General features: G+C 41.3%; 2 protein-coding genes across 2 annotated transcripts; one reads left to right on the top strand and one right to left on the bottom strand.

Moving 5' to 3' along the window:
- The first annotated feature begins 43,271 nt into the window (after window positions 1–43,271).
- On the top strand, window positions 43,272–123,207 carry STAB2 (stabilin 2). Its single transcript, XM_058022797.1, has 67 exons — window positions 43,272–43,388; window positions 45,549–45,682; window positions 46,811–46,926; window positions 50,695–50,780; window positions 51,611–51,680; window positions 53,452–53,547; window positions 54,507–54,632; window positions 56,084–56,280; window positions 57,023–57,156; window positions 61,753–61,886; window positions 63,418–63,500; window positions 64,155–64,304; window positions 65,210–65,353; window positions 66,153–66,215; window positions 66,301–66,420; window positions 67,031–67,084; window positions 68,231–68,311; window positions 69,225–69,374; window positions 74,009–74,095; window positions 74,589–74,700; window positions 75,929–76,109; window positions 77,091–77,184; window positions 77,357–77,515; window positions 77,899–77,994; window positions 78,491–78,586; window positions 79,564–79,611; window positions 81,813–81,949; window positions 82,316–82,430; window positions 83,155–83,232; window positions 83,366–83,458; window positions 83,577–83,684; window positions 86,554–86,685; window positions 87,717–87,842; window positions 88,441–88,497; window positions 89,300–89,395; window positions 90,486–90,681; window positions 91,493–91,588; window positions 92,933–92,978; window positions 94,025–94,101; window positions 96,152–96,277; window positions 97,582–97,655; window positions 98,937–99,008; window positions 100,979–101,098; window positions 101,497–101,544; window positions 103,246–103,329; window positions 103,416–103,562; window positions 104,369–104,494; window positions 104,804–104,863; window positions 105,248–105,424; window positions 105,506–105,595; window positions 106,739–106,885; window positions 107,980–108,036; window positions 109,039–109,162; window positions 110,122–110,271; window positions 112,034–112,138; window positions 112,476–112,583; window positions 113,531–113,724; window positions 115,046–115,187; window positions 116,380–116,513; window positions 117,190–117,355; window positions 117,587–117,693; window positions 118,648–118,767; window positions 119,527–119,685; window positions 120,490–120,597; window positions 121,273–121,401; window positions 122,444–122,563; window positions 123,157–123,207. The coding sequence occupies exons 1-67, from the start codon at window positions 43,305–43,307 to the stop codon at window positions 123,205–123,207; spliced, it is 7,497 nt and encodes a 2,498-aa protein (XP_057878780.1). The 5' UTR covers window positions 43,272–43,304.
- A 1,498-nt stretch (window positions 123,208–124,705) lies between these two features.
- Window positions 124,706–143,926, bottom strand: NT5DC3 (5'-nucleotidase domain containing 3). The gene is made up of 14 exons (XM_058023468.1): window positions 143,734–143,926; window positions 140,742–140,926; window positions 137,892–137,966; window positions 137,369–137,424; window positions 135,072–135,162; window positions 133,872–134,009; window positions 132,533–132,593; window positions 132,196–132,298; window positions 131,954–132,055; window positions 130,894–130,975; window positions 130,468–130,554; window positions 129,177–129,317; window positions 128,749–128,813; window positions 124,706–127,659 (listed from the first exon to the last, which is right to left on the bottom strand). Exons 1-14 carry the CDS (start codon window positions 143,924–143,926, stop codon window positions 127,398–127,400), a joined length of 1,641 nt encoding a protein of 546 aa, XP_057879451.1. The 3' UTR covers window positions 124,706–127,397.
- Window positions 143,927–144,179: the final 253 nt, after the last annotated feature.

Genomic DNA, 144,179 nt, shown 5'->3' with positions numbered 1-144,179 from the left:
GTAAATAGAGACATCTGGATGGAGGCCTTTCACTCCAGTAATTGAAAATGAACATGGATCAAGTTCTGCCCTGTTGTATTCATAAATCTTCAGGCTTAATTACATTAAAGGGAAATCTAGGGCCCAGCTCTATGGAAACGGCAGATCCTATCGGGCTCTCACATCGTGAATCTTTAAGATAAGTGCTTTTCCTCTCTTTGGGGCAGTCAGATGAGAAATTTTGATTGGGTCCTTCCAGCTCAGAAAGCTGTCAAAGATCTATAATTGTTCTTTGTGTTTTACTTCTCCTCCGTACGCGATGCGCTTCCAGTGAAGGAGCTGAAGGACTTGGATGTGTGAGGCACCAGGCTTCTGTCATGCCTGATATTCATGCAGTTGGTCTTGGAGGGCCACAAACACCCTCCATGTGGAAATTTAGCAGAGGGAAAATGTATAGCTAGCTCAGTATCACCACTCTCACTCACCCAGAGCCCTTGATCCAGCTTCCCAGTGAAGAGTTGGAGCACGATAAGCAAATATAGTCTGCAGTTCTGCTTGCTCACTTCAAAAAGAAAATGGATTCCAAGCTTAGGGAAACTCCCAACACATCTGTCTTTTGGAAACTTAGCTGTACTTGAAGGAACAAATTGATATTCTGAAAAATCAATAATCAAATTAATTGCAGAAGAGCAAAATGTTTGGATTTTGAAAGAAGCTGCTAGTTGTCAAGAGGCGTTTGTTTCATAAAAACATGGATGTTTTCAGCAGCATTTCTGTCCCTGAAATGAACTCCCATCAGTTACAAACTTCATAGTGAGGTTTCCAATGCAGCAGAAGCTTTGATTAAAAGAACACCCAAAATGGGCTAAAGACACATAAGAGGCACGTTATTTTTATGTGAAGGAAGAGTTTTCCAAAACACTACCCAGAAAAAGTGCTGCTGCAGACAGACCTCTCTTTAATTAAATTCTGCAGGAGCTAATTTGATAGCATATAAGTTGACTGCTGTCTCCACAGCCACCAGACAATGCCACTGATCCACAATACAGGCACACAAAACTGACCCCTCCTGCTCATTGCAAGACCAGTGGGATAATATGGCACAGCAAATAAAGAAATCTTACATCTTGGCTTTTATAAGTACTGTGAATGGTGCTGTGTGGTTTATCTATAAGTATTTTCAAGAAAAAGAAATTACCATCCACCAGGAAAAAATAGACTCCAAATAACTCAAAACCAGCATGAATGCTCAAGACATTTTTGTGAAAAAGGGAAAAAATCCCAAACCACAAAACCAATTGACTTCCCCATTGCAACTTTGTTTCCATTAAATTTCAGTCTGGATGAACTTGAATATCATGATTTGAAATTTTCTGTTAATAACAGTTGGGTGAGTTCCATGCAGAAACCCAAATTCAGTTCTCAGTGCCCATGGCTGCAGTTTCCCTCTAATCACAGGGGTTTCCTCACTCCACTCCTTGCAGGTCAGGAGAACTTTGCAGCAATGAGTGGCAGTAGATAGCATGCAAGTCCTCCAAAAAAAAACAGCTTGTCCTGCCTCTCAGCTTAAGACATATTGTAAAAACTAAAATTCCTTAAAAAAAAACATCTCCTGAACTGGCAACAGGAGTAACCCATCCTTTTCAACAAATCTTGACTTTTTTCCAGGACTTGTACAAACTGCTGTGGCAGAAAACTATCAATAATGTTTGCCCTGCAGGAGCAGAGTGGGGTTAGTCACAGCCTTTTAAGAGGCTCCAGGAACAAGTGGTTTTGCTGTCAGCATTTGCCATCATATTGACAGAAAGGGCAGGGTAATGACTCAAGGATTATTTATGTGAAAGCCAGAGGCAGCAGCACTGTAAGTCAGGGAGAGAGGGAAAGCTCACAGAGCCTGAATGAGAAGGGACACACCTTCTGTCAGCAGGCTCAGGGACTGGGCTGGAGATCCAGAACTCAGGCTTCCACCTGAGCTCAGACATTTCCCAACAGCTCAGAAGGGTGACAGCACTGCCAAATAGTTAATGTTGCACTGAGACCAGTCCTCTTCTCTGCAAGGCTTTCTTATCTGACAGGTTTACTCAAGTAAACAGCCACTCTGATGCTGGATTCTACATTTCACCTTTTTCTTAACTGTAATTTTAATTTTTTAATGTTGAACCATTTAATTGTTGAACATGGTATAATCCATGTTATAATGGTCTTTCTGTCACACATTTGAAGGGAACCCCAGATTCTAGACCCCCTTTCTATTGCATTTAATACAATGAAATAAGAACCACTGGCCATAAAATTAGCAAACACACAGGACATAGTCATGGGGAGTTTAACCACTTACCTTCTTAATAGCATTTGGAAGATACCAGAATTGTTTTCAAATGTGATACACCTTTCCCAGTTCTGAAACTTGCAAGCCGTGCTGGTAATCAGGGCTAATTCCTACAACAATTGGGCTCATACCTGTCCTGTGCCCTCTTTCTCACTGACAGGGTCAAAATTCAGCCCCTGTGCCACATAGTGACTCCTCTGATATGGGCTCAGGAGGGTGGTACTGAAATATGCTGTGAAATGCTCTACTCCTGCAAATGCTTTGAAAGGAGAGTAAATTAGCAACTTTACATTCCTCTTCTTCCTGGTAAGGAGCAGGCAAAAGCAGCAAATTAATAATAAATTCATTGAACTAACATTATTATTTTAGTCCTTTCATAACTAATCAATGTCTACCTGGTTGCTTCCAGAGCTAGTGGGTTTCTATCAAGGTATTTTACTGACTTTAAATTGATAAACATACAACAGAAAGCAGATATTGTGCATGCATGCTGCAGCATTTTGTACCCTTCATGCTGCGTGCATGGTTGCTGGCTGTGAGTTCACTAAAGAACATAAACTGGTCACAGCTTATTCCCTTTTTTATTGTACTACATGGCAATATACTTCTATCAGCCAGGAGACAGCCTTCCTGCACCATTTTATTTGAGTTCTTTGGGGTCTGGGTGCCTAACTCTCAGTGACATCTTTGTCAATATTAGTTTATGTCACCTGTTTCAGCAAACAACCACAGAATCACAGAACAAGTAAGGTTTGAAAGGACCACAGTGTGTCATCTGGTCCAACCTTCCTACTCAAGCAGGGTCACGGCACAGAACTGCATCCAACATGTTTTTCAATATCTCCAGTGCCTCAAAAAATTTAAAATAACAAACAAACAAAATAACAATCCATTAAAAGCAGTTAACTTTTCAGCAGGAACCCTGTAAAGAAAACCCAATTGTGACAGTAAAATTTGATACAATTTTGTTTCCTTTACTTTTTTATCAATGCTAAATGTACAGCTGTTGATGGATACTACCATGTATAATTCAGGTGAAGAGCCATCAATAATATGGTGGATACCAATGGAAAGCATCAGTTCCATCATGCTGTACTGATCCAACCAGCTAAAAGTCACACCAGGAAGGGAGGATATGATCTCTCTAAGAATCCCAATTTCCCTACACTCTCAGACCTTCCATATATTTGTTCACATTCCAGTTATCACATGTATCTATTCACTCCTTCTACCCTCACAGCCAACTACTTTGCAAGAGGAAAATATTAGGGCTCTAAGGCCACAGGAGTAACATCTTTGCTCAAATTTCAGCCAGTGCTTAGGCCAGAGCATTTTCTGCACGGCATATTCGTGCTGGAACAGATCCATTTGAAACACTAGAATATTTGGGATAAAAATACCACCCCTTTCATGGTGGGCCAGCACCAAACCCTCGTAGCAAAATCTTCCAAGGGAACATAAAATTGCATCCTAAATTCATGGGAAGCCTCTGTAAAGACTCCTCTGAATACTGATGCATGAAGCCATGTAGCAGAATTATGTTAGGAAATTATTCCACCTCCATATTTGACACTAATGTTTATTTTATACGCTTCTTCTCCTTTTGACTTTGCAGACTTCACAGTCTAGCACACAGGGATAAAAGTAAAGATTCTTTATGTTGTAGTTGTATCAAGCTTTAACATCACACAAATTGAAACTATATGTGACAAGCCCAGAAACCTTGAAAGATAAATTTCAGGGCAGTGATATATTTAATTTCTCTGTGACTGTACTGCCTGAAATTTTATATACCTGTAGTTTATATGTAAACTATACATATATATAGTCCAAGAACATTTGAAGTTTTACTGAAATTCACTGCAGCCAAAATCCAGAACCCTCTTCTATTGCATGGAGGCCTCACAGTGTCTCTGCATATGCTGAAAAGATGCAGTGACAGCTGGCAAGGTCATTGTAAATGAGGGAAAAAGAGAGTCTTGTCTCCATTACCAAACAGCAGTAACTAATCACTGTCACATCATGATGTGGTTCAAGACTGTCCACAGGTTTATTGTGGCCATTAACCTATTCAAATATTCTACTTGAGGAGAAAAAAAAGTCTGGGGCCCAGTCTGGATCCTTCGATCTTCTGTAGTAATTTCAACAAAGTTACTGTAAAACATCATCACATCAGATTACCTCTGTACAAAAAAAATACAGTGAGGCAAATTAGAGCTTAAATATGCAGTATATTACTGTATAGAGCCCCCATACAGGATTTTTTATGCAGTGAGAAATGCAAAATAGCTTTTGCAGCTTGTGCTGAAACAGGGAAAGTCACCACACAGTGTCTGAGGCTCTGCAGCTCACACCTCACCCACAGCAATCTGCTCATGCCACCACCATCAGGGGGATGGTACTTTATGGCCACCTCCCTGCAGTGCAAATAATTACCCCAGAGCAGAGAAAGGGCAAAACACACTGCAGGAAGGAAGGAGAGGAATTGCTTGTTTCCTCCCTTTTTGGAGTTAAGGACCTTTGTCATGTGTTTACATTATCCTGACAATGGGGGGTTGATTCCCACACTGATTTTCTTGTGGGCTGTCAACATTGTTGAGAGTTATACATAAGCAGTGAATAGATTCTCTGTCCACCACTGTTTATTTTAAGTGAGTCTCATGAAATCAAAAATTATTTAAATTAAAGCCATTCAGGTGTTTTATTGGTTGGGTTTTGATTGAGGTTTTTTTTTTTTTTTCCTCAAGGAAATGAACTTCATGAATGTAAGCCAAAACAATATTCCAATGGGCATATGCCTGCACTGCATGAGGCTTACACTCTTCACACACTGCATGCAGCCACTACCCTTACCTAGAATAAAACCATATCTAGGAAATGGACAGCAGGACAACTCATGGGCGAACATCACACAAACCTTTAGACACAGAAAAGTTCCTAGCACTGTTTAATCAACACTCTGTAGGGGTCAGAGAGTGGGAAGTCTCTGCACCTTTGCAGTATGCGGCAAAACAGAGTGCAGGTACCTCAAGGGTAACTCAGGAAAAGATGAAGGTCATGGCACAAGACTGATTTTCAGAAATTATTCCTTAAAATTCTTGTGGGCAGGGCCCTCTGTGTGACCTTTGGAGATGGCACCTGGTTTGCCTGATAACCCAGCTGTACTGAGTGCAGATGCACCCCCAGTGTAGGGAGGTGCACCCCCAACCACTGAGCTCAGGTACTCGGTGGAGCCAGGAGGGGCTGCCTGGGAATCAGCACATGGGAATCTCTCAGGGGGTTTATTCCAGCAGTCTGTGCTCCCACAACATCATCAGACTACCTAAAGAACATCCAGGTGACCCATACTACATGTCCTTCCCTTTGAGGACTTTCAGCTCCTCAAGAGGCAACCAAGACAACCTACCCAAGGACCTGGGTGCCTGAGTTTGCCCTTCCAGAACCTCCACAGCTGAACAACCCGTGATCCTGGCACTGGACCTCAGACCTGTCAACCTGTCAAACACTGGCTTTGTGATGCACCTCACAGTGGAAACTAGAGGGAAAAAAACACTACTTTAGATGCTTTATAAGTGTATGATCACTTTAAAAACTCAGTGTCACTGCAAATTTTTATGCTATCTTCTGTAAAGAAGATGTCTCAGATGGCCTTCGAAGGTGATGCTCTAGCAATTGTTAAAATAATGATCTTTTGCAATAACCAAAGCAGCTGGATCAGGGACAAATGGAGTCCTTGTGCTCTTTGTAAGATGACATCTTAGAAAAGTATTCAGCATAGAAGAAATTTTCAGGAAAATACTCATGAAAATCTGAGCAATATTGTCTTCTAAACTATGCAAGGCAAAGAAATAGAGGCAAATAATTTATCAGTGTATGAACCCAAACTCTCCTGCCTGATATGCAGGGTATTGCAGACACTTAACACATCTGCCACTCTATAGTTTCATTTTATTTAGCGCTCTGGAAGTACAAATGCTTGCCCACTAGTGGAACCACATAGTTTCCAAAAGCTGTCTTCCATTGAGAGGACAATTGTTTTCTATAGAGATGAGAAACAAATACCCATGACCCACGTCACCTTGCCCCAGCAGGCTTTTGCTGCGGCTTCCTCTGTGCAAATACAACAATGTCTGGCAGCAGTCAATCCTGCCAGCCCACACTGAGCCACCACAGAGTGCAGAGCTATTTACCCTTCCTATTAATCTGTCAGTGTTCTAGTCAAACACGTAAAACAATATGGTGTGTGCATATCTCGACTGGTCATTGCTAAGTTACTGAGGAGCAACATGAATGAGTGGAAAACCATGCAACAAACTATAACACTAGATTTTTAAGGTATGGAATATTGGAGTTTTCAATTGTCAGCACGGAGGAAGCAGCCATGGCGTTCGTAGCACGGGGACAATAATGCACAAGGCAGAAACTATAGCCAGTCTGCCTCTTTCAGCTTACAATAAATGGGACCTGTTTGTTTTGCTTAGATGCAGATTTAATCCCAACTCTTTCATAGGCTCCCTGCTCTGTGCAGTCAGGAAACAATTAGGAAACTTGGGATCCTGTCCCTTAGTTTACTTCACACAATCAGACTGCTGCCACAGTGCAGAAACCAAAGACTGCAGTTACCAGGGATGTGGCAGGGCTAGATTTTGAAGCATTTTAAAGTTAAAATACCATTGAGGCACAAACCCTGTTAGAGTAATTGAATGGAAAAGCTGTGTAGTGGGTAACACCGTGGCATCTACTCCAGCACTTCTCACTCAGACAGATTCAGCTCACTGGTACCAATTCTTGCCCAGGAGAGCACCTTTAAGAACAAGTCAATTAAAACTGTCAGGCTGCTGAGCCAAGCACCCTCCTTGCCCTTCTCAAATAATAATCTTATTTGATGATGCTTCAAGACCCTGTTAGAGCTGAAAATTCAGACTGCCCTGCCATCTCTTTAATCTGTTTCCTAGCCATGAACAAAAGGAAGAGTGTGCATATGAGAAAGCAGAAATAGAGGATATAGGTCAAAGAGTAAATTCTGAGTGTCAGGAAGACTTTATCTCAAAGAGAATAGTCTTTCCACAGTCAGCAAACTCCTAAGAGCCAAACAGAATGGCAAAAAAGCATGACTACAGACATTGCAAAACTAAATGACAGTACAAATAATAGTACTGAGCTATTTTCAAAAACCTTGACTCATTCCTTGCTTTATGGTCAAGAAAGTTCTACTTTGGCACTGCTGGAAGAGAAGATAAACTTTGCTTACAAGCATAAGCACCTATATAAATATACATGTCTGAAGGTATTTGTAGAGATAAATTAAACCAAGCTATTTATAATGAACAAAGGCACATTTCAGATTCACTGCTGCAACCATTTCCATAGTTTTATACTTCTAGCTAGTCCCATCAACTTCAGTAATTATTTAAATATGAAGGTATTCAGATGGATAATCCCAAAAGGTCTTGGCCTCATGGTTTCACTCTTCATTGGTAATAACAGAACTATACAAAGCTGTAAAGAATTCCTGGATAAGGCTGCAGACTGGTGATTTACAAAGTGATAAATTGCAATAATTAATTATGCTGTAATTGTCCTAGCCAATACCCATTTGAATATGAGTTTCATTGTCTGATCAGCTTCAAGTTGACCAAAATAGGCCATAGTATACATCTCTTTGGACTTCTCAAAGATGAACACTCCAGAGATGTCCAAAAAAGTGTCTGGAACAGATCCAAAGGCAAAGAAAAAATCTTAATCTCAGTCCATGCTCAAGCAACAACTAACAAAGCATACAGAAAGCAGATCTAACCCACACAATCAAGCTCTCAGTTCTTGCAGGCAAAATATGACCCTTCTAGTAAACCACTGCTAGTCACACTGAACTTATTTAACCCCATCATAACAAAGGGCAGGTAAGCACATCAGCATTTCCAGAGGAATTAGGGAACCACAGTTCTACCATTAACACAATTAAGGTGCTAAAATCCCAGACTGCACACAGCACTGGAATATCTTTCAATTTACAAGGAAAATACCAATTATTCACAACACTGTTGTGGCAAAGCCCACACAAACTGGGAGCAGCAATAGCTCCTCTGTCCCATCTGCTGCTGTGTGCTAAGGTTTACCATTGATAATGTTATCACCAGCACACCAAGACAGAATCAAGTTTTCACAAAATATCCCAAACTTTGTCCTAAAGACAAAATTTTCGTTATGCTTTAAACAAAGATAACAGATAGCTGTTTAACTCAGGGTAATTAATTCTAAGGTAAGCACACCTAACTCCCACCAGGGCAGGAACACATGGATGTACATTTGATTTGAAATTCCCAGATGCAATACACTTACTGCTCTGGTTAGACTCGTTGAAAGGGGTAAAAGCTCATAGAATCAGTGTAATATGGCCCTACACAGCCATTTCATTGAAGTTTTAAATGAGCCAAAGCTGCCCTAGGCCAACAGAAAAATTTATTGTCCTTTGATTCAACTCTACAGCTAAGATCTAACTAAGGAGCAAAAACCATTTATGCCTGTCATCTCAATACAATAGATAACTGCTAGGAAAGGAGTTTTGCACTAGGAAACAATATTTTGAACTACTTTAAACTGTAGACTTAATAGAACAAGCCAGACCTCTACGAGATTATATTGCAGCTCTAAAATTTTCATACTACATTCTTCTTGTGCAAATATCTTCAGGGTACTTAGATATTGCCAAAAATCTTCAGACCATCTTAAAAAAAAAGTAAAAAAAAAAAGAGGAAAAAAAAAGTTCTCCATTTTTACTAAAGCATGTTTAAATTTTTTAGGGAACAGAGAAGATTATTTCATCTATTAAGATAAAGTAGATCATATTTTTCAATTCAGAGTTTACTACAGTTGCTTCCATCTTATTCCATTTTGTAGGAAAGTTGCATAGAGGAGTTGCAGATATCATGCTAGTGATCTAAAAATGCCAAACATTAGTTTACTTCTGTGGGTCACTCAGAAATGGAACTCTCTATAAAGCAATACCAAAACCAATACTAAAATATGTGTACCAGTTCAATAAGTTATCCTTGAATCCAGAGACTCCACTGTGAAACAAGAGGTGATAGTTCAAGGCACTAAGGAGTGTCATGTGATGGATTGGTGACCATGCTCTTATCTCCCCACCTTTGATTAATACCCTCAACAAAATATCAGATCAATTTCCAAATAAACCATGCAGCAGTCTTTTCTGCTTCAAACATACCATATTTCAATCTACTAAGTTGCATGCAGTTACACTTATAATTGAAAAAAGGTAGGAAGAGGTAGGATGAAGTTTGGGGGCAATTGAGGAGTTTTTTCTTTCCTTTTTTAAGTTGTTAACAACAGAAACAATCAAGACGATGAATGTTGGGTTTTTATAACTTTGTCAAAATAAAAGGTTTTGGTAAATTTAAGACTGTAGGAATCATAATGAATTGAATCCCAAAAGAAAAAGTAGGGACAGAAAAGAACACTGTGAAGGACATAGAGAATCGTAATAAGTTATTTTAGTTTTTTCTAATGAAGAAAATTCTGCTTCATATAAAATTTTAATTTTGTGAAACATTGAACCACTTTAGCTGTTCTGAAGTGAGAAGAGGTTTCTCTCGAGGCAGCGCTCTCTTGGATGCTAATAAGGACCTCCGTTACAGGTTTTTAAAAACATAGCTACCTATTCTGACATGAACTTTACTCGGGGTGTTCACTCAAGAAGTACTGGGGATTTGGCTCACAATGCATCTACTGGAATGAGGAATCTTGGGGACAAGAGATGTTCCCTTTATCAACCTGAGAGTCAGTTAAGCCAGGGACCCTTTTTTATGTCCTCCTAATGATATTTTGTTAGTTTATCCCAACATTGAAGAGGAAGACAAATGTCTTTTTACAGTCTAAAGCAGTCATATTTAGCTAGTGCCTAGTACCTAGACAAAAAAGTCTGGAGTGTACTACTGAGCCTTTGGGTGAGTGGCACATGTAAGGATGTCCCTTGGACTTCAGGGCAGACCCTGGCTTCACAGGTCACAGGGACTTGGTAGTCATTTCAAGGTCATGCTTCAGAAAGAACAGCAGGCTCTTGGTTCCTGCCGGACCATCACAGAGCAGTACTGAAAACCTGCCAGATCACTAGGCTGACCCTTCCATTTCTCTTTTCATCTCACTTCCCTGTTTCCCAAGCTCAGCACCTCTGAGTTCTGGCACTAGTAATCAATAATATTTCTGTGGCTTTTTTAAACTCCACACTCTCACATAAGTTTAAAAAAACCACCAATTGGGCCAATTGGGACGTGCACTGCAACTTGTCTTGCCTTGCTATTTATTTTTTTTTGTTTGTGTCTTTTACAGCTCTCCCTTTGAAAACTACAGGTGTTTGCAGGCATAATGCTCCCAGTGCTGTAGAAAAGTGTTTATTGTGAGGAGCCTTTTCTTTGCCACTTGTCCTGAACCTGTTCGCAAAGTGCTACATGCGTTCTACCGATCACCATAAAAATCAAGGAACAAGAAGTCCTCTGTAAGCCTGCCCAGCAGCACCACTATGACATTGGTTGAGACAGCTTTGTGACCCTGCATTGTTTTTCATTCATTCACAAGCTTCTTTCTTTGCTTTTCTTTTTTTTCTGTTTTTTTCCCCTTATAAAAAAAGAGAAGGGTAAAGCCTTTATAGGCATTTTTATCTACTGTAAAAAAAAGTGCATATGTGCTGGTGTAATAGATTAAAAAAAACAACAACACAATGTGACAGCTACTTTAGAGAGCACTGTGTAGAGTTACAGTAGTTATAGTTTCCAAAACCACCTGCAAACAAGTGCAGATACCATAGCAAAGTGCCCTTAGGATTTATTTTTTCTTTTTCCTTACATGCTCCTTCTTTTTCTTTATTTTAAAGTTCCTTCTTGCTATTCTAAGCCTGCAGTCAGCAATGAATTTATGTGACAGCTATGAAGCAAGTATTAAAATTGTGAATAGTGGCTAACAGTGCTCGAGCCCTCGGTGTTTAGCATCTTCACACAGCAGTGAATGCAGGCTGGGGCTGCTGAAAGGGAGGGGAGCAAGGGGGGAGGCAGGTGGAGGGCCTGGCTTCTCTCTCTTGTTTATCTGTACACCAGAGTCTGGGGGGGGGGGGGTACATGATGGAAGGAGCAGGATGCAGGCTCCAGGGCACACGATGGAAGGAGCAGGATGCAGGCTCCAGGGCACACGATGGAAGGAGCAGGATGCAGGCTCCAGGGCACATGATGGAAGGAGCAGGATGTGAGCTCCAGGGCTCCTTCTCCCGCTGATGGCCCTGCATGCTGAAGGAGAAAGGGCAAGATGTGGGCACCAAGAGAGACTGGGGATGTTTCTGGCTGTTTGTCTGTTGAAGAAGGGTGTGCAGTCAAGGAGAGGAAGTGACAGGGACAGGGATTGAAAGGCATCAGTTTTTTCTGCCATCTAAACATCCTTGAGCAGACTGAAGGAGTTGTGGCCACAGGCCCAGGACAGGAGAGGACAGCAAATGGAGAGTGGGCCCCTGGTGCTCTCCACACGGGGCAGGTAGGAGCAAATGGGTCATCTCCAGCCTATTTTACACACACACGAACATAAACAAGTTTAAGGGGGCCAAAGGAAGAAGAAGACAGAGGTTCCCAATGAGCCAGTGAGGGATGTTGTGCCTCAGTGGTCAGGCTGGGGCAGAGATGTCTCACAGTCTCCTCACCCCTTTGCTAAATGGCAAAGGGCAGGAGAAAGAGCGCTACAAGGGAGATGAGGCTGAAGGTCATGAGTAGGGAAATGGAGGCCCTCCCTCCTTCCAGCAGGATTTCAGCAGGAGAGGAAGCAGAGCTGGAGCTGGGTGGGCGGGATGAAGGCTCACTCTCTCCCCAGAAGCTGCGGAAGGCTGCCATGCAGCCGGGCCAGGGGCCGGGCCGGGGGGAGGCCGTGTCTTATTAGCGGGGAAACCTCAAGACCGAAGTTGAAGGCGAAGAAGATAAAAGGAGCAATATGATCAATATGGTTGCATTCTTGAGCCCCGCTTACCTCGGCGGGAGACCATCTGCTCCCTGTCAATGCATCACCTGCTTGTCTGGCCTGTTGGCCGGGCAACGCGGGCGGGGGGGATTAAGGGGGCCGGGGGCCCAGCCAGGGGCTGCTCCCCCGTGCTGGGGCAGGCACCGGGGGAGGCTCGCCCACCGTAGATGGGAGGCCTTGCAAGCTCTGCTATTTCCACGGGAGGACGTAAAACAAATGCAGCGTTTTGAGCCGGCGGCGGGGCGGTTTCAGGAAGGCCCTTGCTGCCCCTGGAAGTCAGCGTTTTGCTGCACACACTGGGTTTAGGGATGCATGAATGAGTCCGCCACAATGGACAGCCAGGGAAGAAAGGGCAGCCCAGGGGTCCCCACAAAGCCAGGCACTTCACGGCCACAGCCACAGAACCAAAACAACGCACGGCGCTCTCCAATTCCCTCAACCCCCGAAGGAAATCTTCTGGAAGAAGATACTGAAATAGCAGGAATTTTTTGTTATTTTAATACCACCACAAATTCATTGCATTTACATAGGGAGGAAAAGAACGAAAAACCCTCTGATGTGCAGCAACGAATGCAAATAAAGTGTTGAGTCTGTGCATCAGACCAAAAATTATTTGATTTTTTTGAAAATTTTGGACATGTTTGATGTTAAATGCCACTTAATAAGCAGATAAATTACAACTCCCTGGTCCCCAGACTGGGAAGTACCAAAGCACTTAACCAATCCCTCAGAAACTCTCAGAAGAGATAAAATGTTGCAGGTGTGGTACCCTTGGCTTTGGCAGGTGTATGAGGGTGGGGCTACCTCCTGCTCCTCCCTGGCCACTGGGGCATCTCTGCTCTTGCTGCCTGAGCACACTGTTCTGTGCTCTGTACAACTGCACTGACTGGGGGCAGGTTATTTATCCATACACAGAGTTTCATGTACATACATATGGCCATGCTTGCACCTACATGCTCATCATCCTCTTGCAAGACCTTGCATCTGCTTTTTTTTTTGGCACCATTGCCAAAAAAAATGCTGCCTGCTCTCCGTGTTTTACAGCTGCATCACAGCCAGCCCCAATGCTCACCATGTTCAGGCATTTGGTTTCAAACCTCATCTGTGAAGCAGCTTCTCCCAAGAGCAGGCTGAGGTTCCTCCCCCATTGGAATCACTGAATATCCACGTGGAGTTACTCTTCTAAGTCAACAACAGTGTTTTAGAACAATGTCACATTCTACTGCCTCGTAAACAAATGGGCAAAACCCTTGGCAAATCATGGCAGTCTGCTGAGTGTCTCATTAGCCATTTTTTTAACATTTCTAGCCCCAAATAGAAGGTCCAGACAGTGATGAGGGGTTTACAAACAGGAGTGCAAGAGAAGCCAAGTTAAACTCTCAGCCCTGCAGAGTTTTCATCACTACAAATCACTCCTCAGGGAGCAAATTTCTCAGACGGAAACCTAGAAGCAACATTCATTACAAAACACTGAATTCTGATGATGTCATGCTTTCCAAAGCTATAACCAAGGAGAAATAATCAAAAATTAAACCTCACTGCTTGCATGAATCAATAAGAAGAAACCAGACTCCTAAAGATGGGATATTTTTTTCTCAGAATATTATTATTCTTTTAACTACCATATAGTTTAGAGCAATCCTCACTGAAGGAGTATGGAGTATTTGAATTCTGGATTTAGCTTGCATTTGAAAGTGTATACTTCTAAGCCAACAAAAGATTGCTGTGTCAATTATAAATAAATGTGGAAGAAATTGAAAGAATCACTTCTAGGAAAATTAAAATCAATATATGGATAACTAATACTGAGAAACAAAGGTTAAGCACACATCTCATGATGTTGTCTAAAGAAATTTTCCCAGGAGGAGTATTTCAATTAATTAATTGTTTACAACTTGAGATGCAAATCATCAGAACAAGAAAACCAAAGAAACATTGTGTTTTATATGAATGAAGGGTTTCTGTTATTCCTTTGCTGTCTTATGACAGATTCAGTAAGGTGTTTAGATGACTCCATCTAGTAGGACGTGATATCCAGAACATCTTTTCCAGTCTAAATCTTGGAATTCAGAACATCAAGACCTAGCCTACACAAGAGAAACAAAGTGAACATTTCTGTGGAAAAGTTAACAGACCTGGCACCTTCAGGAAAACCAGCATTGTGTGGAATGAAGGTGATATGCACTAGACAACAAAAAGATTCACTGTTTAAACCATAAATCACAAAATTCCCAAATCAAAACTGGAAGGGACCTTCTTAGATCACCTGGTTAAGCAGGTTGCTCAGCAATGTGTCCAGATGGGGCTGAGTGTCTCAGCAGACAGAAACGCCACATCCTCTCCCCAAAAACAACAACAACAAGTACCTCCTTGTGTTCAGATGGAATTTCATGTGCCTCAGTTTGTACACATTGTCTCTTGTCCTGTCACCAGCAGGACATCCTGCTGATAGTACCAGCTACAAAACAGGAATTATCCCACACTTCCTTCTGAAAATGTAGAAACTTATTCATCCTTTATCAGGCGCTTCATTGTTTATACTGAATTAGAATTCAGGGGCCCATGTGATGCCAGTTCTTCTTTGGATACTATTATCAGCAAATCTCTGAAAAGATGGACAACTGATCCAAAAATTTTTGTATTACCTAAAGCAGTATACCTCGAAGAAAAGGAACAAATACTGAAATGGTCAGCAGAAACAGATGCAGGTAACATCACTACGATCTCTTAGTTTCTTCGGCCAGATGTGAACAGGTTGTCACCCATATGAATTAATGATAATTTGCTTTGAGCTAGTATTTTCAGCAAAGAAAAGATTGGGTACTGACCTAGAACAATGAGCAGCATCAGGAGTAGATAAATTGTAGCTGGGGATGGATAAATCATTTGTCTTCATTGAATAAAATGAAGGGGACATAAGGTGTTTTTGAAAAGTAGTGAAAATACATGAAATAGGGATGTTGCAGAAAACAAAGTAAAACTAGGAAATAAAATCAGGATATTAAATATGAAGAAATTTGGAGAAATTACTCTAACATGATGGTGCTGTTATCTATGGGATGCAAAAAGAACACCTAAGCAGGTACACTGAATGGGGCAGACATTCAGGAAGTTACAGAAATTAATCTGCAAGTGAAGGCCTGGTGAAAGTTTCACCAGTATAGATTGGAAAGAGTGGCCTGTCTCCCTGAAACACAGCAGAGAGCCACCTCAGATTCAGATAATAGCACCAAGGGGAAGGACAAATTAAAAACACAGTGAAGCCTGAAGGGAGGTTTTGGCAGGGTATTTTGTCAAACCTCTCTAGCCATGGAGAGTAAGACTCCTCCACTTAAGAAATTGTGCTGAGCACTGGATCTGACCAGAAGCAACCTGTGCTAACACCATGGGCAGAAAGTTTATCTCTAAATTGGGGTTCCTTTTCATCAGAGGAAAAGAAAGCCTTTCTTGTGAAGGTCATGTAGTCACACAGGTTTGCAGGTTTCATTTGGGATTGCCTACAGATATCACTATTTTATGTAATAATTTTTTTCTGACTCCCATCATCCAAAAGCCATATTCTATGCAGGCAATGCCAAGTAGAAAATTTTGGTGAGATCTCTAGAGATAATGAGGGACTAGCAACAGTATATCCTTCATTCCTCTATTAATTGGAGCCTGAATGGGCACTGATTTCAAAAAGTCCTTAAAATATGTGAGGATCATGGATGCTGTATACCATGTTGTAGTGGTCAGTATCTAGAGAGGAGAAATTTTTCTCCTATCCATATTCAATATGGATATTCAGTTTTTCTCCTATCCATATTCATACTCCATATCCAGTATTGGCTTCTGCCACCCATTAGGTCTATTTAGGGTTTCCAAGCAAACCCTCTGTCAGGGATATATTGGGCCATTTTACATCTTTAGTTGGTTTCCAGCAGAAATCAATGATATGTAGGTTGGACCCTTGTTTGCTTTACTGTGGAATTTACCAGAATGGGTTCACTGTGTTCACATATAGATGAAAACTGAGCAACATCTAAAAGCCAAAATATGGTACAGGCAGCAGTTCTGAAACTACAGGTCACAATAATTTATTTTTTTTTAATCCCACTGATCACAGCTACAGTCTTTGCAACTCTGTGTGGGATAGGCTATCCTTATTCTCAAAACTGATTCCATCCCCTCTGCTACCACGTCTTGGAAGTTTGTTGCTTAAAACTTCCATACAATTATCTATAAAATCACTAATAAATCCATGAAATGCAACATTTTTTTTTCCCACCACCACAACATAAAAACACTGTGGTGCTTATTCTCATTTATACTCAAAAGATCCACCTGTAAGTAATAGATAAAGCATGTAATAACAAAGGATTTATTTTAACAGGTTCCTTTCTGAAAATTAAGCACTGGAACCATAACAGCTTGTTCATGTAGAAGCCACCCTACTGTTCCTTGTGATACAACTGTGCTGTCACTCTCTTATTGCCTTTACTCTGTGGTCAAGGATTTGCTAGAATTAATTTTTGGTGGGGGGAGGGAAAAAGAGAACTAATTTTATGCAAGTGATGGTTCAAAGTGATGATTCACCATATCCCCTCTCCTCTAGGATATGGAGAGGGGAGCCGGGAACTTATTCCCCTTTTTGCAAAATTACCTCTGCCTGACAAGCAGAAAGCAGAGCAACCTTGTGTCCCCAAGTGGCTTTAGTCTGATGCACCAGTGCTGCCTCTGCTCTGACCGAGCCACGAGCTCTGACTGAGGCAATGCAAACTGAGACCATGTGAAACTCCTTCACATATGAAAATCTGCCAGCACAGGTAAATAAAAATATTTTGACCAAGTTTAGTCATGAGGAAAAATGACTTTGAAAGACGTTGAGGCAGATAATGAGGTGGTAATGAATGCAGAGCTGGAATTCCATTCCAGCACACTGGGGGTGGGTACGGGCGGGATGTGGAGCTGGGTCTCTGCTCTCCTGCCATGCATCACTGAGGCCATACACAGCACTGCCTCAAGCTGATTATTGCTGCTCTCCAAGAGGTTGTCAAAATATGTAAACTGTCAGCAGGAGACACACTTTTAATAAAATTGCCTATTCTCCAGTGATATTTTTCAGTTATGAAAAGAGCAGCCTTTCATATAACATGTGCATGTGAGCAAGAGAGCACGTAAAACAGTGCAGCAGCATTCCCAGAAAACAGCATTTTCATTACAAGCAGGCAAATTGGATGTTCATGTAGACTAACATGCTCCATGCTGTCTGTTACATGACAATGAGATGATTTATTGTGAACTGACAAACACTGTATTTGCTATGTGGGTCTGATGTTTCATACTGTCAGCCAGTCCCTCAATTTTTTCAATACTTGTGTCTTAACTCATTGTTTCGGGTGAGAACATACAATCCCAATTTCTTGTGTGCATGTGTGAGAGAGAATGGATGAGAGTGCAATATCAGTATTAATGTATCCAATCATAACACAGTGTGTCCCAGAACTCTGTAGATTCACTTGACATCATCTCCTGTCTTTCTCTAGGAAAAGAGGGGCAAATGGAGCCCAGCTGGTCTGCAATGCCTGTGAAAATAATCTCTAGAGATGTAAGGATAGAGCTGATACAAGCATGTCTTTTATGGCCTAAGTCCCAATTCAAAACCAACAAAAGCATTTTCAACAAATGCAAATTTAAGATTATTTCTCTGAGAATTAGGACTTCTACATTTCTCAGTGGCTTTATGAATCACAGTCACTGCTTGGGGTGGAGGAGCAGGATCTAAAGAGAGGTTATGGATGCCCAGTGAGAAGGGGAATGATGTCTGCCTCCTTTTAAAGCAAAGATCAAGTTCCATTTGCAGAGAAGGGATATAAATGGAGGTGAGTGCATGGGAGAAATTGCAATCAGGAGTCTAACACTGACACACCAGTTCTGCATGGGTATGGTAAAGGAAGCTAGAAGCTGTTTTTGTAAGTCTCTTGAATTGCAGCACTTCAGTTCCAGAGCCTGGCATGGGTTGTAGTGACTTGTGTGTACAGTCATTTTGTGTGTACAGTCATTTCGTCCAGAATAGCAAACATACAGTGACCTTTACTAATAAACAGATTTTCTCCCTTTATGGTATGCCTTGTTAAAAGCATCTTGGGGACAACTAAATACAGAAGAGTTATTTTGTTACTGCAGTCTGTTAACATGGCCTCTTTTTATGGTTTTCTCCTACCTCGCATGGTCACAGATTCAATAACATCATCCAAGCTTCCTTAACTAACCTCCATTTTTTTAATCCCCTGATAAATGATCTTATTTGAAAACAGGCTTTCCCTTGCACTGATCAGTGCTGTGGGAAAAATAACAGTGGCCTTTCCAAGAATGACAAAGTGAAAATGGAAAACATGACTGACTGCCCATTGCATCTTTCACAAATCTAAGATAATTGAGATATTTGAACTTACAGATTTGGTTTCTTAGCACAGTTTATCTAGGGTTTAATTTCAGAGTCTTTGTCTCTACTATTGACTTGTTCTTCTTATTACTTAACTCTTCATTTATGCATCATTCTGCTCTAAAGTATCCTCCACCTCTCCTGCATTTGCCCACTGCATGGGTTATTTTTCTTCCCTGCTTTGCTACCAATGCCATAGACCTAACAAAACCCCATTTACATTTTCTTTACTATAAGATAGATTTAAAATCATGTAAAGAAATCAGCTGACAGTAAGGGAGATTTTTATTTGAAGGGGAAGAATTCTTCTGAAGTGACACTGCTAAAAACAAATACCAAAAAAAAAAAAAAGAAAAAAAAAAAAAAAAAGAATGGCCATATTTTTCTACGCCTCTTCTCTTCTTATTCCTATTACTACAAAAAAAAAACTCTTGTAATCTCTGTTACCAAAGAGAGCAAGGAGTGCATCTTAGCTCTTTGACATCAAAGCTGGTGATGGGCAACCCTACACTAATATTTGTCTTCCTAAATAATTTCATTGTATTTAAATTCATCATTTGCTGAAATCTGTAGGCTGGATTTGTTTTTTTTTTACTGTCCATGACAATGCCTTGCGCAACCTTCTGTCAGAGTGCCCTGAGGTTAGTAACTCATCACAAGCAGCCATAGATGAGTATTGTGCTTGATTCCTCAGATAATGGAAAAGTTTGTAAACATGGCAAAGAAAAGACAAATCTCATTACTTTGTCACAAGCAGGAAATTCAAACATGGAAACACCCAGGAGCCAGGCAGGCACCCATGGCAATGGTTTCCTCTCTTTGCTCAGCCAGCTGACAGCAGGAAAAAAAGACTCCAGCTACCTTTCAGTGCTTTTCTTCATGGAGAAATATGAATGTTAATCAGGAGGCTGAGAGACAAATCAATAGACAATGTCTATCAGAACCCCAATTAGCACACATAACCCAGTAATTCTCCCTTTATAAGAGACCCTGCTTACCACATTTTTTGGGAATCATGCAGCAAGGAAGGAGACTCAGTAAGTATTTCCAATCTTCTTTCAATCAGAGGGAGCTCTGATTCAACCCCTACCTTTCCTAATGGCATTAGTGTCAGCTCTTTCTTGATGTTCTGACTGCAAATCCAACACAACCATGTCAGGGAACTTTTGATCCTTTAATATAAATTTTACCCTGAAAAGGGAAATTCTTGGATTGGCAAAGTCCAGCTATGCTGCTCGGCATTATTTCTGAATTGCTCAACTTTGTGAGGTGTTCAGCTCCGAGATACAGTCACAAACTAACCCTCAAAAATTAGTTGTCTCTCACAATGATGGAAGGTATAACCTCAGCTCACTCAAAAATGCTTCATCTTTCATTTTGGTTTCTGATACAGATTTTATGTTACATTCCTCAAAAATTTTCACATCAAGTCTGCCCTGCTAGATTTAACTGAAACTACTGAAACATGCCAGAATATGGAGCTAACTATCACCTACAGAAGTAATGAGACTTTATGTGCAGCCCTCTTTTACAAGCCCCAACCCCCAAAAAAATATTGTGCCCCATTTAAGGCTTCACATACTTTGGAGAATTTCACCACTGGCAAAGCATTTATCTGCTATTCTCTTCATTGCTTTTCTTTCTGGCACACTGTGTGCTTGGGAACATGACTACACCTGAAGAAGCTCTGTATTAATTAGTCTGATTCCTAACACTAAGTCAGACAATCTTTGTAACACCTATCCTTTTATTTTTTTCCAAAAAAAATGCATCCTCAAGGGACTCCAAAATACCAGAACACCCATCTATTTTCTTTCTACAGTAATGGGAGGTAGAGCTAGAGGCTAGCCTTCTGTACATGCAATTCTTAAGCCAGAGAGGGAATCATCTCTAGGAAGCTTCATTGTGAACATGAAGTTCAAGTTCAGGGATTTACAGTGGGGCTGCCTTCACCCTGCAGGCAGTGCTTGCAGGTCACCACGGAGTTTGATGCTAACGTGCCACTTCAGGCACTGAAACCACCCAGGTTTCAGCAGCACAAAGCACAATACAAGCTCCAAAGTTCACACGGAATCTGGATAAATGATCATTTCTTCTGTCATGCTGAGAGTACACTGCTACAGCTACATGGCAATAGTAAGACTGCAGCAGGCTGAGAGGCAGCTCCACTGTGTGTCCAGAGGAGCATTCACACTGCTGCATCACAATTTAGCCACACTAAATATCATAGGAGCATGGTTTCTAGTTCACTTTTTTTTTTTTTTTTTTTAAAGCAAAACCAAACAAAATGACAAGTGTTCTTAAAAAGCTTTCCTAAAATGGTCTGTTCCCCTTTCAGTGGCACTCTTCTGCAAGCCTCAGTGTCATTCTTCAATTAAAAGCTAACATATATTAAAAGATAATTAAAAGATAACATATATCCCTGCAGGAGATTGCTGAAGGTGATTCAATTGCAGTGTTTCTTAACTCTTAAACATCTTTTTCACAATGTTTATGTTCTCAGCATAATTTGATGTGGCATTTTTAAAACAGTTTACACAAAATTAGGAACAGAAGTATAAATCCCAGAGGCACAATTATCTGACAAGCTGCATCTTCAACACAGTATCATGTTCAATTTCTCCAATTATATTTTATGGGGAAAAAGATAGCACAAAGCAGATAACTTCCTTTCATCACTGTCTCACATCATTCTGAGAGGAAGACTCCACAAAGCTTTGTTTATTGGGACCACATCACAAGCTGAAGGTCAAAAAATATAGCCTCAAGCCAATATATAGTCATAAATAATCATTGAGGTTGGAAAAGACCTTTAGGATCATCAACTCAAACCATAAACTTGCCAAGTATGCCAAGTCCAAAAATGCCAAGCACTGCCAATTTCACCACTAAATCATGTCCCCAAGCTCCACCATCTACATATTTTTAACATACTTCCAGGGATAATGACTCCTCCACTTCCCTGGGCAGCCTGTTCCAAAGAAGACAAGCTTTTCAATGAAGAAATTTTTTCTGGTATCCAATCTAAACCTGATACTTATCCACCCCCATCTGCCTTTTAAAGAGATATTTTTTCCATGGATTTCAGGCCTGTCTTCATGCTCCAACATATTCCTGACATGCTGCCATGCTCCATTTGGCTCTTCTTGGTATCCAGTGCCCCATACACCTGAGTGCTCTCCATTCCCTGCTCCTGGTTTCACCAAGTTTCACCAGCCCAGCTTAATAATACATTATCTGTATTATTCTGATTGATTTCTAACTTTAAGCCATATTAGACTTTTAAATCAGGGCCATATTCTGCACTCAGCAGGCTCTACATTGTCCTAGTGGCCATAGAGTGGAACACAAGTGAAGACATCTTTTCCCTAACTACATCAAAACTCAAAAAGTCAGCCAAGTTAAGCCAGCCATATTATATGTTCAGTTCAGAAGCAATTACTCTCTTTTCTGAAGAGCTGCTCATTATAAGAATGTGCATACTCAGGTGAATCTTAGTAACAGTGCAATGTTCTGGCAAGTGACGTGAAAAGGCAAATGGCACTTTTAAAATAATTTTTAAGTTAATTTGGTACATCTCACTGAAAGTATAATCTCAGCATCAGCAGATGATAAAATTTGCAGTTCATTTAAAAACTTCGTCTTTTAATGTGCATTAATTACAGAAAATCAGGATAGAAATATGTTTAAGAATGCTTTGCTAATGATCTAGGACTATGGGGTTTTTAATGCTTCAATATCTAATTTTAATTTTGCACAAAATGAGCATATAGATGGGTTTAGACACATTTTTTCTAAAAAAATAGATATATATTTTAAATTATTTAGTTCTAGTCAACTTCTCAGAATGCTGCTGTGAAAAACAAACATGTTTCATCTAAACAATGGGCTACCACATTTATATCTAATCCTGCTCTTGTCTGTGCTAACATAAATCAGGACAATAACTAAAGCCAATAGGATGACATGGGGTCAAACCAGTTTGAAATCTGAATGAAGACCACACACTTTTCATCCCTTGGAAACACTCATACCATTTTGCTGTTGCTTCTCTTAACTAGGCTTTGCTTTCTGGTTTTTACATACCAAGCATAAGACCAACACACAGACATTCATGGATTTAAATTGAAATGAAACAAAAGTAAATTCGATTACATGCTTCTCCCCAAGGTTAAGCTGGACAAACTATAAACTTTCTGATGCTATTTCCTTTAAAGATATACAGGATTATTAAAAAAACACACTTTTTATGTAGTTTTCAAATTGAAAATTGTTATTATATAAGCTCCTGATCTGGTTATTTTTCACTGCATGGTGAGCCTAGAAAGCTATCTCAGCCTGACCAAGGAATCAAGGAAACAGATCCCAGGAGTGGGACAGCAAATTGAGGCATCCACTGGCTCAACAGAAGGGGCACCACCCAAAAACTCACAGAATTCAGTGAATCAATGGTGAGTTGGACCTGGGGCGGGTAAAAAAAGAAAAGGGTGATTCCAGCAATAGTTCCTCATCCAGAAAGGCAACAGAATCCCAAGACATAGAAAGCAGTTCTTCATCCTGCACTCACTGACATCTAAGAAGCACTGGATAATATTGTAATTGGACGTCCAAGGCAATACATTAATATTACACCATTAAATGTATTTCACATTTTAAAGCACATTTTGCTGCAATAGAATTTTCTTCCTTTTTTTTTTTCTGCATACTTTGTCCTTTGATATATAAATGCAGGTGAAAAATGTTAAAGGAAAAAAATCAGTTATGCTGAATTCAATGTGCTTTCCCTGTATCATTCAAATTGCCACCGATTTTTATTTTTTCTTGGTGTTTTTTCTGAGGTTTTCCTAATTAGGTCTAGGCTTTGTTTCAAATTTTCTCTCCTTTTGTTTTAAATATCAGAACTCATATCTTAGTCTGTTTGCAGCACAGAGACTCAGATGGGAGTTTATCATGCCCTTCAACTGCTCATAGCTCCTTTTAAACAGTAGCTTTGTCCTCTTCATTTTGAGATAAAAATCCTTAAAATCAAAGGCTACTAGTTAGAAGAGCCTACATTTGAAGTGCCTTGAAGTCTTTGGTTTTCCTTTCATTTCTGTGGGCCTTGGATCAGCCTGTACAGTCCCCTTTGTTCATTTATAAGCACAAAGAAGAGATTCTCTTTTATTTATTAGAACTGCAGCCACTCGGATAAAAAAAGACATTTTTTTTATGAGGGATGTTATGGAGTTATTTAATGATCTTATAAGCTAAAAGCTCATTACATGTCTCCTTTCAGATCCCTGCTAAGGATCTGAGTGAGACTGGGCTTTGCACAGAGACAGGGCTGGTTTAACTAAGCTGAAACCACGTCTGCTGAGGAATCAGACTCGTCTGAGCGTGCCGGCAGAGCGAAGCCAAGCACGAGCCTGAGGTGCCTTGCCAAAGCCAAGGGGTAAATCAGGAGCTGGGCTTGGCCTGTGCAGGAATCCGAGCTGTCACCGCCACATGGAGCCGGGATTGACTTATTAAGAGTTTGATGAGAAGCACTTGGTATTCCAGGGGGAAGGTGGCCTTCGCCTGCGCGTTGGGAATGGAGGAGTTATGGCGTTTCTATGGGTCCTGCGAGCCTTTCATTTCATTCAGCTCTCCGCTGCTGCACAGCGTGAACTGACTGAGCCCCACAAGAGGTTAACGAGCACAACAGCCATCATTTGTGAGGAGTGGGAAAGAGCCATGTGCTGCACCAGCTTCTTTTCAAGGCTCCTGATTTTTTTTTTGTCTTCACACTGGCACAAGGGCAAGCACCCAGCATAGCTTGTCTTGGGTAGCTTGGCAGCATTCTCCTCTCCTGGCAAACCTGACGAAGCCAAATAAAGTAATCTGTGCATTGTCTATTCCTTCGCTTGGGTGACTTTTAAGCTGAGAAAAAAAGGAACGGGGGGTGATAAAACTTTTGGATTGGGAGCCCTGTTACTAATACCACAGGTATCTTCCTTGGGAAAAATTAACTGAAATATTTTTTTAAAATGGCACTTAAGTAGAAATAATTTTTTGAGATTATTACATCTCTCCCTCCACCATCCTCCTCCTGTCTTTTCTGAAGCCATCGTTGCATAGATTTATTCTATTCAGCCCTCACATTAGCAGATGTGAATGAGCGAATCTGACTGAGCCTGTCAAGGCAAAGAAAGCCATGAAAGAAGAGAGAGAAGAAACATTACACAACTATAATGGCAGCCACAATGGAAATATGCTGGCGTGAAAGCAATTAATGCAATTGGTGCTCTAAGTTCATGGCTTACTCCAAAACCAAGCAGCCTCTGGAAGCACGGAGCTCATCGCAATGTAGGGGACAAACCCTGAGCAGCTGAGCAAAGCACAAGTAAAAAGCTTTGCTGTGCATGCAAAGCTGCTCTGAGAAAGGGTTTGAGCATGGAACTCTCTGCCATGAGCTGCTGCTCCATGCTGGAGCCCCAGTTGGGACCAGAAGGCAGCCAGGGTGTCACACTGCAAGGCTTTGCTTTGCTGATGTGCATGAATCCTTACAACCACACCATGGGGTGTGAGAGCCACGCTGGGCAGCCTTCCTCCCTGCTGCCTGAAGGATCCAAACCCTTCCTTTTCTCAATGGAACAAAAAGCCAAAATCCCAAAAAGGTTTGCAAGTCAATAGCCATACAGGGAGAAAGAAGGGGAAGTCCGTCTGGAATGTTTTCTTTTGATAATTTTGAGTGTGCCAAAGCAGAAGAAGAAAAATTTCATCTAGAAAATGTTGAAATATGTTTTTTCCTGAAAACAGTCTTTTCTGTAACTAGGTACCATCTCACAGGAAAAGAGAACATTTTCTGGAGGTGTCTAACTAGCTCTGTTACATGTACATCCATCCCCAGCTGATTCCAGGTGTCCCTCATGGCATGTTTGAGTCACTCAGGACCAGTGGTACAGGACATCTTTGCCACTTTAGCAGAAGTGCCACTTTCCCACAGCTCACTCTCTCTAATGACTCATGACAGCAGAAGCAATCTTTGGACCCAAAAAGTGAAGTGTTACAGAGCCTGCAACACCTTACTACTTTACATAACAACAGGTCTGAAACAGGATTAAAAGCCAGGGACAAATTTGCATTTTTTTACCTTCCAGGATTAATACAAACAGGACGAAGGAAAACAAGGGAGAGAAGTTTTCCTCTCTGAGGTGTTACAGTGTAAGGAGAGATATGAAGAGAGACCTTCTGCTGGTCTCAGTGGTCAGACACATGATCATCTCAATCACTCCCCATCTCCTGGACCTTGAAGGCAAAGATTGGGCATGTGAGGAAGGAGTTGCTAAGGCTCCCTCTGAGCATTACCAAAGATTCCTCCCACACATCTCCTCCATTTCCATTAGCACCCAGAGAGGACAATGATTTTTGTCCTTTCAGACAATTTCATTTCGTGTATTCTGCACAGCTTCAAATTTTAGGGCATAGTAGCAGCAGCACTGTGACTCAATTGTCGTTGGATCTCCCCTCCAGTAGGGACACAAGTATAATTGCTCAAGAGAAACAAACATAACTTGTCCCTGCTCTCTTTCCTCACATCAGGATTTACATTCAAAACAATTTAACAATCTTAATTATAGATTAACTACATTAAAAATATCTTCTGTTTTCTTTTTCCATTACTTACAAAGGACTCTTTATTTCCTAACATTATATTTGCATGTATTATCCGAGAGGTTTCTAGCTTTCTCCACAAGTTGTTCCATCTCATTTACATCTTGCTTCCCTTAAATGTAGTCATAAAAGAATGGTATATATTTGTTATTCTATTTATAACTTAACTCCTTGTAGAGATAGAAATGATCCCTCAAAATGCAAAGGAGACCCATCAGCACATTTTTCCTTCCTTCCTCCCTTTCTTTTTAGAACCATCTCTTTCCTTTGTAGTTTTAAATAAGGTTTCTTTTCTTCCCTTTTGTGAGTTCTAGGGGAGCTATCAGTCACTGCTGTAGGTCACAAGCATTTTACATATTATGGTGATAAATCACTGTCAGGAGGTAGTCACTGTAGAGTAAACCAGGGCGCTGCCCCACAATAATGCAACCATACATTCAAGTGGACCTGCAGTGTCTCACTTCACCTGAAAATCCTAAAATCCACAGAGTTATTTTCCAGAAGATTCCCCAGCAAGTTTTTCCTCCCTTTTATTTCCCAGGGCACATTTGCTTTGAATTCTGTAGGATCCCCAGTGCTCCAGGTCAGTCACTGTGAGAGCATGGGGTAGGGACATCTTGGGGCACTTGGCTGTGTTGGCATTCCAAGTCTGGCCCAAGAAACAATCAGTGAACCAGAGGGAAAGGGAGGGAGGAATCAGGAGGCAGTAGGTGACACAGAAAGTCTGGCCATAAAGAAAAAGGGCTGAACAAAAGTTTTACTGTTACAGAAAAGAAATTAGTTTAGAGTCAGTGCAAACATACAGCACTATGAACAAACTCAGCTTGTTAGGAGGTTTGCTGAAGGCCAAAAAATAAATCAGGTATCAAGTGTCATACACCAACTTTCAAATCAGAATGTAAGCCTCGGGCTTTGAATTAGCTCACATCTCAAATTTTAATTTCAAAAGGACAAAATTCCACATACATTATCCAGTTACCTTATTGCTCCACGTCATATGCCATCCCTAAGGCAGTACTTGAGCTATACAAAAGAGCGTATTTTCTTTGCTTCTTTCTGTTCAAAACAGAGTAGACAACATAAACAAGATGTTATAAGCCTACTATGCTAATTAGGTTATTATTAGAATGCACAACTTCTAACTATTTGACAAAAAAAAAAAAAAAATAAAAAAGCAGGGAAAAGGAGGAGAGCAGCAGCAAGCAGCAGTGTTTGCCAGCTCCCCATTATGACAGGGTGTAAATAGAGGTTAGGCTCATGCCTCTGTCTGCAAGGGGGTCACATCAAACTGCTTTCACCCCACAGGCAAGGTGAAAACAAGACCACACAGACAAAGAGGAATTGAGCTTCAGCTGGCATGACTGGAACCAATGCCAGTCAAAGAGTTCATTGAACAGTTCAATCATTTATCTTGACAGGATATGATTCTTTTCAGGCTCCTTCTAGCACTCTAGGCACAGCCAGCTCCTTAAAACCTGACACAGGATTTAATAGCTCTAATGATCCAAATGAATATTTAGTCTAGAAAATTAACTTTTGATAACAGTGGCTGATATACCCTCTGATGGCATACTGTGTTTATCAAATGTTATGGTAATTTATCACTGGGGAAAACAGAATGATAGCTTTTGTGGACAGACTCCAGCACTTCTTGCTAAATGAAAGTTTAGAGAGGGATTTACAGTGGTCCATACCACACAGGATGCCAGAGGATGAATTTCATGTCCTTGAAACCAAAACACATACCTCTGTCACTTGAGAGGAAGCAAGAGTGCTGGTGGACCTCCCATCCAGCAGGGTCTAAACCATTTTATGCATTCTTCCTCCTAAGTCTGATTCCAAACCAGACTCTGAAAGTTTTCACATTCTCATGAATTGTATTAACTTGTTCTGCTGTTTCCACACAGGAAAAACATGGCTTTAATAAGGAAGGTTCAGCCAAGACTGAAATTAGACAGTAGCACTTCCCAGTTTTCCTGTAGCTTTGGTCTGGATGAGGAATTTCCAGGTTTCATGAGAGTCTTGCTGCAAGATGGATCATAAAGGGATAAAAGCATCTAAGTTTGCAACAGGATTTCTTTCCAGATCCATCCCAAGTTGCATCACACCACTGTGCAGCTTGTGTGTATTTTCTGTATTTGTGTATATTCTGTATTTTTGTGGGGTTTTTCTCTGTTGATTTTCAGAGCAATGGACACAATATTAATTATTGTTGGGGTCCTACCTATTGACACATTTAGGCCAACTGACTAGAGTGAACAACTTACTCCCCCTTTTTAAATTGCTCCTTTTCTCACAATTAGCTGTCTCTTTTCTAGCTGTTCTTGGGTGGATTTTGGAAATATCTCCTTAAGTCACAAATCAGCTTTTCTCTCCTTGTTCTGAAAACATTTCAGTTGCAAGCAGGGATCATTTCTCTACTCTGCTGCCACATTTTGGAGCTGCAATGAATATCCAACCTACCTTATGAATTCAGCTTTGGCACCATTAGCATCTCTCTCATAACAACCCAAAAACAGGTGGTTAAAGTGAAAGGTGCTATCCTGTCCAGTCAGAATTCAAACACACTCCTCAGCCAAAATTTACAAAAAGGCTAAAACTGCAAAGCACAACTAGGGCAGAAGCTACAGACCAGTCCTCACAATCCAGCCTAAACCCTCTGGCACAGCACTAAGTGTCACTAATAACTACTCACAAAACTGCAGCATCTGCTTTTGAAAGATACCTAAAAATCTTCCTTCAGTGCTTGGAGAATGCAGCTCACTCCAGCAGACAGCTGTCTGGACGAATTGCCTCAACTATTAAAAATATGCAGTATTTTTCTCTTCTGAAATTATTAAGCTTTGTTTTCCTCCTTTATTACTGCCTTTATTGTAGAGGTACTACCTAGTGCTTTTGACACCAGTTACCTCTTGGGTTTATTTAACTAAACAGACTTAACTTTTTTAATCTCTTGCATAAAGACAAATTTTCCAAGAGCTACATTTTAACATTAGGACATTTGCATTAGTTGCTTGTGGCAATTATTTCCTTATATCAATAAAAGTTAAACCTTTGTTATTTTCTATGTGTTAGTTCCAGAATTCATAATTGTCAATGCTTATATTAGGAAGCGAAATATTTGGACTGATCATTTTAGACTAGCAACATCAATATAAATTTTTTTCACGAAAAAAACCTTAATTATGCTTTATATTCCTAAAAAAAAAAGTATTTTACTAAAACAATTCTGATTTCCATAAATGTTACATGGGATTTAGGTAAAGAAGAGCTTTACATACATCCAGGCACTTTCTAAACATTGACACAGCAAAGAGAAAAAATCCCCAAACCCCTTCTGAAGTCAGCAATAACCAGAATGAGTGAGATTTCTTTTGTGAAGGGCTCTCCATGACCAGGAGTCTAAGAGACAAAATATCTTGGAGCACCTATCACATGCAAGGCAATTACAGAAAAGAAATCTAGAGTGCTTGCTGACAAATAATAATTTAGGAAATTGAAAATAAAATACACCCTACCTGGTATCATAAAACTGTAGCTTCACCAGGGGATTTTCATGGTGTTATTAAGTTTGAGAGACAAGCTCAAGTGGTTTAAATAATTGAAAGAAGAAAATACAACTTCCACAACATCATGTCTCAAAGTACTCTTCTTTGTATCTAATATATCAGGCAACCTCACTCAAATACATTTGAGATTTTCTATTTCATGTTCTGCAGATGATGTTTGCAGCTCTGTGCAGGTATCTAATTTCCAACCAAAGACAATACACTGGGGCCAGCGTGAGGTTATAGCAACAAGCCAGTCAGAAAACAAGTTAATCAAAGACTGTTCAAAATAATCCTGTAATTCCATCTATTGCACCACCTTTGCTTTCAAAGGACAGAGCAATAAACTGTTCACTGGACAGTTTTCATGAAACCAACATTGTATAGTTTAGATATTCTTAACTAATTTGAAACAAAAACAATAAATATTTCACTTTACAATATCACTGCCATACTTCTGCATGAGTCCCAAATGACCAAACTATTCTCATTTCTCTGCCTCAAAGAGTAAAAGAAGGTGCATATATCTGCATATATATGCATATATCTGCAGCAAAACCTGGCTTTTGGATAAAGAAACAATAGATGAAATGAAAAGTTTTTTATGGCAACTAGATAATACAGCTAAGCATCTTGGTCAAGAAACTGGAACAATAGATTTTCTTATGCAGTACTTGCAAGAATAAAAGTACATGGTTAAATATTTGTGAATTCTTTGTCAGATAACCTGCTCTTCCAAGGAGTGTAGATTCCCAGAACTCCACCAGAGCTGCAGCCTTGAATATGACCCAGCCATTCAGACTCCCCAGCAGAACAGCCCTTTACAAAAACCTCTGAAAGGAACCAAGTTGTTATGGAGAGAAACTCCTCCAGTGGTTTAGCAGATAACTGAAATACAGGTAATGAGAGAAAGGTGATTTTCACACTAGAGAGAAAATACTGGCTGGGAAGTGAGATACATTCAGATGTTATGCTGAAATCATACTTGGAAATGGAGCTGTTAATGAGGCAACAAAACATAACATGCTATGAAAGTGCTCAGAGAGCTTGATTGTAAAGATAACTGACTGAGGAAATGCAGGAGCATTTCACAAGAAGCCAGGGGGATGAGCAGCAAATGAAATCCTGCATTAATCCACACATGCATAGAAAAAAACCCCATGACCCAAAAATTGTCCTTAAACCAGTATTAACACTCCATCAATAAAATATGGCACACCTGTGCCTCCCTCTCTGTACTATCAGCTGCATTTTAAAGAGTAGACAGAAAAGCATACATAATGCTGAGATTTTTAATGTGAACTGAGAATGAAGAAGAAAAATACTGCTATATAGCAAGAGAAATCTATGAGGCACAAACATCTTGACTGCTGTAGGCAGCTTAGGTCTTCCCATTTCCAAAGCTACAGAGATGAACCAGAAGAGGTTTTATCTCAGAGAAACCTCAGGTCAGAGATCCAGGGAGATTCACAAATGAGGGGAAACTACATCAACTATAGCACTTGTACCTGGTAAAAAAACTAATGGGGCAGAGTTTGGAGGGATGGTACAATTTCACAAAGTCACAGAGTATTAGCTATTTCTCACACCTCAGCATCTGACAAAAGCTTTGAAATATAAGAGATGAGTTTTTCACATAGAATGCAACTACACTGTGGAAGTCACGGCCACAAGATGCCATGGAGGTAAAAGAAAGGATATAAACCACATAAAAATAACTTTTTAGAGGCAGAATCCTGAAAAAGTACTTTAAGAGCATTATTCTGCATTTGGCCTGTTTCTTATACTCTTTTGCTTGACCTCCAGTACTGAGCACTCTCAAGAAGAGAACATCAAATGAGTCTTTGATTTTACAAGGCATGTTGCTGTGTTCTTGCACTCTGACATATCTCAAGGGTTAAATTCAGAAAAACGTGTTCACTCAGGAGTTTTGCCAAGAACACAAATTTGGGCATTTTGCCTCTTAAGCACTGTGACAGGAATTAGTTAAATCCAACTTTGTAATGGACACAGTGTTTAAAAGCGTCACTGCTGTTCCCAGTGCTGTCACCCTTGGAGGCAAGACTGCCATCAGCACTGTCTCTTTTCACCCTAGACTTTGCTCTTGAGATATTAACACTGAGTGAAGAATTCACCCTCACTCTTCCACCATATCTTCTCTTGCTGATTATCAGCAACTTAGGAAACTTTGCTCAATAATAGCATTCAAGCTTTAATGTGATCAACCCATCAATAGGAAGGCTGCATTTCATTGATCCTGAATTATTGCAACCCAGTACAATTTATGACTGCTCTACAATTCTAATTTTGCAGAAATTCTGCATCTACAACAGCTTAAATGCTGAAAATACATAAAGGCAAATCATATACAGGGAAAATGAAAAATTTATAATATACTCCACTGAGTGGTTAGACTTTCCAGAAAGCATCAGCTTTTAGAACCAGAGTCAGATGCTCTTTACCCACCTAAATAATTATTTAGGATCTTTTCAAAGGAGCTCAGCACTCAGTCTGTTGAAATCTTTTGAAAACCTGATCATAATAGCCACAATGAGAACTGAGTTCTTTTGGAAAACTGAGAGTGCCAAGCCAGTGAGAGCTGGATCTCAGACAGAAAACTTGCTTCATAACAACTCTTGAAATACTCAGCAGTGGTTGATGGGAACAGGTGAGTATCTACTCTTCCCTCTGACTGCAAACTACATCAGACAAACAACAAGTTGTAAATTTCCTGTTATATTGATTTCCCAACAAAAATCCTGGATTGCAAAAAAACCTTTTATGAAGGAAGGCATTGATTCAAGGAATGAGCTTGATTTCCCCTCAGAACACTGGTTCCATGCACTGCAGTTCTTGCAACCTCCAGGCAGCCACTGCTTCCTGACTTCTGGATTCACAAGTAAGAAAGAGGGAAATCTGTGTCTTAAAAATTGTGATTCTGTAGGTGTTTGCCTGATGGGATGTGGAATAGAGATATCTGTGGTCATCCTACACCCAGCCCTCAGTAGCCACACTAACTCTGCATCTCTTGATGCTTTCAGGTTTCTAGTTCCTTAGAGACCTTATACCCACAGGATGTGTTTCAGTTTTCTAGGACTGTTTTAGAGGTCTCCTGGTATCCCATGTGGCTGCCAGATACTACTCCAGGAAGCCACAGCACTCACTGGTACCAAAGACAACTAAAGCAGCACTAGATGCCAGTGTTTAGGCACTTGAACTGCTCCTCAACAAAGTTTTAGACAAGCCACTGCATCTTTGAGGAGTCCAGTGTGCCAGGCAGATGCTTTATCCAGCAACTGAGGCAAAAACATGAACATTCATAGTTTTCATTCAGTCAAATTCTTTCAACCAAAAAGTTATTCCAAATACTTTCTACAAGAAAAAAGAGTTTACTTCTTATGCATGCTAGCTAAACACTGCATAGGAAGTCTGTGAAACAATTTTCTGACTTGTACTTCTCAACCACAAACTTCTAAAAAAGTGAAGATGCACCTACCTGCAATTACACAATAAGAAAGAGAGAAGTTGCATTAGCAGAAAAGGCTGAAAGCTCTTCCAACTATTATTTACAATAAAACAACTTTATTTTTGTCATTTTTAAAGGTAATTCTTTAAAAAAAATCTTACTGTAGAATAAGAAAAACCAAGAAAATCCTATTTATGATTTCTGCACACATCATAATACCTCTATTTATTTTATACCTTTTTTGTTTTCTACCTACTCCACAAAGACATGTATCACTTCCTAATGTTCTAATATCTGCCATTTTCATTCTCCAGATCCTTCAAGATCTTTCTATATTTTTCATGGAGACTAGAGTCAGAAGAAGAATGAAGAGAATCACTGTCATTAAAATATTCAGGCCATATTTTTAATGATTTGTTTGGTTTTCTTCCAGGAAGTAGAGGTTGCTTCCCCCAAAGAGATCAATAAAGTAATTTTCCCAACTAATTCCTGAAGTGTTTATATAACTTCACAGCTTCAGGTCAAAATTTTTTAAAAAAACCCAAACAAACAATAACTTGAAATTTAAACTGCACTGTCCTGCTGTGCCATTCCTTATCCCAAAAAACCTGTGGGCAGCCAGCCAGCATTTGTCATGTATGGACACTTACAGGGACTTTGGGGTTCTGGTAGGTTCAGTGTCATTGATGATGATGATGGGCAAAAAGAGGATGCTAAAAAGTTGTGAATGTGAAATGATATGAAACTATGTTAAAGCCTTTTCACTGCTTTAACATTGTTCATCTTAAATGATATTAAAGTACACGCTGCAATCACAGAAAAAGAGAAATACTGCTGGATGAAAGTCTTGGAAGAATATCTGGCAGGACCAGGAAAATGCATTTGAAAATACCACTGTTGGTACTGGGCCCAAAGATGTAAATTATCCCTCCTTAGAGCTTCACATCATCAGTCTTGTTTCTGTAGCTAATAACCTGGGTGGATTTGAAATAACTACATTGAAACTTTAGTTACAGGCGTGTTTCGTTTCTTCTTTTTTTTAATATTTCAGTTGTTAACATTTTCAAAACTTTTTTAAAAACCCAACCAACAAAACAAGAACCACATAAAAGCCACAGAAATTATATAAAAAAAATCTATTTTTAAAATTTGAAAATAAGGCAAGCACTCAAAAATAAAGTAGAAAGTTTCTATTTTATAACCCCTACATAACCTTTTTGTTTTCTACTTTATTCTCCTTTTCAGAGGACTAATGATATTTTCTAACTGCTAAAGTGAATAACAGCCTTGGGGAGGACATTTAGTTCTGGACTCTAGTTCTTAGCTCTAAATACTTGACTTCTTCATCAAAGCTTTTAAAATAGTAGCTTTTTTTTTTCGTATTGGATATATCCAAAACTTATCTGTTTGTAGGTGAGGACTTTGCACAGTCCTTTCAAAGAGCCTCCTGTAAAGAGCCTTGCTACACATAGGTGAGCCTTTGAAGAAGTTTTCTGTATGTTTTCAGCCTAATCTCATTGCCACTAACAGTGCCTTTACATTTTTCTGTTTATTTAGACTTTCCAGTGTGTTTACCACAAAGTATAGTCCTTTTACCATAGCTTTTGTACAGCTGGAAAAAATCCTTGTATATTTACTTCATCACTATAAAAACCAGCTAACCAACCAAACAAAAACCCCATACTAAACAGTAAACTTTGTAACAAAGTTTTCTCTTCAACAAAGCAGAATCTTCTGGATGAATCTTCAGCAGATGCTCCCAGGTATTTGAAATAATTCAAATTTCTTACTCATAGTATATATATAACTTAGTGTGAGTCAGGGGAATGTGAACAGTTCCCTGGCTGCTCATTTTCTGAGATGCAGCATATGTTTGTGCAGGTATCTGATTACATCCTCTCTCTTCTGACTCGTGTATTTTTTACTCCTCGCAACAGATGACTGTTTCCAAATATATATATAAAAAACACGCATAATTTTGATAGTAACATAATTGCATTTCTGTATCTTTATTCTATATGATTTCTATTTATTTTATAGATACATTATATATGTTTTATATTTTTAAATATTTATATTTTATTTATTTGTGGTAATTTTATACCTTTAAATATTTATTTAATATATATTTTATATATATTTATGTATTTATATTTTATGTTTTAATATATTTATATGACAATACCTGTATTTTAAATATTTATTTTTATGTTTTATATTTCTCTTTCACTGATTTATTTTCTATATGCTTACTACACATCATATATCTTAATCCCTATTTCTTTACTATGTTTCTTTATCCCCACATGCTCTCAGACCAATTTTAGGAAACCACCCCAATCTTATGGCGTATTCCTGCCACCATGACTTTTTAAGATTTTCTAAGCCTTCTGATGTTTACATTCTTATAACAAACTTCCGCGCACGCTTTCTGTAAATAACTTATTGTTTTGCATTCTTTTATGAAAAAAGAGAAATTTGACGAACTGTTCGTTTGTCCGGTGTCATTGGTGAGGTGGCACTTTCACCCTCCAATCCACCGTCACTTTTGAAAATCTATAAATATTAGAGTCAAATAATAAACTTCCCCTTTCACCTTAAGAACAGCAGTGTGTGTTATTCATGTCCTACACTCCCGCTCTGTTCCCTTGGCTGGGCTCGGGGGAATCCCTGGAGCCGCATCCCGGCTCCGGAGCGGTGCCTTGGGCTCTGCTGCCCTCCGGTGGCCCCACGGAGGGTCCCGCACATGGTGATGATGCTCCTGGTCCCCTCCAACCCAGAGCGTTCCATGGCCCTGTGCACAGAGAGGATGCTGGTGGAGGGAATTTTGAGTTTTGCCCGCCTGGAGCCTCGGGGGTCACCTTTGGAGGCACTGACACACAAACTATCGAGAGGCAGAAAGGAGAGAAGACACAGCGGAGGCAGAAGGGAAGAGCGGCTTGTCCACATCTTTAAATAACAGAGCCAAAACCAGAGTCTGAGCTTCCTTCTCCCCATTCTAGCTCTGTTTCCTATGGCAGCAGTACACAACCTCTGCTGGCCTGCAGCCCCCTACCCCACCACACTTGGCTCTTCCCAGCAATGCCAGATGTTCCTGTGGCTCCTCCCAGCAATGCCAGATGTTCCTGTCCCAGGAACACCACACTTGGCTCTTCCCAGCAATGCCAGATGTTCCTGTGGCTCTTCCGAGCAATGCCAGATGTTCCTGTCCCAGGAACACCACATTTGGCTCTTCCCAGCAATGCCAGATGTTCCTGTCCCAGGAACACCACATTTGGCTCTTCCCAGCAATGCCAGATGTCCCAGCCTTGGCTTAGGGATTCCCATTCTGCATTCCCACATTGAGCTACCCAGCTAGCAGAGCACATCACACAGCCCTGTAACTTCATGTAAGCCATGGCAACTTTACACATCATGAGGAGGAAGACAATTCAAAATAACATTGTGTTGTTATTCTATTTGTGGGAATCGTGTAGCATTGTTTTCTGCACAATTTTCTGTCATGTTTTCTGCACAATTTTCTATCTCAGTCAGATTTGGGGATGGCTTTTCCTAGACAAGATAATTGGCTGAAGTCAATCCACTAAAGCCACAAACAAGCAAATTTGGATAATGCTATAAAGGCTGCATTTAAAATGAAAAAAGAAGAAGAAGATAAAGAAAAGCTGAGCAAGGGATGATTGCTCCATATCAGTATCTGCAATTCAGTTCCATTTGTAGTGTATTAACTATATTAAGCTTCAAGTCTGACTAGACAAAATAGAAATTTTACTGTGACAGCATACAAGTTCTACACAGGCCAAAATTACAGCAAGCTCTCTGCATTAGCTAGTGCAAGGAAGGAAATCATCAGGTTTACATTGCAGTAAACATTTATTACATTGCAGTAAAAACAGTCTCTGCTCCTTCCTCAGCTCCACAAAATCCCTTAATTTAGGGAGCCCTGGATTTCCCAAACATCCCCAGTCCTACCACAGCTACCTGCTAAGATCTGAAATGTATGTGCCACTCTCTTTTTCACTTCTCTACCATAGGGTTAGAAAAATCAATGTAACATTTACAGCACCAGAAATCCATGCTGTACATCCCTCTACCCATCCCAAATCCTGGAATCTCAGGGTTTTCCTGATAAGTTTCCTTTACATACTGCAACCTTAGCAGAACTGTAGTAGGAGACATACAAAAAAGCCCCACCATCCTTCCTGCATGTTTATAAACTGCAAAATAGGTTTGCTTGAGAAATGCCATAAAGATCCATTTGAGCCAACTTTGAAAGGCAATTATTGGTTCCTAGCTTCCAATTCACATCTTAAAGCTGAATCTCCTTATATGCTGGCATTACACAGTTGAGTTAATTCAAACTACGTATTTATTTTAGTGTATTTACCCAGCAGTTCAGAATTGCAATTAATTTTATTTCAATTCTCTGCAATAAATACATGCTATATTTAAACTCCATTAAACATAAAATTTAATGATTCTGAAGTGTGTAATACTACCAGGAAAAGCCACAGTGTTCAAAGAAAATAAAGATTTTTGTACCTTCTCCATTGATCACACTATTGGCTGGCAGCAACATGGGGTCAGAGTCTGTGCATGGTCTATCAAGAATGACAAGGCAGGAGATGGAAAATAGAGACAGGGACACAAAAATGACTCTAATATTCCTGTAAACCCCTGCACTTCCAGATCCAGGTTACCAAGTCCTTTCTCCTGCCCCATGGCATTGTTGCCCAAGAACCCTGCAGATTCATCCCCTTGTACATCTGTCTCACAGCTGCACGTGGAGAATGCTCCCAAGAAATTTGGGATTTATCAGTAACTCCTGTATCCTATGGAACCTACACAACCTGGGACTTTAGCCATTCCTTGAGAATGTCTCCCACTTTTATAAACAACTCAATTTTAGTTCAATTTCTCCTTGTACATCTGTCTCATAGGTGTATGTGGAGAATGCTTCCAAGAAATTGGGGATTTATCAATAACTCTTGTATCCTACAGATACAGGAGTTATTGATAAAGTTATTGACAGGAGTTATTGACAGGTCCCTACACTACCTGGGACTTTAGCCATTCCTTGAGAATGACTTTCACTTTTTTAAGCAACCTGCAATTACAAATAACATGAAAGGGTAGCAGAGCTACCCAAGAGCAGCCCCTGATTTTGTGGCAGTTCAATTTCAGAGCATGACACTGATTCTAAGCTCAGCATTACATCTCCCCAGCCCAAGCTAGCCCTGAAAATTTGTGGTAAATATCAAAGTCCAAGTTAGCACTGCACACACCACTCTCCTCATGGCTCCCTAGCAAAGCCCTCTGGCCACAGCATCAGCTAGAATGCCTTTTGTTTACAATTTCACCAGCTGAAAGACTCTTTTGAAAACACACAAAAAAAAAAAAAAAAAAAAAACCACGAAAAAAAAAACCAGGAGGGAAGAAATAAAGAAAGCTGAAGAGGCCACTATGAGGATCTAATCTATGGCTAAGACCACCCCTTGCCTGGCAGTCTGCATTGCCATCAGCTGTATGCATGGTGAGCACATTGGGGTTTTGATCAGCTGTCGGTGCCTTCTCCCTCATTAGCATGGATAAAGGGCAGCCTGGGCCGGGTGTGCAGCATTCCTCAGCATGCCAGCTGCAGCTCCATCCCAGGGCATCCTCTGGGCCTGGAGAATTAATTAGTTCTGATAGTCACCCTGCTTCAAAATGATGGCTGTCATAACCCTGCAGATAAAATTACACACCCCTGGCATTTTCCACATTGCCCATTCAGGCTCTCCATAGGCGACCGTGGGCTTCCTCAGATGGATGGCACTGGAAAGATTTAACTTGCCAAACCCTTTATTTTTTTATATCTCTTTGTTATGTTCCAATTAAGTCTGTGTTAATCAAAGGCAGTATTTCCCAAATATTCCCCCCTCCTTTCCCCAAGCCTCCTCCTAGGCAACTTGATGGTTTATCCCCCTTCCTCCCACCTACAATTAGCATTCAGACATTTCTCTTGGCAGAGCCAAAGCCTCCCTCCCCCTAGGAAGAGTTCTTGTTATGAACACATTTTATATTTCCCTACCCCTCTGCAAGGTGCTTTAGCCAGTTTCCAAACAAAGAGCAAAGTGACTTCCCTCAGACATGTGGAGCCTCCAACTGTATTCAAACACCCCTGTGACAGTTTTCCTGCTGTGACTGGCTCTAAAACAGAAGCCACATACAGTAAAACAACAATAATTCATTGATTTTCTTCTGCTTACTTCCAAATTACCAAGTAAGAATATCAAATTTAGCTCAATACTGCCCTCACCCTTGGCACTCTAAGATCTCACTAAATAGGCTGCTCTACCCCTGGGAGAGGAGCTGAGCTGCTGGTGGGGTAGAATATACCAGGAAAGCAAAACTAGCTTTTATCATGTGGAGCTCACAAATGTTCAGGCTGCAATGAGTGCTTTCTTTGAAAGCAGTCTTGTCTCTTTCTTATGTCTTCCTCTGAAATGGTGCTTTGGCAATATGATTGTGAAATGGCTGAGCTTTGTATGAGTCCCTGAGACCTCATCATGAGAAGCCCAGTCACCTCTGGTTGAATGAGCTTTAACATTCTGAAAGTTAAGGAGAACAAAATACAGTGCGAGCTATGTGGTCAATATTCAATTAAAATTTTTCAAAATGCAGGAAGTTGAGTAGCCATTAAAACTGTGTAGAACAAAGCAAGCACTACAACCATCATGTCTGTATCTCTGCTGATTTTGATTTACTTTTGAACTGACCTCACAAACCTAGTTCTCAGAAAGAGCAACTACCTCATGGTGATGCTGAAATAAGCACAAACATTATTTTCAAAAACATCTACATAAATGAGCCATCACATTTTCTCTGCTTGGTTGATATTTACAGCACAGAAATAGAAGCAGTAACTTGGGAAGAGGCAGTAGGTAGATGAAGAAAGTAAAAGGACAACTAGTTCATAATTATCCAAAGTAGGAGCATCCAGTCCATTAATGCAATAGCAAAACAGAGCAAAACTGTGACACGCAAAAGGGAATGCCCTAGCACATTGTATTTGCAGTATTAAAGTACACACAGCAACTCTTAATAATCTTTTCCACCAGACTGCTTGAAACCTGAAAGTTTCCAGAGGTACAAGGGCGACTAGAAACTGAGACACAGGGCAATCTGAGGAGGGAGGCTTGACTGGTTCTCCATGCCCAACTGATCCTGGATTTCAGGAAGGCACTCCCTGGCAGGCTGGCAGCGCTGGCAGAACCCCTGCCACCCTGCACAGGCGGCTGCAAGCACTGAGGTGACACGTTCCTGCTGGAGAAGGTGAAACAGGAAAGCCTTATAAATATGATTGTCTGGCAAAAGATTTTGAGAATATAGAAACTCTAAGCGAGATTGAAATGAAAGAAAGCTTTGAGATACCTTAGTTACTGAACAACTGGAAAACAATGGTGTGGCTGGACTGAAAGGAATCCCCTTTTGATGAAACAATTGAAAACCTCTGCTTGCAAACAGGTCAGAGCAGACCCTACTAGCTTGGCAGAAGGGTCCAAAGAGGAGTTTTTAGGGTTTAAAATGTGACACGGTATGGTAATGTAGTGATTCTTATAGGCCGTATGTAAATGCTATAGGATTTGTATCTTGTATTCAATTGGTTAGTGAGAGTTAGAATATTCAACATAGAAGATTTATTATATTGTAACAGGAACCTCGCTCTCTGATCCTCTTTTACTCTTTACCTCTTTTACTCTCTCATCCTCTTTACCACGCTCTTGCCTTCTCTCTCTCTTTAGTTCTCTTGGGCCTGCTCTGAGCTGAGGCTGGCAGCTCCCAGCAGGGCCCTGCCCCCAGGCTCTTTGCAATAAACGCCAAATTCCATGACCAGGCTCCAGAAATCTCTCGTCTCCATCCATCCCAACCATCCTACCCCAACGCTCCTACACCTTCCCACCCCCAGGGCCCTACCTTGTGTGCCAGGTGGCCTTTTAGGCTGAATTTCTGCCCAAAATGGGGCAGGAGTCAGCCAGGCAGGGTTGTAGAGTTGTTCAGAGCCTGGCAGAATCTCCATGAAGGAGAAAAATGCCCAAATGCCCATCAGCAAAGGAGGAAAGGGTGGCCGGTCCCTCTGGAACCAGGAAAGCCACCACCATAGCAGTTAGTGAGGAGGCCATGGCCTGATGAGAGGGGAGAGGAAGGAAAGGGAAAAAGAATTTACTTCACACAAATGTCTATACAAGAGGCAAGAGCAGATAACAAGAGAGCTGATGCTGTTAGTTTTTATCTCAGCCTACAGGGCAGGAAAGGGACATGCTTGATTTACAGCTCCTTTCACCACTGCGGCAACAGGCGAGAGACCCAGCCGACCCCAGGCTGCCGAAGGAGCTGTCAGCTCCTGCCATTACCCACACAGGGACACAAAACCCAGGCCGAGTGCTTTGCCCAGGTGGCACTGACCCTGCCCAGACAGCCACTCTGCACAAGTGGGAGGGTGAATTGCACTCCCAAACTTCCCACAAAGAATGTAACCTGGCCATGGCCTACCACCACCGCCCTGAAGAGGAAATCCTCCAGGATTCTGCTTTTGGAGTAAAACCTGAGCCATCCCTTCCACCAGGGGAGGGACCTGAAAGATTTAACTTGCCAAACCTTTTTTTTGGTTATATCTCTAGATTGTACATTGTGTGCAAAGCCAAAGTAAGGTGAAACCTTGACCTCAGAAAGAAGAAACAGCCCTTCTAAGGAACCTGCCTACTCTCAGCATGTCCATCACAACCTGGCTGCTATCATGGCTGCATAAACAAGGAATGATTTACTTTCCTCATCATACAGAGAAAGGAACAGGATTTGATGAGTGTACAGGAAACACCTTGCCCTGCCATCCCAGCAATTTTGCAGAGTTCTTTTAGAGCATTTAATAAAAGTAGATGGGTTTGTACATTATGTTGTATGTTTATCACAACTCAGTTCTTCAGGAAAACCACAGATTTAAAGATAGGGTGTTACACAGCTTTGTATTAAGGCACCGTCTAATGACAGAAAAAAAATTCTAAGGTTGGGGGACTAGGCAAAGCTGACAAACTGGAGGGAGCCACATTATTGGGTATTTGAGACATGAGAGAACCTGCACAAGGCTGACCAGAGCAGTGGCAAAGAGCAGCACTGGAAATGAGCTGAAAAACTCTGAGAAGAAAGAATAAGTCTTGCTTTTGGCAAATCAAAATACTCAAAATGTCTGAATATTCATCTCTCCCAGCTATACTCAAGTAATACAGCTGAATCAATTTTCTTCTGCTTAGCTCCAGAAAATCAGTCAAAATGATTTAACAAAAATACCAAAAAGGGAGAAGAATATGCCCCTTTTTATGTAGCTAATCAAATCTGGAAGAGGTTCTTTTGGCCTCCTGAGATAAAATCTGTAGTACTTCTCCCAGAACCACATTGGGGTGACCTATCCTTATGTTATTAGGGCTGATAAGCCAACTTCCAGAGATCCTTTGCTCTCCCTTAGATCAGTTAAATAACTGTAATAATGAAAAGCTCAGTAGCTATTCCTGCCCCTTATCCTTGCTCACCTAAAATCATCCTCTGTCATAACAGTTCAGTGTCCTTGGGTTTGTACTGTCAGCAGCTCCAGAGAGAGGAATAAATGATGGGAGCCCTGTCAGGATATCCTGTCATTCAGTGAGGGAGGCTTTATTCAGCTTTCCAGTGAAAGCTTTCAGCAAATTCCCTGCATTTTGGAATCTCTCCTGCCTAGCCAAGCTCTGCATGCCTTATCCTTCACTCATTTACCTTGGGGAAGACAGGAGCCCTGCTAAAAGTATTTGCCTGAGAATGCAGAAAAAACAGCACCTCTAACAATCATTTCATGTCAAAATTTGAATTTTCATCCTTGGACGGCTCTGAAAGAAAAAAGTCCAGTTCACAATGGAAAAAAGTCCAGGGTTTTTATTCTTTTTTGCTTTTTTGGTTGCAATGAAACTCTGTTTGACATCACAAGTCCAAGATGAGGTAAGAAGCAGCTTTTTACATATTGGATAATTATTTGTCTGTATTACTCTGTGTTATAGAGAGAACGGTTATCAGATACTGTATCTTATGGCAGAAAAACCCACTTTAACAGTCACTGGTGGATATGACAATGGATTATAACCTGAGAGATCTGTAATTCAGTAATTCCTCTGAAATAACAGAAATGTATCTGTTTTTTCTGTATGAGAATTTGGCTAAAATGATATAGCATGAGTACACTGAAAAAGTCTCTAAAATTGGCATATGTGGTAAAAGACTGTAAATGATGCATTGATCAAAAGAAATTGATTGGGATTTCTGGTAAGTCAAAAGATGAAAGCAGAAATTTTTCTATAGCAAAAATTATAAATTTTTATAATTCTAGCTAAAAGGAGGAAAAGCTATTTTAGACAGGTAAGGGATAAAAATCAAATTGAGCTATGTAAAGTAAAAACACAAAGTTATAAACATAATTAAAGGGTTTGTAGACGTTTGGGGAAGTGGTGCATTTGTCATGTACAAATACTGTGAATCTGTGGAATTTCACAACATCTGTTTTCATCACCCTTGAAGAAAGGCAGAACAGATTTAGAAAAGGAAATAAAAAGATAGAGAGGAATTGGAAGGGAGAACACACTCAGGTGTTTTGTTGCTATTGTTGTTGCTTGGTTGCAGTTTTTAAATGGAAACATACTGAAATGTACAAAAAGTACTGGGAAATATGTTTTTCTTAAAAAAAAAAGAAAACTAAAAGAAGAGTCACTAAAAGAAGAGTCACTAAAAAGTCAACTTTCTTCCATTTTCTCTAAAAACAAAAATGGAAAATGAGGAATTGGGAGAAAGTAGAAATAATGTTCCCATTCCAAAACAAATAGGGTTTTACAGCTGGTGGTAGAGAAAGGGCATAAGTTATTTTTATTTAAATTTTTCCTTTTCAAAACACCCAATTAATTTTATTGTTCCAAAAATGAAAATTTGATGGAGTGCCTTTAGGATGACAACCAAATTTCTTTTCAAGCTGTGTTCACTTTATACACTCATCTGGGAAAAGGTCACATGTTTACTTCAAAGACACCTGAAAAGCATCTACACAACAAAAAGATTTCAAATATTTCAATGTTTCAACCCAGGTCAGGTTTCAACAGTGCACTTCTGAAAACTAAAATTTGACAACTAAATAGATGATGAAATGTGGTTTTATGTGGGTGATGGCAATCACATATAGTGGCTCTGAGGTTATGGAGTTAAATCTCCTTATCAGTGTCTGTGATACATCCTCACACACTTTGCTGCTGAAGTGCCCAGCTGTAAAACTGAGTGAGGGCTTCATCCAGAACCACCATGGGACTTGTGGAATTCCTGCCCAAGATGCCTGGGTACCTCCCAGAGCTGCTGTGAGGTTCTGCAGAGGCTGCAGCATCCCATGAGTGCCCAGAAGGTCTGGGCTGCACAGGGTTATGCTGTTGGTTTTTAAAAATCATACTCTGAATTAGGTCATTTTTCACCATTTGTGAATGGGGAACTTACTTCTACAAATACCAACAAGAAGAAGATGAAGGCAACATTAGATGTAGTTCAGCAAAGACTTACTGCTTTAAAATCAACACATAAAAACAGGTTAAAACAAAACAAAATATGGGGCTGCTCTTCTCTGAGTGCTGTAGTGGGGTCAGGCCCAAAATCTCCACCAGATCTGAATGCAAAGCAAGATGCCATTCTTTGACACCAATCTGAAAATACCAGCCATAGCCCTTTAGATCAGTATGGTGGTGCTGATTTAATTTTGCCTCCTCCACACCTTGTTTAATTTTGCCTTAGTAGGGCAAGGCACTTGTCAGCAGCTTTGGAACTAACACTCCCTAGGCTGATGCTGTCTCTGTAATTTGTCTTTTAAGTCTGACAAACTTAGCATTTGTTGATAAAGCACTGTTAGGAAAAATATTACACTTAGAAGGGTTTATCCTGCAGTGGTTGGACATATTTTGTGCAGGAAAAGCTCTAATGTGTGGTCTATTTCCTAGTTTAGTTCCAAAACAAGGAGCTCCTGCTGAACAGAAAAGATCTGAGTGAGCACAAAGCTGAGTTAAACTTGTCATTTTTCAGCAATGTCACTTGGGGTAGTGTTTTTCCTTCTTGTTAATTATTCTGCTCCTATTGCAGGTGAAGAACAAATGTGACCAAAAGCTGCTCATTAGAATGAAAACAAAATGTGTGCCTTGCTCTTCAAACCTTGACACCCAGTGCCCTGCTGGTTACACCAAAATTACCAATGGGACTGGGACACCAGACTGCAGGTATCTCCTCTGCCAGAGCTTTTCTCATTAATACTGTTTTTAATATTAATTAATATTAATTAATATTATTATTTCTAATATTGTATTTGTTTATATTGATATTTTAATTCGTTTTTATTTACTTATATTGATATTTTAATTCTTCTAATATTGTATTTATTTTACTGATATTACTATTCATCAATATTAATATTCAATAATAGTAATATTCATTAATATTAATTATTCTAATAGTGCATTTATATTATAAATATTAATATTATATTTATTTTTAGTTTTCTGATATTAATTAATATTAATACTGTTTCTAGTATTATAAAACTATAAATATTGTCTAATATTATAAAATATTAATATTGTTTCTAATATTATAAAATATTAATACACAAAAAATTCTCTAGTCTGTGCAATTTTCTTATGGAACATTTACCATTGGCTTCACCAACTCCAGAACTCAAGGTGCATTCAGGGTGTTTGATGCTTGAAGTTAAACAGCAAGTGATAGAAGAGGAAAATAAACATTGCTATTGATGGTCTAACAGATTTTCTCTTGAATAGAATCATAGTCTCTGCTATATTTATTCTGCATACTTGATATGAATGATACAAAAATATAAATTTACATACTATATTTAGGTGTTAATATTCTATATCATATAAATAAAGTATTTTTCACACTTCTAGATCAGGGAGTTGTGGGGATGAAGGGCAAGAAGAGATATCTCAATACCAATTTGACATCTTGCCATTCCAATTGGGGAAAAGAAGCATAGAAAATACAACTACTTTAGAGAAAAATTATTTTCAGCTTACTTAGAATTTAAAGAAACTTGATATTAAACAAGTTTTAAAATACTGTTTCAAATAAAAAATTAGAGAAATGGACTGCATTTAGGCTGGGGGTGGGAAGATAAATACAGCGTTCAAAAGAAACAGCTCCAAGGATCTTTTTAGACTTTGACATCCACTGCATGTTTTAATGAAGAAGAAAAAAGGTACATCAATGCAACCAAGCTTAAAGTTCTCTTGTCTGCCACTGAAAGGAGAAGAACTTAAAAATTTCATTTCCCCCTCCATAGGAGGTTTTTAAGTATTTTAAAACAACTCTAAATTTTTTTTCCCCCACAGGTATTACCTGGAAACTAAAACACACACACTTTCTTTTTCGGGCTGTCGGCACCGTTGTGTGAAGGAATTTGAGCAACCTGAGTGCTGTCAGGGACACTGGGGCCCAGACTGCATGGGTGAGTTGTTTTGGGCTTTGGGGTTTTATTTTCATACAGAATTTAAACAGAAATAAAGCAGCAACTTTTCTTCTTTTTGCAAAATATTGCTGTGAGAAGTTTGTTCCTCCAAGCTTGTTATGAAAGTAGAAATAAATAGCAGTTTTCAGCTAAAATGCAGCTAAAATTTCAGCTAAAATTCAGCTTTTAATTTACAATGAAAAATTCATAGAAAAGTGAAAAAGAGACTCAGAAAAAAGAGCCTGGAAAAGAGACCCTCAGAAAACCTCCTAGATTTTGAGATTTTCAAAACAAATCATTGCAGTCAATGCCTGCAAAATTATTTCACTCAGAAAGGCCACCAAAATGGATTTTAAAACTTAAGATTTTACAACCACAAATTAAATGTTTCATTTTAGGTCAAAATCATCTTCATCTGCACCTGAAATATTTCCAAATCCCTTCAATTCTTGATTTTGTGATGCAGGGAGGATCTTTTCTTTTAGCTCAACTTGAAACTATTTCTTTAACTGCCTGTGAATGCTGAAGCAAGGGAATGAGGAGTGCCTCCCCTCCTGCTGCCCCTTTTCTCAGGAAAAGCTTTTCAGCATCTCCACAGATGCATCAAATCTCAGGCTACCAAGATGGGCATCCAGACCCACAGGGAAAGTTTCCCTACCCAGCCAGAGTATTTCCTCCTTTATTTAATGGCCTCAAGGTCTGTTTCCATGTCTGTCCACAAAACAGATTTTTTAAAAAAAATTATAATTTTAGCCCAAGCTGTTATTTAAACACAAGAGATTTATCTATAAAGGCAAATAGCAGATAAATGGATAAGTCACATCATTGATTTATCTACTAGAGGAAAGCAGCTTCAAGGGAAAAGCCAGGCAAAGAGCTGAGTGCACAGCGTGTGGTTATGTCTCCTGAAGAGAGTCACTTTGGGGTGGTTTAACCTCCCCACCTCCAAATGCAGCCCAGGAGCTCATCCTGCTGTGATCAGGGTGCTCTGGGCAGCCACACAGTATTTCTGGAGGGACATCAGTAATTCTGGAGGGACATCAGAGGCCCTGCCCCAGAGTCAGAGCCCTGCCTGCCCCACTGTGTGGAGGAGGCTGCCAAGGCAAGGAAGCCCTCTCTTCCTTTGGACAAACTTCCTGACCCCAAAAAGCAAAGAATCAAGGTCTCAGCATTGTTTCTGCCTTCATTTGGAGGGAAAAATATAGTTATCTCCATGTTATCACAACCTCTGTAATAGAATATGGCACAAGTTGAAATATTTGGAGGAAAGACAGTCCTTCCTGAGGCTGAGCAAAAATCCCTGACTAGGGGCTTGCTTTACATTTATCATTTGATGGCAAGGACAAAATTAGGTCTTAGACAGCACTCTGACTTCCTTAAATGATAGCAGATGCTGAAACACACAGTGTGAATGAAAGATCTTTTGTCCCCTTCCCTCCCCACAAAGCACACCAAGCTACCCAGCTGCACTCCAATCCCTCTGCAAAAGGCCATAAAGTCAAAAAGAGAAAAGCAGAGGATCTGAAAAGATCCAGGGGGAAAGAGCACAGCCTTTCAATACTATCATCCAGCCACAGGTATTACAGCTGGAGGAGCTCAGGTGCAGCAGGAGCTGCTTCCTACCCCTGCACAGATTCCCATTCTGGGCAGATATTTCCATGACTCCTAAAAAAAGCCTGAAAGGTGTATGGCATGACCAACTGAGCAGAAAGGACTGTGAGAATAAAGGGGGGGGGATGGGGGATGTTCAAAGAAAAATAAAGGCCAAGAGGAAAGATAATAAATGTAATACTATCAAATTATATGGTTCAAAATACTTCTTTTCAAGTACTACTCACTGCTTCAGCCTCACAGGGAGTGAGGTGAAGGGAAGTATTTTAAGAGGCTCTATTCAATAACACTTGGAAAGTGCTGAATTTAAGTCCATGAAGGGGAAAAATGCTGATAGATTTAGGTTCTTTTGGCCTAGATTCAAAGATTTGTCCTCTACACTGTTAAGAGATAAGCAAGAGCATCTCTTTCTTACTGCTTTTCAAGAAACATCCTCAATAAAAGCAAAGGTCTGGCCTCTCCCCAGGGTGGCAGCAGGGGACTGTGCCAGCCCAGCTCCAGTGTCCCAGCACTGCCTCCTGTGGCCCTGCTGCTTGCATCAAACTCTTTATCTGCCTGGCCAAACTTGTTCAACAATCTGTAATTTACCTCACTGCTGATAAAGCTGTCCCTTGGTGCTGGTATCAAAGCAAGAGACAAGATGCAGTGAAGACAAGGAGTGAATGAATGCCAAGGGTAAAACTAAAACCTGCTTTGTTAACAATTTTAAAGTAACTTTTCATAGGAATTATACCATGATCTGACTAAAAACCACTGTAATATACATTTCCTGTAGGAAATCTTTCAGTAAATATTTGAATCTTGAAACATTTTAGACAAAACAATTCAAGATTTTTATTTTTATTATAAATATGGTTATTTTTTTTCTTATCTCATCCTGCTGTCTGGGGCTTTTGTTCAGACTGTCTCACCTTCTGTACTGCTGCCTGTAACCATGGTTTTAGGACCAGAGGTACTGAAGAGCATAACACACCTTTGGCACACAAGTTTGATTACTGACCACAGCCCCTTGGACAGGATTTGGTTGTGAGATATCTAGAGATTTCAATTTCCAATATTATTTGAATCAATTATCACAGTCTTATGAAGGTAGCAGGGAAAATTTCCCATGTAAAGAAAATGCAATTTTTGGTGGGAGGGAAACAAGGCTTATTATACCCTAACTTAGGGTATAATATAAAATAAAATCCTGAGAGGAAACTATCAATCCATCAGAGTTACATCAACACACAGGAGTGTTCAGGCAAGCTCCACTTGTGTCAGAAAAGTCAACAGCTTAGGGTGGTGCAGACAGAGGGGGATCAGCAGGAGCAAAACCATGTGGTACTTTAGAATAAGAGAATTATTTTTTGTTCAATCCTTTGACCACAGTTGTGGGGGTACCAGTTGTCGGTTTCTCTGGACTGAAGGCACTTGAGATGGTAGTTCATGTTCAGATTCAAGTGCTAATTATTTCTTATCAGTAAAACAGTCTGACTACAGTGAGATTGGCAGCAAGGAACCAAATGGCCAACAATCCCTTGGTGCAAGGTCTTTTAAGACTAAACTATCCAATTAAGAGCTGACACCAAGATTATTTCCCATTTTATAACCCAATATCAATTATAAACCAATAACTGATCCCACAGATCTGCAATGCAGACTTTTCTGCCCAATTACAAAATGCCACCCAAACCCATGAAGAAGGAAGAAGAAGCATGAAGAAGAAACCCAGGATGACACCCTGTGCCTTCCATATTGCTCCCATCCACAACATACTAAAAATCCCAAAACCTAAATTTCTCACCAACTGATGCACCTACACTGCTCTCTATAACCTATTTCACACTTTTGTGGGTTCCAATCTATCTTGAAGTGTAGGAAACGTTCTCCATGAATGAGGGTCAAAGTCAGTGCTCCCTTGGGAGTCAGGGCACCCCAGAGCAGACAGAGAAATATTTCCTGTGGGTTTCCACACACAGCCTTAATTCCCAGACAGGAAAGGGTGGTGGTCTCTGCTGATGCTAAGATTCCAGCGAGGAGATTCAGGCAGCTGCAAGACAGAGTCCTTGTTTAGCCCAAAACCCTGCAGCTGCCAAGGTGGTCAGTCACCTGTGTGCAAGGGGAGCACAAGGGTCACAGCAGGGTGGCTGATGGCTCAAACATTGTCATTTCCAGCATGTCCAGGGGGAGCTGCATCACCCTGCAATGGGAGAGGACGCTGCTCGCAGGGCATGGCTGGGAATGGAACATGCACTTGTCAGGTGAGTTCTCTCTTTTGAATGAAAACCAAATCAACAATAGCATGTAAGCTGTCCCAAGGAGTAATGTATGCTCTACTCTTTACACACATTAAAGGGAATGTTCCAGAAACAGCAGTGATTATCACCTTGGAGTTCATTTTTTGCTTGGATTGCATTAATTTTCACATTATTACTTCTCCAGACTTAAGCATGTTCAGGTGAAATTATTAAGAAATTCTTCCACCTTGCCTTGCTGAGACAGGTGTTCTGAGTTCCTCTGTTTTTTAAATTGTGCTCTGTTCCTGTTTTTTAGATTTTAAACCTGTGACTTTTGCCCCTAAATAGAAAGAACTTATACATGGGGCAATACTCTCCATACACTGTTCCTTTGCTGAGAGTGCAAGGTGTAGTGCTTAACCTCAGGCAAACAGATTTTTAGTTTAAAAAAATTAATCTTTTTTACTTCCCCCTCTACTGGTTCATCCTTACTTTACATCAAAAATACTCTTCTGGGTACATACGAAAAAGAGACAGAGATAGAAGCAGCCAGAAATTACAACCCAACAATTGTAAGCCTGATTTGTACGCTAGGCTTGATTATTGTATTTTATTGCTACCTTGATATTTAGAACACCTGATTTGAAGATCTACAAAGTATTTTTTTAAAAGATGTGGGGGAAAGATTGTTCAAAAGACAATGTTTTCTAGATTGTGGTAGCTATTGATTGAAACTGTCGTGGAGGTTTTTTTTTGGCAGCAAAAGATGCTGTTTTCAACCTGCTAAGCATATATGAGTCTGTATAGAGATAGATGAGAAACTTAAGTTTTGATTTCCATTGTGTGATTCACAGAAAGGATTTGGTGGGACAGCCTGTGAAAAATGTGCTGAAGACAATTTATTTGGTCCTGACTGCACATCAGGTAAATTTGAACTCGCTTTATTTGATTAGGGAAAAGAAGGGAGTGAAAGCTGTATTCAGACTATAAGAAATCACAGTGAAATGGGTGGAGGGCCCAAAGAGTTCCCAGTAAGAGCTGCTGTCTGCCTCAGAGAACAAAATGGGGAAAGGAAAGAGATCTCTTTGCTCTATTTTGTGCCAGGGAGATCCACAGTTCTGTCAAAAGTGTGATAAAGGATGTGTTTATTTTAGTTTTGGGGTTTGGGTGGTTGATGAATTCGCTGATTAGCCACACATCTATCAGAAGTAGAAGTCTGAAGGAGCAATTGAAGCCAGGTACACTTTCTAAAACGTTTATGTATCACAAGTGTATATATGCACATAACATTTTCCACTTTTGCTTGCTTCTTAATGGTCTCTGCTACTTTACCTTCCTGACCCTTGCTGAAAATCATGCTGAAAAACCAGAAAACTGCCTGAAAAAAAAATTAAATAGTCTTATTCTTAAGTTGTAGTAGTTGCTTATCTCAAAGTAAAAACTCCTTTTCTTCCCTCAAGATCTACATAATGTTATTTTTGAGGAGTCTCAAAGGGTCTCAATTTAAATAATCTGTGTCAGCCTTTCTCCACTAATCCTACACCACTGCTGGCTCAAAGACCCTTTTTCTATCAGATGTCCACTGGATGCCAGTGTTGATACACAGAAATGTAACTGAGCCAGCATTTTCATGAAAATAAGGTACTTGAATGCATTTAATATCATAAATGTAATTATTTTTCAAGTTGTTACTGGAGGATTCAATTACATATTAATTTAAGCAATATATTATACTTCAGCTGTCAGATATTTGAGCTCCTCCAAGTGTTCTAAAATTAATAAAATATAAACAGTGCTCATTTGTGGCTGCTTTTCAGTAATACCTTAGACATTCCTGGTTTTCATGTCTATTTTATTTTATTATGTCTATTAAGATAGGTAGGAGGTTGTTAATTAGTGCAGGTAATTTGCATGAACACAAGCTATGTTTTTAAGGGGAAGAGGATATGCTACATCACTGCAGCTTAAACATGAAGTTGGCAATACAATTCTGCACCTCTTTTGGACTTTACCAAGTGTAACTCTGAATGTCCTTTTTAAAAAGCATCATTACCATAATTCAAGCAGTTATAAAGCTTTTTCAGAATACTTAAGGCTTCAAAAATTATTTTTCAAGGGTCTCGTAGTTGCCTGGACTGTGAATGCACCACCTTGTGCGCATACTGTCACTGGGTTTATAACCAGAATATAACCAGAAATGAGATACTACAGGAAGAGAGAAGTCTGAGACTTCTACAGTGATAAATTATGCTTTTAACTAAATAAATTCTGTTTAGGGAGGAGAAAACAAAGGTCTTAAATCTCATCTCTTCTTAGGGTTCATGAGAGATACAGAGTTGAAGCAAATCAAACAATAGGTTAACTGATAATAAAGAGGTCTATGTTACACATTATATCCCATTTTGGATTCAGATTGTTTCTCAAACTTCGCAAGTTTTATGACATTAGCAACAAGTGTTGTTTACAGTGTGTGTTCTGCAGATTTTCAGACTTGGGGCTGTTAACAGCCTTCAAAAATTCATGTTTTTTATTGATGTATGCAACTGCGAGTACTGATCACCTCACCCTAAATTCAGGCCTCAGGTCATAGCTTGGTTTGGCCAAAGCTGCTAGCCAGGACACACCTTGCTATGAGCAATGGTGGCTTTCCAAGCACCATCCTTGCTCAGCAAAGCAATTCCATTTCTCCCTGCAGTTTGTGGCTGCATTCACGGAGTGTGCAACAGTGGGATTGCAGGGGATGGGAGCTGCACTTGCTTGTCTGGATACAAAGGGCTCCTCTGTGACCAGCGTAAGTAACGTTTTCTACAGGAGATGTCTTCAACAGCTGGGATACAGGTGGGACTGGTGAGGATGAATTGGTCTCAGGTTAGTCATGCAAGAGCAACCAAACACAGGCTGAACCTTATTGGTTTCTGTGGGTCTGGATTGAAGGCACTTGACACAGTAGTTCATGCTTGGACTCAGGTGTTGATTATTTCTTATCTGTAAAAAAGTCTCACAACCATGAGTTCGGCAGCAAGGCACAAAATGGCCAACAATCTCTTGTTACAAGGTCTTTTAAGAATAACTATCCAACTAAGAATTGGCACTTAGATTATTTTCCCTTCTAACCTAATAACTGATCCCAAAGAGCCCCAATGCAGACTTTGCTGCAATGCAGACTTTTCCGCCCAATTACAAAATGCCACCCAAACCCAGGAAGAAGAAAGAAGAAGCATGAAAAAGAAACCCAGGTTCTTGTTCTAGGTGGTTTTGGCTTGCCATGATCATGCGGGGCAGGAGTCAGCATGAGAGCACTGGCAGAGGAGAGGAGATTGGTCAGTGGATGCTCAAGGGGTTAGGCCTTTGTTTGGGTAGTATGTCGGCCTAAGTCATTGGAGGCTGATGGTGGTGATTAACAGGCTGTATAATGTAATGTTAGTTCATAGGTGCTTGTGTGAGGAGAGGAGCCCTGTGCCCTCCATCTTGCTTCCATCCACAACATACTAAAAATCCCAAAACCTAAATTTCTCACCAGTTGATACAGCTACACTACTCTCTCTATAATCTATTACACACTTTTGTGGATTCTGGTCTATCTTGAAGTCTAGGGAACTTTCTCCATGAATGAGGGTCAAAGTCAGTGCTCCCCTGGGGGTCAGGGCACCCCAGAGCAGAGAAATATTCCCAGTGCCCTGGGTTTGCACACACAGAGCTCAAAGACTGAGAGCATGCAGGCACAGCTTAACCTGTCCCCCTGTCCTTCAGCCATAGCAGAGTGCGAGGCACTGAGGTGCCCTGCCCACGCCAGGTGTGCTGCCTCAGGGGAGGATGGAAAACAGCTGGAATGCACCTGCCTGCCCGGCTTCCACGGGGACGGTACCCGATGTGAACGTGAGTAATTCCCATGTCTGTCCCAGTTCTTTAAATACGCCACCATTAGTGTTATAGCTCAGATATGGAATGTGGTTTTTGAGCCACATCTCGCCATCTAATTTTTGTTTTGGGTTGGTATTGCAAAGGACAACCTACATTCCTTCAGGAAGAAACAAAATCCTAAAATGTACTTCAGAAGCCCATCCATCCAATTGCCAACTAGTTACAGTCCATGCAGACTAAATGCAATCAGACTAAAGCTAGTCAACTCCCTTGAAACACATTAGGTGGGTACTGGGTCATCAGTGCTTACAAATCCACTGCTCTCACATCCCTCTGCTTGGTACAGCTCAGCCTCAGAGCTTGCTTCCCTAACAACAGCAACCAAGGGCTTGTATTTATTCAGCATCCATTCTGTGACAGCTTAGCTCCATCAGCAAGCACAAGCTCTACAGACACGTAAAGTTCATTTTGGCCCTCCTGTTTTTCATGAAACAAAGCTGATAGCATCCCAGCTACAGGTAAAATCTACCTTAGAGGTGTCTTTATAGACTCAACTTGTCATTCAATGCCCAAATTAACTGTTTAAGAGTCAGATTTTTTTTTCCCTACTCACTTTATGTCTTATGGTACCAGTCCTTCTTTCTAGACTAATTGCAACAAAGAATATTGTTTAAACTAATGCTGGAAGCACAATTTAGAAGAGGTTGGCTCAGATCAGTCTCAGCTGAGGGGAAATCAAGGGAGAAAAGAGGGGAAAACAGTGAGAAGCATCACTTTTTAGGTGTCTCCAAGGCATGCCACCTTCTAGATACAATATTTGCTTAACTGTAACCTAACATGGACACAGAGGTGTGAGAAGATGCTCTCCAAGCACTGCTCGATCTTAAAAAGAACAAGCAATGCTATTGCCTCAAAAAAAAATGGTTCATGAAAATAACTAGTGAGCTTCTAGTGCCATCCTGAAAGCAGAAGAGTGTGGAGGACCAAAGTACCTGCTGGACAGCTTTCCACAGAGCTGAAATGATGCCATTATGTTGTTAAACTACCGGAAAGAAAACAGTGAAGGCCTATTGTATTGAGAAATATTTTCCAACTGATCTAACATGTGCTTGAAGCTTGCACAGACCTCGTACCTCCCACCTGACCTTCTCTAGTTAAAACCCAGCAGAGAACAAGGAAATAGTTGTGATATTTTAATGAGCACGTTACATGCTTTAATCTGTTTATAGCTCGATCTGCCAGGTTAAGAGATCATTTCTGCTCAAAAGCAAACAGTTGGTTGCTATGTTAGCATAAACACATTCCTCCCTCCCATCTCCACGCGGCCATAACACTTCAGACTTGGCTGTTGTGAAAAGTTTAGTCTGTCCAGGCTTTGTTTGGCATGGAGGTGCTCTGGTAAACCCTTGTCTTCACTTTTAGAACAGTGGGCAATGATTCATTTACTTTTCTCCTTTCTTCACAAGCTATCAACCCGTGCTCCAGCAAGGTCTGTGATCCTAACGCCGACTGCGTTTACCTGGGGCCAAACCAGCACAAGTGCACCTGTGGAGAAGGTTACACAGGGGATGGTGAAATCTGCCTGCCCATAGACCCCTGCCAGGCAGCACACGGGGGCTGCCCTGCACAGTCCAGCACCTGCATCTACGATGGGCCAGGAAAGGTCAGTGTGACTGCCCAAAAAGAAATAATGCTTCCTCTCCAAAAAGAAGCCATGGGGGTATGGAAACAGCTCCCAAGGAATTCAAATGCTGCTCTTAACTTTACCCTAAACCCTGCTGTTGACCAGGAGGGAGTCCTTTTAGCTCCTCTCTGAAAATAGAGAAGGCAATAGTGTTGTTTTTTCTGTGACTATTTTGACTCTGATTTGCCCTCCCAAAATGGAGGCAACAGAAATAAATCTTCTCCCTGTTAAATTCTGTCTCTCTGACACAGGGGACTTGTAGAATCAGCAGGGTCCTTATACTGGTAATACATAAACATGTCTAAATTTGAGTTGTTTAGGAAAGAAGCAATCTGAGTCTTTGAAAACAATCAATGAACTGCACTTTACAAAGACTACTTATTATTCATGGTGTTGGGAACTGGCTCCAATTTTTGTGTGTAAAACTCACACCATCAAAATAGCAAGGCTTCAAAAGGCCTGGTTTTCTTGGGTACCCTGAAGAGCCAAAAAGAGACTTGATCATTCAGGGCTCTTTTGCAGTTCATGGTCATGTCTCAGTGAAGTGCACATGGCTGAAACAGAGGCTGGTGTGTACCAATACAAGCTTTACATTTGTGTCTGAACTCACCAGGTGATTAACTAAGACACTGTGTGCAAGCCCTCATTTCAGAAATTATGCTGAAATCCACAATTTGTGCACTGCTAATTTTCTCTCCCCTCTCTCATCCTTCTGATTTAGTCCCACTGTGAATGCAAGGAGCATTATACCAACTTTGTACCTGGGAAAGGCTGCAGCATGATGGACAGCTGTGAAACAAACAACACTTGCCACAAAAAAGCCAAATGCTCAACAGTTGCACCCGGGCAGATTACGTGAGTCTTTTTGCTTTTGAAATTTTTCCACAGTTTCACCCTCCTTCCCTAGTAAATAGGCTGCTAAAACAAGTCCTGTAGCTGGACACCTCCTGAAGTTATCTTTAATGGCTTCTTTATCAAGGACAAATTACAAGATTTAATGGGGTTAGGGCCATTAACACAGTGATAGATTTCAGCAGGCCATTTGCTAATACCTATTAAGTTTTATTTTTAAAGCACTCAGAGGTCATTTCTACACTAATAAATAAAAGGGGCCAAAACCTCTTTTCCCCTCCTCAGGGCAAGCAGCATTGTCTGTCTCACAGCTAAAGTCTCTTCCAAAACAGAGTAACTTTCTCTTGGCAGCAGTCCCTGGCACATGCTTTCCCTGGGCACTGCCAGGGAAAATGCTCCTTGGTGTGGGCCAGAAACACACCAGGCAGCATGCTGAAAATTAATCAGCATTAATTATGGGCTAGCACTGGAGCCCTGCCCCTTCTGAGTGCACTAATTCAGATACAGCCAGGGAATCTGCCCCCCAGGCTGTGAAAGCAACACCAACCCCAGCAGATTGCTAAAAACCTCGAGTCAGGCAAAGGGGAAACTGCAAAACCTCTGGCAGACTTGCATTTTGCTGTGCATGGATGTTAGGAAAAAGGCACAGGTGGCACTAAACTCTACAAAGCTCTCTTAAAACACAGAATTTGGTTTATATGTTTCTGTAGCCCAGTGATGACAGGCACTGGGTGAAAGTGCCTGAAACAACAGTTTTTGGGAGCTGAGAGCTTGAACATGAAGGACAATACAGGCCATTTATTGTAAGTTAGGAACAAATTATCACCTAGATCCATGGACAGAAAGCATTCTCTCAGGAGAATATTCTCATTGCCAGCCCTTGTGTCAACATGCAGCTTTCCTGGCTGGGTAATACCATCATCACTTCTGCATCAGATATTGTGCATTTCAAAGAAATTTATCTAGAATGTCCCCTCTCTCTCTTCTACAGCAAAACATGCTATGCAAACTGCTCACTACAGACTCACACAACACTTAGTATAGAGTACTGCCATACTGCACAACAGCAGCTGAAATTTTGAAATAAAATTCCAAATCAGGAGGTTTTTTTTCCCCTAATTAGTCACTGTTTCACCATTGTAAAACAATTTTTGAAAGCTGAGAAAGTTTTGAGAATCTTAGAATGAGAAAATTAAAAATTTATTACTGGGGATGGAATAGAACAATAAAAATTCTCTGCACATCATCTATTTAAAGATATTTAATGGCAAAAAAAGTACAGAAGAATAGAGTGGGATTGAAATAAAACTTGAGCTAAGGAAAATGCTTTTATGAAAGAGGAACTTTAAAAAGAAAAACATTAATTTGTAACTGTGGGCACAAAAAATATGATCTGATAAGTGACAGACTGCATTTTGGCTGCATCTCAGATTTTAAGTGTATTTTGGGAGGGCTTTTTTGGTTGTTTTTGTTTGTTTGTTTTCTAAAACACAGAGATATAACAGAGGCCACAAAACTGCATTGTTTCCTTTCTATTTCTGTTTTGCTTTGCTCTTTTGAAGGATACAGTTGTGCTATTATTATTCCTCACACAGACAGTTCTACTTTCTCCAGAACTGAATTATTTGTACAGGAATAAATCTCTCATACAGGCAAAGATTTAAAAACCCCAAACCTTTGATTTGTGACTATAACACAGCAAACTCCTCAAAAATCACAATTGCCTTTGTCTTATGTTCCCATGCAGATTTTTCCTGAATGAGTGCTGACCCTTTCTCTGTTGTAGCTTCAGCACAGTGATCACATTCAGCCTTGCCCAGGAGCTATGAAGCTCCAACCAGTGCAGAATTACACTGCATATTAGATCATAACCTCTCTGGTTTCCAAGGAGAGCTGCCCTACTGCCAGTTAAACTCTATTATTTTCTCTTAATGCCACTCTTATTTTTCCTCTAGGTCTTCAATGTGGAAATTAGTAGCTTCATAAACCAAAACTCTATCATATTATAGAGGGTTTTGGTAAAATGGAGACAAAAAGCTGAGCTTTCCTCTTCCAGAGAAATAGAGTTTTTTCTTCCCTGAATAAGCTGAAGTGGTGAGAGTTCCCTTCTTTTCCAGTCCTGCTGGTTTTCCCCATGCCCAGCCACAGAAAATCAATTTCTCCATCAGAAGGAGTGAGGAAGCACACAGGTGGAAGAGCTCAATCCCATGCAATAGGTGCTAATCTGTAACTGCTCAATGCTTTCCTTTGGCACACAAATCCAAGCTATGTCACTTGCATGCCCACTCAGTTATGAGCAATATTTGCCTTTAGGAGAGAAGTTTCAAACCATGCAGGCATTTCTGCAGTTCACTGTGCCCCCAGAAATGATAGCCAAAAAGTCATTATGTTTAAACACCTGCTTCTTTATGAACATTGGATGAAAAAGAGAAGAGAGCTTTATTTTGAAACCTGGATCTGATTTGTGCCATATTTAAGGGTAGTTCCTTTTTTCTACTTTGCTATTTCTCAGCTCCTTTGAAGCCTCAGTTGTTTTCCTCTCTGTTCAGAAGGGGAAGGGAGCTACCTACAGCAATTCAGCAATATTTGCCCCACCAGAAAAAATGGATCAGCTCCCAAGGAGCAGCTGCCCCTCTCTCCCAGCTGTAAACCCTTCATCCAGGCTCCACAGTCATGCTCTCTCTGCTCAAGAGATCCCCTTACAAAGAAGTGGATTCACCCTCAGAATAGCATCCTGAGAATTTAGGTTGCTTTCAGATTGCCATTTTTACCCAGGAACAAAGTCAAAGCTTGACACTCTTGGCCAAAATCTCAATGCTCCTCTGAGCCTGTATGCAGCTCCCCAGATTGCAGGGACTTGGGACTTTCCAATAACATTGCTCTCACTGGAGAAACAGCTGCAGCAGAGACCAGAGATGGGAAGAAGGAGAGGGTCTGGCATCTGGCTGGTGCTGCTGTGGGGCGTGAGGGGCAGAGGTGGGGTTTTAACAACCAGCACATACAAATGAGCAATTATAGAAAGGGCATCTCAGTAATGTTCCTTCTCCAGTGATGCCATTAGGAAACAAATATCCAGAGAGATGAACCATTGTGGTTAGAGCTTATATAAATATTGAACATGCTGCAGACTTAATTGGGAAGGGCACGGTTAATCCAGTGTCTGTCTGTCCATTTCATGGGCACTGTGACCTGGGTCTGCTTTAGGCACCCAGAGTACTGGGCCAGGCACAGCCCACTGGTACCCCCACAGGCTGGAGTCCCCAGGAAACAGACAGGGTGTTACATATCAGATGCTGTTTACAGAATAATTCCATTTTCAGAAGAGACACAGCAGCAGCAACACCTACATCTAAAAAAATCACAAGATTTTGTGCTACAGCAGAAAAAAAATATAATGTTAAAAATAAAAGTATTAATGCCCAAAATGGTGGCATTACTTAAAGGGCAGGGTAACAAACCACCACTTTGTTGTGTTGAAAGGAAAAAAAACTTTTTCTACAAAACCAATGCAGCTATTGCACGGATTGATGAGCTGCTATCTTACAGAAGATATTTTTGCCCCCAACGAGGAGGAGAGAATGATGCATCTGACTCCATCTCATCAGAAGGCTAATTAATTAATTTATTATACTATATTATTGTATACTATATTACATTACATCTAAACAGAATCTGCCAGGCACTCAACACTGCACACAACTGCACAAAATCTTGTGACTGTCAGCCCACAGTCTCTACACATACACACATTTGGCCCTAATAGGCCAAGGAAACAAACACCATCACTTTGGGTAAACAATGTCCATATTGCATTCTACTTTTGCACAAACACGGGCACAGCAAATGAGATAAGAATTGTTTTTCCCTTCTCTGAGGCTCAGAGAATGTGAATCTCAGAAATATTCTAGGGAAGAATTGCGCCTTGCTTTTCTCTGTGAAGAGAAATGTGGCTACACTATCACCTCCCTTAACTACCATTAATCTTGCCAAATCCCATGAGTGAGCTCTTCACAAAACAGACTCCCTGCTGCAAGAGCCACACTTGACACATTTATTCTCTGCTCTCTCATCCACAAACAGAATAGGTGTTCTTATCTTATTTGCAAAAGTTCCATGCCTTCTTGGTGATTTCTCATGGGCAGTTCCTCACAACACAGCCAACAAACTCCACCTCTCCTCACCCAGCTAATCCACTCTTTTATAGCACTCATCCTCATTGGACCCAGCTGTGGCCTGTTAAGGGCAGGGCTGTTCCTAATCTTTGGTGATTAGTACAGCTGCAACTCCTCAGGGGTGAGATTGCCTTCTGCACTATCTCTATTCTCTTACATTCTATCCCCCCACAGGTAAATTCAGTAGATTTCTGGGCTCCAGCAGCCACAACACTTTTGGAAACAGAGGCTGCATATTGCCTCTATCCAAAGGTCCTGCAAGCCAAACACTGCTGTCTCCTGCCCACTAACACACTTCACAGCTTGCAAAAGCAGAGAATTAACCCCAGTGCACCAGTGTTTCCTGGAAATGCCTTCAGAGGAGGAGCAGGTGACACCTGGTGCCAGTTTATTGAGAGGCACAGCTGAAATGCCAATCCCTCCCCAGGTGCACGTGCCAGGAGGGCTCTGTGGGGAATGGATTTGTGTGCCATGGGAACATCGTGGAGCGCCTCCAGGAGCTGAATGCACAAGTGGGAGGACAGTGGCAGGGCAAGCTGACATCCAGCCTCCTGCTCATGGGTGAGTGCCCTGGTTTGGTAAAGAAGTGAGTTTTTTGGGAGGCTGTGGAGGTTCAGTGAGTAAATGAACAAAAGCAGAGCCCAGGGAGCTGATCCTCCTGTCTGCCCTCCAGCATGACAGCACACATGCTGCCCACTGCAAAGCCCCTCAGACCACCTGAAGCTGCTCTGCTCCTCACACTATGAATGCAGAGTGCAAGAATATTGTAGAAGTGCTAAACATGTTCCACAACCACTCACACATCATTTAACATCACCAGTGGATTTCGCCCCACAGTGTGACAAGTGGGGTTACCCCACTTCTCCCTGCCGCCAGTGTTTTGGAGAAAGATTTTGCCTAGAATGGCACACATAAGTCCACCAAAACCACTGGCATTCCCAGTTACCTGGTGGACTGAACAACCTAACAGCCTTCATCATCTTCTCTATGGCCAAAAATTTGAGGTATGAACAAACACTGCTAGAATTGAGCTGGATCTTGGACTTTAACTTGTAAATGTAAGGGGGGGGGGGGGGGGGAATCCTTCTCTTTAATATAATTTCCTCATTCCCACAGAGCCCAGTAATTAAAATAAAGACCATGAACTCCTGAACAGAAGGAATAAGAATCCCCCATAGCTGGCCAAGGTCAAAACCTGGTAGAGCTTTTCATGCTCAGTGCTGAGGATCAATATGCATTGGCTCAGCACTGAGAGTTCAGGTGCAGTTTCTCTGTGCATTTCTCCTCACATGTCTGAAAAGTGCCCAGCCTGCTGAGCTAACAACAACCCAGATTTCATGTGCTTTGGTTAAGTTTTGGACATAAATGTGCCATATGATCAACTTGCCAGAAGCTACAAAGACACATTAACCACTAACCAGCTTAACTTAAAACATGTTCACTCCACACTGATGTATTCCAAAAGCTAAGAATTTACAGATGTTTTGTAGGACAGCATATTAATTTTGAGATACATTCGCTGTACAATATACCTGTAACAACTGTAAAGATTTTTTCAGTTCTGATTTTATGCCTCTAGAAAAAGAGCTGAATATCAGAAATATTCAATGCCCTCAGCTGAAGAACCAGTGGTCTCTCTTGCTGCTGCCCTAGATACAGAAATAGCCTCTGAGTAGTACATGAATCCTAATTAACTTTCAGTGCATCTAGTTTTGATTACCTGATATTTGCAGTACCAGCAGGTTATCAGCTGCATATTTCTTACCCCATAGAGACTGAATTGATTTAAATGTTCCCCTAAGAAGCTGCTGGTTCTGTGTCCTTGCTCTGGCCTGCATGCCACAGAATCCAGGCTGCCAGAAGCATCCTGAATGTTTTGCCTCATTTTGTGTCAAATGTGCAGCAGCGCCTGTATTTCACATCCCCATCTGTTTTCTCATCTTTTAATGGCTTGCACCTTAGAACCTTAAATTAATATTTAATAATCAGATACTATTATTGCTTATTCTCCCTTCACAGCTTTGCACAGTCCCTTTGGCAAATGAGGTTTTCAATAGGCATTTAAACTTTTTTTATTCCCTCTTCTCATAAGAAAATACCTATGAATGGCAGCTGAGCACTCTGGGACCATTTACTGTGCTTGTACCAACAAACAAGGGACTCAAAGGCACAAATGTAAGTAAACAAGAGGAAAGGTTTCACATTTGGGGGATTTGGTTTCTGCAGAAATCTCGTCTGTGTTGTGTTTTGATTCAGCAGATATAAACAATTTGCTCTAGTACACTTCCAGTCACATTTAAATCTGGGGCCACAGGCCACCTTTTTCCCACTTTAAAGAAAAACAAAATAATTTGGTGAGTTAGGGTGGAACACTATGATACCCCAAGCTAAGTTTTGGATTGTTTAACATGACCATGCTCAAAGTCTTCTCACTCAGCTGAACCAGGGGTTGGACTAAGATCTGAATTGTCAGCAGCAAGGCCTGCAGGCCACCTTTGTCATAAGGGGAATAAAAAAATAATGGCTTTAGTGAAAAATCAAAAAAAGAGACTGACATTTAAGTAGCTCTTTCCACTGTCATCAGGACAGTTCTGGAGGCACCTGCTGCTCATGAAGGGACATAAGGATAAAATGTGAGCTGAACCAAAACCAAGAGAGTCTCCACTTTTTTCAGACCTCATCACCTCACTTTATGATAAAATATGTCATTTCAGAATGTAACAACTGAAGAGAGCAAAAAAGCATTCACTGTGGGTTTTTTTTTTTTTGTTTTGTTTTTTTTAGATAAAACCTGCATTGAAATAAATTTCTATTCCTCTGCTTTTCTAGGTAAAGGATCTTCTGAAAAATAAACAGAAAGCCCAGTACTTCCTTAAACTCCATATTATTGCAGGTCAACTGAACACCACTAGCTTGACTAATGGTAATATAATATATACTTTGACTGGCAAGTCAGGAGAGATATCAAAGGGAGAAAAGGTAAGTGGCTTTTTAGCCTCCCACAGCAGGTATAGTGCTCTCTGTTCCCTTCACAAGGAGCAGGAAAGATCTTTCTGCAGGGAGACATCAGGGTGAAGATAAATGGAATTATGAAAAACCACAGCCATGGCCACAAGGAACTCAAATCAAACTTGAAACCTCCCTGGCATCAAAGCTCCCACTAAAACCAGCAAAAAAAAAAGTTACCTTTAGTCATGCATCAGTGCTGAGTGACTTGGCACTACTTCTTATCAATCTTATCAATTCTTATCAATAAATTCTCATATTAATAAATAAGTACTTAATTAATTAATTACTTAATAAATAGGTAATTCTTATCAATCAAGTACTTCTCATGCTTTGCAGTAGATCAGTGGCATCTGAGTGGAAATATCTATTTTGTATGTTCAATGAGTACACTCTATTTATAACAGGAAAATATCCTTGCTGTCTGAGCCCTGTTTGTTTCCTGAAGGCTTCAGTACACTGCAGAATCAGCAACATTTTGTTGTTTTAAACATACGTTGAACATAAGGAAATGGGTTAGAGCCCCACAAGATAATAGGAGCAGACCTTTCCAGTGCAACAATATTTTAAATCATTTCCTGACAGATTTTTATTACAAGCAGTCACCACAACACTTTCAGGTACACTGAATTCCCCTCAGGGCCCGCCTCTGTTTCCGTTCTGAATTTTGCTGTCCTGAAGCAAAAGAATGTGATCCTTATCCAAAGGATTTTTTCCCATTTCCTTGATAAGCATTGGAAGAAATCTCAACCTCCCCAGATTTAAATTTTTTAGGTGTTGACAACAAGAAGGGGTCTTAGAGTAAATTCAACATGTGTACACACTCTGCTGTCATTTCCTAATAAAGAATTCATTATCCATTGCCTGGTTTCTTTCAGGATAAACAATTAAGGATTAGAATCCAAGGAGGAAGGGGGAAAGGAAAAATTTTGCAGGGAGATATTATTGCTTCCAATGGAATTTTGCACATTATTGACAAAGCCATGGACAACGTGGAGCCAACATTTGAGAGCAGCAAAGAGGTGAGCAATAAGTTACAGACATGCAATGTCAAAATTTCTCTTAAAATAGTTTCACGTGGTGTGGAGATGAAGGAGGGTGACTGACAAATATTAAACAAACTCTACTGAGCCATTGCACATCAGCCACAGAAGCAATATTCAAAGTGAAAGGTAAGGACACCATTTCCACAGAAAGCAGACCAAATTCACCCTTCTGCCAAGCTGGACCATGGAGGGTTTGGATGTTCTCACTGCATCTGGTTGGTTCCCTGGAAAACTGGCAGTCATGATCAGTGAATTTCACTGAATGCCAGAATCATACACACTAAAAGGAGGAACATCTGTACAGATAACAGATTTCTCCCCCCAACGGCTAATATTAAAAAAAAAAAGGTGATTTTAAATGCTTTGGGGTTTTGGTGCCCAGCTTATCATGCTTCCTTAAAAGTTCCCTTCCTAATGTTGTATTTTTCAAATATTTTACTCCTCTACCTTTTTTGTGCTGAGGATGAAGAGATAAAAACTCTTTCCCCATACACATAGAGCTGTGTTTCCTGTGACCACCCAATATTTCAGGAAAATGACAAAATCTAACTATAAAATGACAAAAAATGACAAAATCTAACTATATGCTACAGCATAGAACCAGGAAAAAAGTGCTTCCATCTCAATCATTTCCAAGCACTACCAGGCCCCCAAATGAGATGTATTCGACCTGTAACAAGTGAGATTCACACAGTAATTCAAGAAATGTCTCATAAGAGCTGGCACTTATTTCATATTCCCAACTAAAACAAATCTTACTTTTATCCTACTTCAGAAAACTATTATGTCATTACTTCAGGCTAATGGAAGATGCAGCCAATTTACATCTTTGATAGAGGTAAGAATCCATTAAAGCAATTACATAAGGCTACTTTCAGATGTTCTTGATATGTAATTTCCCTTTTATTTTTAAACCAAAACAGAAAACTGGCCTAGGAATGGATTTACAGCAGGACAACCAGGCTTACACAGTCTTTGTTCCAAGCAACAAGGCTCTGAGTAACATGAAAGCTGAGGTTCTGGATTACCTGCTTTCTGCAGAGGTACAGTCTTTCCATAAGGCAAATCTTTCTCAGACAGGAAATTCATACATGCATTGTCCAGCATTCATCTAAATTAGCTCTTATGATCAAGGCTGAAAGCCATCTTTATCAATTAAAGATCAAAACACCTAGAGAGGAAGAGGATCTGGAGTCTCCCATCCCATACAGGGATGATGTTCCTCTACACCAGGCTCCTGCTTTTGCCCAGACATCACAGCCTGGACAGACCCTTGGCACAGCCCCAAAGCCTCCCCTAAAATGCATCACCCTTGGTGGGAACAGACAATGGAATCAGCTGCCTCAAGGGTCCCACAGGATGGGAGTCACTGCTGGTGGGGTCCCAGGAGGTGGATATTTGTATCCCATCCCATGGACATCTCCTGCCTGTGCCAAAACAGATCCATGCCATGGAATGCCCATGGCAAAATAAAATGTGGTGTAGGGATGAGGGTGTGAAAGGCCAGGGTGCCTGCCACAAGCTGAACACTGACCCAGAGGTTTCTGGTGCACCAGCCAGTGATGCTGTTCTGACCCCCATGTCCACTCCACAAGACAGACTGGGTTTCTGAGGCTCATTTTGGGTTAAACAGTCTCTTTTGTGCCCTGGCAGGGTTCCTGGAAGCTGCTGGAGCTGGTCAGATATCACATTGTCTCCAACACTGAGGTGAGCACAGCTGCTCTGCCAGCCCAGGGTGCAGGGACAGGAGCCACTGGCAGGGGCATTGTCAGGGCTGCAGGCATGGGGAGCAGGGAAAAGACTTTCTGCCATTAAAATCGAGCTACCTCTGAGCCTATTCTGCTAAAATCAGTCTTCTGTTTTTCACAAAGAGCTGGTTTTTGCATCCTCTAAGCAAGCCCCCTGTTTTTCCTGGGGGGGGGGAAGTTCATTCCCACCCCAATCTCTGTTGGGAGGAAAAAAGGGAAGGAAAGGGGAAGGAAAGGGGAAGGAAAAGGGGAAGGAAAAGGGGAAGGAAAAGGGGAAGGAAAAGGGGAAGGAAAAGGGGAAGGAAAGGGGAAGGAAAGGGGAAGGAAAGGGGAAGGAAAGGGGAAGGAAAGGGGAAGGAAAGGGGAAGGAAAGGGGAAGGAAAGGGGAAGGAAAGGGGAAGGAAAGGGGAAGGAAAGGGGAAGGAAAGGGGAAGGAAAGGGGAAGGAAAGGGGAAGGAAAGGGGAAGGAGCTGGGTCCTTAATGGAAGGCTCAGTTTGTATAATCTGATGTCACTCCCAGCACAGAGAGTGGGAACATAAGAACCACGTGTACCTCCATGGTACCAGCACCACCACAATGGTCTGTGGATGCAAACAGCCCTCTATACAAAAATAGCCCTCTATTTTTAGAGAAAAGTATAAAATTTTATTAGACTGATTGTTATAATTGGAAGGAAAATAAATATTCTTTTAAGCAATAAAATTAATATTCTTTTGAGCAATAAAATTAATATTCTTTTGAGCAATAAAATTAATATTCTTTTGAGCAATAAAATTAATATTCTTTTGTGGTGGTACCAGCATGGTCTATGCAAACAGGGCCGTTTTTAGAGAAAAATATTAACTTTAATTAGACTGGTTGTTATAATTGGAAGGAAAATTAATATTCTTTTGAGCAATAAGGTCCTCACCTGCAGGAACCAGCAAGCTCAGCTATGATTTAATGGCACTTACTTTGTTACACAAGCTGGTTAGTCAATTGAAAAAAATTGTCACATTGATAATAATTTCCTCTTCCCAAAGAAAGTCTTTCTTGTGAAATCTGTCTGGATTTAAAAAGAGTAATGATATTACACTTGTCTCAACCAATTTATATTTATTTCAGCTAGAGGTTGCCAGCCTTGTCTCCATAGAGCACATCAGGACCACAGCAGAGCAGCTCATCCACTTTAACAGAACCAGCACTGTAAGTCACAGCCCTGCCCTGGGAGCAGCTCACTCTGATTGAGGCAACTTTGCATGCAGGGACAATAAAAAGGGATAGAGGAGGCATTAGCAGAGGAATTTTCAACTTCTCACCCCCACCTACTGTTAACATTAATTTTATAAAGGATCAGAGCAAATAATTTGTATACAAGAACAGCCTACAGGGTTTTCCACAGTCCAGGAATGATTCATGATTCTCATTCATGCTCTGCCTTATTAAAAAAAAAAAATCTAGTTAAAATCATTCTGTTACATATTTTAGTAATTTTAAACACTTATCAGTGTGCACAAAAATATTCTTTTTCTGTCTGTAATATTATAGTCTCTGATCCTGATGTACCTAGTGAACACATTTTTAATGGTGTTAATTCATCAGTACTTGTGCAAAACCAAGCTGATCTGTTAGGTTAGCTCCCTCCTCTTCTGGAGTAGAGATGCACCTATAAAAATTCTTGTAAGGGCAGAGCAGCTGCAGGAGTAAATGCAGAAAAAAATATTTTTTATACTTCTCTCCTGTGAATTTGGATAGACCCCAGACTGTCTCTCACTTTCCCCCTCCTCTGTCAGAGAGAACACCAAGGCATGCTTAAACCCACTGAAATCAGTGCCTGAAGTCATCAGCAGTTTTCCCATTTTGGCAGTCTCTTATTGCCCAGTTACACAGGCTGACAGGGCAGATTCATAGAAAAACTTTAGATACCTCTGTTGAAAACCAGTATTCAAGAAAACACACAATATATGTGAACTTCTTGCATAAACAAGCATAATAAAAATTAGATCGCTAATTCAAAAGAAGCATGACTAGAAAGTAATTTCAAACATTTAAAATTAAATCATCAGAAACTGAGGAGCTAAAAACACTTCATCATTAATAATAATTTATTGTTTCATAGGGACAAATCTTGGTGAGTGGAGAAAAAGTGGAAGAAACAGATATTGTTGCAAAAAATGGTCGCATTTATATCCTTGAGGGCGTTCTCATCCCACCCACAATTGTTCCAATCCTACCACACTGGTGTGAGGAGACAAGTCAGCTCACAAAGGTAAGAGAATCACAATAAACTTGTGTCTCCAAATCTTCCAAAGAAGGAATTCCAGCTTCCTCTTCACTTTACTAACTTTCTCTGATATCATCCATTTGAAAGAGATATTTTTGGAAATAAATAAATCAGTGGCCACCAGCCTAGCAGTACTGAAAACAGGGAGCTCATATGAACACATCCTATACCAGATTTAAAAAATCTAGTTGTTCCATTAACCCTTTGAAATACCCTTTGTCTCTTTCCTCCAGTTCCTGAATCCAATCTACGCATACAAGAACATGGGAATTTAGAAAAGTCATGTTCTCAGGGAAAACTACTCCCTGTTTCTCAGGGAAACTACTCCAGACCAATATTTTAATTTATAATAAATATGCAAGGAAAGGAAACAGCAAGTTAAAATATTAACATAATAATTTTATATTTATATATTAGAAACATGTCATTTTCAGCAGCCACAATTTCCCCTAGCCCTGCTTTGCTCCAGAAACAAAACTTCTCCCATTTAAAAGGGTGGATTCTGACAAACCTTGCTCACTTGGGTAATACAGTGCAGGCCTTTACTTGGTAACACTGAGATGCTATTTCTGGTAAGAGGGGTGAATGTCAGACCAAACTTTGCCATGGAGTAAGCACAGCCCCTGGAGCTGCCCCTGGACCATGTTCAAGCCCACATCTGGGCCAGTGACAAAAGGAAAACATTTAATGTCCTAAGCTTGCAACAGTCCAGAACCACAGCCTGCAAAGAGGTTCCCAGCAGAGCTGGACAGCATCAAAATGTAATGGAGAAAACACTGGCAGTAAAATCTGTTACCTCTGGCAGTAACTACAAAGTGCTGTATGTGCAATATAATCATAAGCCAGGCAGGGCTCCAAGCAGCAATCTCTGATGCAAAAAGCAATCCACACCCAGAACACTCCAGTAATCTGAATTCCTTACCAAAAACCTACCTAAAATTTATGTCCAACCTCAATCTATCCTAAAGTAATCAACAAAAATTTATTTAAAGACAAAACGAATGCTGTCGGTCACAAAAATTATTTCCCAAACATTATATATTATATATTCCCAAAAATTATATATTAAATGTATAATTATTTAATAATTATATATTATTATATTTAGGTTAGGAACTTTTGTCAGCCTTGAAAGCTTCCTGCATAGTTTAAAATATAGGTATAAATTCCAAGATTTAAGCAGAGCAATGCTAGCCAGGAAAACACAAAGGAGCAATGGCTTTTGCAATTTTCACTCTGACCAAGCATTCCCATCACTCTCAAAACAGGAGTAACAGCACCTAATAAACACTGATTGTCTTTAAAGAGTTAAAAGACACAAACCCTGTAGGAACTGGTAGATCTACACACTTACAAGAACTTTGCATCCCTAAAAATGAAACCTTTGGGCTAATGCATACTTATCCATGTAACCATTCCAGGGGGAGGAAGGGACTGAGTAGGTGACACCAAGTGGCACTGAGCATCAAAGAGAGCAACATCAACAGAGGGAAACATTGCCCACAACAATCAGCCTGATTTTTAGGTTCTAGAGGGGTAAAGGCTCATTTACAGGAATTTTCAGAAGCACAAAGGCCAGACACTATGCCAGCTTCAGACATGACCATGCAGCTCTTATAAAAGAGCTTTTATAATACCTTGAAAGCATAGTAGTGGTATTGGTACCTCAGCTAATTCCTGCACAAATGCTTTTGTAATTCTGATCCTTTATTCCTTTAAGTCCTGTACAACATAAGGGACTACTAAATCCAAACCTGATTCTTTCCCCACAGCCCCAGTGATAAATCTGTGGGAAAAGTGCCATAGTTCAGGTTTATGGTCTCCTGTTCAATGGCTACAAAACAGTCATGTGACACAATGGATGCTGCTCTAGGATTTATGCTAACTTGATTGAAAATCAAGACATTGACAGTCACAAGGACAACAGCTTTGATGAAGTCCATATCCACAATCTGAAAAATTCAGCCTCTCTGAGGTTATTGCATGTAGAGAATTCACATTTAAAGCGGCCAATGGAGTTTATATCTCCTCAGTAATGCAATTGCCAGACTCTGTCACCACCACATGGTGATAAATTAGTTAGTCAGAAAAAGCAACCAAAGGGTGAAGACAAAAAATATCTATGTACCACTGGATCTACCAAGTGGAACCAAAGAATATTTTTCTCTTTGCCACCTATACACAAGACAAATTTCTGTTCACAGTGCCTGCATTCTAGACTCAATAATCTGTGTTTTTCCAGGAAAAATAATATATTTTCATAGAAGTTTAATGTGTAGACTTCACTAGACTCTCACATTATATTAGTTAACTGATTATACTGAGTCTAGGACACCAGTGCATTCATGTCCTTGTTTTCTTCTGTTGAGGAAGCTTCATGTTCATTAAAAGAAAGGAGTGTGAGAAGGAAAAGTGGGGAAAGGAAGGAGAAGGTGGAAATGAACAACAATTCTTCAAAAATCAGAGCCAGCAGATACAGCCAGGCTGCTCTGCCTTGGTTCCAGATTCATGCTGGAACACCTAGAAACATAAAACCTCATAAAACAGAGGTACTTAAAGTTTACAGGGCATGCCATCCATAAGGATGCATCTCAGCAATTGGTATAGCACCTTTTCATCCCAAGAGCATCCTGAGACATTTCCCCAGCAGACTCACCAGCTGTACAAAAGGCACAGGGGGAAGGCATGCCCATATTTTGGTTATTGCTCTGCCAATATAGAGAGCAAAAAAAAAACCACATATGAAAACAGGAGACTGCATAAAAAATACAAATATAGATGGTACTTTCATCTCTTTTTGGTAATGACTGAATCATCTGACAATTCCAGCATTATTTTGTTTGCTGTTGTAAAATTCCCTGTATCCTTCATAGAAGCTCTTGTTTCTCAGATGAAGCAAGTCCCATTTCAGCAGAGGGGGATGTGAGGAATGAGAATCACTATGAAAATGCTTTGGGAGTTAATAAACTGGATATGTTTAAAATAGACCTCACATCTGTTAAAAGTTTCCTTTTGATTAAGCATCCTCCCTGAAGTAACAGTCTGCAGACACAGGTTCAGGAAGGAGTGAAGATCTCCCATCTGCTTTCTATTTAAGAGATGCAAATTTAGCTGCATATTTCTCCACAAAAAATATTTCGCTACAAAATTCAAGTGTGTCTTCCACAGGAATCTTATTCCCCATTTCATAAAAATCCATTGATAGTAGTCCTATAAATCAGTAGTCAGAAACAATGAAAAGAAAGTTCATACAGTGAAAAATACATAACTTAAGAAAGTTTTTAAATGCAATACCAGCAAGGTGCTTGGGTTCTCCAGGTACATTATGCTGTGATATTAAAACTGTTTCACAGAACTCTACATAGCTGAGAATTACTAATGTTTCCCTTTTGCACATCTTTCTCAAAACAGAGGTACATTATTGAATGCCCAACCTTTCAAAGAATGGGCTGTGCTAGAGCCTGCAATATTACAGCAAAGAATTATAGAATTACAGTTCCTTAAGGTGAAATGCATGTAAAAGTTTTCCAAAGTATTCTCTTATACATGGAGAACTTTCCTTTTGGAGTTGAGAGGTGTTTGGACATGTCCATGTAGTTTCCATGCACTTCAACACCAGGCTGAGAGGAGCTGATGTATATCTCAGAGGTAAACAGCAGGGAAAATCCAGAATAGCTGTCAGATGTTATTGACAACAGCTCACTCATACTTTGCCATGCAGGAGTTTTCAAATAAAGCTCCAAGCCCAGGTGTATTAATTTTCCCATACAGCTTTACCCGTGAAGAACAGGACAACTCATCCCCTCCTGCTCCCAGGATTTCCCATGATATTGGATAACAATGAGTGGGGAGCAGAAAGGAGAATCACACCCCAACTACTGCTTGGGAAGCCCAGTTCTGGAGAAGTCATCAGTCCTAAGAGATCCTCACACCATTCTGGGGCTCCTTAATAGGCTTCTGCACTTCATGAGCACCACTTAGTGACAGGCAGAGGGGTCCAAAAATCTGTAAGCTTTGTAAGCCTTTTGCTGATTCCTAGTTCTCTTGAATCACACAGGCAAATCAGTCGTTTAAAATACACTTTATAAATAAACAGATAAAGAAGACACTGCACAAATAAAAAACAACATACAACTGAAAAGGCCATTCAGAGCTGCATGGTGGCTAAATCCCACCCTGGTACAGAGGGGAGGGAGGAAGATCAAGGCAGCATTTCTGGCTGTCACAGCACCTCCCTGGGGTGAAACATCCTGAGGTTCCTGATCTCAGATTCCAAGGAAACTGCCTGCATCCTAATTCCACTGCACTCCCACTGGCAAATATGAGACTGCACACAATATGGGCAGATACCCACTGGCATGTTCATAAGTGGGGACAGGATGGGGATTGCTAACACTGAGTCTGAGAAGAACAAGAGCATCCCCTTAGAGAACTGTCAACACTCCTTCTCATTTTAAATAAGCCATTGCAGAGGTGGTTCTGGTTCAACACAAGGCTTTTCAGAGACTGTTATCCATGCAGGCATTTCTCAGAGGGCTGAAACACAGCAAAGATTTGGTCTTTGTGCACTGCCTCTGCCCTAAAGCACTGAAAACAAGAATATTTTCTTTGTTTTGCAGGAACCAAAGTGTTGCAAAGGCTTCTTTGGCCCTAGCTGCAGACCATGCCCAGGAGGTTTCTCCAAGCCCTGCTCAGGGAACGGGCAGGTAAGCAGAGCATCCAGCAGCCCCCTGCACTCCAGGGTGGGGGAAGGATGAGCTGTGTCCCAAAAGCCCCTGGAGCATTTCTGCCCAACAGGAATGTTGGGCTCCACAAGGGCTGCCCCCTTCCTCTGTGTCCAGTGATGGAAAGGGGATCTGTCACTTCTCAGACGCCCAAATTGCAGATTTCTGGGGTTCCAACACACAGCACACAGGCAAGGCTGAGTGGCTCATTCTCATAATTTTAATTTGCACAGAACAGTGTAATGACCCCTCCCCCAGCTCACTATTCTCACATAAAAACTGCAAAGAAAGGTAGAATATATAGCAACAAAGAAAAAGCACATAAAGTTTTTCTTTGAAACACCTGTCTCAGCAAAGCTGGAGTTTTTCCTGAGAGTCTATCAGTCACAAAATATGGACAGGCATGTAGTCTCCTTTCTAGGGTAAAGACTTGTTTGAATTCATACATAACCACCACCTCCCTTCCACGTCACAGTGCATGGATGGACTGGATGGAAATGGCACTTGTGTTTGCTCTGAGGGATTTCAAGGCTTGAGCTGCCAGTTCTGCTCACACCCTGGCAAATTTGGACCTCAGTGTGACAAAGGTAAGTGCAGCTCCACAGCCTCAGCACAGGAGTGTGAGCAAGAGCCCCAATAGGGACTTTTAGACCCTCCTGGTGTTCAGACAGGAGTTACCTGGCTGCTAAACAGTCCCTGTGGAAAACAAGCAAGATGTTCCTGGGGTATTTTCATTTCTATTTCAAAGGGATGCATTGTAAGGCCAGGGTCTGTGTAGATACTCTAAATTTTTTAGATACTCTTATTTTTAATACTCTAAATTTTTTTTTGCAGGGGGTATAGCTTATTTTATACTAATTCATTGTTTTTTTTTTTTTTAATTCTGTCTCCCTCATGCAAGTAATTAAAAAGAAAATTTTTGCTATTTGTTCCCATCTGCTATTGCCCACAACAGAACAGAGTCTGCCTGCAATGCCAAACATATGTAATCTAAGAACAACTAGTTCTATAAACAGGTTGTGTTCAGGCCACTTAACTACCCTTACTGAATATTTTCTGCTCTATTTTATAGCTCACAGTTCTGCACTGACAGAGTTAATCCTACTGAGCTAAACCATAATACATTTGAGAGTCTATAGTATATACAACATCAAAAATACATACATTCCTCATCTACAAAACTATTTTTAGTATTTTTTATGTAACAGCCTGCCATTCATGAAACAAAGCTCCCTTGAAGGTTCAAAGGTATATGGGCAAAAGAGACACAAATTCCATAAGGAATTGTGGTAGTACCTCAACTCCAGTCCCACCAAAGTAACAAGTGCTTGCTTGACTAGTGACTGACATTCTTTGGAATGCACAAAGCTTTCCTGCTGTGTCCCTTGGGCACATTGCTGTGCCTCCAGCACTAATCCACTCAGTCCTAGCAATATGCTGGGGAGGGTCCTGGAGGATCTGTGGGCTCAATGTTTAAAGGCTTAACCTGTCACTGAAAGCACAGCAAAAGTCATGCAATGAGTAACTTTAATAGTCTAGGACACGGCATTTTGCTCCTACTTCTCTGAAGCACTCTGAAGTTCATTGATAAGAGCAGTGTAAAGATACAACAGGTTTCAAAACATAAAACACACCTGAAAAGATGTGGCTATGATTAACAAAAGTCCCCCATCAGAGTGAGATAAAAAAATGCAAAAGTTGAGAGTCTTGAAAAAAAAATAGAAAGAGCTGACTCATAATAAATGGGAGTACAAATGGGAGTACAAAATGCTTTTTTCCACTGTGGAATTGCACACTGTTGTTTATCTCTGGCAGAGTGCCCCTGCATCAATGGGAAGTGTGATAACCGAGCAGACAGCGACGGGAGCTGCCTGCCTGGATCCTGCAGAGCTGGATACACAGGGAAACTCTGTGAGCAGCAGATTGCTCCCTGTGAGCCCTCCCTGCAGCTCTGCCATGCACATGCAGAGTGCCAGCTCAGTGATGGCACAGTGAGGTAAGTCAGCAGCCTGCATCCATTAATATTCACTGTGCTGCAGCTCTTTCCTGTTTGCCTGAGCAAAACAGTCCCTGGCAGCAGTGCACACACAGCAGCCACTGCAACAGCAAACAAGCAAAACCATGCACTACATCAGCCTTGAATTGCAGGATAATAATTACAAGTTCTCAATACCCTGTACCTTGTATATTTAACACTAAGAGTTGCATACAGATCTGATCCTTGATTAAAAGCCTCCCTTCCTACTAACATCTACAGAGGTTTTAGGAAGCTGTTACTTCTAACCATCCCTTAGTGATTTAGGAGTTTAAGCCTTGAAATTCCCAACAGTTTGAGGATGGATATCTCACTCTGGTCAGGCCAGGTAAGTTTTGCACACCACAGCACCATAGACTTCAGCACAGGTTCCCCAGTCCTGCCCATAAAACTGATACTGCTTCAGCTGCCCTGCACTTCCTCAAGCTCACCCTCACATGCAGCAGGTTTGCCTCTTGCTGCAGTGTATCCATAATGAGTACAGCAAGCATAATGGGGGATGCTGCAGAGCCTTAGTGCTTAAACAATCCCCTCCAATTTAGGTTAATCCTGGGGAGGGACCCAGGGAAACAGGAGGGCTCATTGTCTCACACACAGCCATCTTCTTTGTAACTGAGAGAGTAAAAGCAAAGCCAGCCCTTAATATTTCAGAGCTGTTAGCCCAACTTTGCTAACATCATCAATGATAACATCAGCTCAGAATTAATCCCACTCCCTGTCTCACACGCAGAGAATGGATCCCTGATTTGACTCAATTAACCCAGTCAATATTTTGGAAAAAAAAAAAACAGATAATGTACACACTTGAGCTACTTGCATCATGAATCCAAGGTTACCAATTTTAAGCTGCCTATAAATAGCACGTTGCAGTGGAAAACAATCACTTTATTTTAGAGCTGTCCTGTCACGTGTAACGCCTCCTTCCTCCTCTTGTCTCTGTAGCTGTGTTTGCAAACCTGGCTACAAGGGAGATGGCTTCAGCTGCACCAAAGCTGACCCCTGTGCTGTTTTAAACCCTGGTGGCTGCAATGTCAATGTAAGTACATTATTTTCCCACAGAAAGGCAAGCAAAGAGGAAGGTTTGGCCAGAAACTTCTACATGAGAGTCACGGTTTTCATTGGAGCTCCAGGCTCTTTCTCCAGAGCTCGGACAAGCCTGATGGCTACAGGCAGCTGTCCTGAATGGCTGCCTCTGCACCTCCCCCTAGGCTGAGTGTGTTCAGACAGGCCCAGAGGAGCATAGGTGTGTTTGCCAGGCAGGATGGACAGGAGATGGGAGGGACTGCTCAGCCATCAACCCCTGCCTACTGCCCAGCACGGCACGGTGCCACCAGAATGCCACCTGCATCTACATCGGGCCAGGGCAGGTAGGTGCTCACAGTCAATGCCACCTGCATTGCATGTCCTCAACCATGGGCTTCCTACCCTGCTTTCTTCCCCAAATCCTGCTCTCCCTCACTTGATGGTATTTCCATGATGTTATTTCCACATGGTGCTCTCCATCCAAAACAGTCTCCCTAAATTCCAGTCCCAGTGTTCCCTCCTTTCCCTTGCTCTTTCAGCAAACACATTTTTAGAAAGTGCATTAGTGGATGTCAGGTATGAAGGTCTCCTGCAGATATTAGTCAGTGTCATTCCACTGGAGTCAACGCCAAGCTATGGAAAGACAGAGAAACTAATTCACCATGTCTAGAATATGAACACTATTTTAATCATTTTAATGAATTGCTGTGTTTTATTGAAATGACAGAATGACTGCAAGTGTAAGGATGGATTTCAGGGGAATGGAATTGAATGCACACCCATAAACCCGTGCCTGGAACAAAATGGAAAATGCCATCATCTGGTGAGTAATTAATCATTCCCTGAACAAAGTGTTCAGATTCATATCACACCTCGCCTCCTGTGCACACCATAGAATTTATTTGCCATTTCAAGCCTGCAATTCCCTTTGGAGAAAGCACTTGCCAGGCAGTTCTACAAGCACCAAAAACACTGTGTACCACATCAGTATAGTACATGAGCTGAGGATAGACTGCAAGGGCTGCTCCCAAATCCAAAGCCAGTACAGAAGGATTATCTCGAGCCTGGAATAAATGCTGGTTTTCTACCAGCAATTACGACTTGGATCCACTATCCTGTTGGGATATTTACTCAGGCATCTATCAGCTTTATTAGTAGCTGCATGTGCTTTGCTGTGTCCTGTAGTTCCATCCTCAGAGCTAAAGTGAGGAGCTCTGGGGAGCAGAGGATGGATCTACCATAGTCATGTGAAAGAACAGGGCTTCAAACGTGTAGGGAGTGATTGTTTGACAAATTCTCTCTCTCTTTCTGGTTCAAAGGCAACCTGTCAGTTTGACTCCTCCCATGGCTGGCAGTGTGTGTGCCCGAAGGGCTACGAGGGGGATGGCAGGAGCTGCTATGGAAACGCTGCAGATGTAAGTGCTGGGGTCACCTCCTCTGGGCACAGCACCTGCTGCACAGGGCCCACCCTGCATCTTAACCAGGGAGAACAGCAAAACCTTTACAAACAGTCAGAAAAATGTGATGCTCACCAGCGATCTCTGCAAAGGATGGTCCAGCGGGAACACTCTCCTGATTCATAAATTGTGTTTAAAATTGTGGCTTGGTAAGGGGCCTAAGGGAGCAGAGTCTATTTCTGTCTTCAAAAAAATTGAAAATTTGAAATTGAAAACAAATTAGAAAACGCCAATCCCAGAGTCCAGAGCTAAGCACTCACCTCCCAGCTGGGAGCACCAAGCAAGTCAACTCTCCCGAAGTTTTGCCCTGCAGCCTGTCTCGGTGGAAATGATCAGTTTATCATGTTGAAACAAACTGTGCTGACCCACAGGCAGATAAAACCAAAGTAAGTCAATTGGTGAGATAAATATGCATTAAACAGCACAGGAAAAATGAAAGTGTCCTCAGTCTCAGCTCCTGGCAATAATCTCATATGGCTCTCAGCACTACCTGCCACCCCTGCTTATACTATTATCTATCTTTTTTCTAAGTACTCTGGCAGAATAAGGGCTGGGTGATGTGCAAGATGCTGTGCAAATATCAGCTAAAACAACATAAATTTCAATCAATTTTTGCATGGAGTTAAGGGAAGAATTAAGTTTAAAGTTACAGGAAATTAATGCTTAGCCTGGGGTCAGTACACAATACTACCAAGGTCAGGTACACACCTAAGCAACCCATGGCCTGATTTTCAAGAATTGATAATTCACCTTTTCCATTACCAGAAAGTATTAAAAAAACCCCCAAAAACATTAATTCCATCCCTTTTCACACATCCTCCTCCTCCATGTCACATCAGCCAGGCCAGACATGGTGGGTTGCCCTACAGTCAAGAGCACTTTAGTACAGCTAATTATAACTTACAAACTCATTGATCTCTCTTCTCTCTCATCAGGAGCTATCCACTCTGTCAGAAGCAGCTGCTTTTAACCAGTGGGTTAATGTAAGTACACTTGGTGGTTCATTTCTATAGTATGTTCAAGTTTGCAGAAATGCATGAGCCTTGTAGAGTTTAGAAAGGGGAGCCTCAGAGCAATATTTCCATCACAGAGAGAAAGCTGAAAATCTGCAGAGACATCAGGGTGCCTTTCCCTGAATGTCTCCAGGGATGGGTCATCCACCATACTCCTAAGCAACCTCTTCCGTGCTTCATCACTTTCATTGTTAAAAAAAAAAAAAAAAAAATTCTTGCTTATATTAAACCTAAATCCACTCTTTTTCAATTTAGAACCATTGGCCCTTATACTTTTGCAAAAGGTCCCGCTAAAAAGTCTGCCCCACCTTTCTTACAACTCCCTGTAAGTGCTGAAAGGCCACAAAATGTCTCCCTGGAGTCTTCTTTTCTCCAGGCTCAGTGGGGAAAGATTAACTTCTTTGGCTCCAGATTATGGAGGAAGCACCAAAGTGGGTTTCAAACCCCAAAGTTCTGGACATACTAAAAATCTACTTTTTATTTTCACATGCCATCATTTATTACTGGAGCAGCAGTAACATTAAGGTCCTACCCACTGTGATTGGAAGCGTATGAATAAAGATCAAAACTGGCTGCTCCCACAAGAACTGAAACCCTAAATGTAAGGAGTGTTCAGCAAATACCTGGTGAACAAGAAAAGACAGTGATGTGTTAATGAATATCATCAGAAGTCACAGCACATCAGCTGCTTTAAGGCTTTTCAAAGGTAGATGGCCTGGGGATCATTAAAGTACATAATTGCAAGGAACACCTCAGGGAGCTTCTGAAGAGAGCTCCATGTGGCTCATTCAGTGCAGGTGTCTGCCTGGCCCTGAGCTCAGATAGTGGCACCAGGGTGAAGAGAGAAACTAAAGAATTTTAAAAATGGGCACAATAAGAAATGCTATTCTCCTGCTAATATGCCCTTTAGATAATGGGGGAACAAAACAGAGGGAAGATTCTGTATAATCTATTGAAACAGATGTGGAAATTTCTGCTACACTTCAGAGAAATGCTATCACTTCAAATAAACACTGGTAACTACAAACATGAGCAAAATAGGCAAGCATATCCATTTGGGGGTTTTTAACTTTGTACTTGAGCAGGAATGTGATGTTTACCACTTTCCATAACCAAATTCTTTTCTTGCTGCTCAGGAAGGATGAGAAGGGGAGGTTTGTTACTCTTTCTATATTTAAATATTTTGAAAGTGATAGGATGATGGCTAGGAAGAAAGATGATCTTAACAGGGACAAAATTCCCAGCTATTTAAGGGAGCTGATTTCCCTTGATTCAAAACACAATATGGGTAATGAAGGACTATCCAAAACAGCTTCCATACCAGCTGCAAAAAGGTAGACCCCAAGCTCTTATTGCTCCCTCAAGTTTTGCAGTATCAAAAATGGCAAGCTGTGGAGCCTGTGAAAAGCTTGGAGAACCCCATCTTCAGCAAGATCACATGTAAATATTTAGCTTTCCGTATTTCACTCCAAAAAAAATTCCACACAACTGGAAAAATCCTCTCCAGTGGAAACTCTTTCCATCTTTAAGGCAGATAAAAACATGGAAGATTAATTAATTCATGCATGCTACAGATCTGACAATCCCTATCTAAAATTAGAGCTGTCAGCAGCAAGCTCCACTGCACTGCTAGTGGACACAGATAACTCTTGGATATCTGGGAAAAAATCCCAGCCGTGTGAAATAGTCTTATTCTAAAAGGGAATACACTGTGTCATGGGAGTTTCTTATATCATGGTTCATAGTCCTTCCATCCATTGAACAGCATGGAGTGCTCTGGAAGAGCAAATTACTTGAATTTATCAGTAACCACTAGTATATCACTACTATTTTCTTTTTATACATTCAAGTGCACAATTCAAAGCCTATTAGACAGGCTAACTTTTGTGGGGGTTAAGTTATGCCTGTGATCATAAAAATCAATTCTGACCTGAACATTATTTCTGCCCTTTCAATGCTAGCAATCTATTCTGCAAGAAGTAGACACTCGTTTTCCATTTTTGTGCAGCTGCAAGTGCTATTGTTCAAGTCATTGCTCAGTATAATGGTTTTTCCCTTTCCAGGCTGGTCACAAAGCACGTCACATACTCCACCTTGCTTAAAATGTCACTAGCTACTATTTATAGCCCATCCTTGGAATGAATTATTTTACCCTCTTTACTTCCATGCAGGAGGCCAAGATAAACTCGGTGTTGTCCACCAGCTCAAACCTGACTGTCCTCGTGCCTTCTCTGCAAGCCTTTGAGAACATGGATGAGGATGAGAAAGCCTTCTGGATGTCAAAAAATAACATTCCAACTCTCCTTAAGTACGTTCATGGTTTGGGGGTTTGGCTTTTTAAATTAACTGGTTTTTATGCTAAACAAGCCTTTGGTTTGAAGTCACTAGAGCAAGACAGGCATTTTGATTTTAAAGGGCGGGCATAGGATTCTTCTAGTTCCAGTGGCATATAAATCTCTGTAGCAAGGCCACTGGAAAAAAAAGGCATTATTTATATTACATCAGAAATGTTTAAAGGTTGAACTCAGATAAAAACATGGCTGAACGAGGTGTTGTAGAAGCAATTCCTGCTTAAAACTACCATTTGAGACACATTAAGCATGTTTATCTGAAATAAGACAAAGAAAAAAAGAGAGAAAATACAAAACCTTCAAATCTAGTTAATTTCCTTTAGGTATCATGTACTGACAGGAGCTTACAGCTTTGCTGATTTCCAGAATTTATCGTCCTCTGACATGCTGCCAACATCGCTGCAGAGCAAATTCCTACACTTGTCTAAAGAAAATGGGGTGAGATGACCTGCAAACCACTGTGGTATCATACACCAAACCCTGGCCATCACTGCCACTGACTTTCTTGTACTACAAAACCACACCCATATTATGTATTTTTTTAATATACATGTCATAACATTGCAGGCATAGTTCAATTATATGGGTCCCTCTGGGAGAAACATTACCTTGTTTTTCTCCACCACTTTACATCACTGAAATTTGTCCACAATATCAATTATTTCTAATGCTGCTGCAAATACTGGACAGCTGTAACCAAGCAGAATGGCAGTCCTTGCCTGGAGCAGCCTGTGTGAGCCAAATTATCACAAAGAGCATCAAGGAAACCAAATAACTTAATTTAGGGAACAGGGGAGGTAGGAGGAAGCAGTGATAACACACATCACCACATATGCAACTTGATAGTCCTAAACCACCTGAGGGTATTTTTAATGAGGGTATTTAAATAAGTTACAGCCCTTCTCCCTTAGCCTGTTATCAGGTAAATTCCATGTTCTGGGGAGGATTTCCTGGAAATACACAAGTCACACTTAAGCACTTCCAAGTCCCCTCCCCTGTGTGCGGTTCCCCGAGGGTCACCCAGCCTCTGGTGTAAGTTATTGGTGCCATGGCACTGCCCTAGGCAAGCATTTGGGGAGGTGTGGAAATGCACAGGATTATCTGCTGGGGAGCACCACCCCAGCAAGGCCAAGGCAAAGCCTCTCTCCTATCCCTTGTGCAGAACCTGACCCTCGATGGCGCTCACTTTGTGGCCAGCGACATCGCATCCACCAACGGGGTCATTCACGTCATCGATAAGGTATCAAATACATTGGTCAGGATTTTTCTGCACCACAAAACTGTTAACCCCTGTGGAGAGCACTGTGCACAGAGCAGCATTGTGCCCTGCATGTGATGCTTGCAGGTGATGTGGGGTGTGTGCTCCCCTGCAGGTGCTGACCCCACTGCGCAGTGCCGTCCTGCCGAGGCTGCTGGCCCGCCTGGAGCAAATGCCCGACTACTCCCTCTTCAGGGGCTACATTATTGTAAGCTTTCACATGTTCACAGTGTTTCAGAGCAGAGGAAGCTCTCTGCTTGGTTTGCATTTCAGACTACCAGTGGTCATTCTGATTTATTTGTTTTTTTTGATGTGTTTCACAACAGCAATACAACCTGGCTAATGAAATAGAAGCAGCAAACACATACACAATCTTTGCCCCAAGTAATGATGCCATAGAAAATTACCTAAAGGATAAGAAATCTGCTTCTCTGGTATGTATAACTCATAAGGCTTGTCCTAACAGCTCAGTATTTCATCTTTGTTTCAAGTGGATGGGTTTTGAGGACACAGATATAGGGACATTTGTTTCTCAGGAATCCAGCAAGTTAGGCTTTGTCTGTAACACCAAAGAAGTTGAAATAGGATGGATTTACCTATATTTTCCTGAGTTGCTGGAAGAGCCTAGCTATTTGTTCTGTGTTTTGGCCTTGTCTAGATTAAAAACATGGTGACAATTTCCAAGACTCCCCAAACACCCCAGCTTCTCTCACATTGGTCAATCTCACCAACACATCCTGCTTCTGCTTCCCCCTCCTTGTCAGGGAGAGCTCTGGGAGTCTCCTGCTTCAAAACAAGATGCAGAAGCCTTGGGAAACCCACACAAAATTTTGATGGGTAGAGAGTAACTTCTTCATTTTACAGTGAAATATGAATCTACTTTACCAACCAGACATAGAAAACCTTTCAATTAAAGACAATTTAAAGTAGTCTTTATTGACTGAGGATGCCCTTAAAGATTATAGATATAGATATATAAAAATATAGATAGATAGAAAGAAACAAACAAAAATTACTCTAAACACTCACCACAGTTTATTCCTCTATAGGTTATTCAGGGATTCCCAAAGGAATAGGTATGGAAAGACCATAAAACACTCATGAATATGCAACACTTCATGTCAAATGAACCCATGAAGTTCAGAGTCCTAAAAATCATCTGACTTTTCCCTGAAAAAAGTCTTGTCAGTAGACTTTTTTTGGTTTTTTTGGGGGATTTTGAGAGAGGTTTTATTTAATGTAAAGAAAGTCAGTACAGGAGTGACCAGAAAAAACTTTGAAATGAGTTTTTAGGTGAACAAACTCCAGTCCCCTGACACCACTAATACCCATCATTAATAATGCCATGAAATACTGCAAGTCTTTCTTAGAACTATCCAGATTCTGGCCTTGTCACTCCTGCAGGAATGCTGCAGCTACACTCTCTGTACAAATATGTACCCTGACATATTTACAAGTTCAAACCTCCTTCTCAGCCTTTTTGGTTTCCCCCCAATATAAGCTATCCTTTTTCTGCCTTATCCCAGCAGCTTTCTTCATATTGTCTCCAATTTGAAACAGCTTTATAGACTGCACATATCAAGAGCCACACACCTTGCACAGGAAGCTTTCCCCATAATTTTCCCAGTGGCTTTAATTCTTCCCTATCTCTTCCAAAAGCATTTATCCACACTCTATCCCTACTTGCATGGTCTCCATTTACAGTCAGGAAGCTGAGGAGCACAGGGCTCAAATGACTCATCCCAAAACATTTACCAACAACAGCAGAGCCATGGCAAATGTCCCACATTCACAAGTGATCAAGCTCCATCTGCTCAAATGGCTTTTGGACACTCTTTTAGTTGTTTCTTGTCACATCATCATCTCCACATCACTACAAGAAGAATTTATAATAAGCTTTGAGAGACACATTCCTATGAGACATCAATCCCAGTAAATATGGATTACACACACATGCAGAAAAATAATTTTCATTTCCACTACTCACCAATGTTTCTTCAGTCTTTCTTCCATCCTCCCAGCCTTGCCTGATGTGGCAATCTGAGAAAAGAAAAAAAAAATCAAAAAAAAGCCATAAGGTTAAGCCTGCCTGAGGCTTAACCTCTTTGTGAAACACTTGGGAAAACTGTGCTGCAGAGTGAAGAGTTTGGCACAGGGAGAAGATCCCATTTTTTTTTTGGCCCTGATGGGGCAGGATGTCCTAACTCTGCTGGTGATTAAAGACAGAAATCAAGATGGATCAGTGTTAGCTTTTCCTCCAATTCATCAAAGTCAGGAGTTTAAATAGGGCTAATTCCCACTTTCTCATCTGCAAGTATTTTTTGCCAAATATGTGGGACAAGGCCAGCCCTAAGAGATGTCAAGGCCACTCTTACTCTGTGGGCACAGCCAGGAACCATCACAAATCTCACATCCTGAAGATGCTTCATGCTTTCACACACTTTTGAAGGAGCAGGAGCAGCACGGACATTCAGAATAAGGGAACAGTGAGCAGCAGGATTTCCCAAAAGGACATTTTTATTGCAAAGACAAAGTTGCAGCAGCACTGTCTGTTGGCTAGGCAGCTCCTAAACTCCCCAAACACCCCGGCTTCTCTCACATTGGTCAGTCTCTCACCAACACATCCTGCTTCTGATTCCCCCTCCCAGTCAGGGAGAGCTCTGGAAGTCTTCTGCTTCAGAACAAGATGTAGAACCATTGGAAACCCACACTACATTTTGATGTATAGAGAGTAACTTCATCACTTTATAGTGCAATATGAATGTACTCTACCAACCAGGCTTAGAAAAATTTTCAATTAATGACAATTAAAAGCAATCTTTATTGACTGAAGATGCCAAGGAAGGGAAGGAAGGGAAGGAAGGGAAGGAAGGATTACTTTAAACATTCACCACAGTTTATTCCCCTATAGGTTATTCTGGGATACTCAAAGGAATAGGTATGGAAAGGCCATAAAACCACTCATGAATACACAACCCTTCATGTCAAATGAACCCATGAAGTTCAGAGTCCTAAAAATCATCTGACTTGTCCCTGAATTCAGCAGCCAGCCCTATGCACAGAAACACACTACAGGCTCAAGCACACCTTGCTCCTCCCAGTTCAGTAGCCTTTCATCTTCCATGGCCAATAACATTTTCATTGTGGCAAGAATGCAGGCTGACCACAGGAGGAAATATGAAATCACCTACCCACTGGAGAAGTTTGTCTTTGAATTCAGGCATTAAACTCTTTGGGAAATGCTATCCCTAGGAGGTTTTCCATCTTTATTATCTAACTCTGAATGCAATTGTGTGTTGGCAGGATGAAGGCCAAATCCGCTACCACGTTGTGCTGGATGAGAAGCTCCTGAAGAACGACCTGCACAATGGCATGCACAGGGAGACCATGCTGGGCTTCTCCTACCAGGTTGGATTCTTCCTCCACAACAGCCAGGTATTGCTGTCTGCACTTGCTGGGAGAAACAGGTTTCCTGCTTTTTTACAAATCCATCTTCAGCTTTAAACTGACATGGAGTCAAAAGGAGCTCTGCATCCCTCATTAACTTCTGTGTCTCAGCAGCACAAAATCTGTCACTCAAATGCAAGGCCTGTCCCAGACCTGCTTAATTCAAAGTCACCCTTGAAGGTATCTTTGATTGGATTTGATTTCAGTTGTGCTGTTCACATTTAAAATTGAATTTTAGGTATCAGTCTCTAGCAACTTCAAGCCTGAATTCCAGAGCAGTCATTAATCTGACTTCGAAGGGCTGCCCTCAATTATAATAACTTCATATAAAACTTTTTATAAAATTAGTTTTATTATTTCTATTTTCTGTGGATTCACTCCACTTTCAATCCTAACTACTCAAAGCACTGTGCAACAAATATGAATTGCCTTTCAATACCACTCATGGAAAAATCAGGCACAGCAAGACTAAGAGACAGGGTCAGGAAGGGAGCTTGGTCCTTCTTCTCTGTCCCAGAAGTCCCTGTGGACATAGGCAAAGGAAGACAAAGCTTCCACAGATATTTCAGCCCTGCTCTTTGCTCTGCCCACAGCTGAGCCTTGGAAAAGCATCTACAGTGGGATTTGCTGGTGAGGGCACAATGGGAGTGTGGGGTAGCACTGAGATGATGGAAGCCCTCCTTGAAAGAGCAGCATCTGGCAGGGTTTCCTTGAAGCCCCACATGCCCCAGAAACAGCAAACCCATCTTTTGGCACACCTTAGGCTCCTTCTCCCCTTTACTCCCTTGGGAAAAGCTGCTCTGCCAAATCCCGTTGCTCAGAAGTTTCAACAGGCTGCAAGTCATCCCTTGCCCTCCAGCTGGAATATTGAGTGACTGCCTGAGGCTAACTCCCTTTGTTGGTTTTCCTTAGGTGACCCCTCTGCATTTCTCTCTTCCTTCCATCTCCTAAATGCTCAGGTTGCCACAGAGCCATGGGACACATCTGCTGCTCTCTAACTGGTTGCATGTCTCTTGCAGCTGTACATAAATGATGCTCCTATAAGCTATGCAAATGTTGCCACAGACAGAGGAATTATTCATGGACTGGGGAAGGTGCTGGAAATCCAGAAGAACAGATGTGATATCAATAATACTGTGATCATTGTAAGTGATAGAAGTTCATAGAGAACCTTAAATTCCCTCAGAGAGACCTACAGCCAAACAAAGCTCAAAAGTATAGGATATGTGATACTACTTCCCAGCAAGGAAGTAGTATCACATTTTCCACACACATTTTCCACAAAGGATATTCCTACCAGAGTTCTTAGCATCTCTTAAGACAACTTTGGTCCTGAAATCAGTGTTCTGACAGCCTGGATAAACATAGTCAGAGTAGCTCAATAATAAGAAATTCCTGAGCTCTAATATTCAGATAATATTAGTAATTCTAATACATCTTCATAGCCAGACCACTTATTTATAAAGTGGGAAGCATCACTTTAGAAGAGCAAATAAAAAATAACCAAATGTTCTTTCCTTCTTCCCCCTTGGGGGTGGGTGTCCCCACAGAGCCACTCACAGGGATATTCCTCCTGGCTGAGCAGAACAGCTTCCCTCACCCTCTTTGGTAAAGGGGTTATCCTGATAATGTTCCTCAAGCATTAGATTTAGAAATATGGCTGGAAATCATTATTTTTCTATGAAACAACCTGGCTGCAGCTCTGCACAGTCTGTTAACCACCTCTCATTTGTGTTCCATAAGGAGAAGTGCAGAATTTGTTCACAACCATCAAGCTGTCCCCCAGGAACAAAAGAAATTGTAAGTATTTTTTCATTAATGCTAGGGTCATATCAAAACTGACTATATATCCATTCAATCCTATTTTTAATATAATTGTCTCAGTTTCACCAAAATACATAGTAGTTATCTCAGCCTGCTACATACATTGCTTATAGTCAAGACACTCAATCCACCCTGACCTCAGGTATTCTCCATTGGGATTACATGAGTACATTTTCCTTTATTATTTATTTTTTAAAATTAATTATGCCAGTAATGATATTCCAAAGCAGCTTTAGACCCATCCACCTCAAAGTACTTGACTGGCAAAACCAAATTTAACTCCTCATGGGTAAAAAATATAATCCAACTCATTAACATTTCCTTTACAATGAACAGCTGGATGGACTCTTGTCTCAATCTCCTCACAAGTGTATATTGAGATCAAAGTCTTCCTTCAGCAAACAATCTTTCCCCAATTGTGTTCAGACCTAGAAGATAATTTTACAACAGGTGTTTTTGAACAACTTCATAACTTGGTTTTCTAAGAAGAATTAGATCAGAAAATGTGAAAAATGAAAAAAAAATTATAAAACTTTTGAATAGAATCTGTTCAGTTCTGAGCAAAGGCAATTTTAGCAGTCTTTAAAACTCCACAGGACACTGAGTTAAACTGACCATATGTTCATTTCTATTTCTAAAAGCATTTCCTTCATTTTCGTTGTGAATGTGTGAGTCAGTGCACAGCATGCATAAAGTTAATGTCCCATTGATTAACACATTTGAAAGTAGCTGATCAATATTACTCAGAAGTGCATCTGTTTCTCCAATTTTTGCTCAGGCAGGGGTGAAGAAGTACTGCATCCTCACAGAAAACCACATGAGACAGTACACCATCCAGATTGGCTGCAAGCCCAAGTGTGCCAAAACCATCATTGTGAGTTCACCACTTCTGTCGTGGTAAAAACCAGGAACCCCCTTCCCCGATCTTCATCCTCCTCATCATCCCCACTGAGCACACACAGCATGCCAAGGCAGCTCCTGACTGGATATTTTTTGACCTTTATTCTGGGCACAGCAGAGATTGGAAGGTTAAAGACTGATGAGAGCTGCATGTCCAGTGGTGCAGAAGGAGCACAGGATGGGAAGGGTGAACCTCTGCTTGTCACTAGCAATTCTCCACCTCTCCCTGAAATGGTGAAGGGCACCTAGGTCCCACCAAGGACTGGCAGTGTCAGTCTGTGTCCTGGCACATTGAGGGATGTGGTCACAGACCAGCAGAGCTGATGTGCAGCTAAAAATCACAGAACCAAACACTAGTTTGGGTTGGAAGGGACCTTAAAGTCCATCTAATCCTAACATCCTCTCCTCGACCAGGTTTTTCACAGCCCCCCACAAACTTGCCTTGAGCTTCCAGGCATGGGATCACCCATAACTTCTCTGGGAAACCTGTTCCAGTGCCTCACCACAGTAAATAACTTCTTCCTAATACCCAATATAAACCCACCCTTGTTGTAGTGTACTGAATAGTTATTTAGTTATTTGCACTGGGTGTTTGGTAATTTTCACTGTCCGCATGATTTGTATCCTACCACCACACAGTCTTCCCCTTTTTCCCCCCCTAAATGTCAGTGTTGGGTGTCTCTCCCTGGGTTACCCCTCCTCACTTGTATCCCCTTGGCTTTGTCCTCTTCCTCTGCTCCTCATTCCCCTGGGTTTAAAAGTCCCCCATGAGAAGGGGATGGCCTCTTTTCCACCTGGGCCCCTTTTCCATCTGGTGGGTCTCCTGGAAATAAATTAGGACTTTTATCCCCACGTGAAGAAGAGCGCTTCTCACCTTTTATCCATGTAAAAATGTGTGGGCTGTGGCGCACAGCCGGCCAGATTGGATCCGAACAGCCCATCCAGGCACGGAATCTTACACACCCACCCTCTTTCCCTATCCCTAAAAGCCCCTGCAAGAATCCCTGAATCCCCAAGAAGCTCTCCCTGCTTGCCCCCTCAGCGCAGCGTTTGTGCCTTTGCAGAGCAGGGAGTGCTGCGCGGGTTTCTTCGGCGCGCAGTGCCAGCCGTGCCCGGGGAAAGCCGGGAGCGCCTGCTTTGGGAACGGTGTGTGCCTGGATGGCATCAACGGCACGGGCACCTGCCAGTGCCAGGAGGGCTTCGAGGGCACGGCCTGCGAGAGCTGCAGCCAGGGCAGATACGGCCGGGGCTGTGACCAAGGTACCCAGCAGCCCCAAACACACCCCAAACCTTCCCCTTCTGTCCTCTAACCACGTTTGGTCCAGGTTCCAGGAATGTACAGCACTTCCCAATAGTCCAGTCTTAAAAACATCTTTTCTTTCCCCATTATGGGGTTTTCTTTCTAATCTCTAGGCTGGAGACAGGGCTTTCTACTCTGTCACACCACAGACTTAGAAAAGATTCCAGCAAGAGCCATCTAGGGGTCCAAACCTTCCCCTTTTATCTTCTAAACATGTTCAGGCCAGGTACTAGGAAGGTACAGCAGTTCCTAATAGGCCAGGCTTAATAACATCATTAAGCCCTTTTCCAGGGACAGTTGCTTCCCCTTTTATCTTCTAACCATGTTCAGTCCAAGTTCCAGAAAGGTACAGCACTTCCTAATAGCACAGTCTTAAAAACATCATCAACCCCTTTTCTTTCCCCATTATGGTGTTTTCTTTCTAATCTCAAGGCTGGAGACAGGGCTCTCTACTCTGTCACACCACAGAAAAGAATCCAGCAAGAACCATTCTCTGTAGCACTGCTATTTTTCACCAATTCTTTCCCATTAAAATACAGTTTCAGACCCTCTATTTGGGAATAGAGGCAACCTAAGCATAGATTGAATTTAGAGTTATTGTTAAATAATAGAAAGCAAAGGGCACAAGACAGCGCCTTTCTCCAAAGAGCCTAGAGCAGAGGGTGCCACCAGCAAGTGATGTCTGGGCCACCCCTGCTGTCCTTCCTGCCCCTTGTTGCCCACATTGCCACACTTTCAGGGACAGTGGGTTTGTCTCCATGTCTCCCACAGTGTGCACTTGTGTCCATGGGAAATGCAGCAGCGGGATCGACGGGGATGGCTCCTGTGAATGTGACGTTGGCTGGAGAGGAGTGACCTGTGACACTGGTGAGTGCCCTGCCTATTTTCCTCTGAGCTAAAAGGTAAGCATTTCAGAAAATGACAGAGCTACAGCCAAAATCAGATCCCAGGGCACCTTCCCACTTGTGGGTCACATTCCCGTGCTACGGCAATTAATTACTGCATTACTAGAGAGCTGGTTAAGACACCACTCGTGACACTGAAACGCTTATTTAGCTAATTCTCTACCTGTGTCACCCTCTATCTGCCCCCCAAAAATATCCCATTTATTAAAGCTATATGTTTTCCAGAGCAGGTCACCCAGGACATTTTGACCCTCAGATCAAAAACCTCTTAAGTGCTTCTGAAAGTTGATTTAGCTACACAACACCAGATATTAAATTATGTTATTGTTAATGCAATAAAAATAATTAGCAAATAAATCATTTTGTGCTGGCTTACTACATATATCCAATCATATCCAATCAAATTATATTCCATTTATACATAATGAAAATTCACTCTGTATGTAAAATTCTAGCTATAATAGTATGAAATTTAAAAATGTTGCAAGCACATTTATAATAGCATTCAAGATCAGTTTTAAATTTTCCCAGGGAAAAAATTATTAATAATTACAGTTTTGTAAGAGGGTTGCTATATATGCTCTGAGAAAACCTTCAGCTCCTTTACAAAACCTACCTTTATATAATTCTAGTATTATACAAGACTCACCAGACTAAACACAGATAAATGACAACAGGTGAAATGCTTTCCTGACAATATGACACAACTCTTCCTTGTAAATTAATTTAAGTGGTATCCACTGATCTATACAGATTCTACAGGTGGAGTCTTATTGTATTTGTTGGCAGGAATGCTGAATCTGACTATGTTTTCAGAAGGCGAATTTATATACTTTATGATATTATAGTATATTAAAAATACTATACTATGCTAAAGAATAGAGAAAGAATACTTACTAAATCCTAAAAAGATAATAATAAAAACTCATGACTCTTTCCAGAGTCTTGACACAGCTCAGCCCTGATTGGCCAAAGAGTTAAAACAATTCACACCAAAATATAATAAAACAATTACTTGTAAGTAAACAATATTTAAACACATTCTAAAAAAGCAAAACACAAGAAAAACAAGTGAAATAAAAATTGTTTTCTTTTTCTCTGGAGATTCTCAGCTTCCCAAAAGGAAAATCCTAAGCAAAAGAATTTTTTCAAAAAATGTGAATACCACAGAATCTCTATTGAGACTGAGAGCACAGTTGTCTGTCACAAACTCAGCCTCCAGCATGGTGGGAACAAAAGACTCTGAATCCAGAAGGATGTTGACCCAAAAGGTTCTGATCCCTACTTCTTTTTTTTCCACTTGCAGAAATCAAAGACGACGCATGTAATGCCTCGTGCCACACCAGTGCTAAGTATGTATGAATGTACTCATTTAGGGGAGAGGGGAGAAAAAAGGCACCTCTTGCAAGGCAAAAATCAAGTCCACCTTCCTCATGACTTCTTATCTCTGAGATATGCTGCTGAGGAGCAATGTAAACCTAATGTATGTGGTGATGAAGCCAGACAGTTCAAACATCTCCTCTTCATATCCAAATATACAAATAACACCACAAAAATGCTCTTACCAGTCCAACACCAATATTGGGACACCAACTAGTTTTCAGAGGAGCAAGTGAGCCCCACTGAGCCATTTACTGAAGTGCATCTGTCCCCTCACCACTGACCAGGCAGCAGGATTTACACTAGTCAAGACATCTCAAAAAATCCCCAAGGAAAACTGTCTGGAAAGACTCCTCATTTTCAGCCACAGCTCTTCTCTAGGAGCTGAGAAACAAGATGGCAAACCCCCTTTTTTCCCAGATGTGGGTCATTCTCTCCCCTGTCTGTTTGTGACCTTCAGTTCACAGCAGCAATATTTTACCGGGAATTTTTGGCAAAACTTCACTCTCAGATTGGCTCATGGGGACCCCACACATTCTGGAATCAAGATTGTGTTTCTGACAGAAGCAGATTGTTCCTCTCTTGTGTATTTCTTACCCACTGACATACGCCTGTAGGTCTGAGGAGATGTGCAGGCATGGCAGGAGTAGGGGGCAATGATGAATTGTGCTGGCTATTTCCCCACATAAATTGGGTGCACACAGAAAAATTGTGCACAGATTTTTGTACAAATACAAATTCTCTAGTTCTGCACAAAAAAAAAAAAAGGATATTCAGACACCAAAGCATGGAATTCTAATACCTAAAATAATACATCCAAAACACATTTGAAAAGCTTGGTGCAGCTAGGTCCATATTTATGGTTTTTAGCTACCTCTGACTGTATGGGTAAATGCCTTATTATTTCTATGCAACATTACCTTCAGAAGCACCCACAAAAACAAGGGCTGTACAAAAGACCTGCCCATTTTTTTTTTCCTCTCTGTTAAATGATGCCTCTCTCCTTTTATTTCTTTAGCTGCCTCCTCCTATCAAATGGCACTGCCTATTGCAAGTGTGCAGCTGGCTTTGAGGGGAACGGGACATTCTGCACAGGCAAGTGAACTTTGTTTCTTCCCTTTGAAAAATTTAAAAAAAAAATTAGAAAAAGAAACCAAAGAATGCTTGAAGCACTCTCTGGTCACAGTAGAGCTGGTGAGAGATGAGCAGTTCCCTATGCACCAGTTAAAAAACAGGAATTGTTGCCAGTTCCCTCCAAACAAACAGCAGCCCAACAGGTGCAGATTCACAGCAAACAAAGGGCTCCAAACCTCCAAGTTGTGAGGCATTGTGCTCAGGGAGAGCAGAGAAAAGGGAACATGCTGTGCACAGCCCCAGCCCCATTGTTTGCAGAGTAATGAAACCTGGTTTGTGACTTTTACTCCCTTTCCCAACAAAGCCCAGCAAAGAGAGGCCAATTCAGGGCACAATAACACTTCCAGCTATTGGAAGCTGTGTAGCTCAACCATTTCCTCAGCTTTCTGAACTTGCTCAGATTTCTGGTGTGGCAAAATCCCTTTCTTTAGACTAGAGAGATTTAAGAGACCCTCAGAAAGGGATAATAGCACTTTATGCTAGATGTTCCCTCAAAAATCTGGGTTATCCAAAACAGACTGCTCCCAGCTACAATAATCATAATTAATTATAATTTTTCTTAATTCTTAACTGACTAAAGTACTAATGTTTTTCAGACAGAAGCCTATTTTTCTACTTATTCACAATGGCTGGCAGTGTCCTAATCCCAGATTTTGCCACTCTTACTCTGCCTGCTTTAATTTTCTCTTCTGGCACAAAACAGACAAATCCATTTTAATCTGCTGGGGGGGTAATTCCCCACGTGCAGGAAGAGCTGGGTGACACAGGTCACCCATAGTGACTCAAGTAGCAGAAAAACATGAACTCCCTGGCCTGAAATTGATGGAAGAGCCATTTAGGGTCATTTGAAGCAAAACATAAGGCAATTTTCAGGCTGATTTGAGTCACACTGAGGATCAGACAAAGACTCCCTTCTTGCTCTCAAGTTGTGAGCATCCAGCTCATCCAGAGCTGGAGGAACAGTATGAGAATCCATCTGAATAAGAACCCACACTTGCTGTCACAGCAGAGCTAGGTGGTATTTTACTCTAGGCCTCCTGCAAGAGAAGTTATGTGATCTGTGTGCAGAAAATTTCAAGCTCAGGGAACACTTAAATGGCTATTTAAACTAGAGAAATGGCTATTTAAACTAGAGATGAACATGGATCTTTTTTTTTTTTTTTTTTTGGTGTTTTGTTGAAAACTGGCAGAATTGGAAGATGGAAAGTTATTGAAAGTCAGTCCTGGATGAATCCTAACATCCCAGACCATTTCAGCTTTCCCTTTGGAAATGATAATAGGCATTAAATAACTGGCACTAATGAAATCTGTGGCCTCCTAATTCAGAAAGATTCATTCAAAAAATGTTAGTAAATCTGTGGGGGTCATCAGTTTTTCTCAATCTGGATTGAAGGCACTTGAGACAGTAATTTGTGTTTGGACTCAAGTGTTTATTATTTCTTATCAGTAAAACAGTCTCACTACTGTGAGTTCTGCAACTTTTCATTAGAAGGCACAAAATGGCCAAAAATCTCTTGTTACAAGGTCTTTTAAGACTAAACTATCCAATTCAGAACTGACAACTAGATTATTTTCCCTTTTAACCCAATAACTGATCCCACAGAGCTGCAATGCAGACTTTTCTGCCCAGTTACAAAATGCCACCCAAAGCCATGGAGAAGAAGGAAGAAGAAGCATGAAGAAGAATCCCAGGGCAACACCCTGTGCCCTCCATCTTGCTTCCATCCACAAGATACTGAAAATCCCAAAACCTAAATTTCTCACCAAGTGATGCACCTACACTGCTCTCTATAATCTATTTCACACTTCTGTGGATTCCAGTCTACCTTGAAGTCTGGGAAACTTTCTCCATGAATGAGGGTCAAAGTCAGGGCACCCTAGAGCAGACAGAGAAATATTCCCTGTGCCCTGGTTTCCACATAAATCCCTTTAAAAATGAAGACAGATAATCAAGAGAAGCAACAAGCCATTCCAGCACATTGGTCTAATCTCTGCTGTTGTCCCTGTTCAGCTATTGATGCTTGTGGGAGCAACAACGGGGGCTGCTCCTCCAAGGCAGAGTGCAGGAGAACAACCCCGGGGAGCAGAGCCTGTGTCTGCAGCGCCGGCCACACCGGGGATGGCATTGTCTGCCTCGGTAAGCACAGCCCTGCCCTGCCTCTGCATCTCACTGCAAAGTCACAGTGTTATGAATGAGAACCTCGACTAGGCCAATATTAAAGCAGCAACCAATTTATTCATTAATATGGTAAAGCATGAGCAATACAGCTCTGGGTACAGTGGGGGAAGTTTTCCCTGCAGCTGCACACCGATAGTTGAGGGTTGCAGGTATTTACAGGGGTACTCATAAGCTTTCTCAGCAGTTTCTAGTCCCAATTTTTATGTTACAATTCTATACACTATTGTGATTTAGTTTTTCGCAGGATGTATCACAGAAAGGAGTAGCCCAGATGGTGGTGGTCCGAAGAAGAAAGATGAATCCCATCTGGTGAAGTCCAGCTCTCCAGATGTGGGTCCACCTTTTAATTACAAGGACTATGAATCTCATAACAGTGATGTTCAGCTTCCCCTGGTCCAACTATAAATCCTTGATTTGATGTTCATCTTCCTTTCTCAAGCTGCTTTTCTCTGTTTTATTAAGGCATGAGATAAGCATGTTTCCTTTATATATATTCCAAAGCTATAGTTTCAAGGATACAAGCAATATTCTAAAATTATACAAAAGGTTATTATTGCAGAACTCTTTAAGGCTTAACTACAAGCAAAGAGCAACAGCCTTAAAGCTTTAATTTCAACACTCCTAAATCAACTAAGGTTAATTGCAAACAAAAGATAGGTTCAAAGGTCTTCTTCCATGCTTTACTTTCCTCAGTTATTATTAGAATTTGCAACTGTCCCATGGTCAGTTTCCACACATATCACAATCACAAATACACACATTGCACCTGTATGTACCTGCCACGAAACACAGCTTTGTATTTCACAACAGGAGAGAAGTTTCCTCTAGGGGGATGTTCCTCCTCCCACTCGGAGCCACAAGTGCAGCTTGCTGACACTACATCCCCCTTTCCTGCCACAGGACTGGTACTACTTGGCACACCATGCACCTGCAGCAGTGTACTGAGGCACAAAAAATTATCAAACAACATCTGTCTCTAGCAAGATAACCCCATCTCCAGCAGCTTGATACACACACACTCCTCTGACCATCACAAAGAGACGTTTAGATATCTCACCTCCCCAGGTTTGGCTTCAGAAATGCTGCTGGCAGAGCTTTAGCCTCCACCAAGACAACTGAAGAACTAGACCAAGACCTAGACTAAGTAACTGAAGGAATAAATTTTGTCATAAATCTGCATTCCTAGTATGCTTTCCTTTAAATTTACTCTCCTTGGGTTTTCAGAATTACTCTCTTTATTACACTGTTTCTGTTTTATAAAGAAATCAACCCTTGCCTGGTGAACAATGGTGGATGTGATAGAAATGCAGAATGCACCCAGACTGGACCCAATCAAGTGAGTACTTTGTTAGTGGAGAAAAATAGGCCTAGTCAAGTGTGTCAACTTTGTTTTTAAGTAGAAAACTGAATTTCATAACAATTGTGAAAAGTGTATGCTTCCCTCAAAAAGGCATTTGAGGGGGAGTGCAGATAAACATGAAAAAATCTATTTCAGTGAAAGAAATCCAAAACTGAAGAGGAAAGCAGTGTTTTGCTATTTCAAGTGGTTGTTTTTCTCCTTTGGGAGGTTTTGATGTGAAAAGCTGTAAGTTTGAAAGTATTGCTAGAAGATGTTTCTTTTATTGTTAGAAACTGTCCATGGAAAAAATTCCAATTTGGACTAGCCCTTCTCCCTACACTGTTCAAGTGTATCCACAAGGAAACAAAATGGCCCAAACCATAGCTCTTGCATGAGGTTTACAACATTCTGGAGCTCAATCACTCTTCTGCTGATCTCTAGAAGTAGTAGCCACAGCCTGTTTATTTATTCTTCCTTACCTTGAGAACATAATTAACATCACAGCAATAACCTCCACTACAAAACCCCAGCACTGCAAAGGCAAAAATTACAGGATAGAAATGCATCTACTTTCTCTATGGCTGTCATTCATCGAGGAAATACATAAACACTACAATTAGACTCCCTCCCAGTTTTATTTCTGCTGCAGAAAACTCACTGAATTTTCAAATTCCTACATATTAAATGTACATTCTAATTTCAGAACAATTATGAATGAATTGGAGAATAAAATTCATTTCTTTGCAACTATTTTTCATCTTTGTGATAACTGCAAATGTAACATATAGTAACCAGGAGAAAGTGTCAGCTACATTTCCACTGTATGGGAAGTTGCCAGTAACACACAATTCCAGGTGTGTTTTGAAGCTACTTTTCATCACTTAAAAAAAAACCCACAGGGGAAGGAAGGGGATGAGAGGGGAATACCAGCCTATGCAAAAAACATGAGGTAAATAAATTAAGGGTTTAGCCTGTTTTGTCAGCAAGACAATAAGATATAGATGTCAGAGGGGTCATTCCAAATGAACAGGACAGCAGAGAGGACAAACAAAAAAAGGCAGATAGAGTCTAATGAAAAATATTACTTCCCAATCTCAGTCTGTGGTTACTCATACTGGCCATTAAACTGTTCTGGGAGACACTTAGCTTAATAAATTCCGCATCATATCACAATGAAACTATCTGGAAAAAACAGAAACTGTATATTTGTGTGCTGAAAAAAAAAAAAAAACTTAAGCATTTTTCAATCAATGCTTGCTTTCTGATTTTGCTTTGTAGGCAGTATGCAATTGCCTGAAGGGATATTCTGGAGATGGCAAAACCTGCACCTATATCAGTCTGTGTTCACAAGTGAGTATCCATTTAAGGAGACAATTTCAGGTCTCATTATAATCATTATAATTACACTTTGGGTGTTGTATGCATTCTAAACTAAGTTAGGTGTGCTAAGAATCTATTTATATTAGCTTGGCTAATCTTTGAGTATTCTTGGTTCAGTATATGCTTTAGTGCTGTCACTATAGGAGAAACTAAAGATGCAGGAAGGGCTTTTTCTCAACTGCAGCCTGGACATAAACATAAGTGAGGGCCTGGACTATCTATTATTTTTATTACTTTTTAATGGCCTATAATTGAGTCTTAGGTACCTCAGTTCAAATCCAAAGCAGAGAAACAGACCTTGGTCTGTAGTGCCAAAACCTAAGTCAGCAAATTATTTGTCATTGAGAATTCCTACAAAAATCCAACAAAACCATTTCCTTCCACAACCCCCAACCCTGGACAAGCCATGGCACCACCCATTCTGTGCCTCACTTGTCACTGCAGGCTGAAAATCAGCCACATTTGTTCAGCACAAGCCACATATTGGCAGTCAGTGTGGGTCTCTGCACCAGCTGTAGCCTCTTGGCAAGCTGCAGCAGGGACAGATCCACTCCTCTGTGTGCATTAATCCTCTCTGCTCCGAGCACAGCAACAACAATTCTCACCCTGCCAGCCTGGCCTCTCAGCTGGCTTTCTGTGACCTTGGAAGGTTGCAGAGATGAAAGAGCAAGGGCAAAACCACAGCCTGGAGGAAGGGGAGTTTAAAGCTATGAGCCATTGCTCCCTATGATTTTGATTTCTCTTGCTTTTTTCCTGTGTTGTGTTCCAGCAGCTTTGATTCCACTGGACTAATTATGCCAGGCTAACTATGAGTTAAAAATAAAGATCATCTTGAGGAGCATCAATGGCATACCAGAGGCTAACCTGGCTTCACAATGACCAAACCTCTGTGCAAAAAAGCTTCACAGGTAGCCAAGGATCTGCCTAAACCAAGCCAAACCCACAGCAAATCCGCCCAAACCCATTCCTTACAGCCAGGTGTCTCTGACCTGTCAGGCCTCACTGGCAGCTCCCAAAAGAGATTCTGCTCCCTCTCATGGCCCATGAGAAAGGATCCCGGAGAGGATCAGCAACAGAAAGGACACCATGAAACAAGTACACAAAGAAAAAAAAACAAGAAAGCTTTTCAATTTCCCCCAATTTGATCTCAAACTCAGGATACAAATTTATTTGCAAGCTGAGGTGGTAACAGGAAAACATCTACTTGTGACTGAGCAGAGCTCTGAGCCCCAACATGTTGCTCCTGGGTGAGGAATATCTTGGTTTAGTACAGAGCTCTCTGGAGGCAGATGCATCCTCTGCTCCAAGCCCATGCTGGACTCAGGTTCAGACAGGAGATGTTTTAGAAACAAGAACAAGGCAAGTCCCTTGTACAGCTGATCTGGGCCATCAGACAGTTCTGTGCTATGCCCCTCCATAAATTCAGGCTCCTGGCACCATCCCAGTGATTTACAGCATGTAAATAGTTCCCCTTAAAAGTAATATAAAATATTATTATACATTTATTTTCATATATTTATATATTTTATATTTATTTAATATAGTTTATATTTCTTTATATATGTATATATTTATATATATAAATAATTTTTAAAAATCAGCACTGCATTGGCAGAGAAGCTAAAACTCATCCCTAAGGTACAGAGTGTGACTTGCTTGCAAATATTTTGCTTCCTCACGGCATCATGAACTAAACACATTAAGGAGGAAATCAAAACTAAATCCTCTGCATAAAAGGAGACATTTTTTATAAATCTCAAATGGTTTTTAATGTTTCGGAGAAAATATACCACATCAGATGTTCCAGCAAGATGTGGTTTCAGAAAGATCTTATGATTAAACATTTCTAAATTATATAAATGGGGGAGAAGGGTGAATTGCAACTGTTTTACATACCTGGCAATGAAGGAATGATATATTTTAAACTTTGCCCTTACAAGAATAATGGAGGCTGCAGTGAATTTGCCATCTGTAATGACACTGAGCTGACAGACAGGACCTGCACCTGCAAACCCAACTACATTGGGGATGGATTTAAGTGCCAAGGCAACATCTTCCAGGTAAAGTGCTTCACGTGTTTACTGTCCCCTGTTTTCCTTCCCATAGTTACTCAATACAATGGTTGAAACACATCACTTTTTTCCTTAGACAAAGCTGTACCCCAGAATTTGAAGTTGTCCCAATCCAAGGAACCAGGAATAGGAGTAGGATGCTGCAAGATAACTTTAACTGCCAAATCAAACAAAAACCCTAATGGACCATCATTATGGAGTTTTAGGTTTCAAAGAAGCCTCCTGTTGGCAGAGTAAGATAAGAACAGGACAGAAGCAATACAGATACGCAGCACTTAGGGAACTTTAGGTTTGGAGTTTCTTGTTTGAGTGCTGCATTTGTTTGCACTCCACAGACGTTGCCTCACATTTGCAGCATTGTTACAGAGCCTTGTTCTTAATTGCAGGAACTTCTCAGGAACTCCAACACATCTAGGTTTTATTTTCACTTAGAGGTAAGCAAAGGTTGAGTGGTTGGGGTTGGTTGGGTTTTCATGGGGGGTTCTTGTCCCTTTTTTTTCTCCAAGAGTGTAAAGCAGAGAGAAGCAGACAAGAATCTGGTGTGCAACAACTTCCTTCAATGTAATTGGGACTGGATTTGGATTGTCAGTCACTAATACTTGAGATGCTCCTATGTAAGCTGTTAAGTGTCACTAAAACAGTATTAATGACCTATTAATGATCAAGAGCAAAGTGCCAGAGAAAGGTAAGGCCTCCAGATGTTATCAGAGACCCCCAGCCAGGTAATAATTAGCATTGACACCATAATTGCAGAAGGCTGATCAATTGCTTTGTTATTCTACCTTATACTACACTTATTTAAGAAGCTCATCACCCTTACAGACAATCCTATACAGACAGATCCAATTGGTGAAGCAATCCAAACACCATCACCAGAGGCCAATTAAGAAATCATCCTTTGGTAAACAAATATCCATTACACATTCCACATATGCACAACAACAGGTGCAGCAAGTGAAGATAAGAATTGTTTCCCATTCTTTTCTCTGATCTTCTCTCAGCCTTCCCCAGGAAAAGGCCTGGCAAAGTCATGCCTGCTGCTCTCTGTGGAGAGAGCTGTGGCTACATCCAGACTGGGCAGAAAACTGAAGCTTTCACCCATTCACAGTCTGAGATCTGCCTGCACATCTCTTGTGAATTCTGAAGGAAGGATATAACCCTCATTTACTGCTGTCATCTTATTGCAGGGGTTCCACACGGTGGTCTCCTTATCACAAAAGTTCCATACCTTCTTGGTGTTCCTTGTGGGCATCTCCTCAGAGCACTGACTCTCTCTTCTTCATAAAGCAGCCACTAACTCCCATTCCCTTCTCACCCAGCAACCCCACTCTTTTATAGCATCTTCTTCTCACTGCTCACAGCTGTGGCCTGTTAAAGTCAGGCCTGTTCCTAATCATTGATAATTGGCCCAGCTGCAACTCCTTGGGGGTAAGATTACTTTCTACAGTATCTTTATTTTCTTATATTCTATCCCCCTATAATTTACTACCCCTTCTGCATCTCCAAAAGGCAACAATTTCAGCTGCCTCCCTGAAACATCACAGGGTGCTCTGTCTCTTGCATAACAGCCAGCATGAAGACAGCTCTCACTGATTTTTGAAAACTGGTGATAGCAATTCTCTGTTTAATCTCTGCCTCAGGGCACCACAGACCTGTATATTGGCCTGCTAACTAAAGACCTATAATCCAATTTCAGTTTTGCTACCATGGTGGACAGGTGGCTTCCTCTTGCTTTAAGAGAGCTCTCAATCAGGGGTACAAGCATCATAAAGTCACCCCAGGGCAGCTTATCAGTGGTCACTGGAAAGTTCCTGCAATAGCCCAGGTCCACTTGTACTCCTAGGAGTAATTAATTTTATCTCCTCTGTAAAAACAAACAAGAAATGAGGGAATTAAAACATGGCTATAAGACAAAAATGTTCTATATAATACCTGTGAGCAAAGGTGACAGACAAGGCTAAGAGTCAAAACCCACACCAGGAATTTCTCTCAGCCTTGTGTTGCAGGGAAGGGAATTCAACATGAGGCAGCAATGGAGCTGCAGGCACCACCTTGCCCTGCACAGGGCAGTCCCTGTCACCGTGTGGCATCACATGCATTAACTCATTGCTGCCTTTTCCCCTTCCGTTTGGCAGGCCTTGTCCATCAGAGATATCTCAGGCCCCGGCCCTTTCACCCTGTTTGTCCCTCACACAGACGCACTGAACAGCGACCCACGGGTGAGTCAAAGGGCTCAGCACAAATGAGCTTTTCTCCTCAGATGCCTTGCCCAGCTGCTCCTCAGCCCCTCCGTTGCCCACTGCAGGTCAAGGACTGGACTGCCAAAGGAGTGCTGGCTCAGGTGCTCCGGTACCACATGGTGGCTTGTGCCAGCCTGCTGTACAAGGACCTGACAGCCGTCACCAACATCACCTCCCTCCAGGGTGACCTCATACACATCAGCTACTCACAGGTAACCAAACACAGAGAGACAGGGAACACAACAGCAAAACAGCCCACTCTCATTCACCGTTTTAAAAATTTCCATGGTTCCTGTGGAATTTTTCTTCACTTGGGGTCACCAAATGTGGTTGTGTTTGCACAGGTCTCAGGACAAGCGAAGAGACGAGAATCTTGACTCCATGTTTCAGAAGTCTGATTTATTATTTTATGATATATATTATATTAAAAGAAAATGATATATTAAAACTATACTAAAAAAATAAAGGATTTCATCAGAGGGCTAGCAAGAAATGGAAAGGAATGCATAACAAGAGCTTGTGACTCTCAGCGAGTCCGAGCCAGCTGACTGTGATTGGCCATTAATTAGAAACAACCAACATGGACCAATCACAGATGCACCTGTTCCATTCCACAGCAGCAGATAATTGTTTTTCTTTTCCTCTGAGGCTTCTCAGCTTCTCAGAAGAAAAATCCTGGCAAAGGGATTTTCCAGAAAATATCATGGCAACAGTTCCCTTTCCTCCTCTGATGCACAAAACAAATAAATTACTTTCAGCTAAGATTGCCTGTTCAGCTGAAGAGTTCAGCACTTGTTTTGTATTCCAAGAGTTCTACAACCCTTGCTTTGACACAAGCAATTTTATCCTCAGATTCTGGCTTTATGAGCATGAGGAGAGTTTGAGAAAACAAACAAAGCTGAAAGTACTGTTTGCTGCAAAGAAAAGATGGTCTGGGCTCATGATATCAAAGCAATTCAGCATCAGCCTCACTTTCCCACAAGGTTTCACAAAAAAAATGTTTTTGTTGCCTTTTCAGAACTCACTGGTTTTGAACAACAAAGCTGAAATTGTATTCAGTGACACTGTTGGCATAAATGGTGTGATCCATGTCATAAACCAAATCCTGGTCCCTTCACAGATGCAGGATTTCCCCATCAAGAAGGTATGTGCAGCTTATCACCATTGCCAGCCCAGGGGGTTTCCACAGTTACCATCAGATATATAAATCATATAAGACAACAAAAAGTGACTCTAAAAAGACCTTTTACAAACAAATGAACATTATTTTTCAAGTTTACCGGAATTACAGATAAAGTAAGGACAGTATAAGAGGATTTCTGCAGAGAGGTTTTACAGCAACTTTGATTTTATAACAAAAAGTGACTTACAGGAAAAGCAAGCTCTTTTATGCTGTTTTAATACCCAAATAATGTATTTCTTAGGTAAATTACTAACTTTTCTTTCTTTGTAGGAAAGTCTTAAAATGGTTGCAGCCAAGCATGGGTACATTCTGTTCAGCACTTTGCTAGAGGTAAGGACACAAGAGACAAAGGGAGCCATTGGGGAAAAGTTGTAAATTTTTTTTTAAGACAAACACACACAGAGAACATGTCATCACTGGCAGGATTTTGTTCAGGAGAGCCAAAGAGCTCACCAGATAGAACACAAGAACCCTGCTCAGCACCAGTCACACTCCCTCAGAGCTTGGGATGTCAAACAGACCCACAGCCACCTTTCCCTTCCCCACTCAGCTCTGTCCTACTGTATCTCAAGTTCGACTCAACATCTGCTTTTTAAAGTCAAGGAATTTGGTGACCAGGCAGCCCACCCCAGTTCCACCTGACATTCACCCTCATGCTCAGTGCCACTTTGGACAGAGCATTAATCTTCCACCCCAATTGTTGCTGTGTTGCAGAAGAACAACCTGCTGGGGCTGATCAACGACCCCATTCACAAACCAGTCACGCTCTTCTGGCCCACTGACACAGCCATCCGTGGGCTGCCCCAGGAGCAGCAGGACTTCCTCTTCAAGAGGTCCAACACCAACAAGCTGGTGCAGTACCTCAAATTCCACATTATCCGCGATGCTGCGGTAAGCCCTTGTGTTTTGGGAGTGTTTCCACAAGCAAAACACTCAATCCCAGATGTGTGCAGCTCCCCTTTTCTTTCCCAGGTGTTGGCCTACCAGCTCCCCAGCTCCAGCCCACTGAAGACCCTGCAGGGCTCCAACCTCACTGTGAGCTGCGGGGATAACGGGGAGATCGTAAGTGTTCGCTCTGCTGGCGTGTTTATTCCTCACTCTTGCTGCAGGATCAGCTCCTGCAGCCCAAACTCAGCCCCCAGGGAGAGTCAGAGGCACCAAAACTCCCTTGGTCATCACCCCTACATGCCAAGAGCCACAGCAACAAATTCAGCAAACTGCATGGTTTGCAGGACTTTTTGGAGCTGCCATTGGCTCTGCTGTAAGATGCTATTTGTTCAAAACAGCTCTCAGTCACCTTGAAACTGAAATACCAGTACACTTTAACTTCTGCAATAGTAGTTTTCTTATTGCAAAACCACCAAGAGCAGTCTGGATTTGAACCCCATGAATGCAGCATCTGCATGCAAGCACTTCCAAGCTGAGTTTGCAGGCACACACATAGCCTGATAAATCAGAACAATGTCCCATTTTTCTTTGCAAACTACAAGCATCTAAGTCTAAATACACATAAGATAAACCTGTGAACATGGGGCTGGCATATTGTCTCCTCTTCAGAAAAGAAAGATATCAAAAAATCATAGAATGATTGGGGTTGGAAGGAACCCTGAAGATCATCTTGTTCCACCCCCCCCTGTTATGAACAGTGACACCTTACACTAGACCAGGTTGCTCAGAGTCTCATTCAATCTGGCCACGAACACTTCCAGGGATGGGACATCCACAACTCTCTGGGCAACTTCTTCCAGTGCCTCACCAACCTCACAGTAAAGAATTTCTTCCCAAAATCCAGTCTAAACTCACCTTTTTTCAGTTTAAAGCCACTATCCCTTGTCTTATCATTACACGCCCTCACTAAAAATCCTTCTCCAATTCTCACTTATCTCCACTTAGGGACTGGAAGGGTCTCCCAGCTGAACAGACCAAACTGTCTCAGCCCATCCTCATAGAGAGGTGCTCCAGCCCCCTGAGTATCTCCATGACCCTCCTCTGGACTTGCTCCAACAGGCCCACATCCTTCCTGTGTTGGGAACTCCAAAATCTGCCCATAGGAAGAGAGTCCCCAACACCGGGTTTGAGCCCCTACGGCCATCAGTTTTACTGACAGGATACTTTGACATTCCACTTGCCCCAAGAGCAAGGTGTGGGAGAGCAGAACCTCAGGGAGGAGGAGCAGCTCATGACCTGCCCTGTCCCCTCTCCCAGGGCTCCCTGTTCCTGAACGACGGGCAGTGCAAGGTGGTGCAGCGGCAGCTGGAGTTCGACGGCGGCGTCGCCTACGGGATCAACTGCCTGCTAGCAGAGCCCAGCCTGGGTGGCCGCTGCGACAGCTTCCTCACCGTGGACATCATGGTCAGTGCCCCACGGGGTCCCCCAGCCTGGCAGAGACACCCCAATGTGCACCTCAGAGGGGAAACACTCCCTGCAGCTCCAGCATTCCTGCCAGGAAAGCCCCTCTGCTGCAGGCATCCCGTATCGACTCAAGGATACAGGATGCAGCACAACACAAATCCTGTACCCACTCAAAGCAGCACACAGGACAAGTGGTCTCACTGAAGAGCATAAAAAAACTCGCAAGCAAAAACTTGAGCAAGGACAAATCTTTCTGTCATGCTTTTAAATTAGTGGAAGTTCACACAAGAGATCACGTTTACAGAGTCCCCTATTAAAAAAACAACATCATTGCTACTCCAGCAGCACAGGGCATGAAGGACACAAGATATAGAACTGCCTACTCTGTCTCAGTCTCTGACATTTCTTGTTTTTAACGCACCTGAACAGGCACAGTTAGCATGGAGGAAGTTTCCTCCATGAACTGTGATGGGTCTCGCAAATGGGAAATGTTGAAAGTCATCTTCAAACAGTTTCAAGACCAAGTTTACTTCAGTTTAACTTGAAAGTATGAAAAAACTTCCTAGAAGTGAAAGAACTTTCAGGCAGTCAGCCTTTAAAAAAAAAAATCTTCTCAGAACATGTATTTCAGTTTGAAACCAACAGTTCTCTGTATATCCCATCTGCACAACTGGCCTTTTGTTTATGATGTCATTAAATGAAATTAAACAGATACCATTTCCTCACATCTCATAAGCAGTTCCTGAGAAGCAAACATTTCTCTGTACTCTAAATTAGACACCCAGGTCTAATACAGACATCAATACTTGTTTGAAGAACATTCATCATCTCTTCCCTCCTTCTTTAAATCCAGACCAGTTTCCTCTTCCAGAACTTATATTAAGGTATCCAAACTATTTTCTTCCATTTTTGCAGCACTAAATTATTGCAACTACTTTGTTGTCACTCTCCTCTCTTGCTCCTCTACAGTTTTCTATTAATTTTTAAGGTGTAATAAACTTTACCTTTTCTGCTCTCATAAAACAGACTTTGTTCAAGTCAAATAGGCTTTTATAGCCATTATTTTAATATACTTTTTTTTTTCTCTTTTCCAGGGGCATTGTGCTAGCTGTTTCAGTAACTCTAAATGCCCTCCAGGGACAAAACCAAAGGTAAAACATTCAAATCTCACACATAAGCAGACTGACATGCTCTTCTCTATACTTCACAACAGCAAACCAAAAAAAGTTTCTTAGAATAAATAAAAAGAGAACCTTTGACGGTGCTACCACACTATTAAGTTGTGAGAAACAACTGCTCACTTTGAAAATTTAAAAAGGTTTATTAAACCTTGGCAGAAATACAACAAAAGGACTATATAAGGAAAACTTTGCAGTGCTGGGAACTGCCCTCATGGATATCACGTGGCTGGTTCATCTACAAGATGGATGCTCAGTGTTTTATACCTCTGTGGTTGCGTCAGCCAGCCCTGGCCCCTCCCAAAATCTGTCTGTCAGCTCTTCTTTGCCATTTATCAGTGGAAACTGCTTTCTTGTCACTGGATTGGAGGTCAGGTGTTGCCATGCTGCCCCCCTGAGCACCCCTAAGCTTTTCCGTTCCCCCTGCCCCATGCCAGGGACACCCGTGCAGCTTCTTTGTACCTGTCCTGGACAGCCCAGGCTGTCTGATGGCAGCAATACAGGGGAGAAAGGGAACTGTGGGGAGAGCAGAGGGCATCTAAACTACAATAACATAACTGTACATCACTGAAGCTTTTCTTAATAGTCACACAATAGTGATCTTTAATTGCGAGAGCCAATCATCTCATCATCCATCTATAACAAGTGACAAAGCTGTCCATGGACAAACACATGGAGGTGTTGGGGAATACCTGTTGGACTCACAGTGGTGGTGGTGGTGGGGAATGTTGGTCTCACACAGCACCCACTGTAAAAGTGCTTCAGCTGACTCCAGAGCAGCCCCTGCACTCCCAGGAATGCTGCTCAGCATGCCAGGAATCGGAGAGGGTGGGAATCTCCCACCCGCCCCCTTCACACGTCACATTTTGATTCAATGTCCATCAGAAATTACAATTTAAAGAGGAAAAGCTCAAACTCCATGCAGCAGCACTCATTCTGCTGTGTTCTCCCCCTCCTGTCTCCGTGCTGCCACAGGAAGGGATCCAGTGGTGCACCTACGAGTCCTACGGGCTGCGGAGGGACGGCTGCCGCAGGAACTGCTCCATGGCCATCCATGTAGCCAAGTGCTGCAAGGGCTACTTCGGGCCAGACTGCCAAGGTAGGGTTCCCACCCACACGGCCATCCTGTGCCCTCCCCTTCCCCAGTGCAGCTGTGTCGCACCCAGCAGGCAAAACTGGGAGAACTGGGATAAGGGGCGCGAGGAGAGACCTGCTGCCAAATGAGGGTTGAAAGAGCTGAAGGGCACAAGGTGTTAAGTGCTTCTTCATTTCATATTATCTCCTCACATTTAGAAGTTTTAAACTCCATAGTGATAGCAGGTGAGTGCTGCAGAGAGTAAAGGCTGTCCTGCTGAGCAGGTCACCAGCTGAAAGTCCTTTAAACACAGGCTCGGGTTCACACAGCAATACCAGCACACAGCTGAGAACCAGTACATAATTGCTCAGCCACAGGCAAGGGCACTCATCAGCAGAATAAGCTCAGAAATTTTAGTTCTGAACAGGTGGAGACCCTTTGGGAGGCTCCATCTCAGCAGTTTGTTAGCAGACACTTCCAGACCTGCCTGGGGAGTAGTACTGGGGCCTCCATCAGGGCACACCGGGTCACCATCCAGGTCAGGATCTCTGCTGGCAGAGAGGTCCAGCCACACACAGCCCTGCCAGCTTGCTCTGCCCCGGTTTCACAGAGAGACACATGCAGATCCCATGCATTTGGGGCCTTTGGGGGCCACCCTGACAGCACATAGACCCATAGAGACACTCAAGAAAGGCTTGATTTGGGAAGTGCCATTCACAGATGTGTCTGAACAAGCAAGCATCCACAAGTCCTCCTGGAAGGATCCTCAGCACCTTTCTGACAGGAGCTGTGGAAGTGTGTCAGGGAGTTTAGAGTACAGGGCTCACAGGAGTCCCAAGTGTCATAGCCACTTTTACACACCTCAGGAGAGACGCGTTTACAGGCACTCCCCACTCGATGATTTTTACGGAACACCACAGAACCAACAGTGACAACAAATAAACATGCACCTGAGCTCAAGAACCAGTTTGCTTTGCTTTCAGCTTGCCCAGGGGGCCCAGAGACCCCCTGCAATGGCCATGGCTCCTGTGATGACGGGTACACGGGGACGGGAGAGTGTCGCTGCAGCGGCGGCTTCAACGGGACCGCGTGCGAGCTGTGCCTGCCCGGCCGATACGGCTTCACCTGCAGGGGTACGTCTGAGCTCCCCTCCCACTGCCTAACTAAACTGCTCTGACAGCAAGGAGCTTCTGAGCAAGCCAAGGAAAGCTGTTCTCTTAACATTCTGAGTGCCTCCTTACACCAGGGCACGGCACAAGGTCTCAGAAAGGAGAAGGAGATGAGAGCATGCAGAGGTTGCAGGGCTGTGTCTGCACAGGACCTCCTACTCTTACACTGTACATCAGTAATAGAAAAGAAGCATGGCCTCCGGTAACAAGTGATTTTAGTTACAGCACAGCTTTCTCCTCCATCCCCATAAAGCTTAAGAGAGGATTTTAGTAACATGGCTCCTCAAGGAATGGAGGAGGCCATGTGTTACTTGGAAAAAGGACCCCAAGGCCAGGGCTGTTTGTGAAGAGGGACAGCCAAGCAGCTGCTCACAAAATCCACCTCTCTCTCACTTCAAATGTAAACTAGGTGGCAGCAGGATCAATATCTCCCTTTAAACTTAAATGTTTTCCTGACATAAAGCCTTTCGGGTAAGAAGTTACAACATCAATGCTTCCATCCTAACCCTGTGCACCCGTGCTGCTCCTGAGGCACATAGGATGGGAGGTTATAGGCAAAACAACAGGCTTGGACACAGAGTCTCAGGATTATAACTACCTACAATTCATCCACTTTATAACACACTGTAGCATAAAACATATCAGCCATTACCTAGAAACCAAATTATGAAATTTAAGAGAAAAAATTTTTAGCCCCTTCCTTTGGATGTAGATTTAAGCCAGACAAAAATTAACTAATCAAATTACATTTAAAAAGCCAGCAAGTGAAGCTCCTTTTCAGCAGGACAGGTATGCAAAAAATCGGTTGCACAAATCCCCATAAATTTCTTCTCTAAACAACAATATTTCAAGAGGAAGGATGAGACCATAAGGGATGCTGCAACATAACATTATAAAACAGAGAGCCATGAATCATTCTTTTGGAAGTGTTCAGCACATAAGTTATTGCAGGGCCAAAAGAGGAGAGGAAAAAACATCACCTATAAATAAACAGACCATTACACCTCAGGTTGGAGGGCAGAAGCAGAAATGCCTCACTTATAAAAGGAACTGAAGGAACACAAAACTTTTAGTCACAAAAATATCTGAAACTTTAAAAAAAGAAATTACAGGTAACTTGTCTCCATTTTACAGAAAAGCTTACTAACCTCATATCTGGCTTCCTTGCTCAGCTGGACCTTCTCCCACAGAGCAGCCAAGCATTGTCCCTCAACACACCTTGTCTTTCTCTGGCCTCCCCACAATTAACAGGTGCTGTTCATTAGGACTGATTTGTCTGGGTCTTCAGTTCAGCTGTTAACTCTTTCCTGCCACAGCTCTCCCTGCAGTTTCCTACTCCGCTGCAATGTGCAGGTCAATACTCATTTTCATTTTCAGAGGGATATTGAATAAATGCCAATCATAAAATCACAGGACCACAGGTTAACTCAGATTGGAAAGGGGTTTCAGAAGGTCTCTAGCCCAACTCCTTCTCAAAGCAGTGTCAATTCTGAGCTCATGTTGTTCAGGACTTTTCCTGCCAGGACTTGAAAACCTCCAAGGATGACAATTGCTCAACCACTCTGCAAAGTCTACTCCTGTGCTTGACTGCCCTCATGGTGAAATACCATGAAGTTGGACTCATCTAAATTATTTCTGCATAATACTGTAGCTAAACTGACATGATAATGTTTCTCTAGAGAAAGACTTTCCCCCTCTGCGTGTGATCTCTGTGTTTCTTTTCCAGCTTGTGAATGCAAGAACAATGGGCAGTGCGATGAAGGATACTCAGGGACAGGACGATGTTTCTGTGAAACAGGATGGACTGGCCGGCTCTGTGAAACCAAGCTAGGTCTGTGCCTGCTCTCACCAGTCTGCCCATGGAGATAGGGCTTGAAACTGCTTGCAGTTCAACAGAAGGCTTCCATAGATAACACAGAAAGGGTTAAAAAATGTCAGGAGCACTTAGGAACTCTGCTCCCTTCACCCCACTGTCTCCTCTTTCGTGATAAGGCAATATGAGTTCCTGCCTCCCCTGTGGAGAGGCTTCTAGCTTTAGCAGTCAAAAAATAAAATCCTTACAAAATTTCCAGTTAGCCAGACTGGTACTAAGGGTTCTCCTCCTGCATGAAACGAGAGCATTGTGGTTCCAGAGCTGTTTGATTCCAGCTGTCCTGCCTTCCCTGCAGCTCTACCCCCAGTGTGCTCCCCGAGCTGCTCGCCCAATGCCGTCTGCACGGAGAACAACACGTGCCAGTGCAAGCCCCTGTACGATGGGGATGGCATCACGTGCACAGGTGAGCTCCCACCCCACCCAGGGCCACAGGAAAGGTTCTTCCCTCTTGCACACACACAGCAATGCAGTCACTGCCCACCCTGAAAACTTCCGCCTTGCAGCAGGTGAAACAAGTTTAGGATATAGGATGTTCAGGTTTTTCTAAATCAGACTCCTCCAGGCTTTACCAAGCATGAGCAGCAAGTACACTTCAGTCAGGTTTTGAAGACAGCAAGGTTTCCCTCAGAGGACTTACAGTGGGACACAAAGATATATCAAAGGGCTTTTCCAACAAAAATGATCCTATGATTTTTTTTTATGTCCATAGGCAAGGCAGTTCCCTGGTGATACTGCTACAGAAACAGTTGTTCTTTGTCAGACAGGTGTTTTACATCTTCCAAAGTCAACCTGGCCAGAAATCTGAAGGTTGGTGCTATGTCCCCTGAGTCAAGATCATCCTAACAAGGCTGTGAGAGCCCTAAGGGATAGACTCAGAGAAATTCAGTAATACCTCAGGAAATGGAAACAGATTTTTTTTCCCCCCAACAAATATTCTAGTATTTTTAGTATGAAAGGACTAGTGATTGTTGTCATTATAGTGCAAGAGTTCTAATGTCATTATATTGTAAAGGTTCCATATTGCTAGAGTTTCATACCTCCTTGATGTTTCTATAGGCAGCTCCTCTAGGCACTGACTCTTCCTTGTACTCACAGCAGCCAACTTGACTCCAGTTCCCACCAATCCAGTCTTTTATAACACTCTTTATTGGCTACAGGTGTGGCCTGTTAACATCAGGCCTGTTCCCAATCTTTAGTAATTAACCCAGCTGCAACTCTTTAGAGGATGATTACATTCTATACCACCTTCATTTACCCATACTATATCCCCCTACAAGCGATGGTTTGTCTTTATGAAGAACGTCCTCTTTAAAAGCAGATTTTACTCATTTGGGTTTTTTTCCCCTGCAGCTGCAGAACTTTGCAAAGAGAACAATGGTGGGTGCCACAAGGCTGCTGAATGCACACAGCACGGGGTGAAAGTCTTCTGCAGCTGCCAGAAGGGCTACAAGGGAGATGGCTTCACCTGCCTGCCCATAAACCCTTGTGCTGATGGCTTCAACGGAGGCTGCCACGAGCATGCCATCTGCATTGTCACAGGACCTGTAAGTTGAATTATTTCAGCCCCCAGCAGGGAAGTCTGAGGAGTTTCTCCCTGGTGCCAGCAGAAATCTCCTCTGGCTGGATCACACCCTGTACCTCTCTAAATCTCTGTTTTCCAAAACAACCTTTACTTAGCTCCAGCCTACTTTCCACATCAGTTTGGTATGCCTCTGTTGTACTGTGAGGTCCCCAGGATCAGGTGAGAGATAAGAATTTGATTCCATGTTCTCAGAAGCCTGATTTATTATATTGAAAGAATGCTATACTAAAACTATGCTATAGAAAGAGAAAGGAGACATCAGAAGGCTAAACAAGAATGATAATGAAAGCTCGTGACTGACTCCTCAGAGTCTGACACAGCTGATGCTGATTGGTCATTAATTAAAAGTAATTCACATGGAATCAATCAAAGATGCACCTGTTGGTAAACATCTCCAGACCACACCCCCAAGCAATCAGATAATAATTCTTTTCATTGTTTTCTGAGGCCTCTCAGCTTCCCAGGAGAAAATCCTGGGCAAAGAGGATTTTTCAGAAAATATCATGGTGACATGCCTCAGCTGAAGGCTGAGAACCATTTTGACATCTTTGCTCTGGGGAATGGGGTAACACAGAACCATCACAGTCCCTGGATGTCACCAATTCCTGCTTGGCTTATAGCTCTCATTTATTACTAGCAGTGGGCTGTTAAATTCCATGCTTGCTTCTGTGCCCAGATATTTAAATATAATTTTGATATGTTTGCCATCCATTTTTGTGAATTACGTGTCATGGAACCCTCCAGTGCATGTTATTAACTTTGTGGATGGAATTATGCTTTGGTGTTAATTCAGCAAAGCACCCAAGTACATGTGTAAATTTTGTTGCTTACTTGTTAGTTAGCAAATCTTCTGTTTGTCCATTCCTGCTTAAATCAAGTGAAATTTCCCCACCAGTTCAGAATGTGTTGTTGCAAAAGTTCTATTACATTACACTGCAAGGGTTCCATATTGTTAGAGTTGCATATCTCCTTGATGTTTCTTGTGGTCAGCTCCTCCAGGCACTGTCTCTTCCTTGTCCTCACAGCAGCCAACTGACTCCAGTTCCCACCAATCTACTCTTTTATAACACTCTTCTTATTGGCTACAGGTGTGGCCTGTTAACATTAGGCCTGCTCCTAATCTGTAGTAATTAACCCAGCTGCAACTCTTTAGGGGATAAGATTACATTCTATACCACATTCATTTACCCACACTGTATCCCCCTACAAGAATGCTGCCTGAAACATGGGTGTCACATCAGTTAAATGCTTGTCTTGGCCTTTTCCCTTCACTCCCTGAGCAGGGCAGACGCAGGTGTGAGTGCAAAAGCAGTTTCATTGGTGATGGGCTGAACTGCTCCGTGATGCAGCTGCCCCTGGACCGCTGCCTGCAGGAGAACGGGCAGTGCCACCCCGATGCTGCCTGTGCTGACCTGCACTTCCAAGGTGAGCAGGGCTGGGGGTGCTTGTGGGAAGGGATGAGAATCTTGACTCCATGCTTCAGAAGGCTGATTTATTATTTTATGTGACTGACCAGTCCTGACACAGCTGGAGCTGTGATTGGTCATGAAGTAAAAACAACCACATGAGACCAATCACAGATGCACCTGCCGCATTCCACAGCAGCAGATAATCATTGTTTACATTTCGTTTCTGAGGCCTCTCAGCTTCTCAGGAGAAAAATCATAACAAAGGTATTTTTAATAAAACATGTCTGTTACAAGGAGGATGCCCCCTGCACACCACCAGCCCTGTGCCCTGAGGCCAGTGACCAGGAGCTGTAAAATCACTCAGTCCTCTACTTAATGTCCCCTTGAAATGAGATTACAGCTGGAACATTGTGGGAATCCTTAAAATCAGAGGGATTTGTGAAAGCTGGAAAATGCAGGCCTGAGACAGCAGAGCTGTGATTAGAGCTAAGCAGTAGCCATCAGATAGGTCATCAGAAAAATTATATTAAGAAGTAGAAAAGTAAGGACAAATAGAACAATGGTCTGTGTATTAATGCTTCTCTAGAATAACTTCCTAAGCTGCAGAAAAGTACATCTAGCAAGGTATTAGGAAGTTCTAAGCTTAATAATGGAGCTCTGTGCATTGTGTTTTAAGGCTTACAAGCAGGTATTGTATTTGAAATAAGCAAGCATTGTTTTAACTGAAGGTACGTGTACTTACAGTGGTTGGATAGAACTACTGTCAATGTGCTTTTGCTTTGTGTGATTGGCCAAAAAACTTTTAAAGTAAGTTGTAACATTAAATTCTTAGTCTGCTGCCTGAGATGTGAGCTGATGGCATCTTCCCATGGTCATAACCACATAATGAGACTAATGCTAAAAAAGAAAACAGCTAAAAAATAAAATGGCTCAAAACACATTCCTAGCAGTCCCATCCTGTTTGTAATTTGTACATAGCCCCCAGCCAGCAATAAATGGTTATAAAAGTTATGCTTGATAACAATTACATGTGAACATGAATTTATCATGAAGCAATGTTTGAGGGCAGTCCAGGTAGGAACGCTACCCTTGAGGAATCAATTTGCTTTAATCGCAGTTCACAAAATCCGTGGGTGTTTGCATGGCACAGCTGACTGTGCACCATGGGAGCCCCTTCAGGAGGAGCTGGTCCTTGTCTCTCTTTGCAGACACCACGGTGGGGGTGTTCCACCTGAGGTCCCCCGAGGGGCAGTACAGGATGACCTACGAGCAGGCCAGGGAGGCCTGTGCCAATGAATCAGCCACCGTGGCTACCTACGAGCAGCTGCTGTACGCACAGAAGGTGAGGAGGCTCTCCCAGGGAGGACATCCCCAAACAGCACTGAGACACAGAGTAAATGCAGAGGGAGGAGCAAGGAGGCTGCTCTCTTAAGCATCATTTTCCCTCCTTTCCTTCACCCATCAGGGTATGTTTGGCTGGGAGCAATTTTCAGGCTGTTTATTGGTTTCATGCATGCTCGCACAGCACTAAAATAATTTGCCAAGTTCTTGTTTCTAGTGGTGCTGGGGTGAGAGGTTGTCAGACTTTCAGAGTATTTTCAAGGGGATTTTAATTATTAACGCTTCTTAAATGTGTACTTCAGAGTTATGCTTTATTTATTTCTTTAAAGTAAGTCTCCAGGAATCTTTTCCTCAAACGTTGTTAACAGACCCATTTCCATATTGCCTCCCTTGAGCACATTATAAACAGCACATGGCTGATGAGTCAGTGAGATGAGCATCCCAACTTGGGTTTGCAAAACTTGTTTTAGAAGAGTGGGTCAGACAGAGTGTCTTTTTCTGGCTCCTTCCAACTCTGGAAGGAAGAAAGACAGTCGCTGTTTAGAGGCACCTTTAGCAAAACGTGAGGGCTGGTGCTGCCCGAGTGCCCCGGGGGCTCTGTTCATTCCGTGTGCAGCTCCCCAGCCCCACCACCCGGCTTTTCCCCTGAGTTTTCCCTTGTGGCTGTGCTGGTGCAGGCGAGGTACCACCTGTGCTCTGCTGGCTGGCTGGACGGTGGCAGGGTGGGCTACCCCACCGCCTTCTCCTCCCCAAACTGCGGCTCCGGATACGTCGGCATCGTCGACTACGGGAGAAGAGTCAACCTGAGCGAAACCTGGGATGCTTTCTGCTACAGGGAGAAAGGTAAGAGGGGCCTTTGCCTCATCCCTCTGTGAAAATGAGAGCAGCAGCCCAGATTTTGGTTCCTTCCATCAGCCACAGGCTGGTAGATAACACTGCAAGAGACTCTGCCTCTTTTTTAACTTTACTTGTAAGCAGCAGGTGAGGCTTTTTAATTTTTCAGGCACAGGGCAGCCTAAAGCTTTCTTGGAAAGGCTGTTTGCCCATACAGCTCTCTCTGTTTGTACCTTTCAGAGGTGAACTGCACCTGCAAGCCAGGCTACGTGGGGGATGGCATCTCCTGTAGTGGGAACTTGCTGCAAGTGCTGATGTCCTTCCCAACGCTGACAAACTTCCTCTCGGTAGGAACAAAGGCTGGGGTGGGAGTGGAGCCAAGCAGGCCCTGAGTGCTGCATCCAGGGTTTGCCTTGCTAGCCCACTTATAATAAATCAGGCAACCCCCTTGTCTGGGAAGAATGATGCATCTGACTCCATTGATTCAGAAGGCTAATTAATTACTTTATTATACTATATTATTCTATATTATATTACACTACTTCTAAATTGAATCTGAACAAGAACTCAACTGAACAAAATCTCATGACTGTCTCCTGACCAACCATCAGAACACAGCTTGCAGAGATTGGTCAAGAAGAAAAAACACTCACACCAGAATCCAATTACCAAATTCCTTCAGGTAAATAATCTTCCAACATATTCCACTCGTTCAGAAATCAACAGGAGCAGCAAATGAGATAAGAATTGTTTTATCATTCGCTTCTCTCACATTCAGAGAATGTGAACCCACACTCACCAAGGCAGAGTGGTCTAAATCTGCACCTATCTGGTCTAAATGCAAACCAGAACTTAGTTACTACTTTTTTAATTACTTGCTCCAAAGAGGTTTCTGGGTTCTACAATTCAGCTGGAATTAAATCTTGATGCAGCTTTAGCTTAGAGACTCCCTGCACAGCTTTTCAAGCATCACAAGAGGCACTATGCTTTGGAATTTCATTGAACTGCTACTGATAAAAAACATAATGTTAAGAATTCTTTTCTTGTCACTACTCAGAAAGGCACTATATGTGTTGGGCCAACAGAGGCCCAATGTCTGCAAATCAGTTTAATATGTACTCATCAAATTAGCAGCTGGAGCTGAGTTTTGGATACAAACTTCTTTGGAAAGTGACTCCAGAGCTGCTTCATGGCTAATAACAGAATTCCTTTGTTGTCATTTGTTCAGTGTCATCTCTTCTGCTCTCCACACAGGAGTGCATGATTTCTCTCCAGTAAAGCTGGATTTTCTTTCTGCTTAGGACATCATGGCTTACTCCAACACCTCCAGGAAGGGGAGAGAGTTCCTGCAGTACCTCACAGACCTGTCAGTGCACGCCACCCTCTTTGCTCCCAACGACAGTGGGTTAAAGGAAAATGAGGTCAGGGTTTTTCTCCTTTTTTCCTTCCTTGTTCTAATAACACTTCTTAAACAGTTATTATGGGTTTCTGCATCCCATTGAAATTTAAGCTTAGAAAAATAATCTTAGTATGATGTGACTTCTGCTTAACCCTAGAGAATTTAAACTGTGCTCACAAAAGACAAGAATTCAGTGTTTCCATTTGCCTTCCATGGTTAGGGGTGCAAGGTTATTGAGTGTTCAAGTCACTACAGAGACTTTTCCATCAGGGATTTTAGTTACCCTGCTATGAAGGAGTCTGCCTTAGATGAATGAAGTCTGTTCTGGCTCATTAGCATGGAGCACAGTTATTTGAAGGAAGCAGCATACAACTTGGTATTTCCTACAAATACATTAAAGGAATACATTTCTAACTTCATTTCTATGCTTTTCCCTTTTTATTCATTCTTTATTCCTTAAATCAAACACTGTTTCAAGCAATTCATAAGGGTTTATTCATTGGTTCACATCCTCAAGCTGTTTGGAATATCTCTGAGTCTCATCACTTCAGGTCATCCTACAGGGGAGTAAAATCCTTTGTCCTGCTGGAATCAAGGTCCTGCCACCAGAGGCCAGCAGGGACAGAATGTCCCATTGTTCCCATGCAGATTTCCCAATAACCTCTAATGCTGCAGCTTTAATAGCAGAGGGGGGAAAAGGTCACAGGCACACAGCTTGCTAGTAAATCTAAAGGATTAATGAGACCCATTAACACTCCTTGTTTTTTGTCCTCATTTTCAGACCCTTTCTGGGAGAGACATCGAGTATCATTTATCTAATGCCAATATAATGTTTTATGAGGACTTGACCAATGGAACCACCCTTCTCACTCGTCTAGGGAAAAAACTCCTCATTACAAGCACAGGGGGCCAGGAACATCAAGTCCCCACGGCTGACCAGGTACCTCTGTAATAAATTTCCCATCTTTGTGCTTTTCCTCTTCTTATCCTATACCCTGTAATCAGGTGACACACTGATCTGGAGGGAATTTTGATAAGGTCAGAGTGGGCAGCAATTAGACACTGAGTTTAGAAAGTTCTTTCCTCTCCAGAGACTGCAGGATAGCAGCTGGCAGACTGCAAATTTACCAGCTTGCAGATGGACATCTCTTACCTGGAGAAACTCAAAGGGCTTTCAGGAATGGAAAAATAGGGATATGGGCTTCATTTTGCCCTCCTCTCAGTTTGGTAGGATTGTGGGAGATGGCTGTGTGATAGGTAAAGAGATGAAAGCAGCAGTTTATCATTAAAAAAAGTTGTCGGAATCTGTGAAGTTTCTTGGTAACTTTCTGGGAAAGGCAGGAGATGCCAACAGAGCCTTGCTCACAGCCAGCAAACCTGAGTGGCAAGTGGCATCCTCTGCAGTCAAAGTGGCTGCCTGGCACTCAGGAATGACTGCACTTCTAGGCAGAGCTTTGCAACTTCACAAAGATCACAAAAGTTAGAAAGAAAGAAAAAAAAAAAAAAAAAAAGGGGCAACATGCAGGTAATGATGATGACTACTCCATGCACAGGAGAACCATGACCAGCCAGGGCTGATGTCCAGAGAGGCAGCAGAGTAACCTTCCCTGTTTTTTTCCATGTGTTGTTCCTCTCTGGTGAACTGAGCACTCAGCAGCTGAGGTGGGGAAACCATCTTAATGTCAATTTCAGTACCAAAGAGAGAGGGAAAAAGCTCAGCTCTCATTGCTTCTTTTCCTGGCAGAGCAAGATCCGGTATGTGGATGGAAGTGCTATTGTTGAGTGGGATATAATTGCTTCCAATGGGATAATCCACATCATTTCAGAGCCTTTAAAGGCTCCATCAGAACCTGTAAGTGCATGGTGATTCAGGTTTTTGGGGTGGTGAGAGGTAACTGTCTTATTTTACCCTAAACTCATTGCTGACATTAGTATATTCCCAGTTTCCCTGACATATATGCAGGGAAACTTTTTCATCTTAAAAGGATGCTTTCAAAGAGAATTAGAAGTTGAAAATAAGGTACCAGTGATACCAAAAATTTGTCTGAACAATTTCTTCCCACAGTTATAAATTTGTTTTCTGTATGTAAAATAATGGAGCTCATGCACCTAACAGAGATTTTTGAAAGCTCCATTTTAGTTTTTCCAATTTCAAGTTTTTAAGGCACCTTGTTTATTCTTGCCTTGGCATTCATTCCTACCCAAAACAATGTTTTGAAAGAAGATATGTTTTGCCTGCATGAATTCCTGTAAGTTCCCCCAGTTACCCAGCTGTCTCCTTGGTCCACAAAGTTTAATGATGGGCTTGGCAGTGCTGGGGGGAACAGCTGGATTCCATCATCTATTTCCACATAAACTTTTCTGTGATTCTGTCAAAAGGCCACATTCAAATGTCTCTAGGGAACACCTAGCAGGAAACCCAAGCACAAGGACCAGAGCATATCTCAAAGGGACACTGTGTGTGCTTAGGTGCTATAAGCTGACCAGTGCCCACCCAGAGCTCACTCATCCTCTTCCCCTTCTCCAGGCTCCTCTCCATGCCAGTACTGGGACAGGAATATTCTTTGGCATCTGTCTAGTTACTGGAATTGTGGCTCTGATTGGATATTCTTACCTCAGGTTCAGGAAGAACAACATCAGCTTCCAGCACTTCAAGGTAGGTGGCAGGTGGAAACACAAAGCTGGGCAGGGGAGGCACAAATGCACTTCTCAGATTCATAACTTTCAGTTTCTCCATACATTTGGTTAAGCTAGAAACATTCCTGGCCACTTCACACTTGAGCTGTTCAGACTGAGACTTGGAGAAAGGGGGCTCACATACTTGCCTTGGACAGGAGTTCACATTTGCCCCAGACCCCTCCACCCAAATCTGTGCTCACACAGACACTTCCTACACCAAGGACTGGCCCAAAGCTGATTTAACTGCACCACAGCAGTGCAGAAGCCCTTGCCTGCCCAGAAACTCACCCTTAGGGAAGTGAGAACTACAACCACTGAAAGGGCACCTGCTCTCCTCCTCCATTACTATCAATTTTGTTGTTCTGGAGGTTGGAACATTTCATAGGAAAAAGGCCAGATCCAACAGACAAACAAACTGAAATGCCTGTAGGATTGAAAAGTGCAGGTTTTTATACTGATGCACTTTCATGCTTCATTTCTCTTAACTAATTTTGTTAGCAACAGACAGATAAAAAAACAGTCAGCAACAACTAAGCTAGAGAGATGAGGGATGAGGAAAAAGATGTTACAAAACATACAAGAACATACCTGAAAGAAAGTCTACCTAGAAGCAAAGTCCATTCCTGTCCTAGTCCCTGCAGGTAACGTGAATCATCTTGTAGAAACAAAACCCAGTAGCCAAGAGCCAGGGGAAAAACTTAGATTTTTAAACAGTTTCAAAGAGAGCCCTCAGGACTAACCAAGTACTTTTTACCCCAGGCACCATTTCATGGCCACACTTCCTCTCCCATTTTTTGCTGAGGCTTAAAAATAAGAAGGGAGAGGAAAAAAGATACCAATTTAAAGTGACCTGAGATAAGGCAACAACCAAAACCACAGTTCATGCCCAGAGACAGATTTAGACAATAAAGCCAGTTAAATCACAACAGTGCACCAGCTGGTAGAGAGGCTCAAGTGCCCCACTTAATGCACTGGGGGAAGAGGATGAAATTTAAGCAAGTTTGTGTGCTTTTGTGTAGTCCAAAGATGACACTGACACAACACCACTGGACAAGCCACAGCCTTCAAATATCACCAACCCTTCATATGAAAGTTCTTCAACACTGACCTCACCAGAACCTACTTATGATCTTTTCTCAGTAAGTATTCATTTTGATTTGAGATTGAGACACTACTAATGTAATGGTAAGAGGGAATGACTTTATAAAAGAGAAATGTCTAGGTGGAACAGAAAAATAAATTCAAGAAACCAGCATTTGAGTTTCTGTCTTCCCTGTCTCCCCCCTGTTTGAAATTGAGTAGCATCACCTGTAGTAATATTGAAGCTGTGGTCAAAAGCTGCATCTCAAGGCCATCTTGAAAGACAGCTGAATTAAACTGGACTTCACATGACACTGGATGACAGTGACACATCCATAAAAACTTAAAAAGCCTTCTAATTTTGTCTTCATGTCAGCTTGCTACAAATGCAGCTGAGAGCCATGCTAGCACTCCAAAGAATCTGAAACCCAGCAGGGAGGGGGCTGGGAATTCAGGGAAGGAAGGATTGCACCCTCATGTATGTGCAGAGTCTAAAATCAAAATACACCATTTTGCATTCAATAAAAGGACTTGTTTGGTGAGAAATGTCAGGTGCCAACTCTGCCATCTGTATGGACAAATTTACCAAAATGTTACTTTTGTTTCTAAATGCAGTGTTCAAGTCTGATTTTCTTTTTATTCTATTTTTTAGGATTCAGATGACCAACAGCTTGTGATGAGTGGTCCTTCTGATCAGAATTAGAAATTGAATTTGGCATTAGTCATCTAATAAACATGTTTTTATTTACACTTACTGTGAAAAAAAAAGAGCACCTACGTTACAGGGAATAAAATCTTGTTACAAATTAAAACCCAAATGAGCACATTTTTAAGATGCCTTCTATATAGCTCACAGAAATACCAATTTTGGAAGTGTTGGCTGAATCTGAGCAGTGCCAACTATGAGTGCCAAAAGCAAAACTGAGTCTCAACTAACCTACCCAGAAGCAGACACCTCTCTGGGAAAAGCAGCTGATTTTCACTCACCTGCTTTTTAACTGCTTTTCTTTTCCTTTACAGACTTTAAAATGGCCACAAAGCACACAGGGCTGCTAACTTGGCAAATATCCTAAATTTTCTAGTACTGCAGGCCTGAGCTTTCATTTTGGCTCAGTTACAATTAGAACAGGCAAGTGTGAAACATAACATGTGGTAAACTTCTATTTTTAAACTGAGGGGATTTTTTTGGCTGGTATACTTTCCTGTTAGATAGTCAGCAGCAGGAAACACAGCCATCCTGACTGTCCCCCTTGCCTCCTCCAGCTTCTCTGTCTTTGCTCAACCTTGGCTTGGTGTTTGCTTTACATCTCACCTCACTGTCCAAAGGGAAGCAGTAATTGAGGCAGCTTCAGTAAGAAATGCAGATGATGACTAGTTGGAACAGGAAAATAAATTCAAAAAAACAGTATTTGAGTTTCTGGATTTCCTCTCTCCCCCCTACTTGGAATTGGCTTGCCTCACCTGAGGTAAAATTGAAGCTGTGATCAAAAGCTGGATCTCAAGACCAACTTCAAAGACAGCTGAATTAAACTGGACTTCAAATGACACTGGATGACAGTGAGTATGTCCCAATGAACCATTTTTGTGCAAAGTGGACTGTGAGGATGAACATCCCCTTTCCATGCAATGTCTACATTCAGTTCTTCAGGCCTGAAATTTCTTCACACATTGTGTTTTTTTACCAAGCACAGCAGCAACAGCTGCCACTGTCACCACACACCATGAGAGGTGGATCAAACTTGAGTTTGATTCAGTGTCACCTCCTTCCATCAAAATATCTAATATCGTAATGAGAACATGAAAAAACAACACAAAACAGCAAGAAAAGAAAGGTTTTCTTTCTGGCAGCACTAACATTCTCCCAGTCTTTGGGGGCAGGAGGAATTCCCTCAGAAGAAGGCAGGGGGCAAATCCAGTGTTGTTGATGCAGCTATTAAGCACAAGGAAGGAAATATAACATGTAAACACAAATTCATCTGTATGAAACAAACATACAGTCAATTTCCTCAACTTCCCCCTCCATCCCCCTACACAAGCCTGATAGTTTTCACAGACTAGAAAATTTGGAACCCAAACACACTTAAACACACACATCTAGGAGAGTTTTCCCCACAGAATTCTGCAATTGATACAACTCATGTTCTTTCCTTCTCCCTTCTCCCCAGTCAATCAAAATATTAAGGCTCACAGAGACCAGAAGATAAAGTCCAAGCATTTATTTTTTGTAATAATCATTAAATATTTTTATCACCAAAAAAATAAAAGCTCCACAACTCATTAATCTCTTTTTTACTGACAGGTTATTCAGCTCTGTGTTTTTGACAGACCAGAACAAAAACATTTTCTTGCTTTGGTGTTCAAATTAACCATATTCCCAAAATTAGTACAGAGACATTGCCCATTAAACATGCCTAAAAATCTCTCTGAAATCAGTAGCATAAGGTTAAATTGAGCAATGCAGAGAGTGTCAAGGTGAAATAATTAAAAAAATGCAAGACATTTTTAAAAGTTACAAAGCAGCACTTTAGCACTGAAAAATAAATAATACATTTGAATATTCTCACTTAAATTTATATTATTTATAGTTGGGTTATTTTAAAGAAACATAACCCTTCAATAATTAACTTTTTTCATGCAACATTGTTTATTTCAACAAGTCATGCAATAGAAACAATATTTTACTTCAGCTGGCTATTGCAACATAGCGTGGTAGAGGAGTTTGATTTCTAACTTAAGAGAAAGGAAGGATGAGAGAAGAAAATCTTGAAACAAAACATGCATTGTGTGTATAATATAACCATCCAAGCCAATTAAACTGTTCCTGCCTAACAGGATGAATGTACAGTGGTTTGGGTGGGTCTTTTTTTTTTTAGAGTTTGCATTGAAATCTCTGGAGCATGAGGTGCTCCACACACATAACACCAAGTTCAGCTGAAGCTGAGCATTAGGATAAAGAACTGAAGGCAAATCAGGATATTTCCATCTTCATATTTCATTATCAAGTTATCCTAAAAATTTCTTGCACAGCCCCACCAAGTCAGCTCCTGATGAGGTGCAGTCAAACTAACTTCCTGCAGCATGTTACCTTTTTATTCCAGCAAAACCATCAGGACAGTCAGATCAACTTACTCATTTCAAGTATATTCATCTGTTTAAACGTAGGGGTTCATAAATCACACACTTCTGTCAAGTTTGAAATAGGAGTATAGGAAAATCATAAAATCTAAACCACCTCTGAGAACTTCACACTGATTTCAAGCATACAGGAAAACTACTTACAAAATTGTGCAGGCTAAATTACAGTACATTCTTTACTTTGCAAACATGCTTTTAAAAACATGAAATATACTGTATATGAAATTCAATCCAGGTACTTGCACATACAGACAGGTTAAAAAACAAACAAACCAAACCAGAAAACTTTTGGTCAACAAAAGTTTGTTTGCCTGCAATCATGATAGAAAGCAAGTGATATCCCAAAATGAATACCAAATGCTATATGTTTTGTTAATCACATGCTTTTAAGAACCAAGCCTTTAATAACTAAAATTTGAAATAATTAATTATATTATGCCTTCTAAAGTGGCTGGGGTGGGAAGCACCACTTTAAAAAAACAAACATTTCCTTTGGATTTAGAGAAAGGAAAAAATTCTTATTTAAAAACAACTATATAGCAGTTCTATAAAGTGCCTCTTTGAGGAAATACATCAACAGATGTTTTCCTTGTGCAAAATAGACATTTTTCAGCTCAAATCTTTGAAACACATATGCTACCCAGAGTTTGTGTTCATGCATTACCTTCAAAAATCAGTAATTCAATAAAACTTCTAATCTATACCAAAACTATTTTTCTTTATTCAAAATGTGTACCGCTCCTAATTTAGCTTTTAGGGCTTGAGCTAAAACCATGTCATCAGAAAACTCTGGGTTTCTCATTTCTTAATTCTTCCTCTAAGTTCTTTTCCCGTTGTGCGTGTTTACTTTTGACTCTAGAAGTCCATTATGAAGGCTATGTGAAATACATTCTCTCCTAGGGAACAGCAAAGCCACATTGCATACCACTGGAATAAGACACTGTTTAAAATCTTTAAAAGCAGCATTTAGGATCAAACTAAAGCCTGATAGAGAGATCTGTCCGCACTTTGAAATGCAAAACCTCTTGAAACTACTATTATTGGAGAGTGGATATTGAAGTGTTCTGAAACTCAAAAAAAAAAAGTACCTAAAAGTTAAGAGAAGGAAGCTGAAGCAGCCCAAGCTACTGCAAGTTCCATTTTAGGCTCAGGTCCACCTGCAGCCAAGCACAGACATGGCAAGAACAGAAACTGCACAGACAGGAGGGAGAGCCCAGGAGCCTGAGCCCAGTGCAGCAGAGCCAGGGCACTCCAGCCCTGGGCCCCTCACAGGTAAGGCTCCGTCTGTAGCAGCAAGGAAAGGTAAAAAGTGTGACCATCCCTCTCAGCCTCACCCTAAGCTGGTTACTAACCTGCATCACTGAATTACTAACACTGCATTGAAGCTCTCCCATGCCACAATTCACTGCAGGCTCCAGCTGGAGTGCTGAAAAGGGGCAGAAGAGAGTCCTGGTATTTCTTGGTAAACCACAAGGCTGCAGATCTAAGTTTTCAATGAACAATCTAAAACAACCACCTCAGAACAGCAGCAGTCCTCTCCCTCCTGGCCTACCACTAGTTTGGCAGTCCATCATCTCTTCTGTGTGTAAGAGGAGTTTTCACATGTCTGAGCAGGAGAGGAGAAAACCAAAGCTTATGAGAATAAGTATGAAATACATATAAACCAAGGTAACAGATTTAAGTGGCTTAAATAAAATTCAGGTACATTCAAGAAAACCAACAGATATTTGTCCATTTTAGAGAAGAGCCACCAGTAGTTTATTTGATCTGAACTGTCTCTTGTAGGAAAGGTATTCTGAATGTACCAGTGCACAGCTGATCTGACCAGCCAGGAAGTTCATGCTGCAAAGGAGTCCTTCTTGGATAAAAGGTGTAATCAGGTTCATAGTTCAAGAGACAGCTCAGTGATGCCATGTAGATATCTGCAAACCTAGAGAGACGTCTCAGGAAGTAAGTTGGATTCTCATCAGTTCTGAATATGCTCCCAAAGTGTGAATTGAAGAAGTTCCTGTTCATCTCCCTGTCCCCCAGAAAGAGAAAACAAAGACAGAGAAGTGAACAGACCTGCACACATCTCTTCACCAGCTGGCAGCCATAACCTGAAGCAAGCAGATCCTAAAACCTGTTCTATGCATTATTCTCTTGCCACTGTTCTTCAAAACAATAAAATGTGCTACAGAAGGTTTTCACCTCTTGCACATATACAACCCAGGTCTAGAAATCATAGTTGTGAAGTTTCACACATCTCCCACTAGAGATAAGTTGCTTCTGACATCAGAAACATGACATCTCAAGCCTTCTTTTCTAGGAATTGTGAAAGATTTCTGCCTTTATCTAAATATTAATGGCATTGAATGTTCCAAAGGTAAAGGACTTCTTAAGAAAAGGCAAAGATTTGGTTAATACACACAAAAAGCTTAAAGACATCCTGGAATTAAGTTCTGGGCATTAGTCACTGCCAAGTATCATTTCCATTTCATTTATTCCCACATTTCTGAAGAAGGCTGTTGGTGGTACAGCTGGCCTTGAAAACTATGCACTTCACATCCCCTGCATTTAGGGATTTCTCCTTCATAATAATAGATTATTAGGAGTTCTAGCCTTATTACCTAACTTTGTGATAAATCCCTGCTGATTTTAAGGTAGAGCAGAGCTCAGTTTCTACGTATTCTAAGACGTATTATGAATAATCTGCAGAAATCATGTAAAAATCCTGGTAAAGTGACCTAAGCCTTGGAAAAGAAATACAGTTTTTATTTGTGCAGAAGCTGTGTAATCAACAGTGACAGCTGAACACAGAGAGGAACAGAAGAATCAAAGTGAGAGGGAAAGGGATTTGAGGGGATGTTACCTTTTCACACAGAAAAGTTACACTTGTTCTAAAGACAGGGAACAGGCAAAAGGGTCCATATGTACAAAGTGTCAGAAGGGAGAAGAGTTGCAGAAGAGACAGGCAGAATATTGCTTCAAAATTATTTTATAATATGTGTAACTGCCAGAGACTATAAATCAGGGATGGAAAGAAATTGCAAAGAAACCTGTGGAAGATACTGCGTAGAACCCTTGGCTACCAAAGCATACTGCAAATTCTTCATCCCCCGTGTCTTACCTCATTTCCTTTCTTTCCTTCTTCCATTCTTCTAAAATCATTTGGGAATCAGGATCACGGTGAACCTGAAACGCAAAGTATGGATAACTTGTAACTAAAGATAACTCTATAAATAAACCTTTCTATTAATAAACCCTTATCAGCCAACAGGACATGAGAAATAATTCAGAAATCAGTATCCAGAACTTATCCAGGGGAATTTTAAACAGCCAAAGTCAGGAACTGATCCAGTCTGACCAGTGGAGAAAGAGGACAAGATGTTGTGAAAGCTCCTATTAACTAACCACACAAATAATTACATTTATTTCCAGTCCAACTCTTCAGGGAGACTGAAAGCATTTGCAAACATCAATGTCCAGCATTTAGAAACTTGGCTGGATCCTTCTGGCTCTCCCAGAGCTGATTACACACACACACAGAGCACAAACCTGCATGTGTTCCAATAATCCTGTCAAGGTTTGCAGCCAGGTCATGGTTTGAATGTACTTCTCTGTGTTCATGATTTTAATCTCCGATCGTAACTCTGGAATAATCGCTCCAGTGCGCCAGCCGTGCTTCAGGGTCAAGTCCTGTTTACCAGCAATTACAAAATACAGATATTAGTCTTAAGAAGAACTACTTAAAAAAAAAAAGGATCTGACTACTATTTATCCCAAAGCAGCACCAATTTAATTTTTTTTTATGTACAAACAGAAGTATGAAACAGTGGGACTTAACTGTGCCAATGGACAATAGAATTTAATTTCAGATTAAGCATCAAATCCTACATTTTTGAAGGGAGAGAGATGAAAAACACACAAGTACTTGCAAATAAACACTAATTCATTAGGTTTAAAACAAACAGCAGGAAATGCCTCTGTAGATGAGAGCTCTGCTGCTGCCAGCAGTACCTGGAGGAAGTGTGTGCTGGGTTGGTGCTGGTTATCCTCACACCCAGCTGACAGCAGGCTACAACCAGGAGCCCCAGCTACTCAAGCTGCTCCTGACAGGTACAACACAAGGCAGCTGCCACCTGTGCTCTCCTCTCCACTGTGGCAGAGTGGAGCAGACCAATGTTACTGTTCTTTTTAAAAGCAGATTGAGGAAAAAATTTTAACATCTGCTGCTGTTGAAACATCTTACAAAAGTTTGGAGTGGAAAAGTCACATCCAGGCATTCAAAAGGAATCAATCACAAAAGAGCCCAGTGGTGGTCACTTACCCTAAGGTAACAATTAACAGAGCATTTGTTCATAAGGTGACAAAAAAAAAAAAGCCTGGAGAGGGGGGATACAAATCAGAGCAAGATCTTGGGGAGAACATTCATAATTAGTGACAGGAAGATTGACTCCTGCATTCAAAACAGAAGTTCATTCAGCTGTCATCCAAGTCAGGCATATCCTGTACATTTGGATATCTGTGTTTACTCTCTAGTACATCTGACATAATCAGTATCTGGATCAGGAATACAACCTCACACTTTCCTGACCACAGTTAGTAAACAACTTAAATGCTACAAGTCAGGTGGAAAATATGGTTGGCATTTTACAGCACCAAGGTTATTTGCTGAAAAAAAAAAAAAAGGCAATATGGCTTAACAACCAAATTGTGTTGTTAAATTAAATTAAATTAAAATATCAAATGAAAGTGTGCTACATTGAAAAACTGCAGAGGAAGAGAGGAAACTAACAGAAAGCCTCTGTTAGTTTTTTCTCTGATTTTGGGAAAGCAAACTACTTACTGCCAAGTCACTGTATATGTGGTCACCAAAGTAGAGAACCTTAGAGCCCCTCCAGCCAGTAAGCTTCAAAAATTCATACAAGTTACCCTGCAGAAATAATGACATGGACATTGTAGAAGCATGTGACTTGCACCCTCACAAGCATGAAAAAGGAACTTAGTACAACACTAAAAATATTTCATAGCACAAATCTTGTCCTCAGTTTATATACACTATGAATCCCAAATTTTACAGGTGATTTCAGTGATAGCAGCGCTTCAAGAGACAATGACATACAATACCAACAATGAATCTGTACAACTTCAGACATTAAACAACTCTCTTAAAGAATGCATCTGCATTTTAGAAACCTTTATATCCAAAGAAGCCTGAGATTCTAGGAAATAGGTACGAAATTTCAACAGAGAGAGTCTGTTGAAAGCATACCTGTTTGTAAATCTGGCCTTTCTGCAGCTTGTGAATCTTGTCCCAGAGCAAGACTCCCCTTTCAGTCACCTTCCGAAATGGTCTAGAATAGACATGCAATTGTTAATTGCTGTAGAATCCTGACACTTCTTAGGCAATTAAAGCATTAGCACTAAAAACATTCCTCTCTCAAAAGGAAAAAAAAATCTCTAGCATCTGAATTTTGTAACAGAAAATGCAAAACTCCAAAACTTCCACTTTAACCAGTGAAAAGCAATGTAACTGTCCAGTATACTTATGACATTTATAAACAAATTTTGAGAACAACTGCTGAGAAGTAAGGCAGGGACCCCAGGCAGAAGGGAAGAAACAGTATGAGTTGTCTGCAACTAAGGAGGAGAGAACACAAAAAAATAGATGTGTATAGATGTGTAAAACTCTTGCCCAATCTCTCAGTTTGCACACCTGGAAAACTGCAGATGAGAGAGCACAGGACTGGGGCCAAGACATATAGCAAAAATCTTTTTTAAATTAAATGCAAAAAGTAAAGGGAAAATAATCCCATCTCCCTCTATCTCACTTTCAAATCATAAGCACACATAGAGGAACAGGTCTTTTTCAAGGGCATACACATTAGAGATGTGTTTACTTAATCATAACTAGTCCAAATATTCCAGTCTGTCAGCCAGCCAGATGTCTTTTAAATATCATGTGTGAAGGAAAAAAAACCAAACCCAGAAGCAATGGAAGACATTTCCAGATAAGGGTCTGATTTGAAAGGCATCAAGACTTCTCAGGCTTATAAGGAAAGAAGCACACTTCACCAATATGCAAATAAGTTAAAAATGCTCTAAGTCATTTCAGTACACCTGTGACAGCTCCTACAACTTTCTTAGGCAAAAAAGTGTAAATATTTAGACTTCAGCATTGGGTGTTTCTGCATTTTGTAATGACTTTACCCAGGATCTCATCAAATATGATTTCATTTTACATTGCAGCCAAAGGAAAATATTTCCTAACACACTCTATAGCCTTATATGGAAGAGCTGCTTGAACCATTCTTTACTGACCAAACACCCACCTTCGCTTATCATTGAAAAAGTTTGGTTTTTCAGCCTGGACAATGACCACATCAAAGAGATCCCTCCAGTCCTTGCCAACGATGAACTTCATGCCTTTGTCCCTAAAAAGAACAGAGGAATATTAACAATTAACTGTAGCAAAGTGCAGTTGCCTGTGCAATAGAATGAATTATACTGGAGAGCCTCATCTTCCCCATCCTTTACAAAAGGATAATTAAACAGCAAACAACTGCTCACGTACACAAAGCTGCTGGGACTGTTTGTGATGAGAAACATCTTCTTGCCATGATCAGCCAGCTTTGCTAACACTGCACGAGTTTGTTCAGCATAGCAGATGTATTTCTCTGTGAGGATTGGGGAAAACACAGCATTAATTGAGAAAACTCTTGTGAAAAACTCTATATGCATTCAACCAAGAGCTCAGAACACAAGGTTATACTTAAACACACCATTGACAAGTGGGAATAAGTCTTTCAAACTTTAAAAATTTAGAATTTGTAACCTTTAAATATGGAAGACAGAAAACTCATATACTATCAGTAAAAAAAGCTTTAATAGATTATACCATCAGTACTTACCAATATCTGCTTCAATTGCTCTGTACATTATTCCTTTGATATGAACATCCCTGATTGAATCCTGAGAGGAAAAAAATGAGCAGTAAAGAAATTCATCATTTCAAGTGTTCACCAAATAGCAATAGTAATTTGTCTTTAAAACAACTAATTTCCCAACACTTCCAATTTTACAGAAATGCCATGTAATGTTCAATATAATTATATATATGTGTATGTGTATATATATATATATATATATGATGTCACCACTAGACAAAGACTAAGCTTCTCTTCTGAGAAATAAACTTCATAATTTTGTGAAGTACAAAATTATATAGCAGAAGGGCTCTTTTACATAACTGTGAAAGGGTGAAGTGAAAGCCCTCTGCAGAAGCAGAGTCATCACAGATTTCCACTGACCTTTGGAGCGGAATACATTCCTTTCCCCTTACTAAAAAAAAAAAAAAGCTGTACATCTGACAGATTTTAGATTATAATCACTCACAAATGCCCTGATTATTTACATAAGAAAATTATGAACAGATGAAAGAAGTTAAATGTTAGAACAAAGTATTTATAAGGCACTCTGGAGGCATTTAACAGCTCTCCTGAGCCAGCTCTGCACCAGACAGCTTTGTTCAGAACAGCAGTACTGCCATTTTGCTGCTTACTCAGGGTACGGCCTCAAAATCCTCAAAAAATACCACTAGAGGGTTTCCAAAATGCTTGCAATGCTGAATAGCACAGAAATTTCTCTACATGCCTCAGAGGAACCACAAGAATTGTCCTTCTCTATGTTACATAACCATGACATGAGATTATCTCCTCTGCAGGACACATGCTGAGGAATCAGGAGGGTCAAATTACCCTAGACTAGTACTAGAGCTTATCTGGAAGAGGAAGAGAGGTAAATAGGGAAAAGAAATAGTTCAAAAGTATGAGATAGCAAATGATTGTACACTAGCCAAAATGAAAGCTCCAAACTGGAATTCCCTATAGCCTCTTACATTCCCTATAACCTAGTAATTCCCTGATGGTGAGAAAAAAAGATATGTTCAACAACAATCAAAAGAACTTCTATCACCTTACAAGAACTTCACTTTGCCCTATTCACCCCTCAAACACACAAAATCAGCAGAAGTCCTAGAATGTCAGCTTTCAAACTATTTTCAGTTTATTCTTTTCCAAACTCTACCTTAATTTTACTTATATTTTTATGGCTGTATATCCATAATTACTCCATACAAAACCTGAAGTGAGGTATTTCACTGAGGCTAGCACAACAGGTGAAAGCTTCCTGAAGTGCTCACAAAGACACAAATATACAAGTTCATCCAAATCTTCAAAGCTTGACATCTACCTTGACATCTTTGTACAGATGAACAGGTTCATAGTCTATGTTGTTTTTCAGGAAATACTCATTCACACAAGAAAGGAGTGTCATTTCTGGCAAGGAAAATATATCCATGAATTGCTTCATTGTATTTCCTTGGGAGCTCTACAGTGATAAGAAGAAAAGGAAAGAAAAAACAAAGTCAGGCATTTCCCAGATTAGAACACTTTCATTTGTTCAGTCTAAACACTTCAGCTTAGTAGCAGATATTCAGCTTTTGCCATCCCTCTTCACGTGGCTAAAGACTGTTTTTTAACTAAGACCTTCAATAAAGATATCTCCAACAAAAGTGTTGTGATTAATTCTTCAAATAAATCCAAATCATTACTCTTAAGAGTGGTATTTTAATTCATAAAAACAAGACAGTGCTCAGCTAAAAGCCAAGAGAAGGCCTTCACTAGAAGTCTGAACTTTTGCAAAGGCATCCCACTGGGAATGCCAGAGTGATATTCACAACTGCTGCAGAGACTGGATTCAGGAATTCTAATTTCAACTCCTTAAAATAAGAACAAGTACTTGTACATACAAGAACATTAAATGTTCCACATCACAAAGGAGGGCTTTTCATGTCAACATGAAATTAACATTTGGACACTAAAAGGGGTGAAATAAACTTGGCTTTTTAACAAAAAGTCAGCTTCACCCTTCATTTGGGAAAGGGGAAGCAACCCATCAGAGGAAAAAATCAACTTTATTGGCAAAGTTTAGGATTTAACATGGAAGTTTCATCTTTCACTACTTATCTTTTGTCAAATCCTCTTTGACTCTGCCAGGTTGCATGCAGGATTTGCCTCCACACATTTACTTGCTGCTGTACCAGCTAAGCCATCAGACCACCAGGAAAAAGTGAAGTACATGAACCAGATATGGTTCATTTGCCAGTCTTTATCAGAATCTGTGCACAACACTGAGCAAGTCATTTGATTTTTTTGTGTTCCACCACTCTGTCTGTATGACTTGGTAAGGGAACAGTCAGAGAAAAAAATACAGCAAGCAAGACAGAGAAAAGTAATTTGTCACTTTAGATGGCAAACTTGACATAGAGCACTGTCAATCATATATTGCGAAAATATAACTGCTACTTATATAATGAGAACAAAATTTAAACACCACCACCCTCATGCCAAAAAACCCTCACCCAATTTAAAGACCCATTTGAGGTTTTACCTTTCCATAAAAGTCACTCATTTGCTCTAAAGGGACATGGGAACCATCATACATTGCAATGACTTCTTCATCGGGGACAACACTGAGGCCTCTGGAAAAAAAAAACCCACTAGCTTTAGTTCAAAAGTCAGATTAAAATTTTCAAGTAATCACCAAACCCTGACAGATTAACACTTAGATCTGGATCTTATTAAAAGCCTAATAACATCACAGGAACATTTTTGTTTTTAAGTTAAAACAGCACCTTTCCTTACCAAACAAGTAACATTTTAACAGGCTCATGCACACAAAACACATTCCAATTTTAAGTCCTTTCTACTTTCTTATGGGAAAAGAGCTTATAAGTGTCCATTAAGGCTATGCCTCAAGGGGATTTTTAAGAAGTGATTAGAACTTCCAGTTTCTTAACACAAAGTAATTCCTCACGCTGCCTTTTATTTTATACAGCATTGATGATATGATAGTGCTTAAATCAGATTATTCTGCAGCATGACCTTGAAGATTTAAGGAAGTGAAAAATACACACAACCTTTAACTAAATAAGAATTTCTTTTTAAATGTATGAACAGTTTAGTTTCCCAAAATTTAAAACTACTTGAAGGATGGTTGACAATTAAAACATTCAAATAAAACAACAAATGGGGAAGAAGGGGATAGCATTTCCCCAGAGTTTATCAACAATTAAGAGAGTACAGGTTTTAGTTTTGGTTTTTTTACAGCATCAAGCATCTTGCACTAAAGCATCTAAAAGACTGCAGCAGGCATGCAAACATCCTCACCAGAGGCCACAGAAGTGTTGCTGTTTTACTCAGGATTAAAAAAACCCACTAATGCAAACCAGATCAGCTGGACTCCTTCTTCCAAACCTACTTAATGATGTTTTGCAGCCTTGTAAAACAGACAATTATTTCAATGGCTCCCTTTCTTGGTCTGACCAAGAAGAGTTGCCAGCATTAAAATAAAAATAAATTAATTCACAAGCTTAGTACTTTCAGTGCTTAGAGTCCACACCAGCCTTGCAGTGGAAAGGCATGATACATGACCTTCCTCAGGGTTCCTGTGGTGGCAGAATCCTACATTAACCAGCTCTTTCACTGCAGTTCTGTCTCCACACATCAACTGGGACACAACTCTGAGCTGCTGCTGACAGAACTCCAGCATCCAAGTCAGTCTTGTGCACCAACAGGGCAGATAATACTTGGGGTTTGTAACATATAGAGTTCAGCATCACCCCCTCCACAGCAGCAAGCACAAAGAACACCCCCTCCACAGCAGCAAGCACAAGGAAATGCAACCAAAATATAAACCAGATACCAGAATTGAAGAGGTACCTTCTGGTCTGCAGACAGCTATGCCAAGTGCTATTTGAATACTGCTAGAGAAAACACTTGTGCATCAGCAGCTACTTAAGCACAAATCAACAGAGGACACAGTGAAAGCCACAGTGGAGAGACAGCTGCCTAGGCAGAGCTGTAGATGACTTTTACCACAAGTCTCACACTCCTGACACAGCTCACAGTGCAGCTGTATAACCACAGATCGTGCTGACATCAGCTCTCATGGCCCTCAGCCTCCTTCCTCCTCCCCTCATGCCTGTAGAGGTGTTTGAGGAAACAGCATGAAGGGTTGATGCAAACCATCATTTCCAGGTCACATCCCCTTCTGGACCCAAATTTGGGTGTTCTGTCCTCATGGTGGGTGGGGGAACACAACTAAGGGTGCAACAGGATAAACCTGGCTAAAAGTCTTTTTGTCCAATGACTTTAAGAAGGGTGGCCTGGCTTCTTGTCTCATTTAAAGTCTGGTACCAAGTGTGGTGCAAGTTTGATTCGGTTGATGTGTCCAAACTTAAAAGCTCTGCGCAAACACAGCAGGACCTCTCAAGTGTCTCCACAACCACACCAAAGTCACCCTATCAGGTACCCTGTGATAATTATTTACATAGAAAGCAAGAGCAGAGAAGTCATCAGGGTATTTTTAGATGTCTTTCAGCACAATTTAACAGCCGGAAACAAAGTGAGTCAGCACTATGTGACCAACCAGCTTGCCAATTCTGCCAGGGCTGATCTGGGCAATCAGCTGGGCTGGAGCAGGCACTGGATGTGTACACATCTGTGTGTACACACAGAGATGCAAAGAAAACCCCTTCCAGCAAGGCCACAATGCTCATTCATGGCTGTGGGCATCAGGGCACAGGTCCTGGTAAGAATCCAAGCTGTGCACTAATAAATGGGGTTAAACCAAACAAAAAGTAAAAGCACACATTGTTATTAGAAAGAAAAAATAACTTCACCCACCTGTAAACTGTTCCCAGCTGAATGTAATGAAAAGCATCGATCTTCATTAATAATGCCTTGCAAGTAAAAAGAAAAAAGAAAATAATTTTTATCACTTCAACTATATGACATGAAATTACAAAAGTCAAAGCAATTTTATCTACAACCTTTCTGCCTCAAGAACACCTGAGCACTCTCCTTGCAACTTCCTTCATAGCTTCCAAAATACTTTTATCAATGACTTTTACCTAGTTTTGTCCTCTTGCATCCTAAGCTCTTTCCCCACCCACCATAAGGACAAAATGCCCCAAACATCTACTTAAGGGCCATTTAAAAATATATATTATTATTATTATTGATGATGTTAATAATAACAGTAATAACAATAATAGTAATAATAAAGAATAAGGATTGCTATTAAAGAGAAAAACATGAATCCTTACACATCAATGCAGAGTGAAAAGTTGAAAGGCTTAAAAGCTCTCTATTTTTTTGGCTATGTTCTCAGCACTACATAACTCATCACAAAGTTATCTGTACATACCCGGTGCACGTCATAGTGAAGCCCTCTGATGGCAAAATTGGGATCATAATCATATTTTCTTATTTCTGCAGGATACTAAGAAAAGAGAGCAATGATTTGATTTTAAAACCATAATGAAAACAATAAAAATTGTTTCTGAAGAATTTTAGAAGTCCAAGTTTTCTATGCTTCTCATTTGCTGTAATCATTTAGGAGAATTTTTCATAGGCTGGTGAGATTTGCCGGAACATATGCCTGCAAGACAAGTCAAACATTTTTCCAAAATCCAAGGTCATTGTTTTAAATATAAGGTCATCCTGGCATCTAAAGTTGGACATCCAGGTAGTCTGTAGTGATTACCACCTTTGAACATTAGCTTCTTGTTCAAAAAGTTAATTTAATATATTATTAATACATTCTTCATACATTTAAAAAATTAATTTTAGAGATGCGCATTAACTGAATATCTGTCATGCACTCTTCCCTCAGGTTCTTTATCTATAGTGTAGGTAGCTCACACCATTATACGGTGTGAGCTTTAATCTAACATTTTTCAGTACAAGCACATTATCAGACAACTGTTATTTTGTCCTGCATAAACACAGGTTGCCACAAAAAGAAATGTCAGGGGCATGTCTTGGCCTAAGGGCTTTGTTCACTTGTTTTTAAAGGGTGAAATACTTCGGTAGTTTCAACAAGGCCTGAGAAAACTATAATTTATTTGATTAATACACTGAAAGGTAATCCTTCATTCTCCTCCCCCAGGTTACAGCAGCCTTAGAACCTGACATTGTTTTTCACCCTCTCTACAACCGTCTCCATACATATATGGATAATTTGCAAGCCTTCAGGGGGAAAAGTGCATTAGGCAGCTTCAACAGAGCCTCTAGCTACTTTATGAGAAATAAACTGTCATTTCCCCCAAAGTTCTTAACTTGCAGCTTATCTGTAGGTTGCATTTGTACTGAATACAGGCATCTACAGTTAAAGAAAACAGTCCTGTCACCCCTACACTAATACTTCCAGAAAGCGTGGGGCAGGCTACTGATCTGAATGAAAAACAGCACCAAAAGCCTACAGACAGCTTGGAGGAGGCACAGGTTTGGTGAGGGAACATGAAGAAGAGACTCCCATGCACTGCACATGCCCAAAGCAACCATACCAAGCATGTACAATGAAATTGATTTCTGACTTTATCAAATTTCTGCATGCTTGACTTGCTACTTTAACTTATTCTACAACAAAGTTGTCTTTTCAGACACATGCCAGCACATATGAGCTTAGCCTGGCATATAAATCAAGGCTTCCTTGCAAACCAAACAAAGAAATTATAGGAATGGTACTGTTTGCTTACTCCACTTTTGGTAGGGACAAATATGACTGGACTGAAACAGCAGTCCTGATAAAAAGGCACAAGGCCTGTGCATCAGAAAGAAATGAACCCAGGAACAAGAGCTTACATAGAACACCTGCTGCCACCTCTGTGATTAGCATTAAATTGATGTTTATTCTCTTGGGCAACTCCTTGCTTCCTACACTGCCTTTTGCAATTTTTCCTGTATTATCTCCCACTGCCATGAGCAAAATTTGCCATCTTTTGGGTTGACTGTGACAGTCATAATGGATACTTTTTCTAATGGTAAAGGCAAAAAATATATTAACAGTATAAGCAGATAAATTCCAAAAGAAGATGATTCCAATAACCTGTCTCAAACGTCTCATCACCTTTGTTTAGCAGAACTCAGGAGATTTAACCGAGACAAACTGTAAAGCTGTTGCTACCCAAATCCATTCAAATAATAAAGGCAGAACACCATTAGAATTTTTGTCTACAAGAATTAATCTCGACTCCTCCAGTAACATGGGTTTTTCCCATGAACCATGTAGCTTTAATAAAGTATATTTACACACCCCACAGAAACTGCTATCAAACGCATGCCAAAATTGCAGGGGGATAAAGCTGTGTGTGCTTGTAGCACCCATGAAGTTTTGTTTGCTCCTCCAAGGATATTTATAGGTGTTTATAAATAGCTCCTAACCTTTAGATTCAAATACGAAAGTGGAATAACACCACGCATTCAGATTTAGGTTGCATAAAAATACACAAGCAGCTTCATTAACATACTCCATGGACTTTCTGTCTTTGCTTTAAACTGTAGGACTTGCAGGAAAGGAATTTTGCTTCTTTTAGTCCACAGATTTTTTTCAGTCTTTATACCAGGAATACCTTTGTTTTCCCCAGCCTGCCATCTCCTTCTCCACTTCCTGACACATGGGAGCTTTTCCCATCCCCAAACTAAACCAGAAGCAGCTCCAAACTGCCTGGATGTCAAGTGGTCACTGCTTGGAGAGGCAGGAGGGCAGTGCTCTGTCCTGAACACTTCCCTGTATCCAGGCTCTGGTCACTGCACACCCTGCCCCTCCAGCCAAGGCAGCTGAAATGCCAGGTACACACAGAGCCCTCAGTGCAATCAAAGCCCTGCTGTGAAGTCCAGCTAAAAATATTTCACAGGGAAATTAATCACTGCACTCACAGCAAGGGATCAAACACAGCAATGGGAACTTTTAAGGTTCTTACTTATTAATGTGACTCCAATAAATGATAATCAGGAAGAAACAACCAACCGCACACCCACATGAAAAGATAAGACAAATATAACTGTATTCCTTAACAGACTGTTCTCTGCTCAGAACTGCAGCTGAGACTAAAACAGGGCTTCTGTTGTGAATATGGAGCTGTTGTACAAAATGTGCTATAAGGGAGACAAGCTAGGACTGAGGCATGAAAAGATGATTCATGCCTCTCACTCAAAAATCATTTATTATACCCTTTATTCATAAGTGTATTGTTATTCCATTAATTTCACTTACCCGGTGCTCGTTAATAAGAAGATCTCGAGCAGCGTTGAATATGAGCGTGTGCAGATGTTTAGAATAAAAGACCAAGGTGTAGTCATAATCAAACCCATAAATTTCAATGTCTGACAGGCTCATTTCATTGTTTGAAAAAATAGCATCTGGGTTCAGCATGTTGCTCATAATTGAAGGAACCAACTCTGTCAACAGAGGAGAGGAAAAAAAGTTATACCAGCCCTGTACCTTTATTTAAATAAAGACACAGAAATCTATTAGCAATTTCTAAATATAGATAAATGATGAAAACTGACAAACTAATTGACACTAAACTAGTTGTAAACAATATGATGCTATTAAACACGCTGTCCCTAACCTGTCTTGGAGATCTATAGGTTTTATTCCAAGTAAGCTTTTCTCTGCAGTCCAAGTTTGAAGAGAAGATGCATTTTGGCATCTTGCTTATCAGAGAACACCAGGCATTAATTTTTTGCTAACTCCATTACCACATTTATTATTGTTTTTGAACATGAATTTGGAGTTGAAGAATATTATATTATCATTACTACTAGTCTAGGAGCCTTGTCTTCTGCTCCCATTACTTGGTCCACCTCCTGCCCCTGAAGCAGAACTGACATTGTTCTAATTTGATATTGCTTTAATTTTTGCTTCACCATTTCAAGGTTATCATATTAATCAATTTCAGCTCACATGAATAAACTATATGTGACTGTGTACATAACAACTATTACATTCACATTGTTATGCTTATTAACCTCCTAGAGAATCAGAAAACCAAACATATTCTGCTTATTTTCTACATAAACACACAGTGTTTGTGCAAACACTTCCATTTTAAGGGTATGTTTCTGTTGATATTTGATTGAAAAAGTATACTGACTGAGAATTAAAACCATGATATAATAAGTAACTTTAGGACCAACACCAATGTCAGTACTAAACATTGAGAGTGTTTATATTTCTTGTTTACAAAACTTGAAAGAGCAACATTAGGAGGTTAAACACTACTCTCCTGGCAGCATAAAACATGAGCATGTTTTCCTTCTTTATATACTGTCTTTATACTCCAAACTTCCCTACCAGCAGTAAAAAATGGGGAACATTAATCTTAAATCAGGGCTTGGAAAGGCAAGTTTAAAGGGAATGTGCTTTGTTTGGTTACTTTCCATATAGGTTTAAATGGAATTGACCCAGCTTCTCTCCAAACCCTCAGCTCTGAGGCCAGATCCCTACAAGCTCCACCACTGAAAACATCTCAACAACACAGGTACTTCAGATGCAGACACCCAGGTCTTTTAATTTTTAAGAGAGGGAAAGAAGCAAATTCACTGAGTTTAACTCCAAACTTCAAATACAGCCCAGCAATCAAATCAAATACAACTTGACATGCTACAATTAAGGCAAATATTCCTACTATATTCCTATTCCTCTATAGAGAGGGCTATGAAGCATTCAATTAACTTGAAGTCATTAGCACAGTTTTTATTCAACTTCCAAAATCTACACCCGTCTCTGTATTATAAAGTATTTTTTCAAATGTCAATTGTGCAGCTTGGTGAGTCAACACTTGTTTTAAAAATAAAGATATTTATGGAGCTATATATAGATAAAAAGATACTTAAGCTGCAAACTAGCCTGACTGGTGGCTGTCTGAAAACAGGCAGTATGAACAGTTGGCAGCTATTAGACATTCTGGCCAGCCGACAGCATCACAAATCCTATAAACCTTGGGTCAAAACAACGGGAGAGCCTTCTAGCTTTGCCACCTCAACACTGTAACTGAAATATCATATACTTGAAGCTATTGGGTGACTTAGCTGTAATATAATAGCCTGAAATATTCTAGAAGCAGTTGCCTCATCTTTTGCCAGCTCACACCCACTGACCAACTTATTTTCTCACAATGTTATCCTATCTCAGCTCCTAAGTATTATTTGGGTGTGGTTTAGAACAAAAGAAAGTTAATTCCAAAAACAGGAAAAGAAAAAATAGATTCAAAATAAAACACACTTCCCCTCTTCCTATCCCTTATCTCACCCTCCAAAGCCCACAGACCTCTCATGATCGCTAGCATGGCTTTTAATTTCACTTCTAAAATACTGACGCTACTCTGCATTAACAAATGCTTCGCTTGCACCCAGTGCTGTGAAGTCCCAGCTCACATTCAAGACTCTTAAATGCAGGAAAACACAATAATTTCTTTCTTTATAGGCAAAATATGCAAGCTAAAGCATTATCCATCGCCACTACAAGACACGCTCTTCCCCATGTCATTATGGAACACACTCTGCCTCTTTTTCTTTCAGCTCACAGAAAACACCACATTTCCAAGCAAGTATTATCTTGCTAATTCTCTTCCCATCGGAGAAAGGGCAGAAGTGAGCATTTTGCTTGCTTTTTCCTTTAGCTTTTTGGCTGGCTGGGTTTAGACCAGGGCTTCCCAGGGTCATGTATGTACTGCGAGCATTTTATAATGCCTCGCAAAGCGCTTTGATGGAACCGTATGCAAAATTAAAAGAGTCACCCAAAACTTCACAGTATTTTAACTTTTTGGATAAGCAGTCTATTCCAGAATAGTTACGCTGTGTATATATATAACAGCCATCAATGAGATGATCAACTCCTCGATTTTCTTTCTACATTTGCTTTTCTACACTCAACACACCTCCAAAACCTGCCAATTTGCCTGGTCCAAAGGCGCTCCGAGAGCCGCGGCCCCGCACCGGCGATGGCGTGAGGGGCTCCGCGCTCCCTCCGACGGGAGGATGAAGGGACTGCCACCCCCACAGCCCGTGTCCCTGGTGTCCGGCCCCAGAATCGACCGAGGGAGGCTCTCCCCGCTCTACCGCCCCGGCCCTGGGCACACCAGGGCAGCCGGAGCCGCTCCTCGGCCCCCTGACCCTTCCCGCTCCCGCACAGGCTTCGCCCTTGCTCCGCTCCCAGCCGCCACCACGGCTCCGTTCCGGCCCGCTGAGGGGGCGCCGCTCACCCTTGGTGACCCTCTTGGCCTCCTTGTAGCGCGACCACAGGTAGCTCTTCATGTCGGGCGACGGCTGCTGCTGCTGCTGCGGGGCCACCGTGCAGAGCGGAGCGGCGCCCGCGGCGGGCAGGACGCGGCCCCGCCGCCCGCCCGCGCCCGCCCTGCCCGCCGCCAGCAGCGCCCGCGCCGCCACCGCTGCCATGCTCCGCGCTCAGCCCCGCCGAGCCGCTCCACCGCCGCCGCCGGCTGAAGTCACTTCCTTGGGCCCCGCCCCGGGCCGGGAGGCGGGACCGGGCCCGCAGGTAGCGGCGGGAGGCCGGGCTTGGTCGGGCTACGGCGCCCTGAAGCGGTGCCTGAGGAGCGGAGCGCTGCCGGTGCGGCCCCGCGGGCTCAGCCGGTGTGGCCGGGCCCCGGCGCCCTGAAACGGTGCCTGAGGAGGGAGCGCAGGCGGTGCG

This window comes from Melospiza georgiana, chromosome 4, assembly GCF_028018845.1.
Source record: "Melospiza georgiana isolate bMelGeo1 chromosome 4, bMelGeo1.pri, whole genome shotgun sequence".
Classification (NCBI taxonomy): domain Eukaryota; kingdom Metazoa; phylum Chordata; class Aves; order Passeriformes; family Passerellidae; genus Melospiza; species Melospiza georgiana.
Note: the sequence above shows the minus strand (reverse complement) of the source record. Positions and strands in the feature narration are given on the sequence as shown.

Excerpts from the sequence above, each read along its gene's own strand:
- STAB2 (XM_058022797.1), top strand. The coding sequence starts at position 43,305 with ATGGAAAAAAGTCCAGGGTTTTTATTCTTTTTTGCTTTTTTGGTTGCA. Across the intron at positions 110,272-112,033 it reads ATACGGCTTCACCTGCAGGG|CTTGTGAATGCAAGAACAAT; the intron begins GTACGTCTGAGC and ends TTTCTTTTCCAG. Across the intron at positions 116,514-117,189 it reads AGCTGCTGTACGCACAGAAG|GCGAGGTACCACCTGTGCTC; the intron begins GTGAGGAGGCTC and ends GTGCTGGTGCAG.
- NT5DC3 (XM_058023468.1), bottom strand. The coding sequence starts at position 143,926 with ATGGCAGCGGTGGCGGCGCGGGCGCTGCTGGCGGCGGGCAGGGCGGGC. Across the intron at positions 137,425-137,891 it reads TTCACTATGACGTGCACCGG|GCATTATTAATGAAGATCGA; the intron begins GTATGTACAGAT and ends TTTACTTGCAAG. Across the intron at positions 132,056-132,195 it reads AACAGTCCCAGCAGCTTTGT|GGACAAAGGCATGAAGTTCA; the intron begins GTACGTGAGCAG and ends TGTTCTTTTTAG.